The sequence below is a fragment of the Lynx canadensis genome, chromosome A1, assembly GCF_007474595.2.
Source record: "Lynx canadensis isolate LIC74 chromosome A1, mLynCan4.pri.v2, whole genome shotgun sequence".
In the NCBI taxonomy this organism is placed as follows: Eukaryota; Metazoa; Chordata; class Mammalia; order Carnivora; family Felidae; genus Lynx; species Lynx canadensis.
Genome location: NC_044303.2, coordinates 188360503 through 188482398, shown reverse-complemented (window position 1 = coordinate 188482398; position 121896 = coordinate 188360503). Strand labels below are relative to the sequence as shown.

The following is a 121896-nucleotide window of genomic DNA, read 5'->3' as shown; positions in this document are numbered from 1 at the left end:
ATTCCTAACTTGTCAGCCCCCACTGTGTGAGCCAATTCCTTAAAATAAATCTCTCTGGGGTGCTTGGGTAGCTCAGTCGGATATACATCCAAATCTTGATTTCGGCTCAGGTCATGATCTCGCAGTTTGAGGGTTTGAACCCCGTGTTGAGCTCTGTGCTGACAGTATGGAGCCTGCGTGGGATTCTTTCTTGTTTGCTCTCTCTCTGCCCTTTCCCGGCTCATGCACGCACGTGCTCATTCTCTCTCAAAAATAAATAAACATTAAAACATAGCAAATAAATAAATCTCTCAGATATGATGGGCTGTTTCTCTGGGGAACCCTGACTACTAGTGGTAGGGCAGGGGTGTTAAGCTCTACTCCGGGTGTCCCCAGAGAGGCCCAGCTCCGCAGGAGCCAGTCTTGTAGAGCCCACCCCCCCCACAGCCTCTCGGCGGGAGCGGAGACACCGACGGGGCTGGCTGAGAGTCGAAGGCCAGGAAAAGAACGGAGACCAGGAGCAGGTGATCTGTTTATTGCAAGACGCCTTCTTCTGCGTGCTGGGCTGGCTGTGAGGCTCTACTGGGGGGCCCTTCACAAGCCCCAGTCCCAGGCCAGACAGACACAACAACTTGGAATCCAAACCAGTCTCACATAAATAGAAGGAGGTTGGCAAAGGAAAAAGAGAAAAGCAACAAACAAACGTGTAGTCTTCCTACACTCATGTGACACAGCGGCACCGGTGCCTTATTCGCGTTACCTCTTCTTATTCTGCTTCCACACCGAAGCCTTCATCTGTTCTGAAAATCACCTTCGGATCCAATTCAGCAGCACATGGCCGCCTTCCTGATAGTCCCCGAGCCAGTCTCCTGCACTGACGGGCAAATAAGCCAAGAAAACCAAGATGGGTTCTTCTTAAAACAAACAAAAAAAATGTCTCCGTTGTTCTTTACACCTCCCAGTTCTGATGGGTGAACAGTGTGTCGCCCCGACTCGGAACAAACCAAAAAAACACAACTAGCACAAGCCATGAGTCAGAATAAAAACATATTGCACATGGTTATGAGAGTCTTCCTGAGGGCCCTCTTGCTGTAGGTGCCCAAACACTGGCTTTCGATCCAACCAATTGCTTGCCTGTATTTGTGACATACACCCCTGTCCATGCCCCGCTCCCCGACTCCAGCTGGCACGAAGCAAACATTCCACATTATTAGCCTTCCCTATTAGCCAAACTCACACACCGTAAGCACCTGGTGGAGCGGGGTTAGGGTTGTTGGTTGTAAACCTCTGTCTACCTTTCAACCACTTCTCCTCTGGGTGGCTGTCAAAGTTCTACAGGTGAACACAGCATCCAAGATGTGGAATCTTCTTGAACTGAGAGCCTGGGGAGTTGCTCTCCCCAACCACCTGCTTGTTGTTACAAGCTGGGTCCGAACCTACAGCCCTTGCATGGGACAGGCAGTGTGGCGATCAACATTTTTTCTCTCCTAAGGAATTTTCAAGTATCGTAAAATCCCTGATACACTATGTAAACAAGATTATCTTACTGAACAGAAAGCTAGGTCACTTCAGGAAGCAGCAGCATGTGAGATATCTAAAAGGCCTAATAAGGTTTTAGGTCCGACAACAAAGGCAAGACAGCCGCCCGCCGTGCCTCAGAAGGCCGACCGACGCTTAGGCATACACACACACACACAGCTCTTCTGTATGGAGGCAGGGAAAGAGCAGCCAATGCGGCACCTGCTGGGGTCCTGAGGATACATCATGCAGTCCCCTTCTTTTTCAGTGTAGCTGCCACTGGCCAGAAGTAAAGAAGTCTTTGATGCTAAAAACCAAACATGCTCGTGGACTGGCAGTCTGCATCCAGTTTCCAGTCTCCTGGCCTCTCACCAAGTCTTTCTCAATTCAGGGGGTCCCTCCTCCAGAGGGTGGTGGCCGAGCCACCCCCCTGCACCCCAGCTACATATGTGGAAGACGCTTTCCAGAGGAATGCTCTCGGGGGAGGTTGTCATGGACTGTTTTGCTGGGGGTCAGCTTTATTTAAAAAGAACATGAACCCTCTCCGTTCAAGGGTAACAATGAGGCTCTGTGGGGATGGCCTCCCCACTGCCTCACTCCGCTGAGCTCCCCTCACCTGTGTCCTCGTCCTCTGCCCAGGTGGGTCTCCAAGGGCTCCCTGTGTGGCCCAAAGGTGCCCTATCTGTCGAAACAGCCCGTGGGGAACGCGTGGCTTCCGCTGAAGTAGCTGCTTCCATAGGTGGTGGTGAGGCAGTGCCTGGGCTCAGCCGCGATGGCCATCTGCATGCTGAGGGGCGTGGGGAGGGACACGGGACACACGTCCAGGGGCTGGAGGGTGGGGTACAGGGCATGGAGGGAGGAGCCAGAGCCTCCTGAGAGCAGGCTCCCAGAGCGATGAGCCTGCAGCGAGTCCCGATAGGCCAAGCATAGGTCCTGCACAGGGGTCTGAAATGGCGCCAGGGCTGGTGTCGTCGGCTGGCTCAGCGTGGGGTAGGTGGGTGGCTGGAACAACACCTGGGTGGTGGCAGGGGGCGTGCCAGGCACCATTGCCAAGGCCTGGCTCTTGACCGCAACAGCATCCTTGAAGACATTGTCATAAGCTCTGAAAGGAAAGGACCTAGGTGAGACTTGAGGTCCAAGGCCACAGCAGCAGACACCTGAGTGTGCCCCTCCCTCCCTTGCTAAATGGGATTCGAGATCTGTGTGCTGTGAGCTCAGGGTGGTACCCAGCCCACACCCACTGCCTGTAGCACTGCCTCCCCTGTCCTCTGACTAAACTCAGGCCTCACACCTACACCCGGATCTGCCTCCTACAGAAAACCCCTTCTGATCCCAGACTCTAGCTGTCCCCCCAAGCCTCTGTACTGCCCTATCTTGGCGATCAACCCCCCAGATGATAACTTCTGTGTTACCACCTAGTCCCTTGTGCCGAGCACGAGCTCCAGGGGGAGGGGGCCCTCTGCTCTTGCTCATCACTGCATCCCCAGCATCTGGCACAGGGCCCGGCACTTAGATGAGCATCTCTGCCTTCAAGGCACCTGCAAACAGATCCCAAGCAAGCTGCCCCTGGGGTCTAAGTTTCACCTTCTGGAAAGGGAACCAACAGGTTTATTTCCATAAAAAAAAAAAAAAAAAAAGCTTCCCATAAAGCTTTTTGAAATAACAAATCTATTAGAGGCTCAGGTAAGACAGGAGCAAAGGGAGGCTGCTGATCTGAGAAGAGGATCATCCCAGAGCCACAACCATGGTGAAGAGGCAGGGCTGGTGGCCAAGAATCTGGGGGCACCTATCTGCACTCAGATCAGACCATATGCTCTGTTTCTGGGCACCTTCTACAAGCAAAGATTTTAAAACAAGGCCCAGAGAGCAGGGCAGACAGTTCACACAGGGATGAGACAAAGGCAGCTACTGGCACAGCTTCCCATATCAGGAGGCTGAGAGGCAGTTCTCCAGGGGCCTGGCCCCATGGTCAGTAGGGCCAGCATCCAGAAGATGCTGCCATATGCTGGGGGGAAGAGGGATGGGCAGCAGCCAGGCTGGGGTTCTCTGTCCTGTCTCCTCCTTGTGGTCACCAGTGAACACCTGCACCTTCAATATCAGTTTCATGGTGTTGGGTCTGTGCTGCCTCTTTGTACCCTCTCTGATACACTGAACATGTCCTCACCAAGCTTCCCAGGGACCCTTGCGAGGAGGCCATGGCCTCTTATGTAGCTGGCTAAGAGGTCAGCTTTGTGGCCACATCTAATCAAAGTAGCTGACTGTAAGTCTCTCAGTGTAATCACCCATAAGACTGACTGGCACACGGGGATTCAGAGCAAACAGCCCAGACACTCAGAAGGATGTGTCCATCACCTTCTCTTCTCCCCACCTCCTTGACCTTAAAGTCACAAATTCAAAGCTACCCAAAATAGGAAGGACCAACTCTGCAAACCTCATTCTATCAGGAGTCACAATGGCTCACTTCCTGTGAGACACTAGCTCGGGGAACTACCCTAACCCTCTGACTTTGAGAGATCTCCTGAGGTGGGTCTCCAGAGCAAGTGCCTCGATTATTTTGGAAACAAAGAAAGATCAGGGATGGAACTTACACCAGCAGGATTTCAATGCATGTGCTGAGATGTTCCAGAGAGTAATTTGAGATCCTCTGTAGGTCTCTGGTCCAGTAGGGGGAAAGCTGAAGGCAAATCCTGGAGGCCCCAACGCAGGCTGCGGCCACCACAGAAGGCTGGAATTTGTAGAAAATATGATCTGAAAGAGAATCACAGAAGTCGGCTTCATAGAGCCTCACTCTGGAGTCCCAGTGGCCCTCCTTCCTGCCTTGTGCTTCCTGAGAACTGGCAGACAAGTGATTAGGTTCAAGGCTGTTCATTGCTGAATACACACACAAGATGAAAAATTAGAAACAGTATGAAGTTCCATTCCTGAATCTTAAACACCTTGGCTCTCGGTCTGGGATTTCTGGTGTCAGCCTAGAGTAATGATTTTTCAAAATTTCGCCCTAACTTCTGGGGGGCTGCGAGGGGCTTGCTGATGGGCTACAAAGAGAACCACAAAACATGTGTCTCTTCTTTGGCTGTTAGTGGCGAATGACACAGCATTTCAAAAGCTTCTGTTTTGGGGCATGACTACAGGCTACTTATTGATGGTAACAAAGCCTGGCTTACAGTGAGCACCCAATAAAAATTTGTTGAATGAATAAATGGTCACAAACATTTGATATACATAACTAAAACCAGCACCTGACTTAGTTTATGGAGGAATCTTCCCCCACCCTCAGCTTTTCTGACATATGATTGGCAAATAAAAAAACTATGCACATTTAAGGTGTACAACATGATCTTTTGGTATATGTATATGTTGTGAAATGAATCTTAATGTCCTACCAAGATATTTGGCAACATGGCAAAGTCTGGCACTACTTATGTGCAAAGGCAAACTGTTCAAATTTCCACTCTTTGTGTGAATGACACTGGTTATTTGTGCATTATCATCCTGTCTTACATTGTTTATGATTTTTGGTAACTTCCACATTTGCCTGTGAAAGTCTGAGTCAAGGCAGGTGGCATTACAGTTACAGGCACAGTTACAGAGTCAGATGCCTCAGATTCAAATCTTAGCAATGACCTTGGGTAAGTTACTTCACCTCTTGAGCATCAGTTGAGGAAACGGATTGGTAAAACAGGAATAACAGAAGTGATTTTCATGGGGAGTCATTGTGAAATTCAATGACATAATATACACAAAGCACTACAATAAGGTGCCTGGCACATGGTACATGCTCAATTAATGCCTGATATTGTAATTGTTTATATTGGTTTTTTAAATTTTTTTAATGTTTTTATTTTATTTTTGAGAGAAAGAGACATACAGTGAGAGCAGGGGAGGGGCAGAGATGGAGACGAACCTGAAGCAGGCTCCAGACTCTGAGCTGTCAGTGCAGAACCCGACATGGGGCTTGAACTCACAGACTGCAAGACCATGCCCTGAGCCAAAGTCAGACGCCCAACCGACTGAGCCACCCGGGCGCCCCTGTAACTGTTTACATTGTTACTTGGGACCATTTTGGTTTGTGGTGGGTTACTGGGTATTGTATCAACAGTATTTCTGACCTGGTATTTTACCTAGTACCTAGATATTAAGACAATGGGAAGAGTGGGATTCACATGAGGTCCCCAAACAGGATAACTTTATTGCTGAACTTTATTACTAAAACATACCCCCTCCCCCACCCTATCTGTACGACGACTGCTCTTCCAAAATGACCTACTTGCAAATCTCTCCCATTTGGATCACTTGGAATGTTCCAGGTTACTGTAAGAAAAACTACCAGGTGATCAGTAAGTTTGTAGGGTGCCGGCTGCCTGTATGTATATCAGCTGCTTTATTTCTCCTTTACATGGTGTTGGCAGTACTTTGGGAGAATCCTAGCTCCTTCTCTGTGTATCCCGAGAAGTGGGAGTGATCTGGGTGGATGGGCCCCGGTCAGCAAGGACTCCCTGGGTGGACATGCCTCTCAGATCCCAGCCTCTGTGTGTGGGGGGAAGGGGCTACCGGGTCCCGACCGCACCTTGCAGGGTAACCTCTAGGAAGTAGTGGGCATACTCCTTGAGGCACTCTTTGGTCTTGCGGGGGCAGGTGGCGGGCCAGCTGTGGCAGTGCCGATCCTTCTGGCTGACGGAGGCTGAGAGGTAGTAGTCCAGAAAGTGGGCGGGCGTGGGCAGGCAGAGGTTCCAGCTGAAGGCTTCCAGGAGCAGCAGCTCTGTGCTGAGCAGCTCCTTCTTGGTGAGGGTGAAGTTCTGGCCGTTCAGGACCCTTGTACTGTTTATCTGCTCCAGCTTGGGCACGTGGTCTTCCCTGTCCTCGAACTTACCTGCAGGAGAAGCAGACGTTACTGGAAGACAGCACTTGCCTGCACCCAGGAAGCAAAGGCCCACCTCACGGTGCCTGGACAGTGCTGGCACGGAGCACAGAGAGCCAAAAGGCCCCACTGCCAAGCGACTAAAAACACACATTTTGGATCTGCCAACCCTGTGCTTAAATCCCCAAGTCATCATGTCCAGCTGTGTGATTGTGCACAGGTGATTGTGCACAGAGGCCTTTCCATGCCTCAGTTCCCTCATCTATAAAACGGAACCTAAGGGGGGGCGCCTGGGTGGCGCAGTCGGTTAAGCGTCCGACTTCAGCCAGGTCACGATCTCACCGTCCGTGAGTTCGAGCCCCGCGTCGGGCTCTGGGCTGATGGCTCGGAGCCTGGAGCCTGTTTCCGATTCTGTGTCTCCCTCTCTCTCTGCCCCTCCCCCATTCGTGCTCTGTCTCTCTCTGTCCCAAAAATAAATAAAAGTTGAAAAAAAAAAAAATTAAAAAAAAAAAAAAAAAAAAAACGGAACCTAAGGGTTTTGTCAGATACAACAAGAAAATGCACACCACATGTTCAGACCAGCACGTGGAACAAAGAAGGCACTCCATGGCAGTTAGAAACAGCAGTGAGGGCCTGGAGGATGAGGGAGCCCTCTCTCCACTCCTGCCTGGTCCTCACGAACACAATGTCAGGACTGGTCACGGGGTCAGACAGCCATAGTCAGAATGACCTTGCAAATTTGATCCTGTCCCCCCACATATAGAAAAGCCCTTCAATGGCTCTCCACTGTCCTCAGTACTGGGTTCAAACCCTGTCAATAGCTTTTCAGCTTGGATTCCCTCAGAAACAGTTTGCTTAGGAGGTGAGCCTAGGAAAGACTGGTAAGTGGGAGAAGACAGGAAAGGGAGGAAAGCCAGAAAGGGAACATACATGATCTTGAAGTTATCCGTACCCCTGTGTTCACTGCAGCATTAATTACAATAGCCAAGACTGAGAAACAACCTGAGTATACACTGATGGACAGAGAAAACGCGGTATTTATATACAATAGAATAATATTCAGCCATACAAAGAAGGAAATCCTGCCATTTGCGACAACATGGATAAACCTTGAGGGCATTATGCTAAGTGAAATAAATCAGGCAGAGAAAGACAAATACTGCATGATCTATCTCACTTACATGCAGAATCTGAAAAAGCCAAACTCAAAGGTACAAAGAACTGACTGGTGACTACCAGAGGCAGGGATGGCGGAAACTTGTGAAGGGGGTCAAAAGGTACAAACTTCCAGCTATAAATTGGCCCCAGGGATGTAAGGTACAGTATGGTGACTAGTTAACAATGCTGTACTGTGTATTTGACAGCTGCTAAGAGAGATCTTAAAAGTTCTTATCATTAGAAAAACATTTGTAACTGTGTGAGATGATGGATGTCAACTAAACTTACATGCGTACAATAGGTACATATATCAAATCATTTTTATACACTTGAAAACTAACATGACATTATGTGTCAATTATATCTTAATGCAACTGGGGTGGGGGTAACACTATGGACTTCTGAGGTGAGGCTTTAAAGAGGCCATGCAACTCCCACCTTCTTCCTCCCTTGGAGTGCCATGCTGAGACCATCATGTAAGGAAGCAAGCCTAGCCTGCTGGAGGTGGAGAGGCCACAAGAACAGAGGAACCCAGGTGATAGCCAGCGCCAACTCTCAGACATGAGAACGAGACCATCCAGGACCTTCTAGCCCAGCCCCTCCAGCGCTGTTTGAATGAGCATAGGTGAAACCAGCAGAGGAAACCCCATGCAACCCACATTGCTGTTTTTTTGTTTTGTTTTTTAGTGTTTATTTATTTATTTTTAAGAGAGAAAGAGGAGGTAGGAGCAGAGAGACAGAGGGTGAGAGAGAATCCCAAGCAGGCTCCAGGCTCTGAGCTGGAACCCCTCCGACGTGGGGCTCGAACTCACAAACCAGGAGATCATGCCCTAAGCTGAAGGCTGGTTGCTTATCCGACTGGGCCACTCAGGCTTCCCACATATCACTGTTGTTTAAATCACCAAGTTTAGGGATGATTTGTTTGGCAGGAATAGATAACTGGGATATACTCATATCCATGGGCAGTGGCAAAAAGATGTGAAACCCCACAAACAGGCACGTCACACGGCTCAGAAGGTTCCTCTGAAGGAACAATGAGTAAATACCGGAAGATCCTGGAAACAAATGCCATGAAATAAAGCCACATAGAGTTAGATACAGACAAAAATTAAACACGAGTCTTGAGTTATCCTCAAGGGTCAAGGGAACTGAGGTATTTACAGAACAATCCCCAGCGGTCACCAGTGGTGGAGAGCTCCAGTGGCAGCTCCCACTGGGGAAAGCTCTGCAGGTGGGGCGGCTGCAGGCCCCCCAGCCTAAACCCACCTCACCCTGAGGAAACCATGCACACCTGGCTGAGGCCTCTGTCACTGCACTCTCCGAAAGCCCCGTGCCCCCCTTCCCCATGAGCCTTCATCTATCTACACAGCCTGGATCACCCTTCCCCTTCCCCTGTTCACTCTGCCAACCTCTCCCTACCCTTCACCCTTGAAAGCCTTCCCTGACCACTGTCCTTGTTCTGGCCAACCCCCACATCACATGGTGATCCCTGAGGCCTGGCTTTGGTGTGGTCGCCCGTAGCCTCCAAGCCCAGCCTAAGCAGGGGCAGAACACTGCTGAGTGAGTGTTGGAAGAAGCGGTGGGGTGGCCCAGCTGAGCTCAGAGAGCATGTGACAAAGGGTCCGCACACCTGTGCACAACTGTGAGTACCCTGTGACCCAGTTCTCACCAGACTTTCATGCTTCTTAGGAGAGATGAGGAAGTAGCCGCTTCAGGCTGCCTTATAGCAGATACAACACATTTCTCAGGAAGGCCTCAAAAAATGTCCCCAAGAGGGGCACCTGGGTAGCTCAGTCGGTTAAGTGTCTGACTTTGGCTCAGGTCACGATCTCACAGTTTGGGAGCTGGAGCCCCGTGTCAGGCTCTGTACTGACAGCTCAGAGCCTGGAGACGGCTTCAGAGTCTGTTTCTCCCTCTCTCTGCCCCTCCCCCACTCATGCTCTGTCTCTCTCTCAAAAAACAAAAAAAAAAATGTCAAAAAAGTGTCACCAAGAAACGAAACATTGGACTCTGGGAAGCCAGTGTCTCTATTTTCTCTGCAAGCTTTATTATTTTTTTATTTTTTTATTTTTTCAACGTTTATTTATTTTTGGGACAGAGAGAGACAGAGCATGAATGGGGGAGGGGCAGAGAGAGAGGGAGACACAGAATCGGAAACAGGCTCCAGGCTCTGAGCCATCAGCCCAGAGCCTGACGCGGGGCTCAAACTCACGGACCGCGAGATCGTGACCTGGCTGAAGTCGGACGCTTAACCAACTGCGCCACCCAGGCGCCCCTCTGCAAGCTTTAAAAGAGTCCACTAAGTGGGCAAAGATGGTGTGATGTGAGGCTCTGGTCTTTGATGGGCAGGAACTGAGCAAGTGGAAATATACAAAACAGCAAAGAGTGGAGACTGATGGCTGACTGGCTCCTATGCAGCTTACAGCCACCCCAGAGCCTCGGCTGCCGGAGCCCTTATCCAGCAGGGCCTAAGCCTGGCACAGCACCGCCTCCACAGCTCACACCTTCCCTGGTCTTGCACACATGGGCAACTCAGGCAGGACAGGCAAGATCAATGCTGTCCAAGGCGGGAGAGCCTCCTGTATGGCTGGAAATCCTGGGGTGGGGAGGGCTGACCAGGCCTCTCCAGCCCCCACACCCTCCCTAAATGCAGGACCTCTCCTCCGGCTGGGATTGCTCATCCCTTCACTCACCTTCCTGTGTGTCCTCCAGTGGTCGGTTCAGAGGCCACTGGCTGCCATTAAGGCACTTCTTATGCTCAGATTGCTTAATATCAAGTATTGATATTAATGGCTAGCACCTGACCAATAGGTCATTAATGGGCCTAAGCCCATGAGGACAGGAACCTTGTCTGACCCATTTGCAGCTGTGCCCCCAGGTCCCAGCACGGTGCCTGATACAGAGTAGCTGCCCAATGAATATTCGTTCAAAGAATGAATGGTATTCTCTTTCTTGTTTTGTTTTGTTTTGTTTTGAGAGAGCGTGAGCAGGGGAGGGGCAAAGTGGAAGAGAGAGAGAGAGAGAGAATCTTTTTAAGTTTACTTATTTTGAGAGAGTGAGAGAGGGGCAGAGAGAGAGGGGGAGAGACAGAATTGCAGGCAGGCTCGGTGCTGTCAGTGCAGAGCCCATTGTGGGGCTTGAACCCCACGAATCTGAGATCATGACTCAAGCCAAAACCAAGAGTAAGATGCTTAACTAACTGAGCCACCCAGGTGCCCTGTGAGGGGGGAGAGAGGGAGGGAGGGAAGGCTCCACATTCAGCACAGAGCCCGAGGTGGGACTAGATCTCATGACAGTGAGATCATGACCTGGGCTGAAATCAAGAGTCAGACTCTTAACCAACTGACCCACCTAGGCGCCCAGGTACTCTGTTGATAGTTGAATTTAGGGCCATTTAAATTGTTCTCCGATGATATCAGATTATCTGTATTCCCTAATTTTTTCTCCCATGATCATATATTCTTTGTACAACTTAAAAAGAAAAAAATTTTCTTGCACAATTGTCCAATTTTACCTGAACCTTGTGCCGAACTAAGCCAACACTGTTAGCAGGCACTCAGTAGATACAAGTAGATACAAGTGCTCTTTTCTTCCCCAGGGCAGAAGGTGGCAAGGTGAAGGTCACAGCCCGGCAAAAACATGCATCATACTCAGGGTGGCATTAAGACTCTTCCACACCATTTCTGGCAGCCAGCAATCTATTCTAACTGGCAGATGTGCTCAGTGAGATTAGTTTCCTCCCTGCCCTCAGAGCTTTTCAAACCTTTCAGAGCTCTGCCTTTTTCCCAGCCACCAGGCCCAAGAGGATTAGCCTCAAATGGAAGGGGCTATGGATTACTGAAGAATCTGAATTCACCTGCTCCCCAGGCTGGAGAAGCTTCTTGGGGACCCACCACACTGTGGGCCAGGGCCAGGCAGAGTGGGGTCTGAATCCTCAGAGTTGGCGCTGGACCTAAGAGCACCAAACTCCACAGGCCGTTTGTTTCCTGTTTAGGAATATGCCCCCCATGGAGATGAAATGGCCACGCAGAATGGGAAATGCTTCAGTAGTACCCAACACACACACATGGGCAGTCTTCATGCTGGGTTGGGCACTGGATCCTCCCAGGCAGGTTGCGTTCGGATCCCCAGAAGCTCAGAGAACTTAGCTCCACACATCTAGGAGCAACCTTACAGTCCCTGCTCTTAATTGCTGGCCAGCAGACCCCAGCTTAGCAACTATTCCCAAGCACAATACATTTCACAGCCAGAAAAGATTTTATGGGTTTCCTGGTGTTGCACGTGCCTGGCAGACATTTCCTCCCCTCCTCCCATGACTGTGAGCAGGCCAGCCTTTTGTCCCCATTGCTGCAACCAAGCACCGCCACTCAGCTGCCTGCTCCTTATCGACAAGCTGCACTGACGACAGATGCCTGGAAGTCTTCAGGCAGGTCCCCTGGGAGGTGTGGGGGACAGAAGTCCAAATCTTTCCAAGTCACACCAGAGCCACAGACTCTCTTCAACTCCTTTAATGTACTTTTTGTTTGGAAATTTTTCAAATACACAGAAAAGATTAAATAATGAACACAGAGGACCCTTCAGCCAGATTCACCAACTGCTGACTTAGAGCCACATTTATTCCATGTGTGTGTGTGTGTGTGTGTGTGTGTGTGTGTGTGTGTGTGTAAATACTGAGTTTGCTGGACTATTTCTTTTTTTTAAATTTTTCTTTTAATGTTTGTTTATTTTTGAGACAGAGAAAGAGCATGAACGGGGGAGGGGCAGAGAAAGAGGGAGACACAGAATCTGAAGCAGGCTTCAGGCTCTGAGCTGTCAGCACAGAGCCCGATGCGGGACTCGAACTCATGGATCGTGAGATCATGACCTGAACCGAAGTCGGAAGGTCAACTGACTGAGCCACCCAGGCGCCCCTTGCTGGACCATTTTTAATGAAGTTACAGACGTGACAAGCCAGCCCTGGACAGTGTACAGCCCTGAAGTCATTTTCCTACATAATCATGATGCTATTACCAATTCTAAGAACATCAGGATTAATGCAATAACATTCTTTTCTTTAAAAAATTTTTTTTTATTATTATGTTTATTTATTTTGAGAGAGAGAGAGAGAGAGACAGAGACAGAGACAGAGTGCGAGTGGGGGAGGGGCAGAGAGAGAGGGAGACACAGAATCCAAAGCAAGGCTCCAGGCTCTGAGCTGTCAGCACAGAGCCTGACGTGGGTCTCAAACCCATGAGTGTGAGATCATGACCTGAGTCAAAGTCAGATGCTCAACTGACTAAGCCACCCAGGCGCCCCTCTTTCCTTTTTAAAAAAAAATTTTTTTTAATGTTTATTTATTTTTGAGACAGAGAGAGACAGAGCATGAACGGGGGAGGGTCAGAGAGAGAGGGAGACACAGAATCAGAAGCAGGCTCCAGGCTCTGAGCTGTCAGCACAGAGCCCGACGCGGGGCTCGAACTCATGGACCATGAGATCATGACCTGAGCTGAAGTCGGATGCTTAACCGACTGCGCCACCCAGGCGCCCCTTTTTTTTTTTTTTTTTTTTAAGTAAGCTCCACACCCAGCATGGAGCTTGCACTCACGACCCTGAGCAATCAAGGGTTGCATGCTCCACTGACTGAGCCAGCCAGGTGCCCCGGCAATAACATTTTCTAATATTCAATCTACATTTGACTTCCCCTAAGGTGCCCCAAATGTCTTTTATTATAACTTTTGTTTTTTTTGGATCCAGGTTCAACAAAGCTCACACATGGTGTCCCCTTATATCTTTGAGTCCCATTCTTTGTTTTTCATGACACTGACTCTAGATAAACCCAGGCCAGTTTTCTTCTAAAATGTCCTATATTTTGGGAGCACCTGGCTGGCTCAGTTAGTAGGGCATGCAATTCTTGATCTCAGGGTCATGAGTTCAAGCCCCACATTGAGCCTAGAGACTACTTAAAAAAAATGTCCCATATTCTGGACTGTTTCCTCATGATAAAACAGTCTGGGCAAGGAAACTACAGAGGTGATGTTTTGTCCTTCTTACCGGATCACATCAGGAGTTATATAACGTCAGTTTGTCCCGGCAATAGCGATGCTACGTTTGATCGCTTGGTTAAGGTGGTGACACCAGATCTCTCCATTTTAAAGGTACCATTTTCCTGTGAAATTAATAAGTAATCTGTGAGGTGACGCCTTCAGACTCTCTGAATATCCTGTTTCCCAACAACCTTTATTTTTTAAGTTTATTTATTTAGAGAGAGACAGAGACAGCATAAGCAGGGGAGGGGCAGAGAGAGAGGGAGAAGAGAGAGAATCCCACGCAGACTCCACACCGTCAGCACAGAGCCCAATGGGGGCTCGAACCCACGAAACTGTGAGATCATGACCTCAGCCCAAACCGAGAGTCGGACGCTTAACCCATGAGCCACCCAGGCATCCCCCCACCAAACTTTAACTCAATGATTTGGCGTCCAGGAAGAATTCTTTCCTGAATAAGTAAGTAATTACACTGGGGTTGAAAAAGAATTTTTAACAATTCTGTCATTCTATCTACATTTTTCTTTTTGGATGTTTACATTGTTCCCAATTTGACCAGTGGGAGCCCTATCATCATACTTATAAGATTAAAAAAAAATCCTAAAACTACTGAAGCGCTCAGCCTGGGTCTGCAGCCAGGCACAGGCACATGAACCCTTAGTGTAGGTGGCAGTGGTGAAAACTGCAAATAATGCCCTACAAGACCCTTTGCACACCCGGCTGACCGGGTCCTCTTGCTACTCTGATGCACAGACAACCAGGAGAGCCCCAGCCATTCCTGGCATGTCACACAATTACTGGACTGACCACCACAAGTCCAGCCAAGTGGCCGGACTCAACCAAAGTGGCAAGACCCTGTCAGTCCAGCAAGCCTCAGGAGGGACTCTCACAGACTGGCTTTTTTTCCTTTCTTTTTTTAATAGCATTTTTGTTTGTTGTGGTAAAATGCACATAACATAAAATTCACCATTTTAACCATACAGTTCAGTGGCATTCAGTACATTCACATTGTTGTGCAAACCAATCATGAGAACTCTTCTCATCTTGCAACACGGAAACTGTACACCCATGAAACCCAGTAACTCACTGTCCCTGTGCCCCCTCCTCTGGTAACCACCATTCCATTTTCTGTCTCTATGAACAGACTACTCTAAAGACTGGCTTTTCTTCTTATACCTATGGTCCTAGCATTCAAGCCTTCACCAGACCAAACAGGATTCCTGACTTTTCTGAATTAGGGCTGAGAGAAACAGTACCTTTAACTGCTTAAAAAAATGTTTTATTTTAGGGCCACCTGGGTGGCTCAGTTGGTTAAACGTCTGACTCTTGATTTCGGCTCAGGTCATGATCTCACGGTTTGGGAGTTTGAGTCCTGCCTTGGGCTCCGTGCTGACCACACAGGACCTGCTTGGGATCCTCTGTCCCTCCCCCAATTCACACTCTTCCTCCTTCTCAAAAATAAATAAATAAACTTTAAAAAGGTTTTATTTTGGAAAAATTAAAATACCAAAAAAAAAAAAGAGATGTTCTAACGAACCCCTAAGAATACATCACCCATCTCCAACAATCATCAACCTTTATACTGCCTTCAGAAAAATTCCTACACAAAACGGTGCAGAGTAGGATTCTATAAAAAGTCAGTGCCGCCCTATCTGTGATGTCCAGGCCCAGGGCTGCTCACACACTACTACAGTCTGCTTCACGTACTGCTTGCTGTGAACTCCCCCATAGACAGCCCTTCATGCCCAGCAAGACACCTCTTTACACACTCATCCGGGGTTACCTGCTGCCCATTCAGGAGCTACACTGAGGCTCAGGGATGAGGCCACAGTTTCCTGGCTAAAGAAAACCAGGTTTTAAAGCAACAGCTGGTTCCTCTTCTTCCCTAAAGAAATGCAACGCTTTTAAAAACAGGCAAAGCTACTGTTCCCCAAGAAGGGCCATACCCCTATTTTAAAGTTTTCCCCTCTCTTTTACCTGAGAAAGAGAAAAAATGTGAACAGGAACTGAGGCCCCATGGCTGTCCCACACCCTTCAGGAGCCCTCTGTCCTACTCTGTCAGGTGCTGATGGTAAAGGGAGGTGAGGGAGGCAGGTCAGGGGATAAAGGGCCACTCCACTGGCTTCCCAGCCTTGCCTGGCCCTCCGGGTAGGCCTGGTATCTTCGGAGGTGACTGTGGGAAGGACCAGGCAGTAGACAGAGATGGCTGGAGCCAAAGAGGAAACAGGAAGCTGTGGTGGAGATCTTTCTCCCAGTACCCAGGGGAGGAAGTATGGGCCCATTTGTTCCCAGGCAGGACCAGGCTGAATGGAGACTTTTCTGATGCTAATTCTTTCTTCCTCAGATTCTTCCTTCCTTGGGGGAGATAAGTAGCTATCAGGAGAGACATATATTTAACGTGAGCTGAGAATATTTAATGAGGGCTGAGAATGTTGTGACCCAGGGGAGCCCAGATTCTGGGGGAGGTCCTGACTGGAAACAGGTTGAGAATGCCCTCTCCAATATCATGTGTGATTTCGGGCCATCACTTAGAAACCCATACCTCAAAGAGTGGTAGGGAGGCTCAGGAGATAGCACAAGTAACGTGACTGGCACAGATCCTAGGACAAAGAAAGCACTCCATAAACGACAGCAGCTGCTGTTCTATGATTTATGGAACATGGTACTTATTCTTTGCACCCCAGACCCAGGATCTTCTTCTCAAGTCCTGTTAGGTAAGTACGGATGAACCAAAGTTGGTAGCTAGTGCTGCAAGACATTTTCTTACAGGCCCCGAAAAAGGGGTAGAAATAAGCTCAAGAAAAGGCTCCCCAACCCCAACTCCATGCCCCTGGCCAGGCTATGCTGGACTCTAGAGTGGCTCCAGCCTCCTTCCCCTGGACTGTGACCTTGAACTCCACCCTGGTGCTGCAGGTTCCAAGGTTGTCTAAAGGGAAGCAAAGGGGACAACGGGGTCCACAGCCTTTCCCAGATGGGTCCTCTCCACAGGCGTGGGACTTTCCCAGGTCACCGAGCTAGTCAGCAAGAGACAGAACATGCGTGAACCAGGACATGCATTCTGGGTGCACAGGGATTCTGCTGCCAGGTGCCACCACAGTCCAGCAGGCACCAAGAAACACAGGCAGCACCCAGGGAGGGGAGGCCTCCGTGTCATGGACTCAGCACATTCTGGTAACACGCCGGGAGGCTGGGAGCGTTTCCCACTTGGAATCAAGCTCAGAAGGATTGAGTGAGCTGCTCCAATCACCCAGCTGGTAGGGGACAAATCAGAATTGGAAATCCAGCAATGTGTTCCATGAGGTCAGGGGTCACATGTGTCTTGCAGAACATCACAGATCCCCTTGACGTGGCACAGCATCTGGCATAAGGTGAATAAAGAACTGCTTTTTATTTTAAATGATGAATAAACGGCGCCACAGTCCAGAGCATCTCAGAGTCATGAGGATCCCTACAATCCCACAGAGTCTCCATAACGAGTACATCTGTCTGGGTGCAGGGATTCCCACAGATGTGGGTGTGAGGCCAGTTGTGCCCCCTCCCCACCTCGCAGTCCCGTTCTCCACACACACTCTTGTCTTCAACCTCCTCTATGCTTATGCTAGTTTAGCAGTTTAATCTCAGAGCCTTTCTGCTACAGATCAGTACAACCAACAGGACCTACTTTTTCCTTCCAATGAGAGGACTGAAGTTGAAGAGTGTATCTCTAACGGGACACTTACTGTAATAAAGGACCACCCTCTTCCCATCCACCTAAACCAGCTTTTTCATTAAAAAATTCTTTGGCTTGGGGCGCCTGGGTGGCGCAGTCGGTTAAGCGTCCGACTTCAGCCAGGTCACGATCTCGCGGTCCGGGAGTTCGAGCCCCGCGTCAGGCTTCGGGCTGATGGCTCGGAGCCTGGAGCCTGTTTCCGATTCTGTGTCTCCCTCTCTCTCTGCCCCTCCCCCGTTCATGCTCTGTCTCTCTCTGTCCCAAAAATAAATAAACGTTGAAAAAATTAAAAAAAAAAAATTCTTTGGCTTGGGGAGCCTGGGTGTCTCAGGCATTTAAGTGCCTGACTCTTGATCTTGGCTTAGGTCATGATCTCACAGTTCGTGAGTTCAAGCCCTGCACTGGGCTCCATGCTGACAGCGTGGAGCCTGCTTGGCATTCTCTCTCTCTCTCTCTCTCTCTCTCTCTCTCTCCCCTGCCCCTCTCCTTCTCTCTCTCAAAATAAATAAATAAACAGATAAACTTAAAAAAATTCTTTGGCTTTTTGTATTTTACTGGAGGCCAGAAGGGGGCTTCTTCCTTGTCTCCCTAGAGCACACTGCTCATACGTCCAGCAGGCAAGTGTCTTCCTGAGGAACCATGGGAGACAGATTTTGAGTGATGTGACAGAGAAGCCATTAAAACCCAATGGAAACACCACTCAAAGTATATACCTCATGAAAAACAGAGTGCTTGAAAAATTTATATCACTGACTCCTCTGCCACTGCAGGGCAGGGTAGTTATGGCAGCAAAGGTTGGAAACAACCTAAATGTCCAGCAGAAGAAGACCAGCTACATATCTCACGGTGGATCCATTCCCTGGGACATGGGATAACTGTGCAGCTCCACGGCTACGGCCATGAAACCAAAAGGAAATAACAAGGTGCAGAGGGATGTATACCATATGCTACCACCCATGTGAGAGGAAAAAGGCATAAATGTCTATGTTATTAAATGTACAGATCACTTCTGGAAGGAAACATAAGGCACGGGTTATACTTGGGGAGGAGAATGAGGCCTGGGACCAGGGGGAGAACACATACATTTCACCATAGTATATATTTGTAAAATGACACCTTGTATCATATGAAAACAAAAAGAGAGAGAGAAAGGGAGGTTAAACTGAGCATGTGATGATATTAGATTGATTTGTCCTCTGAGGAAAATTGGAAAGGTCAGAGAAGTTTTTTTGCCCTCATTTTATATGTGGGCCAGTTATCAGTAGATAGGATGCTCTTGCCCTAAATCTTTGGTTTCCAGCCTGTGAGCTTCAGAAATTGGGGGTAGGAGGGGGTTCAGTGGTTCATAGTAAGCACTTGATAAAGGTTTGGTTTTGAATGAATGAATGAAGGAGTGAACAAATGAATACTTCTTGGCATGGGTGGGGTATAGGGGGTGGGAAAGGGAACTCAGTTGCACGGTTTCCCTGCTGGCCAGAAGAGGCTAAGGGCACTGACATCATTTCTACCTGTGGACAGCGATGCACCACCAAAACCATCAGTGCAATGTATTTTTATTCTTCAGAGATACTAGGAAAACAAGAGTCTTTGAAATGATACACAAAGGACTGCAGACTATGAATGGTTTTTAGAATCTTTTGAAAATCACTCCTGGAGAAAAGCCAACTTTCTGCCTCCCTCTCTCTCTCACTTGTCAGAACTCCTGATAACTGAGGGGTGCCTGGGTGGTTCAGTCAGTTAAGTGTCTGACTCTTGATTTTGGCTCAGGTCACGATCTCACAGTTTGAGCCCTTCGTCAGGCTCTGCACTGACAATGTGGAACTTGCTGGAGATCCTCTCTCTCCTTCTCTCTCTGCCCTCCTGCACATGCATGCATGTATGCTCTCTCTCTCTCTCTCAAATAAATAAATTAATTAATTAAAAAAAAAAAAGAACTGGGCGCCTGGGTGGCGCAGTCGGTTAAGCGTCCGACTTCAGCCAGGTCACGATCTCGCGGTCTGTGAGTTCGAGCCCCGCATCGGGCTCTGGGCTGATGGCTCGGAGCCTGGAGCCTGTTTCCGATTCTGTGTCTCCCTCTCTCTCTGCCCCTCCCCCGTTCATGCTCTGTCTCTCTCTGTCCCAAAAATAAATAAACGTTGAAAAAATTAAAAAAAAAAAAATTCTTTGGCTTGGGGAGCCTGGGTGTCTCAGGCATTTAAGTGCCTGACTCTTGATCTTGGCTTAGGTCATGATCTCACAGTTCGTGAGTTCAAGCCCTGCACTGGGCTCCATGCTGACAGCGTGGAGCCTGCTTGGCATTCTCTCTCTCTCTCTCTCTCTCTCTCTCTCTCTCTCTCTCTCTCCCCCTGCCCCTCTCCTTCTCTCTCTCAAAATAAATAAATAAACAGATAAACTTAAAAAAATTCTTTGGCTTTTTGTATTTTACTGGAGGCCAGAAGGGGGCTTCTTCCTTGTCTCCCTAGAGCACACTGCTCATACGTCCAGCAGGCAAGTGTCTTCCTGAGGAACCATGGGAGACAGATTTTGAGTGATGTGACAGAGAAGCCAGGAAGCCACTCTGAGGACAGCACCCTCTGAAAGGCTGTTTTACTTTTTTTTTTTACGGAGGGCAGGGGCACTCTGATGAACCACCCGTGGTTCTAGAGAGGCCTGGCCATGCACTGGCTGTGAGGGCTGGGCAAGCCGATGGGGCAAAGGTGGCTTGAAGGCTCAGCGTGTTGGAATGGTGCCCAGTGCTCCCCCCCAAACACTGGATCTTGCTCTTGTGAACTTCTGTTGACTCAGGGCCAACCGTGCAACTGCAGTCATAGGGACCATGACAGGTTAGTTTCTGGATAGAATCTGATACGGTGCAGAAAAAAAGTCAGGGACAGAGTACAAAAACCCTGCAGCTAAAGGCAGTGCTTGGGTGCTCTTTGGGGGAGTGGGAAGCTGTGCAGACCTCTGGGAGCACCCCTCCCACTCTGCCCTTACCCTGCTGCAGGGATCTGGAGATTAGGAAATGTCCTGGAGAAAAAGCCTCTGATCTTAGCCACACCGGGCAAAGGGGCCAGCCGGGTAGACCTGGAGTGAAGGTGGACCTGGGATCTGCCCTGGGTGAGTTTCATCCTTCCTTAGGACACAAAGAAAGGTCCTTACCATGGCTTACAGCCCCAGGGAGACGGTGTGAGTGGAAGCAACGTCTACAGTCCCGGTCGCTGAAGAAGACTCCACAAACTCGTACCTCCTCTGTGCTGAGCACAGTGGAGCACAGATCAGATCTCCATCCACACGATGCCTTACGGTGCCTCCCTCCTCCCCAGGCCTGTCTCCTTTCTCCCCTGAAAGCAGGCTCTTCCATCCATGGCTGTATCTCCAGTCTCTGGCACAGAGTAGGGCTCAATAAAAGGTTGAAGGAAACAATGAATGAATGAAAGCACACGTCTGACTGGCTGAGTCAATTCCTCAGTCCAACTTTGGAAACAGAGACTAGAGGTGAGGCTGCGGGTGGTTGCTGTCTTCAGGAGGAAACTGTAAAAATGCCTCTCAGGTCAGGGTGGCGTCTGGCCAGCTGGGTCACACACTGGCTTCCCTTCTGGCTGCGAGAACTTCCTTGTCTCAGGACAGAGCAACTGGTACAATGACTTCACACGGTGGCAGCAGATCCCGGGTTCCTTTGTGCTCCTCTCTACAAACAATTTCACTATCTAGGGGCGCCTGGGTGGCTCAGTCTATTGAGTGTCCGACTTTAGCTCAGGTCATCATCTCGTGGTTCGTGTCGGGTTCTGTGCTGACAGCTCAGAGCCCGGAGCCTGCTTTAGATTCTGTGTCTCCCTCTCTCTCAAAAATAAATTAACATTAAAAAAAAAAAAGTATTAAAAAAAAAAAAGAAACGAAACAATTTCACTGTCTAAAAGCAGGGGCTGTGGGGTGGGGGCCCTTTGTCAGGTACATGGCTGGCAGCTGGGGCCAGGACTGAGCACGTGCTTCATGTGGAGGAACAGAGTTCTCTCCACGAATGGAGGTCACTGCTCTGCAGAATGCTCACTCCCAGCTCACCGGGGGTTGCTGTGGGCCAGGCCCGACGGGGCTGCGGCTGCACCAAGAGCAGATAGCGCGTCCTTCTGGGCTGCAGTATCACTGGCATGGCGATCAGGGGTCCTGGCTGGACCTCTGCTGCAGCACAGAGGAGGAGGAGGAGGAGGAGGAGGAGAGGCAACTCTGGCCACTTCCCTCAAGGTTAGAAGGTGAGCTGCTTCCAGACCCGAGACATGTCCCTGAGGACTGAGGTGTTCACCCAGGCTGGCTAACATGTGGCTCTACAGGCTCAGGAAAGAGAGCCAGGAGTTTCCTAGCAACCTCGCTGCCTGCTAGCAGGTCTCCCAGCTGCAGCGGCAGAAGGAAGAAATCCAGCTGTAGGACAAAGGCCGCTGTTGTGTGGTGGCTGAGAGCAAGGACTCAGGGAGACGGCTACCTGGGTCCCCATCCACGTACCCTTGGGCAAGTCACCTTAGTGGGCCTCAGCCCTCCTCTGTCAAGTGGAGAAAATAATACTGCCTATTTTATAAGACTGTTGTAAGGACCAAATGAGGAAATCCATACAAAGAATCAGTGGTCTGGCATATAAACAACATACTAACCATTCCCTGATCACTGGGGCCAGGATCTGCCCTCTACCCCCAAGTTTTGATTACAGAAAAAAAAAATGTAGTGATTTTGCAAGTAATTTTTGTTTTATTCTTTGTATTTTTCTCTATTTTCTAATTTTCTACAAGGAACAAATATCACTCTCCCGCTTGGGAAAAAAAAAAAAAAAACACTTTAAAATTCTCAGAAGACACCATTGATGGGACCCTAGAAGTCAGAACTGGCAGAGTAACTGCCAGAGAAGGTTCCAGAACATGGGTCTGTCCTAATCCAAGACTATCTCAGTATGACTGTGCTTTACAAGTGCCCACAAATCACACTTTCCTAGAAGAGTTCCAGGAACCACAACATGTCAAGTGACAAAGAAGACACTTTTCCTGTCTAGACACTGAAATGCTTATAATTAAATCAAAGACTCAGGAGGCAGGGAGAAGCAACAGATACTCCTTTAAGACAATCTCAAAAATCTGGGCAGGGGCACCTGGGTGGTTTAGTCTGTTGGATGTCCAGCTCTTGGTTTCGGCTCAGGTCACGATCTCACGGTTTGTGAGATCAAGTCCTGCATCAGGCTCTGCACTGACAGTGGAGGCTGCTTGGGATTCTCTCTCTGTCTCTGTCTCTGTCTGTCTCTCTTTCTCTCTCTCTCTCTCTCCTCCCCCACTCATGCTCTCTCTCCTCTCTTTTAAAATAAATAAATATTAAAAGTGTATTTTTTTTTTAATTTTTTTTAACGTTTATTTATTTTTGAGACAGAGAGAGACAGAGCATGAACAGGGGAGGGGCAGAGAGAGAGGGAGACACAGAATTGGAAACAGGCTCCAGGCTCTGAGCCATCAGCCCAGAGCCCGACGCGGGGCTTGAACTCACGGACCGCGAGATCATGACCTGGGCTGAAGTCGGACGCTTAACCGACTGCGCCACCCAGGCGCCCCTAAAAGTGTATTTATTTTTGAGAGAAAGACAGAGCGCAAGCGGGGGTTGGGGGGCAAAAAGAGAGAAAAAGACAGAATCTGAAGCAGGCTCCAGGCTCTGAGCACAGAGCTGGACGCGGGGCACGAACCTACAAACCATGAGATCGTGACCTGAGCCAAAGTTGGACGCTTAACCAACTGAGCCACCCAGGCGCCCCTAAAATAAATAAATAAACTTAAGAGAAGGGGAGGGGAGGGGAGAGGAGGGAAGAGGAGAGGAGAGGAGAGGAGAAAAGAGAAAAGAAAAGAAAAAAGAAAAGATCCAGGCAAACACACCTAACATAAAAATACTCTCTAATCTCACCACCCAGGGGTATAACAGCTGGCCTGTTTCTTTGGGTCTGAAAGTGGTTTTAAAGCCAACCAAAGTTGCCCTGCCTGTAGTGTCACCATTCATGCTGACTAGGTGGTGGGTGCTCAGTGAAGGGCAGGCTGCTGTGACCCGAGGAGTGAAATGTCTCCACCACGGACGGCCTGAGTCTCTGAGGTGAGACAAGGAAGAGATATAATCTGGAAAAGTCTCCAGTGGCTCTCCCAGGGGGCAAGAGGACTAACGAATTAGGACTCTAAAGTTCTTCCTCTTCAGCATTAACAGAAGAATGCATATAACACAATCCTGACTGTAACAAGGGAGAAGGTACTGGTAAGACACAGTATTCACTACAGAGAGGGTTCAAGGTTAAAGTAAATAAAAAGAAAAGAAAGATAAATGCCTAGCTCTCAGCAGCCAGGCTGCAGATAAGTGTGAAGAGCAGACAGGGTGCTTGACGTCAATGTCTTGGTCATCTTCCCGCTAAGATGTGGGCCAGGCTATTCTCCTGAAAGTAAGACATTTAGATTTTCTTAGAAGGGTCACTGGCTCATTCTTGGCATGTCTCCAGAGACCTGCTGGGTCTCTGGCTTGAAGGCTGCTTCTTTAGGAGATGCCTCCAGATCATAAGCAACATGAGGATGGGGATTAGATTTGTTTTGTGCTCCCAACTATCTCCCAGGCTCAGTGCATAGGAGGTAAAGGTGTGTGGAATGACTTATCTTCAGTGGCAGGGACTATAGATATTCCTTCTTTTTGCCACTGCCTCCATGGGTATATAGCTTCTGGTATACAGCAGAGGTCCAATAAATTTTTTTTTTTTTTTAAATGACTTACCTGTGTGGGGTCATGGGCTCCTGAACATTGCATCTTCAATTAACCCATGCATCTTAAGACTTCCCTCTTACTCTCCTCAGCCACAGAAAAACCCTACTTGGATCCCAGAACGCCAGGCCCTGGAAAAACAGGCCTGAGCACTAAACTTGCTAAGGCAAACTGTACAATTTCTGAGTTTCCGGCCCAGCCAGTTTCCTGACCAACATGTCACACAAAATCCTTCCCCTGAAAATAGCTCTAAGCCTGCCAGTCTGCAGAGATGGGAACAGGAAATGGAAAATCACCATGTCCTCACTCACAGCACTGCAACATCAGGGCCCCAAGTCCGGATGTATTTGGTGTGGCCCTCAGGTGACAGACCACTTTTTCCAGTCCAGCCCATGCTGTGGGGCCACCACCAAGATGCTACTGATTAGAAGAGGCACCATTGATGTTGCACAGCCTTTGGAGGAAATAATAAACGACTGTCAATATTAAGTGCACACATCAAATGTAAGACCCGTCTTCATTTTCTGAAATGGGAAACCATGGCAGGAAGGGAATGTAGGATTCCTCCTAGCCACTCCCCCGTGAATTATCTCCTGCATGGGGGCAGCCATATTTCCTTGCAGATTTGGGTTTAATCCTGTAAATGAATCTCCTGCTTTGCTTTGTCTAAAGTACACCGGTGAAAAAGGCCACCTGGAAAAACGGCCCCCTTTGCATCCACTGCCCACGATTAGTACCCTAGGGGCATTTCGACTATTCCCAGCTTGGGGAGAGCTGGTGTGTTTAACTTCTCCCCCAGCAGGAAGGTACTGCCTTCCTTCATCCCCTTCACCAGGAGAGATTAAGACTGCTTTCAAGTCTGCAACAGGGAGACCCGCATCTCACCGCCCCCCTGCCCTGCTCTCAAAGAAACTGCTTCTCAGAAGCAGCAGTTGCTAATCAAAGCAGGGGGAGGAAAGGGGAAGGATGCAGGGGTGACTGAGGGGGGAGTGAAGGTGCTTTACTGGGACGGAGATGGGCCACTCCTAGAATTTCCTGAGGCCCAGAGAGCACAAGCCCTTGGTAGGCAGTGGTTTTCACTGGTACCTTCGCTAAGAGATGAGACTATTCATTTCTGGCTTGAGGAGTCTTAAAAGCAATTGGTCTGGGGAACTCATTTCTCATCTGGGCATCCTGGACAGGGCAAGGCAGCAGGAGGGATGCAAAGGTACTCCCTGCTGGGAGCACAGAAGGAAAGCCATAAGTAGACACAGGTGGGGGGCTGGCATGGGGGAGGGACACTGCTCCTCTACTGATGGTTTCTTGAGGTAGAGAAGTGTGGTTCCAAACGCTCCCACAAATTAAGTTCGATTTAAGAAAAGGGATCTTGTCATTCACGAGGCAATTTAGTGCTTCCTATCAAAATCTTACATGCACACAACGCACACACCTTTGACCCAAGCATTTCCATCTGTGGGCATTTTTCTCACACTTCCTTGTACAAAGATACAGGGAAAAGGATAGTTGTCGTCGTACTGTTGACAGTAGTGAAAAAACCAGATGGCAATCTAAATGGCCACCGACAGTGGAGTAATCAAACAGACATCAGTGTTTATGGTATAGAGAACTCTGCAGTCAAGGAAGAGTAAGGTAAACCCAGACAGACTGACAGGAAAGATGTTCTTGATGTGCTACGAAGAAAGCACTCTTGGTATTAACCCACTTGTGTAAATACACAATTGATTCTGGTTACTTGCAGAAGCTGTGTTCCATAAAGTCACTGGGAAAGGCGGAACTAGTGAACCCAGAACCGGACTCCTAGGGAAGTACAGGGTTAGGTTCCTGTGAGCCACTGGTCATGTTTTCATCAATCGATCAACACAGAACCTGGTTCTGTGTATTTCTGTTCAATATACTGTTGATTCATTATCACCGAACCCACAGCCTGCAGCACTGTAACTCACGCCTGAACAAGCCTCATCTAGCACACAGGTTTTGTCTGAACGGCACATCATGGCCTTGCACTCAGGAATGCGAGACAGCACTTCAGCACTATGCTTCTTGGGGGCCGTATTAAGCAGTAAAACCACCAACAAGCAGAAAAATGAGAAAATGTGGCACTAAACAGACTGAGAAAAGGACCCTTGTTTTTATTTTTTTTATTTAAAAAAATTTTTTTTCAACGTTTATTTTTTTGGGGACAGAGAGAGACAGAGCATGAACGGGGGAGGGGCAGAGAGAGAGGGAGACACAGAATCGGAAACAGGCTCCAGGCTCTGAGCCATCAGCCCAGAGCCTGATGCGGGGCTCGAACTCACGGACCGCGAGATCGTGATCTGGCTGAAGTCGGACGCTTAACCGACTGTGCCACCCAGGCGCCCCAAGGACCCTTGTTTTTAAGCATGAGAGCTGAATCAAGAAGGCAGAGTGTTGTCTTTGTTCCTCAGCTGGGAACGTGCACACTGGGTGCCTCTGCACATGTCCACGAATGACCGCCAAAGTTCTGTGAGTATGGATTTTGAGATTACAAACAAATTTTAGTGAGGAGCACCTGGGTGGCTCAGTCGGTTAAGCACCTGACTCTCAACTTCGGCTCAGGTCATGATCTCACGGTTTGAGAGTCTGAGCCCCACAACACTCTGTGCTGAGAGTGCTTGGGATTCTCTCTCTCTCTCTCTCTCTCTCTCCCTCTCCCTCTCCCTCTGCCCCTCCCCTGCTCTCTCTCTCTCAAAATAAAGAAAAAACCCCACAAATTTTAGTCAATTCGCAAGTATGGAATCTTTGAATTATGAGGAATTACAGTAGATCAATTTTGGAAAAAGACATAAGAAACTACTCCCAGAAGGTATTTTTGGTGAGTGGGATAAGCAGCAGATTTTTTATTTTATTCTGTGAATCTCACTGTCCAAATGAGTATACTATTTCTAATTTTGGGGTCACCTGGGTGGCTCAGTTGGTTGAGCATCCGACTTCAGCTCAGGTCATGTTCTCACAGTTCATGAGTTTTGAGCCCTGAGTTAGGCTCTGTGCTGACAGCTTGGAGTCTGCTTTGGATTCTGTGTCTCCCTCTCTCTACCCCTCCCCTGCTCACACTGTTTGTGTGTGTGTGTGTGTGTGTGTGTGTGTGTGCGTCTCAAAAATAAAGAAACATTTAAAAAAATTAAAACAAAATTTGCAGTGGGAAGATGAGCCTTTCTGTAGGTACATGCATCACAGCATGACAGATTCACTGTGAGCTAAAGGATACTCTGCCCTCACATTTGATGCTTCCCTCTTCTGGGGAGGAGGAGGGCTGAAATGAAGGCTAGCAGAGGACTCAGCCTCACCTACAAAAGCCTGAAAGTCAGAACTTTACCCCAAGAAACAAACTTGTCACCCTTAACTTTTCCCGCTTCACATACCAGAAGCAGTCAGTGAGGGGCAGGATGGGGCTCACAATCCAGAAGAGAAAGTACGATGGAATGGGGGAAAGGGAGGGAATCTTGCAATTCTGTTTACTGGGCAGTTTATATGGGTGTGATCTAGGATTCCTTTTACCACCTTGTCAATAAAAATAGATTTATTTTCCCAATTATGAAAACACATAAGTATGTTTGGGTCTGGAAGTATACACACCAAACTGTGGCAAAAGGACTATGGGTTTGGGGAAAACAATTTTTTTTCTTTTTTCTTTTAGAGAGAGAGAGAGAGAGTGTGAGCACACACACACAAGTGGGACAGGGGCAGAGAGAAGGAGAGAGAGAATCCTAAGCAGGCTCCATGTTTGGCATGGAGCCCGATGCAGGGCTCAATCCCACACCTCTGGGATCATGACCTGAGATGAAATCAAGAGTTGGACACTCAACTGATTAAGCCACCAAGACATCCCGGAAATGAATTTTTATACTACTGTATCTTTTGGATTTTTTAATAATAAAAATGTATCTCATACCTTTTTGATTGTAATAACAACGTCTCACATTTAAGGCCATGCTGCCCTACCAAAAAGGCCACCCTGGTCATGCCTCCTGCCTTTTTGGTTTTCTTCCCCACCCTCTCTCCTTCTCAGGTTGCTTCATGCCCTGGCCAAGCACTCAACACCCAGTCATCTCGGAGCAGCAGTAGCTAGGCAAAAGCAAAACTCTGGGTTTCCTTAAAAAGTTCAACACTGAAGAGCCAATTCTAATCAGCAATTCCACTCTTAGGCTTCTGCCTAAAAGAAGTGAAAACAGGTGTTCAAACAAAACTGGTACTGAACGTTCATAGCAGCACTAATAATAACAGCCAAAAGGTGGAAACAACCCAAATGTCCATCAACAGATAAATGGATAAACAAATTGTGGTATGCCCATACAACAGTGTTATTCAGCCATGACAAGGAATGAAGGACTGATGTGCGCTACAACTTGGATGAACCCTGAAAACATTAAGTGAAAGAAAGCAGACAAAAGGTCATGTACTGTAGGATTCCTTTCACACGAAATGTCCAGAACAGGCAAATCCGTACAGATAGAACACAGATTAATGGCTGCCAGCGGCTGTGGTGGGAAGGAATGGGAAGTGGCCACTTAATGGATACAAGTGTTCCTTTCAGGGGGATGAAAATGTTCTGGAACTAGAGAGAGGCAACAGTTGCACAGCAGTGTGAATGGATGTACTAAACGCCGTGAAACTGTATGGTTCACAATGGCTAAAAGGGTAAATTTCATGTTGTGATACGAATTTTACCGCATTTAAAAAACAAACAAAACTCCTGAGCTGTGTGATCATAGGCAAGTTACTCAGCCTCTCTGAGCTTACAGAATGGGCAGATGACAGCACAACCACATAGGCTGGTTGGGAGGATTCCACGAGACATGGGTGTTAAGTGCTTGACACACAGCTGGGTGTGGAGAAAGGGGCTAGTAAGTAATAAAGCTGTGGCCACCAGGATGACAGTTATGGCATGCTGACAAAGCCCATTCACCTGGAAGTTGTGGGGTCTCCATGCTGCCAAATTATCCTTTTAATTAAACAGCTATAACAACAACAAAAAGAGGGGCTGGGAAGCTGTAAAAGATGAAAGATTAAAGAAGACAGTGGCTCTACTATATTTACAGTATACTTACATCTAGATTATATTTATGGTAGGATTCTATCCCGTGTAGGTTACATGAACAGTTAACTCAATCATAGGAAGACCAAGTCCACCATGGAACAACCTATAAGCTCTTGCTTTTCCACCTCCTTCCATTGGTCTGACCCTTGACTTCCACTGGTCTGACCAAGATATGGACCCTTGACTGACCCTTGATTTATGGGGGCAGAGGGGGCTGCAGGTAGGTGAGAAGGTTCCATCTGTGCAAAGGCTCTTATCTGGAAACAGCTCTAAAAACTGAAAAACTGACAGGTGGGTGCAAGAAATGTTACTCTTCTTATCTAGGAATTATCTGGTACAGAATTAGCAGAACTCAAAACTTCCTGAGGCAAGGTGACCACCCCGCCCCCCCTTGTGGCTAATAGTCAGCCTGGGGAGAGGGGAGGGAGCAATGAATAGGATTTCAGGCTGTCATGGAAACTTTTCTTTCCTTGGGCCTCTGAGCATATGGCAGGTGTCCTGAAAAATCCGTTCCTGCTGCCCTAGGCTGGCTGCTGCCCTCAGACATGTGGGTGGGGGTGTCTGCCTCTCTGTCTGAAAGGCCCTCTTCCCTCTGCCATGACGGCGGCAGCACAAAGGAGTCTCCAGTGTGCGCCTCACGTCCCAGCTCCCCAGACAGACGCTGGAGGACAGCCTCCATGGCCTCATGGAAATCTAAGTCCCCTGCCCCCATGGGGCCTCGATGCAGCCCATAGATCACAGACAGCAGCAGGCCAAAGGCCATGGCGCGGACTTCTCCTAGGCCGCCTGAAATGTGATACCCGTTCTGCCCTCGGCCGACAGTGATATCTTGCAAGCCCTGCATCTCTTCCCAAGACGGAAGAGAGCTACATGTTGTTTTGGGACTTTGAGGTACCAAGCAGACTGGATTCCCACCCAGCAAGACTGACTTCTCTGTAGAACACAGGAAATCAGCTGGCCCAAGGTAGAGCAAATCAAATTGGAAGACTGTACACCCAAAGCAGCCAAAGGGATTAGAATAACAGGTGGAAAGTGCCATGGTGGAAAACAATACAGAATGTTTAAAACTCTATAGCTGTGCTTCTGGAACTGGGTGATCGTGGCCACAGGGGTTCAGGGCAGCATGCAGAGGACAGAGCCATAGGAGAAAATGGGTACCATCCTCTTGTGGCATCGGTGGGACTCAAGGATTGGAGAGGGGCCAATATAATAAAACAGGATGATAACATATTGTAGAGGGGAATGTAAACTCTGACTGAATTGTAAGAAGAAAATACTAGATGTCAAGGAAATGTCATAATTGTAGCTAGCCACTTTGGGGCACGTCACTCCTTTCCGTTAAGGGCACCTTGGAGAGGTGTGAAAGCCCAGCTCGGAAGGAACCTCTAGCTTCATTCATTTCCTTTATTCCACAAATATTTTTTTCAGGTCTTATGATGTACTAGGTTCCTTTCCCTCCCCAAAACTTACTGTTTAGTAGCGGGGGTGGGTGTTAATTAAGAGTGCATGATGCCATGGAAATGTGTATTTGCTGAGTGTGTGGGGGAAGGCTTTCTCAAGGATGTGGGGCCTGAGTGACATTTAATTGGGTCCAGACAGGTGGGGTGGGGAAGCTTTCTAGGCAGAGGAGACAGCATGGGCAAAGTTCTGTGACAGGAAGGGGCCTAGCTGGGATTCAGTGCCTGAAGAGGGGAAATGTATGAGGTCAGACAGACAGGACCTTGATAGACGATCCCTATCCTCAGATTGTTGGTAAACCAGGGAGCGATTTTAAGTAGCAGGATGACATGACAGAACTGTGTTTTAAGCACATGACCTGAGCAGCATAGTCAGGCGGTAGTCCCTACTGAGGCAGACAGACAGACAGCTATGCTGTGTTTTTTGTTGGGCCTCAATGGACGATTGAGGCCTGGTGTCCAGGCCTGGTGACAACACAATGGGTCTTGGTTGGCCCCAATCAAGCAGTCACATTTCTACATACCTCTAAGAACAGTGGTTGTTAGGGTTTCCCCTAACATACATTCCCCTAATAGCACACTCAGAGGCCCTATGCCTCTGGTGACACTGCCTTAAGAGTACAGGTTCTGGCACCACGCAGTTCTGGGCCCAAACTGTGTCTGCTATATACTAGCTAGATGACCCAAGGCAAGCTTCTTAATCTCTCTATGTCTCGGTAAGATGGGGGTACTACAAGTATCTGTCTCTCTGTCTCCTTGGGTCATGGTGTGGATGCATTAAAATCAAGATGCTAAAATCCTTATCACTTAGCCTGGAACATTACAGACGCTAAAGAAAGTGTTGATTATTATGACTATAGTTTGCATTCAGCAAAGGATGGACACAGAAGATGTGCAAAGACCTCAGAAATGTAAAATGACTCAGGAGCACCCAGGCTCTAAGGAGAGGGGGGAGTGGGTGGGAAGCAGCGGTTTCCACATACTTGCGAGCAGGAGGCAGGAGACCGCCACGGCATACAGCTGCTTGGAGGTGGTGATGTTGTAGCGGTCCAGGAAGTGGTCCAGCAGGTAGACAGCCAGGTGCCGGGCCGAGGGGCACAGCTGACAGTGGCTGCTCAGCAGGGTCAGGATGTCCACAAAGAACCGGCGGCTCTTCAACAGTGGGGAGTGGGCTCGGAAGGCGGGCAGCTTCAGCTCCTGGAGGACAGGAGGGACAGAAGGGGGGTCAGGGCTGCCTCCTGAGAGCCTCGGATGCCCCAGGAAAGCGAGACACGGGGGCCTGCCTGCCGGCTGGTGAGGGGCAGTGATTCCCTCCAGACCCTTCAAGTCCCAGGATGGCAGCCCCTCTATTCCAGAAACTCCTGGACCATCTCCCATCTGCCCTCAGTGAGCACAGGCTCGTGAAGTGTCAAGGATATGATGACAGAGGCACATGAAGGAGATAATAGGCACCAAAGACACCAGTCATTCCCTGGGGAAAGGATTAGTATTTGAGATATATAAGCCATAAAAGAATATAGGCCTGGAGGTCAGAGACCCACATCCCAATTCCAGTTGCACTACTCAACCAAGTCGTGCCAGCACGGTCCCCTGCCTTCACCTTTGCCTCTTCCTCAACAGCTGAGGGGAGGATTAAATAGAAAATGAATGTAAACACCCAGCACACAGTGACCTCTCAGGGACCCCAGCCTAATTGCCTCTCTGGGTGGGATTGTGAGAGATGAATTTTAAAAAATATTTAATATATGGGGCATCTGAGTGGCTCAGTTGGTTAAGCATCTGATTCTTGATCTCGGATCAGGTCATGATCTCACGGCTCGTGAGTTCGAGCCCCACATCGGGCTCTGTGATGGTAGTACAGAGCCTGCTTGGGATTCTCTCCTTCTCTCTCTGCCCCTCCCCTGCACTCTCTCTCTCTTTCTTTAAAAAAAAAAACAAAACATTTAAAAAATATTTAATACACAAAAAGCTGTTAAAATAATAGTACAAAGAACTCCTGAAATACCCTTCACCCAGGCTCCTCAGTTTTCATTTTACATTTTCTCTCTCTGCATGCACATACATTTTTTTTCTAAAAGTAAATTCCAAACATATTTCCCTCCACCCAAGGAGGCAACTTTTACTTTGTAATTTGTACACTGCCATGTTATCCAAATTTATTTCTCCAACATAAGCCAACAAGAGAAATATCAAGCCAACCAAGATTTTTAATGACAGGAAAAATTTTCTTATATATCTGCTATATTTGCAATTTAACCAAAGTAGGCCAGATATGATTTATTTAGGAAATGCCGTAGCTATATTTTGTCAAGTAGGGAAACTAAAGAGAAGCAAAATTGAGGGACAGTGGGAAAGGGGGACCTGGCAGAAAAGGAACTGTGAGAGCTTACTAAAGGCAGGTTCCCTGGGGGTGAGATTAAAACAGACTGGAGCCCCTTGTCTGTATCATGCCACTTTCTCAGCCACTTTCTCAGTGTGGCTCTACTGAGATAGCAACAGCTCTGGGACAAGAGATATCTGTTCATTCATTCATTCATTTATTCATTCAAAATATATTAATTAATTCATTTAACTCGGTAAGTATTGAGTGCCTTCTATACATCAGACATTATTCTAGGCACTGGGGATATAACCTAGAATAAGATAGACATACATCTAAATGGAAGATTAAAACCATCAAACTCTTACAAAAGGAGCAAATCTTCATCACTTAGGCAATGGTTTCTTTGATGTGACTAGAAGCAACAGAACTAGAAGCAAGATCATCTAACTTGGACTTCAAAATGTAAAACCTTCGTACTTCGAAAGACAACATCAAGAAAGTGAAAAGACAACCCACAGAACGGGAGAAAATGTTTGGAAATCATGTATCAATAAGAGGCTGTATCCAGAATAAGGAATTCCCACAACTCAACAATAAAAAGACAACGCAGTTCAAAATGGACAAAGGACTGAATAGATATTTCTGCAAAGAAGACATGGAAATGGCCAATAAGTACATGAAAAGATGCGCAACACTCAATCATTAGGGAAATGCAAATCAAAAACCACAGTGAGATACCACCTCACACCCATTACAATTGCTACTAGAAAAACAAAATCAGAAAATAAACACGTGTTGGTGAGGATGTGACAAACTGGAACTCTCATCCACTGGTGGTGGGAAGGTAAAATGGTGCAGCCACTGTGGAGAACACTCTGGTAGTTCCTCAAAACGTGAAGCACAGAGGAAGCACGTGACCCAGCAATTCCAATCCTTGCTGTATGCCCAAGAGAAATGAAAACATGGACACACAAAAACTTGTATAGGAATGTTTCTAACAGCTTTATTCATAACAAGATAGGGAAACTGAATGGACCCCATGAAAGACTACTTTTTTGTTGCCTCTATTCTTGCTAGGACCTATACCTCCACTCTACACACACTTTATGGTACAGATAATGTATGTCCTCCTTATAAAGGGCATGGAGTTAATGATTTCTTTGGAGTCATTCAGCGCAGCAGATAACATCTAAGGAGTGATGAGGTGGGTCCTCGTGAACCATTTTCCAAGACCACTGACTCACCAAGACCATTCGCTCCAGGGCATAAGTGACTGATGGAGGACACCTAAACACTTCTCTTTGTTGCTGGATGCCTGAGAAGACACGTGCATTGACCATAATCCTCAATGAAAACCCCAGACCCCAAGCAAACATGAGACTCACACCTCTTTCCTTTCTGAGTCGCCCACTCTGTCTGTATCTGCTTTATGTCCTCAATAAATGCTGCTCTCACTTCCTCTCGGCTTGTGCTTAATTTCTATCCTGTGAGAAGCCAAAGACCCTCTTGGCTGGTCCTGCAGGATTTCCTCTGGGTCCTCGGACGCAGCCAACCTGCATCACTAACAGTCTCCAAATGGAAACAACCCAAATGTGCATCAACTGATGAATGGAAAAACAAAATGTATCCATACACCACGCAATATTACTTGGCCATAAAAAGGAAAGAATATGAATGACCCTTGAAAACATTATGCTAAGTGAAAAAAAGCTAGTCATAAAAGGCCACATATTGTATGATCCCATTTATATGGTATGTCCAGTATAGGCAAATCCATACAAACATAAAGTACATTAGTAGTTGCTGGGAGCTAGGGATGGGTGGAAGTTAATGGGCAGGGGGGGGGGGGGTGACTGCTAATGGTTTCTTTTTGGGATCATGAAAACATTCTGAAATTAGATAGTGTTGATGGTTGCACAATGCTTAATATGCTAAAGGCAACTGAATTGTATACTTTCAAAGGGTGAGTTTTATGATATATGAATTATATTTCAATAAAGCCATCTTTTTACCATTCACATGGAGTTTCTAGACCAGTAAGAGATGGGAACCAAATAATAAGGCAATTACACAATTCCAAACGGTGATCAACACTACAAAGGAGGGGTGCCTGGGTGGCTCAGTTGGTTAAGCATCTGATTCTTCTTTTTTTTTAATGTTTATTTATTTTTGAGACAGAGAGAGACAGAGCATGAATGGGGAAGGGGCAGAGAGAGAGGGAGACACAGAATCGGAAGCAGGCTCCAGGCTCTGAGCCATCAGCCCAGAGCCCGACGTGGGGCTCGAACTCACAGACTGCGAGATCATGACCTGAGCTGAAGTTGGACGCTTAACCAACTGAGCCACCCAGGTGCCCCTTAAGCATCTGATTCTTGATGTCAGCTCAGGTCTTGATCTCAGGGTCATGAGTTCAAGCCCCGCGTTGGGCTCGGTACTGAGTATGGAGCCTCCTTAAAAAACAAAAACAAAGACGAAACACTACAAAGGAAAACCCTGAGCAGTGAACGCCCCCATCTTCTCAAAGGGAGAAAGGCCTTCCCTGTGAAAGTGAAGCCTGCGTTGAGATTTCACGCTGGGATCTCTCCTCTTCTGGCTTGTTCCCTCACAGAGCTCTGAGCCCAGGACATCTCTCGTGCTAACCTCAGGGCTCTGCTCATGGAAGGTGCTCCAAGGTGAACAAAGTACTCTCTCTCCCTCATGTTTACACATAAACTGGAGTTTGACAAAGTCCTGAAACCCCAGGCTTTACTTAACCTGCAAGGGATCTGAGACCACAAGACTGTCAATGTACCTTTTTCTCAACCTGTCTTTTTTTTTTTAAAGTAATCTCTACACCCAACATGGGGCTCGAATTCATGACCTCGAGATGAAGAGTCGCAAGCTCCACCAACTGAGCCAGGGGGGCACCCCGGTTTTTTTCATTTAAATCACAGAGACAATCTTTTATTGTCAGTTTAACTTTTTTAAAGAAAAGATTTGACTTGTGTATTATTCATCTTCATTGTCTGATGAATTTATGGGCCACTGTGGGATTTCAAACTCCTTGAGGGCAGGGTCTGGGTCTGCTCTGGCTCATCCCTGTTTTCTCAGCACCCTGGGGTGTCCGAACATCATCAGGTACCTAATACTAGCTGTGGAAGGAATAAAGGCAGGGAGGGGGAGAGCTGGGGAGGAAAGAGGAATGAACTGCAGTGGTGAGTGGAGAATGCCCTCAGCCCATCAGTAGGGAGCAGCAGTGGAGGCTTCAAGGAGGAGAGATCCATCCAGCCAGGATTTGGAAGGACGTTTAGGAAGTGACTGTTGAAGATACAGGAAGGGAGGAAGCTCAGCAGGAAAAACTGCATTGGCAAAGCTACACAGGTGTCCCATCCAGGGAATCGGGGCACTTGAACAGCCAGACAGTAGGGTGTGCCCAGACAAGCAGGTGAGGACGGCGGGCAGTCCCATCTTGTGCGCCCTGCTAAGACATCTAGCCTGCTCCGCGGGCAACAGAGAGCCCCTGAAGGGCTTAGAGCAGGGCATAAACACTGGTAGCGTGGCTACGCATGAAGATCTCTCAGCCAGGCTCCTACAGGGCTATGTCCAGACACCTGGTAGCAGCAGCCAATGCGGGGCTGCAGCTGCAAAAGCAGCCTCCTCCTCCACCCTCCGGCAGCCCCCACAAGCCTGCAGGCTACTTGGGTATTTCCTCTAAACAGCCGGCTCTGAGGCTCTTGACAAGACGCAACCACAGTCACAGATCCTTGGTGTTTCGTAGGCAGCAGCTGCCGGAAATGAGACAAGTGACCTTTGGCCCAGACTGCACTGCCCCCATCAAGGCAGTTCAGAGTCCCAAAACACAACAGGTCAGATATGCAGAGTCCTGACTTCCCTGACTGCTCAATTCGGCCAAGCTTAACTCCTTCTGGACTTTCTCCTGTGTCAACTGGGAGAAGAGAGCTCCCTCTGTATACTTTCCTGAGGAAAGGGTCTGCTGGCGTGAGCAGATTCCCAAAGGAAGTCATCCATGCATAAAACAGAAAGTTATGAAGGGGGCACCTGGGTGGCTCATTGGATGGGTTGAGCTTCCGACTTTGGCTCAGGTCATGATCTCGCGGCTCGTGAGTTCGAGACCTGCATTGGGCTCTGTGCTGACAGCTCAGAGCCTGGAGCCTGCTCAGATTCTGTGTCTCCTTCTCTCTCTCTGCCCCTCCCCCACTCACGCTCTGTCACTGTCTCTCAAAAATGAATAAATGTTAAAAAAAAGATAAAAAAAAAAAAAAGAAAAAGTTATGTTCCTTTGGAACAGGCAACAGTATGGTTCAAGAAGGATTTGGCAAATAGGGCTTCCCAGAAGAGGCTGAGTGTCAAAAGTGGGCAGGATTCTGAAAGTAGAACAGCCATCTGCGATGCTCTTCACCCCCATTTCTGCTCATTCCTCAGATATTGGTTTAAAAGTCCCTTCCTAAGTTTTCTTTGACTCCTCATCATTCCAAATCAAGCCCCCCTTGTTCTCTTAGCATGCTATTCTTCACGGCCAAGTATGTACTTATTTACATGTGTCTTCCTGCTAAACTCTAGCTCTGGAGGGTGGAGGTCAAGTCCACTTTGCCTATACCATTTGCCCAGTGCCCAGAGGGAGGTGCTCAAAAACTATCTGCAGGAGTAAAAAGGAATGGATAGTCATGAAAAGGCAAGGAGGAGGGGCGCCTGGGTGGCTCTAAGTGTCTGACTCCAGCTCAGGTCATGATCTCATCGGTTCCTGAGTTTGAGCCCCACATTGGACTCTGTGGAGCCTGCCTGGGATTCTCGCTCTCTCCTTCTCTCTGCCCTCCCCTATTAATGCTCTCTCTCTCTCAAAATAAACAAAACTTAAAAAAAAAAATTTTTTTTTAAGGCAAGAAAGAAACTTAAATGCACATTACTCAGAGAAAGAATCCAATCTGAAAAGGCTAAATACTATATGATTCCAACTGTATGACATTCTGGAAAAGGCAAAACTATGGAGAGGGTTAAAAGATCAGTGGTTGCCAGGGGATGGGTGGAGGAGGGAGAGAACAGGCCAAACACAGAGGATTTTCTAGGGCAATGAAACTACTCCGTATATTATAATGATGGATACACATCATTATACATTTGTCCAAACCCACAGAATGTACAACACCAAGGCTGAACTCTAATGTAAACCAAAGACTTTAAGTGACAGGGGCACCTGGGTGGCTCAGTCAGTTAAGCGCCTCTTGATTTCAGCTCAGGTCATGATCTCATAGTTTGTGGGTTCAAGCCTGGCATCAGGCTCTTCACTGGCAGTGCGGAGCCTGCGTGAGATTCTCTCTGCCTCTCCCTCTCTCTCTCAAAAAGAAACATTAAAAACAAAAGACTTTAAGTGACACTTATGTGTCATGAGGTTCATCAACTGTAACAAATGTACTCCTCTGGTGGGGCATGTGGATATGGGGGAGGCTGTGCATGTATGCGGGGGCAACTGGTACATGGAACATCTTCGTACCTTCTGTTCAATATTGCTGTGAACCTCACACTGTTTTAAAAACATAGTCTTTAAAAAACAAAAAGAATGAATACTGTAACGTACCATGGTGCATCAAATACACTCCTCTCCCCACATATTGGGGAGCAGTCTGGCACAGATAGTTAAGTCAGGCAGTTCTGGGATGGAATCTCAGGTCCACCCCAGTTATTAACCTCGGGCATGTGAATTCGGAACCCCAGTGCTCTCATTTGGGCCCTCATCAGCCCAGCTGATTCCTTCTGTAACCCAATTAAGGGGGAAAAGGCCTTCATTACAAGGGCTTTGCTCTAAGGATCCACATTCCTCCCCAGGCACTTTTGAAAAATGGGGCACATTTGAAAAATGGGGGTCACACTGCCCTAACTGTAAAATATTTAGCACTTGACAGCAATCAGTAAGCATTAGTGGCCTTTCCCTCAAGCTGGGCAATCAAACTTCAGATAAACTGAGCTTATCTGCCTCTGTCAAAGGCTCTCTGGACTCTCAGAGGAACTGTTGGATGGAATGCTTTGGTGGGTGAAGGGAAGCTTTCTACCTGACGGTTTATAGCTGGGCCTGGGGGCCTCTGCAGAGAAGGAAACCTACCCATCCCCCTTGTCCTCCACAGAACCCTGAAGTCAAATGGAATGAGGAGTCAGCCTCAGCTTCTGGCACTGAGAAGGGTGATTCCTTGGCAAATGAACAACAATGTGGGACGCCAGCATGCCTACCCTGTTTAGTTTGAGAGCCCAGCTGATTCCTTCTGTAACCCAATTAAGGGGGAAAAGGCCTTCATTACAAGGGCTTTGCTCTAAGGATCCGCATTCCTCCCCAAGCACTTTTGACCTAAGTCAGCTTAAAGGCCACAGCAGCCTGGGTGCATGAAGCCACCCTCCTGGTGAGGGGCCTGGATTCCAGAAACAAAAGAGCAGCCTGCAAGGGGCGGCCTGTAAAGCCCTCCCGGATTAGGCAGGCACTTGGCAGGCACTCAGCAGCCAGTGTGGGCGGAAAGGGGCAGGAAGGGCAGGAACAGGGCCAGGCAGAGTGACCTTCCTCTCGGCAGGGCAGGGGCAACATCTCTGTGGCCAGCAGAAAAGCTGGGAGGAGGGCACAGAAAAGGAGGCGTAGCAGGACAGGCAGAGGCTTCCAGAAACTCTCCCTCACAAGCTGCTGGCCCTTTATCACCTGAGCCAGACAAGAGAGCACGAGTTCCTCAGCCATAACCAGAGATGAGCAGGCTGGGGCACAGGGACAAGCGGCCGTGACGGAGTTCAGGTGCAGGGAGTGCAATCCACCTTACCAAAAAACACTTCTGTTATCAAAGTTTATTTTGGTTTTTATTATTTATTATTATTATTATCTTTAATGTTTGTTTATTTTTGAGAGAGAGACAGAGCACGAGCAGGGGAGGGGCAACAGTGAGAGACTAAGACACAGAACCCGAAGAAGGCTCCAAGCTCCAGGCTCCAGGCTTCAGGCTCCGAGCTGTCAGCACAGAGCCTGACGCAGGGCTGGAACCCACTGACCGCGAGACCTTGACCTGAGCCACGAGATCTTGACCTGTGCCGAAGTCAGACGCCCAACTTCCTGAGCCACCCAGGCGCCCCTATTTTGGTTTTTAAAAGTAATAACAATGGAAGGGCGCGTGGGTGGCTCAGTTGGTTAAGTGTCAGACTCTTGGTTTTGGCTCAGGTCATGATCTCACAGTTCAAGAGTTCAAGCCCCACGTCGGGCTCTGTGCTGACAGTGCAGAGCCTGCTCTTGGGATTCTCTCTCTTCCTCCTTCTCTGCCCCTCCCCCACTCACACTCTTGGGCTCTCTCAAAATAAATAAGCTTTAAAAAAACAGTAACAGTGGACAAGAAGAAACTATTAGATATACAACAAAATGTTAACAGCAGTATCTTGGAGGGCTGAGATCTTGTGTGATTTTTATTTTCATGCTTTCAACACTGTGGATTTTTTAAAAAAGAAACATTCAGGGGTGCCTGGGTGGCGCAGTCGGTTAAGCGTCCGACTTCAGCCAGGTCACGATCTCGCGGTCCGTGAGTTCGAGCCCCGCGTCGGGCTCTGGGCTGATGGCTCAGAGCCTGGAGCCTGTTTCCGATTCTGTGTCTCCCTCTCTCTCTGCCCCTCCCCTGTTCATGCTCTGTCTCTCTCTGTCCCAAAAATAAATAAACGTTGAAAAAAAAATTTAAAAAAAAAAAAAAAAGAAAAAAGAAACATTCAAAGTTAAAAAAAAAAAGCAAACTCACAGAGAACAGACTGGTGGTTGCCAGTGGCAAGGAGGTGGGAGGTGGGCGAAATGGGTGAATGGAGTGAAAAGGTACAAACTTATAACTGTAAAGTAAATAAGTCCTGGGGATATAATGTACAGCATGGTGAAGACAGTAATATCGTATTCTGCATTTGAAAGTTGCTAAGAGATAAATCCTAAAAGTTCTCATCGTGAGAAAAAAATGTAACTACGTGAAGTGACAAATGCTAACTATACTTATTGTGGCGATCATTTCCCAAAATGTACAAATATTGAATCCTTATGTTGTACACCTGAAACTAATATAATGTTATGCCCATAAAAAAAGAGTGCTTCAGGGATGAAAAGTACAGCATGGGAATACAGTCAATATACTGTAATAGCATTGTATGGTGACAGATGATAATAATACTTATCATGGTGAGCACAGCTTAATGTATAAAATTGTCAAATTACCATGCTGTACATCTGAAACTAATAACATCGTATGTCAACTACACTTTAATAAAAATAAATTGAAAAGTAATATTCAAAAAAAGACTGAAATTTTAAAAACATTCAATGTATAGACATTTTATTACTTCAATACTGTGTTTCCAGTCTGAAAAGAAACAGAGGGAGGGACTAGATACCCACTGTATTAAGGCCCAGCTCAAAATGTATCCCCAAGGATTCCCTGGTAACTTCATGTCACGTCTTTGAGAAAGTCAGCCCTTTAATAATAACATGCCCCATGTCAGCACTGTGCTAAATATCCCACTTCGTCCTCACAAGATGCAAGGCCCCACCCAGGTCCAACCCAGAAGTAGTGACCTTTTTTTCTTTTTCCGTTTTACTAATTATAAATGATATATTCACTGACAACTTTTCTAAAGTAGAAAAAAATAACAAATATCACTTACGATCTCTCATGAAAAGTCCTAGTAAGTTTTACATGGATTCCTTTTTTTAATGTTTATTTATTTATTTTTGAGAGAGAGTGTGCACACACACAAGCGGGGGAGGGAATAAAGAGAGAGGAAGACAAAGAATCCCAAGCAGGCTCTGCCCTATTAGCTCAAAGCCTGATACAGGGCTTGAACTCACAAACTGTGAGATCATGACCTGAGCTGAAATCAAGAGTCAGACACTTAACTGACTGAGCCACGTCTTTACACGGATTCTTCAGATATTTTCCTCTGTGCAAACTTCTACAAAACGGAGTCATAATCTACAAGTATGCCCAACTCCCCCTTCAAGACAGCATCAGAAACCATATTTTCAATGGCTGCCTAGCATTTTCAATGGCTGCCTCATCATAAGGTTGTGTCGTGATTCCACCAGATCCCCATTCTGGCATTTGGGCCATTTCTCATCCTTGTGGTCTCTGTTCTGGTCACTCACCAGACAGGCCTTCCCCGACTGCCCTCCCATAGCAGCCTGTGTGTTCCTACACTGAGCAGTGACTGTCCAATAAAGGGTTTATTCCTTCCACCCCGCAGAATGTGATCTCTGTGAGGGAGGGAGTCATTTTTCTCTCCAGGTCTGGGCTGTACCCCTGGTACCTGGCACACAGTTAAGGGCTAAAAAATATCTGCTGAATGAATGAACAAATGAATGTTTGAATAAATGAATGGAGTGTTCATGATGCACCTCAGCCAACACCAGCTGCGGGAAAGCTTCTCCCTGCCTGTGGCCATCCCTGTCCTGCCCCAGTCTCCCTTAGCCAGCCCTGCATCCTTCCCTGGGGTAACCAATGCGGGGGATACTGCGCCCTGAATGGGAAATTCCACCATGATGCGGGACAGTTCTGTGACCAGAGGCACCATTCTAGAGGAAAGGAAGGTGGTACATGTCCAGAAAGGCTTGCGTCCTTTAGGAACCACTCTCCTTGCTGACCAAGAGCTCTGTCTGGGGATTCCAAGGCAGAAAGAGGATTATTGAGAGGGACAGCTTTCCAAAAAAGGCTGAAGACAAGTGACTCACAACACCTACAAAGCCCAAACTGGAATACACAGAGTGGCGGCAGGGCTGTGTGGACAGGCTTCTGAAGATTCCATGCATGTGTCTGCTCCTCCAGTGCTCTCCCCTTTCTCACAGAGGCACTGACCTTGGCAGAGGTAGCAAACACTCTACACCTGGGCTGGTCTCAGATGTGCTTGGGAGAACAGGTGAGGCCAGGCTGAAGTGCAGTTCAACAGGTCCCAAGCCCACAGCCAGGACTGCTGGGCAGGGACCCTGGCTTGTCACTGCTGAAGGACAGATGGGGGAGAAAATTCAGCTTGTGCTCTTCACACACAGGCTATGCCGGCATTTTGAGGCTAACCTCAGAGGAGTTTGAAGGTCATGTGCACTGTAAAAGTTCAGCTGGTCACCCTTGTTTTCTCATATGAAGGGAGGAAGGGAGGTCTACATTTTGTAGACTTGGTGTCTTGTACTGTGTTGTTTTCTAACTGCCTTATGGTTTTACTTCTCATCATTCACCTATTCTTCCTTCAGATCTCAGCTTAAAAGTCACTTCTGAAAACAGTGCTTCCTGGTCATATGCCTTTCAGATATTCCCCAAGCACCTAGAACTTTTCCCCACCTATCTATCTATCCATCCATCCATCCATCCATCCATCCATCCATCCATCCATTCACTTTGAGTGTCTTTCTTCACTCCTCAACAATAAACATCATGAGAAAAGGGATGGGTTTGTCTTGTTCAGCTCTGTGACTCTAATACTTGACACAGAAGAAATACTCAATAATTAACAAAACGTCCAAATTTGGAGAATGGCACATACTTGAAATGAAAAGGGAAGTAAAAATGGTTTGCTCGGGATCTTAGAGGTTGAATAAAACTATCATAATGTGCAAATCAAAATACTCCCCAAGACCAGGAGGTGTAAGAACCTGGGGATGCTGAATTCTAGGGGAAAGAGAAAACTCTGTCCTTGCCTTGGGGTGCGTCAGTCTACCCAATAGCAGCAGGGGTTGAACACAGAGGAAAAAGGTGGTGTTTTATAAGGGACTGGGAACTTCAAGAATTCTAAATTACATACTCTACTCTCAGTCATTTCAAAGGCAATGTTTCCCAGTGTGTGTTCCATGACACCCCAGGCCCAATTTTATACTCCCTGAAGAACAGGGATCTGTGGGCCATACTATATACTGCATACTACTTTGTTCCTTCCTAAAAAGGAATCAGATATTAGCTCACTGGAATCCCTGAAACATTTGTTCAGGAAAAAAAATGCACATAGTTTTAGGAAACTCTAGGTTAAATCTGTTTATCCACAGATGACCATCACCACCATCCCTTTTTAGGGGGGATGGGGGCAGAGGAACAACATCCCAGAGAGCTTGTTCCGGGAGATGGTGATTTAGGGTGCTGGCAGCTGGGCACTGGTGTGCTGGGGACATTAAATTCCAATGCATCTGCAAGGTGAGACTCCAGAGAAAATCCCTGGCTCAACTCCCAACAAGTTGATGATGCTAAGCTGAAAGGTTTACTGAAAAGCTCTCTGAGATGAAAAGCCACAGTTTTCACCTGTTGAATTGCCCTGGTAAGAATTTCCACACAGCCATGGTGTTCAGAGCCTAGGAGAGGCACAAGACGACAGAGATGCCAGCTCACCCTGGCAGCCAAGAGCCGGGTGTCCTGCCTTGTGGGGTCTACGGACGGGTTCCAAATTAAATCCCCTCAACTTCCCTGTCTCATATATATACATATTACATATATGTATATATGTGTGCAATACACATACATTTATATATATGTGTGTATATATATATATATATATATATATACACACACACACACATTTTAATATATTACATATGTATTTACAATTTTGGCAATTCCCAGTCCTCTGTAAACACAGACTTGGTTCCTCCCTGGAAACCACCTACTGCTATGTAGACTGAGGCACCTGTCTACTGTCACTGCCACACCAAGGCAAAGACAGAATTCAGCATCCCCAGGTTCTTATACCTCCTCTCTGGTCTGGTCTTCATGAGTATCTGGAATCACTCATTATGATGAACAGCTTTATACAACCTTCCATTTTATATACATGCATATATATATATATATATATATATATATATATATGGTTTTAAAACTCTGTGTATTTCCTTTGCCAGATACCATGTTCCATGCATTCTGTCCTCTCACCTCCAACAAGCCCACATGGTGGGGATTATCGGCATCCCAGTATTCAGGACAAGGACAGCTCAGAGAAGCTACATAACTTGCTGAAGGTCCCCCAGTTTGTAAGTGATGGATCTGAATCTGGGCTTTCTGATTCCATGCTCATAACACTGCTTTGCAGACTCTATGGGATAGTTTAGGTTTGTGTTTTCCTTCCAAAATAATGTTATATTTAACAGGTTATAAAATATTTTATTACTGTAGGAATTTTAGAAAACACATATATGAATACAAAGAAAATTAAATTCACCAGCAATGCCACCACCAAGAGACAAGTGTGAGCATGTGCACGTGTTGGTAGACGCGCCTCCAGTCTAGCTTCTCTGCACACACATGCCCCCACTTCTCCCTCACACTGTACTATGGCCCTACTGACAGCTGTAACTCAACCTGGGCTCTCCATCGCAGCACTCAGCCTGTTGAGCTGGGCACAGTCAGTGGCACCACCAGGACTGGCTGATGCCCAGAAAAATGAGGCACAGAAGTGCAATGGCCAAAGCCGCCCTGTGGGTTAGTGGCAAATCCTGGACCTAGACATCAGAGGGACTGGCTGGGCCTGGGGTGTGGTGCTGCTTTGAGTGTGACAACCACTTTGTAAGTGGCCCAAGGTGCAGAGCAGGGGCAAGTTGCTCTCCTACACCAGCCGTTGAAGGAAAACCACACTGGTCTCCTTTGTGCTTCCCGCCATGCTCATCCTCAGTGCTGCCAACTGCTGCCTCCCTAGGGAGGCTGGGCCTCCAGGCACTGGGCCAGCTGGTTGGGAAACAGCTCGAGGGATGGTGTCTGCCTGAGAACAAAGAGTAGCAAGACATGAAGAAACATCATGTGTAACCAAGGTGACCAACAGGAAGCGGAGACTTGCAAATTGAAAGGGAAAAAGAAAGGGGAGGTGGGTAAGTTGGCTCTTCAGAGGCCTCAGAAGTACACACCTCTGACCCCAGAGGCCCTGCACAGTTCAAGGATCACCCTCCTTCCCCTCTCTGCCCCAATTGCTTCATAAAGCCCAAGAAGGTATTTTCGGTAAAGAACCAACATCGCTGCGAGAACACTATTTCGACACCCTCAAGAGGGTGGTTTGCAGCACATAAAGCCAACAATGCCAGTGACATCCCCTCCTGCTGACCTCCAGCCTGTCTTCCAGCAGAGAGAAAGGTCATCTCCAGCCACCACATCTCTCACTGGCCCCCTGAACTCAGAAAAGGGCCAGCTCCGGACACGCCTCTTTGTTCCCAGGAGCCACAGCCAATGGTGTCCAGAGCATACTCTGTGACAGGTCTGGCTGTAGCTGCTGGCATCCAACTGCGGCCAAAGGCATGTGTGTCTGCCTCTCTATGGTCCTGCCCCAGAGACCTCCCAACACCCCCAAAGACAACACTCATGGTCTTTTTATAAACTGTCCCCCATATTCTTCATTTCGGCAACTTCCTGATTTGACCACATCCCTCACACCTTATCTTCTCAATGGGGGGTGCCCCTCATTCTCCCACATGCTTATGTAGGGACAGGGGTCATGATGCACCCCCTTCCATGGTGGTTCTCTGTAACAGGTCCAACCCCTGGATCTCTCCCCCTTCCCTCCTGGGTCACCATTCCTAAGCTGTGGCTCCAGCAGCTCTTCACTCGACTCTTCCCGTTCCCAATTTCCAGATTCCTTCTGAGGGATTTTCCTGGGAACCTTGACCCTACCATGCAGCCTGAAACAGGTCAGTAAGGTAACCACTACCACAACCACTACCTCCATTCCCCTGCTGATATACAGTCCAGGGTTTCTACAACTATGGTCATTTGATCCCAGACATTGGAATCTTCTGAGAATTCCCTGCAAAATGGAGGCTTCCCCCTGTCCTGAGTTGAATAATGTCTCCCCCAAACCCCTACCTACCCAGAACCTCAGAATGTGACTTTTGGAAACAGGGCCTTAACAGATGAGACCAACTTACAATAAAGTTGTAATGGATTAGGGTGGGCCCTAAACCAATGACTGGTATCCTTATAAGAACAGAAAAGAGAGACATCTAGACACACAGGGGAAAGACTAGGCAAAAGCAGATACAGGAGGAAGACGAGGTCAAGATGGAGACAGAGAATGCATGAATGCAGCAATAAGCCAAGGAGCACTCCAAAAGTGTGAGAGAGTAAAGTTCTACTGTTTTAAGCCACCCAGTCTGAGGCAGCCCTAGCTGTCTACTGCATTCCCCATTTCCTGACTTACTGTATCTGACTTCCTGGAGACACAGCTGGGCATCCATCTGTGCTTTACGTGCACGTCATCTGAGCCTGATGCTTCATTATATGCTCCATAAAGGTAGAGAATTTTGTTTTGTTCACCACTTATATTCCCAGCAACTGGCAGTGCTTAGCATGTGGTCAGCTGCTAAAAATAGGTGTTGAATGCAAGAATGAACATGCACTGATGTTCAAGAACTACTAGTGCCGTGGTCAGTGGTCAGGACAATTAACTCGTCTTTTTTTTTTTTTTTTTTTTTTTTTGAGAGACAGAGAGAGAGAGAGCAAAGCAGGGGACAGGGACAGAGGGAGAGAGAAACAGAATCTTAAGCAGGCCCCATGCTCAGCACCGAACCCAACGTGGAACTCAAACTTGAACCGTGAGATCATGACCTGAGCCAAAATCAAGAGCCACCCAGGGGTCCCTCCTTGTCTTTTCTTTCTTAAGCAACATTAATAATCAATTAGATAATATGAATCAAGGATTTAACACTATCTGGCTTATTGTAGGCACCCAATAAACATCAACTTGGTGGGCAGTGGGAGTCTTTAAAGAGGACACAGAAACTAGCATATGCTAGGAGTTTTCTAAGAATGATGTTCACTGTGACAAAGGCCCATCATGCTCAGCAATGGAAAAACGTAAGAAACTTGAAACCCTTCTCCCCTTTGTTAACTGGTCCTTTGATTCTATTTCCTCAAACTCTCAAATCTCTCCACTTCCTGCCCTGGTTCAGATGCGATTTCTCTGGACCACCACCAACACTGGAGACACAGGTCTCCAAGGCCAAGGCCATTTCCCAGTGATCCAGCACTCCCTCCTCATACCACTGTGCGTGCTCGCAGGATACGTGTACACATCTGGGAGACCCACATCCCCAGAGCCAATGCTCCCGGCCCCTCTCCTGCCCCTCCCCCACTCACTAGACCGCCCTTTGCAAGTCACTGTGTGACCATCACTCACTGCCCTGTGCCCTGAGAGATGAACTTCCTCCACGCCTCTCTCTGCCTAGCAAGCTTCTGCTTATCCTTTGAACACAGCCCAAACAGCACCTCCTCTTTGAAGCTTTTCACGTGTCTCTAGGCAACGGGATGTCACCATCTGTACAGTGGTTCACAGTGTGAGCTTTGGAGCCAGGTTGCCTGCCTTCAAATCCTGGCTCTGCCATCTTCGTAGCTGCATGGCTTTAGGTAAGTCATTTAACTCTCTAAATTCTCCTGAGTCTCACCCGTAAAATGAGGATAATTACAGTACCTTCTGGGGGGGCTGCCTGAGGACTTTGATAATGGAAGGAAATGTGTATCAAGCAAGCGTCCATTAATGTACATTAACGTGGACTATCGTTACTGATGTTGAGGCCCCCAGGGTGTGGTTGAGTCCACAGCCTCTCCTGGCAGAGCCTCCCATAGGTCTACAGGTTATACGTGGGGCTCAGTAAATGCTGACTGAAGGGGCTGTCTGCCACTAAGGCCATGGAGATGGTCCAAGGAAATAAGCCAGTATTCTGCCATCCCCACTCATGGTCTAGAAAGGTTGCCTGTGGCACTGGGCTTCCTCCTTTCTCACCAGAATGCTGAAATCCCTTCCTCCCAAAGCAGGCTTCCAGGGAGGTTCCTGACAACTGGGAAGATATCCCTAGTGGTCTGACAACACTTCTCCCACAAACCACTTCATGGCCAATCTCAAAAGTAACCATACAAAATAAGCCCTGAAGTATTAAGGGATAACGCCTGCAACTTGCTTCCAGAAAAAAAAAAAAAAAAAGTATCAAGATGGAAGAAGAGAATGATAAGGCAAATGTGTGAAATGTTCACAATTGTGAACTGTGTTGGCAACTCTCCTGTATGTTTGATAGTATTTCAAAACAGAAAATGAACACAAAAGGAGAGACTAACGAGATCTATCAACTCAGAACCAACAGCCTTGTCCCACTAACCCCCGCCTTCTCACGTCCCTCAAGGGGAAGTTTGTGTTACCCCATCACTGACTTCAAGGCTGGCTGCAATTCTTTTGCCCGTCCTAAGTCATACTCTGCACAGCAGATCGCACGGTCTCAAAGCCCCAGCTCTCCCACTTAATAGGGAAGTCCTGGCTGAGCATTTAAGCTCTCAGAGGCCATTTCTCTACCAGCAGGGTGGAGTTACTGGGAGCCATGCTACCTGCCCCAAAAGTCTGTTTCAACAGCGAAATCCAGGAAGGCAGTGTGTGGGCTGTAGGACACAGACTCCAGATAAGGTGTCTGTGATGTGCAGCAGTCACTCTGCTCAGAGCTGAAGAGACACGGCCCTGGCCTGCCCTCTCGGGCCTGCTGTCTAGGGGGGAGGCTGGTTCTAAATCAGATAATCCCACTAATAAGTGTCGAATTACAAATCATGCTGAGTGCTGAAGCAATAATGCACGGTGGTCTGAGAATGTAACAAGGGTCCCAGGCCCGACCTTGTCTGGAGGGGAGTAAAGAAAGGCTTCTCTGAGGAAGCAATGTTTGAGCTGACAGCTAGCTAGACAAAAAGTAGGTTACAGCACACTAAAATCCCACAAGAGTAGGGAAGTATATAAACCAAATTGTTAACAGAGAACTCAAGTTAAATGATACCTTTAGGAAGGAACAGGCCAAATCAAGGTAGGGGACATTTATCAGAACAAATGACCTGGTTTCTCCAAAAATCAAGGTCATGGGGAAAAAATGTTTTTAAGGGAGAGGGGTGCAGGGAAGGGAGTCTATCAGAGAATTAAAACCTTAAAGAGTAATTTAAAAAAAATTTTAAGTTTATTTATTTATTGTGAGAGACAGAGCAAGCAAGGGAGGGGCAGAGAGAGAGAGAGAGAGAATCCCAAGAAGACTCTGCACTGTCAGTACAGAGCCTGATATAGGACTCAAACCCATGAACCACGAGATCATGACCTGAACCAAAACCAGGAGCTGGATGCTCAACCAACTGAGCCACCCAGGCACCCCTTAAAGAGTAATTTTTAAGAAATGTAATACATGGACCTTATCAGGATGATGATTTGAATAAACCAACTATAAAAGCCATTTTTGAGACAAGTGGGGAAGCTTAATATGGACTGGGCAATAGTAGATATTAATGAATCGTTAATTTTGTTAGGTGTGATAGTGGCATAGTTGTTACATTTAATTTTCAATGTTTATTTTTGAGAGAGAGAGAGAGAGAGAGAGAGAGAGAGAGAGCGCGCTTGAGTCAGGTAGGGGCAAAGAGAGAAGGAGACACAGAATCCAAAGCAGGTTCCAGGCTCTGAGCTGTCAGCACTGAGACTGATGCGGGGCTTGAACACACAACCCGTGAGATCATGACCTCAGCCAAAGTTGGACACTTAACCAACTGAGCCACCAAGGCATCCCCAAAGTTGTTACTTTAAAAAAAAAAGCCTGTTAGCAGATATTTATATGTAAAATCACATGTTGTCTGGGGAACAGATGAAACAGGTACTAAGCTAAGTGGAAAGTACATGGGGATTCATTTTACTATTCTCCCTACTTTTGTGTATCTTTAAAAATTTCTATCATAAAAGTTAAGAAAAAAACAGAGGTACACTCCAAAGAATTAGACATGCTCTGAGCTGTCTGGGATTTTTGCAATGATCAGAAAAATCAACTGTCATCAAGCACAAAGCTGTCTTCCACAATGTCACATCTAATGACTCCACAAATTTTAGTGTGTTAGACCAACCACAGTGAAACCAATTCCCTTCTGATGGGCATTTAGGTTCTTTCCAACTTTTCCATACAGCAATTGAATCTAGTTCCTGATGCTTCTCTTCTAATGACCATCCCTTCCCATTCTTGTTCCCTCAACCCACCCACCCAAGTCACTGGATGATCATTTCTGGAATAAGTAGCTCGTGATACCAGTGTGGATCTCTCTATCATAAAGGATGTCCAAGCTCTGGCACTACCTGCTCCAGTGACCTCTAAGGGAGCCAATGCCTCTGGACAATTCAAATTTGGCCTCAGAAGGAGTCAGTTCCCAAGTAAGTGCCACTTGGAGGTAGGAGGCAGCACACACTGAGGGGGCTAAGAGGGAGCACTAGGAGTTTTCTGGCCAGGGCGGAAGGCACTTCAACAGCCCTTACCCAGCCCAAGATGGGTCCCAGGCTGGTTCCCTGCTGCAGATGGGGCCCCTCAGGTCTGGGAAGGTATCAGAGTTCCCTCCTTATTCCCCTCCAGTGCTTTTCCCACTCTGGGTTCCCATTCCTTTCAACACAGCCAGGAGACACCATTTTGACCTAACCAAATGGCATTGATTTTTTTCCAAAACAGTAATACCTAGGTTTAGCAAAGCTGCTGGGAAGCAGGCACTCTCCCACACCACTGGTGGAAGTGCAAACAGGTGCAACCTTTCAGGAATTAACCGGTGATATGCAAAGTTCTCAAAATTATACCCTGTGACCAACAATTTCACTTTAGGAATTTATTCCCATGACCATACTTTTATTTATTTGTTTATTAAAAAAATTTTTTTAAACATTTATTTATTTTTGAGAGAGAGAGACAGACACACAGAGCATGAGCAGGGGAGTGGCAGAGAGAGAGGAAGACACAGAATCCAAAGCAGGCTCCAGGCTCTGAGCTGTCAGCACAGAGCCCGACGTGGGGCTCAAACTCACAAACCATGAGATCATGACCTGAGCCAAAGTCGGACACTTAACCAACTGAGCCACCCAGGCACCCCCCACAGCGCTATTGAAAATCAAATGGTACATGAGAGGGGCTCCTGGGAAGCTCAGTCAGTTGAGCATCTGACTTCTGCTCAGGTCATGATGTCATAGTTTGTGAGTTCAAGCCCCGTGTTCAGCTCTGTGCTGACAGCTCAGAGCCTGGAGTCTGCTTCAGATGCTGTATCTCCCTCTATCTCTCTGCCCCTCCCCCACTCGCGCTTTCTGTCTCTCAAAAATAAATAAATATGAAAAAATTTTTTAAAAATCAAATGGTACATGAGAAATGCCTCAAAGGACAAGGGAGAAATGGATGAAAGAGCTGTGTTGTATAAATAAACAAATGGCATATTACTTAGCAAGAAAAAGGAATAAACTCCTAATAGCTATAACATGGATGCATCTCAAACATATTACGCTACGGAGAAAAAAGGCAGACAGAAAAGAGTACGTATGTGTAACTCTATGTATATCAAACTCTAGGAAAGACAAATACAATCCAGAGAGACAAACAGTAGATGGCTTGCCTAGGGCCGGGAGCAGGATGGAGTGAGTGACTGAGAAGGGGCACAGAGGAGCTTTCTAGGTCAATGGCAATGTTGTACATCTTTTCTTCTTAAGATTCTGTTTTTAAGTTTATTGGGGCAATTGGGTGGCTTGGTCGGTTAAGTGACTCTTGATTTCGGCTCAGGTCATGATCTCATGGTTCGTGGGTTCAAGCCCCACATCAGGCTCTGTGTTGCTGGTATGGAGCCTGCTTAGGATTCTCTCTCTCTCCTCTTTCTCTGGCCCTCCCCTGCTTGTGCATGTGCTCGCTCGCTCTCTCTCCCTCTCAAAATAAGTAAATAAACGTAAAAAAAAAAAAATTTTTTTTTTACGTTTGTTTATTTAAGCATTCTCTCTCTATCCAATGGGGGGGGGGGGGCTCAAACTGATGACCCAGAGATCAAGAGCCACGTGCTCCACCAACTGAGCCAGCTAGGTGCTCTGGCAATGTTCTGTATCTTGAACATGGTGGTAGTTACATGAATGCACACATTTATCAAAACTCACTATACACTGTAAGCTGTATGCACACTTAAGATCTGTACATTGTAACATAGGTATAGCTATCTGGGTGGCTCAGTCAGTTGAGTGTCCAGCTTCGGGTCAGGTCATGGTCTTACGGTCTGTGAGTTCGAGCCTCGCATGGGGCTCTGTGCTGACAGCTCAGAGCCTGGAGCCTGCTCCCGATTCTGTGTCTCCTCTCTCTGCCCCTTCCCAGCTTGCACGCTCTCTCTCAAAAATAAATAAACATTAAAAATTTTAAAAAAAGATCTGCACATTGTACTCTAGATTATAACTCAGTTTTAGAAAATGAATAAGCATTCCACCTAAATATCCAACAAGAAGATGAGCCAATCAAATCCTGGTGTATCCACACAAGAAAATGTGATGCATGATACTGTAGAAAAGTAGTTAATGATGTAGAAAACTATTTGGTATATACAGTGAAGGAAAAAATTAAGTTATAGAACCATGATATACATTTAGATAGAAAATGACCAAAAAGAAATAGTCCGTCCATTCATTCAATAAAAATGTATTGAGTATCTACTATATACCTTCATAATTACCATGAACAGAAAAGCCAAAAAAAAAAATCCCTTCTGGTCACAGAGCTTCTGTTCATTGGTTTCACAGAAAATATTTAAATTATTAAAATATACACATTAAAAAATCAAATGGTACAGCACAGTATAAAGTACACTACTTGTGTTCGAACACACAAACACACACCATATTTGTGTTTGTTTACGCATGGAACAACTTTGGAAGGATTCACAAGAAGCTGGAATTGGTGGCACCTTTGAGAGAAAAACTCACAGAATGAGACAGGGTGGAAGAAAGCCTATTTACTACCTACCCTTTCATATAGTTGGATTTTTTTTTTACCATGTTCTCATATTACCTATTCTAAATAAGCACAATTGCCTGTTTCTAATTTTTTTTTTTTTTTTTTGCTGGTGTCCAATAGCCAGGATTTCGGTGAAGAATGATACAGAAATGCATGAAATGAACAGAGTGTTTTGAGGCAAGGTATTTTCCATTTTTACTAAAAAAAAAAAAAAAAAAAAAAAAAAAAACAAAATAAAACTGTATCATGATAACATGCACACAAAGGAACAGAAGAACCTAAACCAAAATATCAACAGAAATGACTTCCAAATGGTGAGACTAACTTTCTTTGCTTGTATTTATTTTTGCAGTTTCCTAAGCAAACAAGCAAAACAAAAACGAAAACAAAAAATCAAAAACAACCCACCCCAGTCTGTGTGTGTGTTTAATAACTTTTAAAAAAACAAAAAGAGAGAAAACAGCAGACCCAGTGTCACCTCTTTCTGCCAGGTGCTCAGATACTCCAGACAATCGTTGGCCGTACTCCCTTTACCCAAGGGGCAGTGTGGTTTAGACAGACAAAGAAGAAGTCAAGGGCAAGGGCACAGGGCCAGCTCAAGGCCTTAAATGTCCTCTCCTTACTTAGCATACGCTTCCCCAGCCAACCAGGGTGCCTGCCAACCCCCTTCTCCACCTCAAAATCAAGGCCCCAAAGGCCCATACCCATGTATTTTTCTCCTGGGACACCTGGGAGGCAGGTGGGGCAGGGATCACACTATCCTGAGGTGCAGATGAAAGGAAGCCTGCAAGATAACTTGCATCTTCCACAGATAAGGTGCACAGAGACCAAGTCTCAGGTGAGCACTGTGGGCACACTGAGCACTTCTGTTGTCTAAGACCAGAGGGGCTCATGAGAAAACACCCAGTTCTGATTCACCTTTGTCCCCAAGCTTCCTATAGAACACAAGTCGGGATACTGGAGTCTGGGTGTCTTAAAGCGGGATGCCACCATGAATGACGTCTCATCCAGCCCCCCAACCTCATTTCTCACTCCATCGTCTGTCTTCTGCATACAACCCCAGGGGTAGCCCAGATCACCCTTACAAGTGGGACTGTAGGAAACCCCTCCTTATACTAAAAGCCTCACCCTTCCCTCCAGAAAGGGGCCCTGTGGGCCAGCTGCTTAGGGTCTCCCTTGAAGACCACAACCATAAGGCAGCCTTGTCAGTAGGAAAGGGCTTGTCGAAACCAGCCATTTGGGGTCTGAGAGGCTTGAATGACACATTTCTGGAACTGAGCTGGGCAGACACGTTCTGTCACCAGTGTCTAGAACATTTTCTTATTGATAGATCTGGTTTTATCTCATAATTTGGGAAGAACTGTCCCTTGAGTGTGCAGAAACCCAAAAGGAGGGCAAGAGAATAGAAAAGCCAATTATGGGGTGACCTAGTCAAATTGTGGAGCATGGGCTTGGGTCAACACTTTTTATGAAGAGTCAAATGTTCAACCGTGCAGTGGAGAAATTTGAGGAATTTAGGGAGAAGAGCGAGAAGGAAAAACATTGATGTTGGAAGTGCAAAATAAAAGGATGTGAAAGCTTTAGAAGCCATTACAAAACGATGTGGCTTTAATCCAGGGGTGGCAGACCAAGCTGGGGTGAGATTCTGTCGTGTCCAGCTGTCAGAGTTCAGGCAAGAGAAGACGGCCCGGAGGGGTCCCTACTCTGCCCTGGCAGGTCAGAACACCACCATGTCCACCCCAGGGAGAGGCAACAGCAAAGGCCAAATCACTTCAAGGTGAGAAGCACCATACACAAGTGAGGTGCCAGAGCCAAATAAGGAAGGCTCTGGCCTGGCAATCAGCCCTTCCAATGCCCAAAGCAAGGCCAGAGCCCATGGCTGCTGGCTTCTCAGGGTGGCTTAAAGAAAACCCAACTTACAGAGTCAACTTACAGACTAAAGCCAGAGCCTACAATGCCACAGATGGAAGAGCCTTGACTCCCCTGCCTTGTATTTCCAACCTTTGTTAAAATGGACATTTTGCAAATGAATCTACGGTCAAGCTCTGATACAATGATCTATTCGCTCTCAACAGAGTTACTCATACCCTCTGAGTCCTGTAGTTTCCCATCTGTAAAACAGGGTCAATCCCAGCACTAGGGCAGATATGAGAAGTGAGATAATACATGGAGGACATGCTTGGCACACTGCGGGCATCAGGAAGTGCTCAATAAATAGTAGCCGCTAACATTATCATCGCTAAATGTCACTTTTGTTGGTGGTGTTTAGGAAGATCTTTGTATACATTCAATCACAAATCAGTAAAAATGTCCTTGATCAGTCTACTGGTTCAAGAAATGTGTTCTCACACAGCTCAAGTTCTCTAAGTGTGGAAGGAAGCAAGCTTCAGGAAGCAGCTGATTGCTCTGCAGATCTGGAGCAGGGCAAGGAGACCCCCAAGGTGCCACATGACCCCAATCCTAGGAGGAGGTGAACAGGATGAAGGAGGGAACCTCTAGCATGCAGGCTCCCAGGAGCCCCGGAAGATAAGCTACCAGGTCAAAACAAGTAGGGCTTGTCCACATGGTTTTGAGAGCGTGGGATCTTAAATTTTAAAGCTTAAAATTTTATTTTAAAGCTAATTTTAAACTTAAGGTGGATTCACCTTTTGGGGGGGAGAGGGGAAGGAGGCTCTCAGCTTTAATCTGAATATTCATGAGGGCATATACCTGGTCACCAGAAAACATCACCAACAGTCTCACTGTCCCCACTGGCCACAGTGATCATCTGTGATCATGTTCTCCTTCCCTCATGTTCAATGAAGAAGTTCAAGGGCACAGGTGTTACAAGTAAGAAACCTGATTCCCCTGTACTGGCTGGCAGCCCTTCGCCCCAACAGAAAGTAGCTGGAGAAAGGGGTTCCAGGTTTGCTCTAGAAGAAGCAATAGGGCAGAAAAGATGATGAAGGGAGCAATTTAAGTCTGAGCATGGGATAAAGGTGGCCTGAGAGGGGGACACTTCTCTAGAGCGATCTGGAAGGAAGGAGGGTTCCATGGCTGCTTAGATTTTGCCGAGGGCACCTAGCTTCTGGGTACCAGGTACGTGACTTTTGGCAAACTGAGGCCTCTCCCAGCCTCAACCCCATCACCATCCAATGGCCCAAAGGGATAATGATCCTTGTCTTAATCAGGACTACCTGTCACACTTGTGAAGCGTTCACAAGGTGGTCACAAACCCCAAGCCTTACTCTGCATACACGCTATGTGAAAGGGACTATCAGTTTCGCATTCAGCTTCCACCCAGCAATCGGTAAGTGTGAGGGCACAATTCCTGTCATGTGCCTACCACAGTTCTTAGGTCCTCTCATCACTCCCAACATTCCTATCAAATTCACCCCCCAGGTTACAGAAAAGGAAACTAAAGAAGATTCATTCTTTTCACCACTCCACTCAGATCAGGGAGGCTCCATTCTAGACACGGACACCTGGCACTGAATAAGACAGGCACAGGACTATTCTTGCAGAGCGTACATTCTAGTGTAGGGGAAAAGGTAATAAACAGGCAATAATTCCAGATGCTGGTAAATACTATAAAGGAAACAAAACAGGATGCTTTGATAGACACAGAGGAATAGTATTAGAGAAAGGCAGACTTCAAATAGAGGGAACAGCCAGTGCAAAGGCCCTGAGACACAAAATGAGCTTGACTTATTAAAGGAAGAGAAAGGAGGCCAATGTGGGAAGGCCAATGTAGGAGACAAGAGATGAGAGCAGGTGGGGCCCAACTATGTCAGATATTACAGGTACAGGTAAGAACTGGGAATTTTACTGAGAGCAATGGGATGACAGTGGAGGTCTTTAAGCAGGGAACTGACACGATCTAAGTTCTGGTGGTGGTGGGAAGAATGGACGATGGAAGCCAGGTTCAAAGAAGTTTAGAGAGGTCATACAAGCAGCTCGGGGTTTCACCGCCATAACTAGTGTGCATCTGACACCACCGTTCATTTCCACAGTGTCACATTTTACACACTATAGTGTAATGCTATTCTGGAATGGCACATCTGACAAAGTGGGGCTTCCACTAGCTTGGTGATCCAGCCTTGCTTCCTGCATCAGTCAACTGAGCATAACCACGCCCGGGTCGATGATGACAGTTCAACGGCACACACACAAACACGCTTTGTGTTTATCTGGGAACATTTGACAAACAACAGTGTCTACTGTGTGCCAGACACGCACAAGATTGTTCTACAGTGTTAGAAATGTAGTACTAGAATAGATGTTGACTAAAAAATTACTCTGGGAAAAATGAAAGGCCAGCCCTCATTCCTTAAGAAAGGTGAGGCTGGTATGGCTGCTGGGTTCCCCTTAGCCCTCACTTTTCTCTGCAAACTCTCCATAAAACCAAATTGTCTCAAGAAGCAGCTGGGGCGCCTGGGTGGCTCAGTCGATTAAGCGTCCAACTCCTGGTTTCGGCTCAGGTCATGATCTTGAGGTTTGTAAGTTCGAGCACCGCTTCAGGCTGTCATCCGCTGTCAGTACAGAGCCCGCTTTGGATCCTCTGTCCCCCTCTCTCTCTGCCCCTCCCCTGCTCACATACACGCTCTCTCAAAAAATAAACATAAAAAAAAAAAAGCATCTGCTTCTTTGAACAGAGAGTGGAAATAAAGGAGGGAAATAGTTAATATGGGGGGGGGCATTTACATTATAAACCAAAGGAACCTGGGATTGCCCTGATAAGACCAGCTTCAAGGTCACAGAGGACCCTAGGCATCAACCCCTGAGTTTTCCATTTCTATCCTGTAAAGCCTCGACAAAGCTCTTCTCCCTCTGAGGCAGGCAGCCCAACAGGAAACTAAGAGCGATATGGCTTGGGTGAGGCACAATTAATGGGGGACCGCCCGCCCCTGCTCCTCTGAGTGGCTGGAGGGGTGTTCAGAACACTCATATAAAAGACTGGGGATTCTCAGGTGACTGAGCTGGTTGAGTTTATACTGCTTTCAGAAATCCTTCCTGCTAGAAAGGGACAAATTATACCAGTCATTGCTCCCAAGCTATGAGGAGAACTGATAACCACTCAAGCCTATGATCAACAAGGAAACCCAATTTCCATGGCAGTTCTTCCTAGTTCGTTTAGCCACTACCTCCAGAAAAGGACCAGGACTATACTGCCTGGCCTACCAACCCACTATCTCTGCCTTCTAACACTTTAAGACCTAGATTTCTTCTCCAGATGCTCAGAATGTGTGGCACCTTGGCCATTCTGCTCCAGGGAGAAGACCAAAAAAGCTACAGCCTGGGTAACCAACACAAGACAGAGATAGACTAACAGGTACAGGCAAAAGAAAAAAAATATTAATTTGGCTGGAAGACAGCCACTCCCTAATGAGGGGGCAAAAAACAACAACCCTGAATATCTGGTGACTTTGTAAGAACTCCACAGACACTGGGTGCAAATGCACTACCTGTCTGTGTAGGGACCCAGGTACCCCACTAGGAAGACCTCTCCTTCCCTATATTGGGTTGAATTGTATCCACCCCCTTCCCACCAAATTCATGTCCACCTAGGAAATAGGGTCTTTTCAGATGTAATCAGTTAAATTAAAATACTGTATTAAAGTAGACCTTATTCCAATGACTGGTGTCCTTATAAGGAGAAAAAACAAACATAGAACGCTGTGTGACAACCAACTCAGAGTTTGGAACGATGCATCTACAAGCCAAGAAAGGCCAAGGATCAGAATGACTGTGCCAACACTTTGACTTTGGACTTGTAGCCTCCAGAATTCTGAGAGAACACATTCCTATTGTTTTAAGTCCTCTCCTCAAGGCAACCCTAGAGAACCAATATACTCCTCTATTTCACACCTGTTTCCCAAACCACCCTTCTCAGTCTCAGCCCAAAGACAGAAGGCAAGACACACAGGCCCTTGCCTCAGTGGCCATCAGCACTTCCTTTGAGGTGAGGGGAGGGCAGGGATCCCATTTCAGCTGCCCCCAGAGGAAAACTGGCAGGGGAGTGTTTGTTTTCTCCTCACAGCCTCCCAGTTTTGTCGCCTCTCATTTACACTGGTTTTTCTTAAAGTTTACTCAGTTCCATCCTAGAGATTTGTGGGGTTTTTTTTGTTTTTGTTTTTGAGGGAGACATAACTTCTATATACCTTACACTTTCACTTACCTAACATTTCTTTCTACCCAGTCACAACTTTTACTATCTTAAAAGGAACTGTTAGGTCATTACAATCAATGGGAAATCAGCATCATTTGTCCTATGCAGAACTTGCTAGATTTTCATTTTTTAAATTTCACATTAAAATGAATACACAATAATTGTTTCTTTTAAAGGTACCATTTAAAATCATCTCTTGTGGCAATACTATGGGAAATATAGCTTTAAGGACTACAGTCGCGATCTCTGAGTTCCTAACCAGTAAACCAGTTAAAGCTCTCCAATCTCCAGTTTCTCCCCCACAATTTTCCGGGAGAAGGCTAAGGGCAGGAAGAAAGCAAGGCCATCAGGAGATCCAGTACCTATAAGGGACGACCGGAGGACATCGAATCGAGACCCAAAGGCACTTTAAATACCCAGCCACACAACCGCGGCAGGGAGGAACTGACCTTCTCGCGCAGGGTGCAGTGGACGTCTGAGGCGACGCGCCCTTCCCACCACGGCTCATCCATCATCGGGTATGCAGCACAGAGATCCGACGCTACCGGGCTCTCAGGGCGCACCCTGCGTGGACACGGGCAACTTGAGCAGCCGCAGCACGCCTCCCCGGCTCGGACCCGCGGCATCCCTATTCTCGCTCGTCCCCGGCCAGGGCCCGAATGGGCGCCCCTTCCTACCCCGCTGAGAGGAGCCAGTGGTCGCCTCCGGTCCCAGCCAAGGGAGCGGTGCCCCCTTGCCCTCTGCTCGAGGGAGCCGGGGCCACCTGGAACTCTGCAACAACTTGCAGAATTTTTATCTTCCTTTTTGCAAAAGTTACGCAGAAAGTTGCCGACTCCGCTAGCTCACCCAAGGCTGGAGCTCCGGCAGCGGCCACCGACTCGCCGTCCCCAACTCCTCCCCCGCCGCCCAGCCTTTGTCCTGCTCCCACATCCTGCCCTCCAGCCGGGGCGAAACTCACGCATCCCTCTTCGGGCGTGGGGGGCTGCGGGTGCCAGGCCCCTCTCAGGGCCAAGCCGGCGGTGCCCTCGGGTGTCTGCACGCGGCTGGGCGCGCGCGCGCGGGGCGCCCCACGCTCTCGACGTTCGCCTCCGCAGCCCCGCTCGCCCTCGTCGCCGCCGCGCCCCTGCTTGCGCTCGGGTCCCGCCGCGGCTCGCAGCCTCCCGGCCGCCGGGGGCCTCCCTCCCTCGCTGGGGGAATTGGGGGCCGGGCCACGCGCATGCGCCGGCGGCCCGCACCCCGTGGGGCGGGGGGCTGGGAATTGGAGTCTTTCTTTCGCCGGCGCTGGCTCCGCTTCCTGCCCGCCCGCCTCCCCCGCTTGGGTGGAAAGCTTCCTCTCACCTTCGCGGAGGCTCTGGGTGGCCTCCTGGGCTCCTCGCCGGCTTCCGCGGGGAGCTCAGGGACCGCAGCGCCACCTGCGCGCACCACGCGTGAAGAGCGCGGGCAGGATGCCCCCAGAAAGTTCTGTCTCCCGCGTGCGCTGCTGTGGCCAATTTTACGTCGGTTCCACCTGTTTTTTCTTTCTTAATTCTTCTTCTTCTCCTTTTTTTTTTTAAACTCGTCTCGCGATGGGGAGGTAGATTTCTAAACGGACAATTCCCACGAACGCTCCAGAAAAGCCGCTCTTGGTTACCCACGAGTCCTGAATTCAAAAGGAGGCTCAGTGAATCAACTGGTGTTTATTGTGTTCCTGCAGAGTGTAGATCTGCGTCTTAGAGTGGTGGAAAACCAACGGTACCTGGATGGAAAGCATTGTCTTTTTAATTCAGCTGATTGTTTTCGGAAAGGCACTCCCTTTAATCAGCTGATCTATTGGCACCGCAGCGGGCTGTCCTCTTGGCTGATGGTTTTTTTTGTGATACTTTTTGAGATTCGCAGACTTGTTTCAAACCCACCTACAAACTGGATAATTTTTGCCAAGTTCCTCGCATGTTCTAAGACGGGGAACCCTCTTGTGTAAAATGGGAATAAAAATTGCACCAGCCTGTTGAAGATACTGTATTATTAAAGAAGATAATTCGTGTGAAGTGATAATTGCCATGTCAGGTATAAAAAGAACACTCAATAAATAGCCACCACTAAAGCGCCTTTAGTTTCTGACTGGTTTCCTGAAAGCACATACCCACCTGGATAAAAATTTTAAAGTCAGCTTTGACAAGCTTCAACTGGAGCTTAAAGAGCAATTTTAATGTAAAATATATATAGTGTATAATACGTATATTATACAGTATATATACTCTCGTAAAAGTGTGAAATACCTAGGAATAAAGTTACTGAGAAATAAAGGCTTTTAATGAAGACATTATAAAAGTCGAAACATAATAAGAAAGTCTTGAAGAAATAGAAGGTGAAAATACCAACTTTACCCAAATTTAGTCCTTTAATAAAATTCTAATGATTGTGGGTAGACGAGGCTGGAAAAGATAACATGTAACACTTTCTGTAACATTCAAATGGAAGAATATCCATGAGAAAATCTAAGAATTTAAAATTTTAAAAATGGAGGAGATAGACCTATATTACCAAATCTTAAAACATATTGCTAACCTGGGGTGCCTGGCTGGCTCAGTCAGAAGAGCACGCAACTCTTGATCTTGGGTTCATGAGTTCGGGCCCCACATCGAGTGTAAAGATTAATTTTTAAAAAAAACCAATAAAACATAAATTTAAAAAAACATATTGCTAAGGTATAATTATAATAGTGTGGTGTCAATACAAGAGTGGATGGATAACCATCAGTGGAATAACTGAAGTCTAGAAACGTATACAACATACTTAAAATCCAATCTTAGGATAAATGTGGCATTTCACTTTTGTGTGGAAAAGGATAAATTCTTCATTAAATTAGGCTGAGGAAATTAGTTAATTTGGGGGTAAAAGTAAAACTAGAGATTTGTTTCAATCATCATTCAAATAAATATAAGAACCTGTCAAATGACAAAACTAAAATAGTGATGCCTGGGTGACTCAGTCAGTTGAGCGTCTGACTTCAGCTCAGGTCATGATCTCACCGTTCCTGAGTCTGAGCCCCCACATTGGACTTGACCACTTCAGATCCTCTGTCTGCCCCACCCTCTCTGCCCTTCCCCCACTCATGCATGCATGTTTTCTCAAAAATGAATAAACATTTATAATAAATGAATAAACATATAATAAATGAATAAACATATATAATATATATACATGTACTATATATTATATATATACATGTATATTATATACATACATACCTGCCAAATGACAAACCAAAACAATTTAGTAACAAGTCTGATGTCCTTTATTCAAGGGAACACAGTCCATGGATTGGGAGAGTGCAGTGTCTCACCAGCAGTGGAGAGCTCTTCCAGAGGGATTTTGGGCAAGAACAAGTTTTATAGAATGTTACAAGAGGTAATGCAGAAGCAAGGCATGACTCATTAAGAGGTTAGAGATTTCCTTATAAGGCTAGCAGGTCCTATTTCCTAAGGTAAGGTAAACTAGCTAAAGCTAACTTGGAGATGTGTGATTGGTGTATATTAGGTTTCCTTGCCAGGTGTTTCCAGAAAAGTGCAGAATGACTTAGGTTTAGATTTGTGATGTGGCACAGACTACTAGGGTGGCCTCCGTTTTAGGGGTCCCTATATAAATTAGCTTTATCAAGCCCAAAGAACTACAAACAACAATAAAATACAAGACAATTAAGAGAAAATATAGGTGCATTATTTCAGAAGAGAAAGCCCAGATATAAAGCACAGGAAGAAAGCCAAGGATGAGTATATATATTCGAGTAAATATGCAAGAGTTAGATATATCAGATGTCACAAAAAAGGCAAATGACAGATTGGAGAAAATGTTTTTAACAAATGTGACAAAAGGTAGATGTTACTATCTGAACCTTTCATAAATGATTACCACATGAAACACATCAAAATTCAGAATTTCATGTATGCCATGAAAGAAGGAATTCAAAAGGATTAGTATCATTTTTAAAATGTTCATACTGGGGCGCCTGGGTGGCTCAGTTGGTTAAGCATCCCACTTTGGCTCAGGTCAAGATCTCTCAGTTTACAGGTTCAAGCCCTGTGTTGGGCTCTGTGCTGACAGCTCAGAGCCTGGAGCCTGCTTCGGATTCTGTGTCTCCTCTCTCTGCCCCTCCCCCACTTGTGCTCTATCTCTCTCTCTCTCTCTCAAAATAAATAAATTAATGTGAAAGAAAAATTTTTAATGTTCGTACTCACTACAAACACATTAAAAAATTTTTTTAGAAACTTTGTGATACATCTTTGTTGAGGATTTTTAAAAACACAGCAGGCAAAAATTAAAAAATAAAATAAAATAAAATAAAATAAAATAAAATAAAATAAAATAAAATAAAATAAAATAAAATAAAATAAAATAAAATAGGGGCACCTGGGTGGCTCAGTTGGTTGAGCGTCCAACTTCGGCTCAGGTCATAATCTCACAGTTTGTGGGTTCGAGTCCCATGTCGGGCTCTGTGCTGACAGCTCAGAGCCTGGAGCCTGCTTCAGATTCTGTGTCTTCCTCCCTCGGCACCTCCCCCACTTGTGCTCTGTCTCTGTCTCTCAAAAATAAATAAACATGAAAAAATTTAAAAAAAAAATACAGCAGGCGAGGGGTGCCTGGGTAGCTCAGTAGGTAAAGCGTCTGACTCTTGATTTGGGTTCAGGTCATGATCTCATGGTTTGTGGAATCGAGCCCCAAGTCAGGCTCTGTGCTGACCGTGTAGAACCTGCTTGGGATTCTCTCCCTCTCCCTCTCTCTCTCTGTTCCTCCCCCACTCGTGCTCTTTCTCAAAATAAATAAAAATTTAAAAAATCTGTACATAACATGCGAATGCTTGCTTTGGCAGCACATATACTAAAATAGGAACAATGCAGAGAAGATTAGCATGGCCCTGTGTAAAGATGACACGTAAAAATATAACATGCAAGGTTGACAAATATATGTTTGGGACAAATATATGTTTGGTGTTGTTGGGAATATAATACTATCTTACTAAAAGATTGTCTTACTAAAATTTTTTTAATATATCATTTGATCTAATTATTCCACTTCTGAAATTTCATTTTATTTTATTTTTTAATTAAATTTTTTAACATTTATTTATTTTTGAGAGACAGAGAGAGACAGAGCACGAGTGGGGGAGGGACAGAGAGAGAGGGAGACACAGAATCTGAAGCCGGTTCCAGGCTCTGAGCTGTCAGCAGAGGCCAACGTGGGGCCTGAACCCACGAACTGTGAGATCAAGACCTGAGCCAAAGTCGATGCTTACCCAGCTGAGCCACTCAGGCTCCCCTTTAATTATTTTTAAGCTTATTTATTTATTTTGAGAGAGAGACAGAGTGTGAGCGGGGAGGGGCAGAGAGAGAGGGAGACAGAGAACCCCAAGCAGGCTCCGAGCTGTCAGCACAGAGCCTAAAGTGGGGTTTGAACTCATGAACTGTGAGATAATGACCAAAAGTCAGATGCTCAACTAACTGAGCCACTCAGGCACCCTTCTGGAAATTTATTAAAAAAAAAAAAAAAGCAGATGAGTGTAAAGATTTCTTTACAGGGGGTTTTATCACAATGCTTTTTTACTGTAGTGAACTATTAGAACAGGTACTGGTTAAATAATAAATCATGATTAGAACAGGACTGGTTAAACACACATGCAAAAGAAACTGAAGAATATTTATAAAAGTATTAACTATGCAATCAGTGGTAGGATTATGGAAAATTTTATTTTACTTTTTATTCTAAGATATCTGTATTTCTAAGTTTTCTACAAGAAACATGCATTACTCTTATAATCAGAAAAAAAGTAAATGTTTTAAAATAAAATCACATGATAAAATTATTAGAGTGGCCTTCAATTGAATAACAACTCACAGGGGTGCCTGGGTGACTCAGTCAGTTAAGCATCCGACTTCAGCTCAGATCATGACCTTGCTTGCAGTTCGTGAGTTTGAGCCCTGCGTCAGGCTCTGTGCTGACAGCTCAGAGCCTGGAGCCTGCTTCGGATTCTCTGCCTCCATCTCTCTCTGTTCCTCCTCCGCTCTCACTCTGTCAGTCTCTCTGTCTCAAAAATAAATAAGGTTAAAAAATAAAAATGACTCTCAGTATTGCTTTGCTTTTTGTTGTTGTTGCTGTTCTTTATTTTTTTAAGTTTACTTGTTTATTTATTTTGAGGGGGGGAGGAGCAGAGAGAGGGAGGGAGAATTCCAAGCAAACTCCACACTGTTAGACACCCCAATGTGGGGCTGGATCTCAAGAAAAGTGAGATCATGACGTGAGCCAAAAGCAAGAATTGAACACTTAACCGACTGAGCCACCCAGGTGTCCCTGTTCTTTATTTTTCATAGCAGTATTATAATATTTCTATGCAGGGTACACGAAGGGCTTTTATTGTTCACTAATTTGGAGTCTCTCTTTTCCTAAAAACTTCAGCTCTCAGTTGTTAGCAGTTCTTTTTTTTTTTTTTTTAATTTTTTTTTCAACATTTATTTATTTTTGGGACAGAGAGAGACAGAGCGTGAACGGGGGAGGGGCAGAGAGAGAAGGAGACACAGAATCGGAAGCAGCCTCCAGGCTCTGAGCCATCAGCCCAGAGCCCGACGCGGGGCTCGAACTCACGGACCGCGAGATCGTGACCTGGCTGAAGTCGGACGCTTAACCGACTGCGCCACCCAGGCGCCCAGTTCTTTTTTTTTTTAATTAATTAATTTATTTATTTGAGAGAGAGAGAGAGCATACATGCATGCATGTGCAGGAGGGCAGAGAGAGAAGGAGAGAGAGGATCTCCAGCAAGTTCCACATTGTCAGTGCAGAGCCTGACGAAGGGCTCAAACTGTGAGATCGTGACCTGAGCCAAAATCAAGAGTCAGACACTTAACTGACTGAACCACCCAGGCACCCCTCAGTTATCAGGAGTTCTGACAAGTGAGAGAGAGAGGGAGGCAGAAAGTTGGCTTTTCTCCAGGAGTGATTTTCAAAAGATTCTAAAAACCATTCATAGTCTGCAGTCCTTTGTGTATCATTTCAAAGACTCTTGTTTTCCTAGTATCTCTGAAGAATAAAAATACATTGCACTGATGGTTTTGGTGGTGCATCGCTGTCCACAGGTAGAAATGATGTCAGTGCCCTTAGCCTCTTCTGGCCAGCAGGGAAACCGTGCAACTGAGTTCCCTTTCCCACCCCCTATACCCCACCCATGCCAAGAAGTATTCATTTGTTCACTCCTTCATTCATTCATTCAAAACCAAACCTTTATCAAGTGCTTACTATGAACCACTGAACCCCCTCCTACCCCCAATTTCTGAAGCTCACAGGCTGGAAACCAAAGATTTAGGGCAAGAGCATCCTATCTACTGATAACTGGCCCACATATAAAATGAGGGCAAAAAAACTTCTCTGACCTTTCCAATTTTCCTCAGAGGACAAATCAATCTAATATCATCACATGCTCAGTTTAACCTCCCTTTCTCTCTCTCTTTTTGTTTTCATATGATACAAGGTGTCATTTTACAAATATATACTATGGTGAAATGTATGTGTTCTCCCCCTGGTCCCAGGCCTCATTCTCCTCCCCAAGTATAACCCGTGCCTTATGTTTCCTTCCAGAAGTGATCTGTACATTTAATAACATAGACATTTATGCTTTTTTCCTCTCACATGGGTGGTAGCATATGGTATACATCCCTCTGCACCTTGTTATTTCCTTTTGGTTTCATGGCCGTAGCCGTGGAGCTGCACAGTTATCCCATGTCCCAGGGAATGGATCCACTGTGAGATATGTAGCTGGTCTTCTTCTGCTGGACATTTAGGTTGTTTCCAACCTTTGCTGCCATAACTACCCTGCCCTGCAGTGGCAGAGGAGTCAGTGATATAAATTTTTCAAGCACTCTGTTTTTCATGAGGTATATACTTTGAGTGGTGTTTCCATTGGGTTTTAATGGTTTGCATTGCTTCATTTAGGACCCAAATCATGAAGGCTGGCTCTGTTTATGGGAACAGAAGGAAGCCATCTGGGCCATAAACCTTGAGACATAAGCTTTGTTTACCACTTTGGTCTTTAACCAGAAACCAAGCCAACGCCTTCAAACTGTTTCTAGCTGGGTGCTCTACATAGTCAGAAGGACGTTGGCCAAATCCTTCATGATCCTTAACTAGAAATTCTTGAGATACAACTCTACAGATTAGGTCTGAGAAGCAGGCAGGAAGAATAAAAAGGCAGCATTTTGCAAACAGAACTCAAAACCTAGGACATTTGTAAAGCTGGCCCATATCACTGTTTTTAATTAAAAAAAGAAAGGTAGGAGATCAAAAAGTAAAAAATAGATCTCCCTCTCAATGGAGGTCCGTTCATGGGTATGTGATCTATGCAGTTGCACAGGCCTGTGATCAGAATGGCCTTGTGCTTGGTTTAACGCTCTACCATCACCACTTGAAATGCTTAAGAATTTTATCTTTGAAGATGTGTTTGTAAATGAAGTCTGAGGGGACAGCGGAACATGCGCATGAGCCAACAAGACTGCTGTTCCTTGCCACCCTTAGCATCTGATGTTATCCATGTCCCAGGCGCACAGAATTCCAGTGGACCTAAGAGGCATGGGAGTTCCTGGAGACAACCCTGAGGGGCCATGCTTTTCTCTTGAACTAGAACTTGGTTTGAACACAGAAAGAAGGTATATCCATTTCCTAGGGCTGCTGTAACAAAGTGCACAAACTGGGTGGCTTAAAACAACAGAAATTTATTCTCTCTAGTTCTAGAGACAAGAAGTGTGAAATCAAGGTGTCTGCATGGCCAAGCTCCCTCTGAGACACTGGGTAGAATCCTTTCTTCTTCCTTGCCTCTTCCTAGCTTCTGGAGGTGGCCATCGATCCGTGGTGTCCCTTGCCCTGTAGCTGCATAACTGCACTCTCAGCCTCCACCTTCACAGTTTTCTTGAAAGGACACTGGTCAGTGATACAGGATCGAGGGCCCACCCGACTCCAGTATGGTGTCATCTTAACTCATCTGGAATGACCCTATTTCCAGATAAGGTCACATTCTGTCATATTGGGTGTTGGAGGGTCACGATTCAACCTATAACAGAAGGCAATGGCATTTTAAGAAACATGAATGACTAAGGATCCCTCTCAAATCCTTACTGGTGTTGCTTCCTTATATTAGGCAACCACATTTCTTGACACCAAAGAAAAGGAAGGGATGGGGCAACCCATTGTCCTTTTCCTTTCTGCTCTTCCTTACTCATCAACAAGCCAAAGGTAGAGTATTGATAAGATGTGCACGTATCAAGAAGTTCATTGCAGCATTACTCACAACAGCCAAGACACGGAAACAACCTGACTGTTTGCAGATGGATGAATGGATAAAGAAATGGGGGCGATGGGTGGCTCAGCTGGTTAAGCATCTGACTCTTGATATCAGCTCAGGTTTTGATCTCAGGGTCGTGAGTTCAAGTCCTGCATTACGCTCCATGCTGGGCGCAGAGCCTACTTAAAAAAGAAAAGAAAAGAAGAGAGGCACCTGGGTGGCTCAGTTGGTTAAGTGTCTGACTATTGATTTTGGCTGAGGTCATGGTCTCATGGTTAGTGAGTTCAAGTCCTGCATCGGGCTCTGTCCTGATAGGGCAGAGCCTGAATGAGATTCTGCCTTCCCTGGATCTCTGCCCCTCCCCCACTTGCTCTCTATCTCTCTCTCTCAAAATAAATAAAAATAAACTTTAAAAAATGTTTGAAAAGAAAGAAATCATAGTGTGTGAATACATACACATGCTGGAATATTATTGAGGCTTAAAAAAGGAGATCCTGCTGTATGCAACAACATGGATAAACTTGGAGGGCATTATGCAAAGTAAAATAAGCCAGTTACAGCAGGACAAATAAAGACATGGTATCATTTATGTGTGGAATCTAAAAAAATCCAATTCAGAGAAGCAGAGAGTAGAACAGGGTCAGGGAAGTGGGGAAAATGGGAAGATGTTGGTCAAAGGGTACAAAGTTGCAGTTAGGTGGGATGGATAAATTCTAGAGATCTAAAGTACTGCTCTGTGATTATAGTCAGTAGTACTATAGTGTGAACTAAAACTTCGGGAAGAGTATAGATCTCAGGTGCTCTCACCACTAAAAAAACAAAAAAGGTAACTCTGCGAGGAGATGAATATGTTAAGTAGTTTGACTGCTGTCCTCGTATCACGGTGTATGTAAATATTAAAACATCATGTTGTGCACCTGAAATATATACAATTTTTATTAAAACATGAAAACAAAACAACAACAAAAAAAACAAAGAACAGAAACAAACAAAAAGAAGTGAAATAAAGGGCTGCCTCAGTGGCTCAGTCAGTTGAGCGCCCAACTCTTGGTTTCGGCTCAGGTTCGTGGGTTCTCACAGTTTGTGGGTTCGAGCCCCACATCTGGCTCTGTGCTGGCAGTGCAGAGCCTGCTTGGGATTCTCCCTCTCTCTCTCTGCCCCTCTACTGCTTGCACTGTCTCTGTCTCTCTCAAAATAAATAATTAAAGAAAAAAAACCTTAAAAAAAAAGAAAAAGAGGTGAACTAAGAGCAGTTAACTACCTGTGGCATTTCTACTGTTAGTGTATGAACTAAATACATATCCACATAGGAGCCATGAAACATGAATTGTATAATTTCAGGGATCCTACATATAAGTTAATACTCTTATTATTCCATTGAAAAGTGACACTGCAGGGCACTTGGGTGGCTCAGTCAGTTAGTTAAGCGTCCTACTTTTGATCTTGACTCCGGTCATGATCTCAGGGTTTGTGAGATCAAGTCCTGAGTTGGGGTCTGTGCTGACAGCACGGACACTGCTTGGGATTCTCTCTCCCTCTCTCTCTCTCCCTCCCCTGCTTGCACCTGTGCTCTCTCTCTCAAAATAAATAAACTTAAAAAAAAATGTTTAAGGGGAGCCTGGGTGGCTCAGTCAGTTAAGCATCCGACTTGGCTCAGGTCGTGATCTCATGATTTGTGAGTTCAAACCCCACATCTGGTGAGCTCTAGCCCCACTTCAGGCTCCACACTGCAGAGCCTGGTTGGGGTTCTTTCTCTCTCCCTCTCACTCTTTCTCTCTGCCCCTCATGGAATTCTCTATCCCTCCCTATCTCTCTGCCCCTTGCTCACTCGTGCCCTCTTTCTCTCAAAAAAAAGGAAAAAAAATTGTGTTTTAAAAAAAGAAAAGTGACATCGCACAATATAAAGATGAACAGTAAAACTCATGTTAATATTTAAAATATTTATTTATTTAGAAAATTAAATAGCAACTAAGAAAACCCATGACAAGTTGAGAGATGGACAAAGAAAAGAAAAGCCTTTATATTTTACCGCTTTTAACAGCACATTTCTCTGCTTTTTGAACAGGGGACCCCCCATTTTCATTTTGCATGGGGCCCTGCAAATTGTATAGCTGACCCAGTTCCCACCTCTGTCCCCTCTGAAGTCGAACTCAGAGGAAACCTACTGCTATGGTCTGAATGTTTGTGTCTCCCTCAAATTCGTATGTTGAAACCCTAACACCCAACAGTGATGGCATCAGGAGGTGAGGGGTTTTTGGGGGTGATTAGGTCATGTTGGTGGAGCCCCCATGAGTGGGATTTGTGCTTTATGAGAGAGACCCAAGGGAGATCCCTAGCCCCTTCCACAGTGTGAAGACACAGCAAGAAGGAACTGGCCATGACCCAGGAAGAGGGCCCCCAACAGAACGTGACCACGCTGATGCCATCTTTACCTTTGGGTTCCCAGCCTCCAGAACTTGTGAGAAATATATTCCTGTTGCTTATCAGTGGCTCAGTCTGTGGTATTTTGTTATAGCACCCCAAATGGACTAAGACACCCATTCATGTTTCCTCCCCGAGATATTCTGTGCCATATCACTCTTAATCTGAACTCATCCCTCTCCCTCCACGGGCAACACGTGGGGGAAAGTTTTCCCTCTTTCTCCCCAACATTACTATTTACCCTCACACAGTGTGGGCTTCTTGAGGACAGCAAGCACAGTGCCTGATTTCAAGGAGGTGCTCAATACAGGTTTGCTGATTTAATTTATAAATGAGGGGCGTATGGATAGCAGCACAAACAGGGCCTGAAGGAATCACCTGACTCAGGCTTCATTTGGTAAGGAGTTACTGTCCCCATTTTTCATACGAGACCGAGGGAGCTGTGTGACCGTGGACATGTATGCTCTTTGAGCCTTATTGTTCCTATTAGTAAAAAGGAGGAACTATTCTTTCCCTAAAACTGCTGTGATGTGGGGCGCCTGGTGGCTCAGTCAGTTAAGAGCTCGACTCTTGGTTTTGGCTCAGGTCATATTCTCATGGTTTGAGATCCAGCCCCGTGTTGTGCTTTGCGCTCACAGCTTGGAGCCTGCTTGGGATTCATTCTCTCTCCCTCTCACTCTCTGCCCCTCCCCCACTGTCTCTCTCTCAAAATAAATAATATAAACTTAAAAAAAAAGATGTTGTGACTGAAAAGAAGAAACATTCGGGGAAGTACAAACTACTCGCTAATGTTTCCCCTTCATAATAACAACCAACAGGCTAGAACCTTCCTAGAATAACAACCAACAGGCTAGAACATTCCTAGGGTGTTGCTCTTTAGAGCCTGAAGCAAGCACTGTGTAAACTCACTGTGGGGACTTGGCGAGCAGCCTTCTTTCCGTGGGCCTCAGTTTCTTCTATCAAAGGAGGAGATGGAATGAAATCGTGGGGGGCGCACAGACCCAGGGACATAATGAGATCCAGAAGACAACGTTTAAGCAAGACAAGCTTGCTGAGGTGAAGAAAAGCCTCACAGCTCTCCTGGTCTACACCCCACCCCCAGCCCCAGCCCCACCCCCACTTTGAAAGAGATAGGGATAGGGAAGTATTTCTCTCTTTGAGGGTCAAAAGGCCCAGGTGCCAGGGAGGTACAGGGGAGCAGGATAGAGTGGTAGGACAGCCGTGAAGCAACAGCCTGTGGCACATCCAGAACAAGAAGCCCTTTCAACACCCTCTGATGGTCCCAGCTTCAGAATTTGGGCCTATTATTGCTAGACTGTTAGATTTTTCAAAAGAAGGAAGAAATTGAGATATTGCTTAATTTTAAAACACTGGCTTAAAAAAAAATTGCCGCGTGGCCACACCCAGCATCAGCCCTAGTTTGTGGACTCTGGGATAGGTGTGTGGTAAGGAGCCTCCCAGACTGACTAGCAGTCTGTGGGGAACAATGGAGCAAGACCCTAAGAACAAGCCAGTCTCCAGGAGGAAATAAAAGCAGCCATTGACTTCAAAGCCCCCGAGCCTGCCAGACCCTCCTCCGACAGACAGACAGACAATGAACAGGAAGGAAACTGAGACCGGGACAGTAAAAAGCAGCCAGACAAGCTTGTTGGGGCCTGCAGGTGGGGCCTTCAAGATGGGAAGGTCCTGACTGCCAGCAGCGGGATGCCAGCAGGTCACCTTCTGTGAGGTGCTCCTGAAGCTTCCAGGTGTGCAGAGACCTGAGCTGAAGGGCCAAGAATTAGGGTAGCAGCCGCCGTCTGGGGGCCCTGAGGCTAGGGGGTGGGAGAGGGGGCTGGGCCATCTTCTATTTAAAAATGTTTTTGATCACACAAGTATCACTCTCCTCCTAAGCGTGATTGAAATATTATTAAGATCCTGGGGCGCCTGGGTGGCTCAGTTGGCTGAGCGTCCGACTTCGGCTCAGGTCATGATCTCACAGTCTGTGAGTTCGAGCCCCGCATCGGGCTCTGTGCTGATGGCTCAGAGCCTGGAGCCTGCTTCTGATTCTGTGTCTCCCTCTCTCTCTGCCCCTTCCCTGCTCATGCTCTGTCTCCCTCTGTCTCAAAAATAAATAAAAACATTAAGAAAAAAAAAATTAAAAAAAAAAAAAGATCCTGAACGCCACCCTCCTACCAGAACCAGGCAGCCATGTGATATCAACGTAGTGACATTCTTCATGTGGTGGGGGGCACGTAGACAGTGGGGGTCAAGGAAAACCAGATCAGAGGCTCCAGGTAGCAGTGCTGGAGGAGGTAAGAAGGGGCCAGATTCTGAGCATATTTCGAAGTTAAGGCTACTAGGAGGCCCTGCTAAGGGACCCGATGTGGGATGTGAAAGAGGGACATCAGGAAGACCTCCAAGATTTTTGTTCTGAGCCCCTGAAGACCGAAAGTGCTCATTTACTCATACAAAGATCTGAATCTTCTCACCAGGGATGTTTCTGATGTATTGCCCTCCCCCCACCCTAGCTCCACCTCCTGCCGGCTGGGTTAAGGCTGGCTTCTGAGTGACACCGCTTCAGACTTCGATCTTGGCCTCGCTTCTTTACAGTTGCTGCTCTCAGCCAGTTAATCCCAATTTCCTTATTGGCAAAACGGGGATAATAACAGCACCTCCTTTACAGAGTTATATGAAGATCAAGTGATACGATGTCTGGTGAGTACAGGGCACTGAATGGGTGTGAGGCAAAATTCCCATATTGTCATTAAGTTGTAATCATATGTATACATAGTTTTGTGACCTGCTCCTCTGCCCCAGGTTACCTTGTTAGCATTTCTCATGAGATACCTTAAAAATATCTTTCAGGGGTGCCTGCGTGGCTCAGTTGGTTAAGAGTCCGAATTTGGCTCAGGTCATGATCTCACAGTTTGTGAGTTTGAGCCCTGCATCCGGCTCTCTGCTGTTAGTGCGGGGCTTACTTGGGATCCTCTGTCCCTCTCTCTCTGCCCCTCCTCACTCACACTCTCCCTCTCTCTTTCCCTATCAAAAATAAATAAATATTTAAAAAAGACATCTTTCAAAAATATTTGTATTGGCTACATGATATGTTATCATACAGATAAATATTTATTTAACCAGTTTTTTATTGTTGGATATTTTAGATTATTACTAACAGCTATTGGTAACTTTTGCACTGCTTCTGTTTTTTCTCTGTGTATTATAAACAACGCTGAGGTAAAAATCCTAAAAACAGGGGCACCTGGGTGGCTCAGTCAGTGAAGCATCTGACTCTTGATCTCAGCTCAGGTCTTGATCTCAGGGTTGTGAGTTCAAGCCCCACAGTCGGCTCCACACTGGGTGGGAAGCCTACTTAAAAATTTTTTCTAAAAACATACTTTGTTTATACTTCTCCAATTGTATCTTGAGGATATATTCCTAGAGGTGAAATTGCTGTGATAAAGAGTATGAACAGTTTTATGGCTTCTGAAATAGATAATAAATTAACCTCCAGGAAGAGTCTACCAAAACACATTCCTGTCAATACAACGTTAAAAAGTGATTGCTTCCCTGGCCCTTCCCCAAAACTGAGTCACCATTAATCAAACAAAACAAGGAAAGAAGAATATATTAGATTTTCCCCCAAATTGATTATGAAATGGAATACATTGTTTTAGTTCACATCTCTCTGCTCTCCAATGTGAGTGGAATTTAAAAATGTGATTATCAGTCATTTGTATTTTTTTAAGTTTTTTAAAAAATTTTTTTAATGTTTATTTTTATTTTTCAGAGAGGCAGAGCACGAGCCAGGGAGGGGCAGACAGAGAGAGGGAGACACAGAATCTGAGCTGCTCAGAGCCCAATGCGGGGCTGGAACCCATGAACTGTGAGATCATGACCTGAGCTGAAGTCAGACATTCAACCAACGGAGCCACCTAAGTGCCTCTGTCATTTGTATTTTTTCTGCAAACTGTCCTTTATCCCTCTTTCTGTTGGCATACTCGAGTTTTGCTAAAGGAAGAGCTGGCTGTGTATTAAAACTAACAAGAATTCGTCTATTGAATTTGTTGCAAATATTCTTCCTGCTGTCTTTAAATTTTATACTGGGTTTTTATAACTTACAGGACATATACAGTCAGACCTCTTTTCCCTTCCTGAGAGATACGCTTCCAAAACGTTTTGGCATACCTGCTCAAATGCACCTGGGTTCCCAGCTTGATGGCCAACCTCTGCCCTAGCTTGATTCATGACCATCAGCAGGTGACATCTCTCAGGTCATAGTTTCCCTGCCTGTCAAAGGGGGGTAGACGTGGTTAGACCTCTGAGCTCCCTTCCAGCTCTGGCATTCTATGATTCTAGGTTTAGAGCTAGAAATTTGGTTGTAAGCTCAGAGCTCATTGCAAGAAACCTTTACTGCTTATTATGACACTCTCTGTCTTAGCTTGGGCTGCTCTAACACCATTACCATAGGCTTGGTGACTCAGACAGCAGACATTTATTTTTCACAGTTCTGGAGGCTGTAAGTCTGAGGTCAAGGTACCAGCATGGTTGGGTTCTTGAGGAGGGTCCTCTTCCTGGTTTTTAGACAGCCGTTTTCTTTTTATATCCTCACCTGGCGGAAAGAGAAAGCTCTGGTTCTTTCATCCTCTTATAAGAGCACCAGTTCCACCATGGGGCTCTATCTCTATGACATCGTTCATAGACCCAGTTACTTCCCCAAGGCCCCACATCCAAAAGACATCACGTTGGGGACTGGGACTTTAACATATCAATGGGGCGGTGGTGGGGGGTGAAGCAGATACAAACATTCAGCCTACAGCAGTGTCTTAATTGGTCTTCCATTTTTGATCCCTTCAGGCTCCAATCTTTTTTTTTAATTAATTAATTTAATTTACATCCAAGTTAGTTAGCTTATAGTGCAACAATGATTTCAGGAGTAGATTCCTTAATGCTCCTTACCCATTTAGCCCATCCCCCCTTCCACAACCCCTCCAGTAGCCCTCTGTTCATTCTCCATATTTAAGAGTCTCTTGTGTTTTGTTCCCCTCCCTGTTTTTATATTATTTTTGCTTCCCTTCCCTTATTTCATCTGTTTTGTATCTTAAAGCCCTCATATGAGTGAACTCATATGATATTTGTCTTTCTCTGACTGACTAATTTCGCTTAGCATGATGCCCTCTAGTTCCATCCACGAAGTTGCAAATGGCAAGATCTCATTCTTTTTGATTGCCGAGTAATACTCCATTGTGTATATATACCACATCTTCTTTATCCCTTCATCCATCGATGGACATTTGGGCTCTTTCCATACTTTGGCTATTGTTGATAGTGCTGCTATAAACATGGGGGTGCATGTGCCCCTTCGAAACAGCAAGCCTGTAGCCCTTGGATAAATACCTAGTAGTGCAATTGCTGGGTAGTAGAGTAGTTCTATTTTTAATTTTTTGAGGAACCTCCTTACTGTTTTCCAGAATGGCTGCACCAGTTTGCATTCTCACCAGCAGTGCAAAAGAGATCCTCTCTCTCTGCATCCTCCTCACCATCTGTTGTTGCCTGAGTTGTTCATGTTAGCCATTCTGACAGGTGTGAGGTGGTATCTCATTGTGGTTTTGATTTGTATTTCCCTGATGATGAGTGATGTTGAGCACTTTTTCATGTTTCGGTTGGCCATCTGGATGTCTTCTTTGGAGAAGCGTCTATTCATGTATTTTGCCTATTTCTTCACTGGACTATTTGTTTTATGGGTGTTGATTTTGATAAGTTCTTTATAGATTTTGGATACTAACTCTTTATCTGATATGTCGTTTGCAAATATCTTCTCCTATTCTGTTGGTTGCCTTTTAGTTTTGCTGATTGTTTCCTTTGCTGTGCAGAAGCTTCTTATTTTGGAGAGGTCCCAATAGTTCATTTTTGCTTTTGTTTCCTTTGCCTCTGGAGACGTATTGAGTAAGAAGTTGCTGCAGCCAAGGTCAAAGAGGTTTTTGCCTGCTTTCTCCTCGAGGATTTTGATGGCTTCCTGTCTTACATTTAGGTCTTTCATCCATTTTAAGTTTATTTTTGTGTCTGGTGTAAGAAAGTGGTCCTGGTTCATTCTTCTGCATGTCACTGTCCAATTTTCCCAGCAACACTTGCTGAAGAGACTGTCTTTATTCCATTGGATATTCTTTCCTGCTTTGTCAAAGATTAGTTGGCCATACATTTGTGGGTCCATTTCTGGGTTCCTTGTTCTGTTCCATTGATCTGAGTGTCTGTTTTTGTGTTCAGTCTCCAATCTTAAATGGGCACTGGTGACGTCAACCTTCCCAGAAGGCAGTTGTGAACTCTACTCAAGGTCTATAGACTGGACCCCCACCTCCTTGGCAGTCCTTGATCTCTCCCCTGCTCTCCAGCCTTGTTGCCTACTGCTCTCTGTCAAAACAAATATTTGTGGTGCTCCAAATATTTTTGCTCATACCATTGCCTTTGCTGGGAATGCTCCCACAGTATAAATTTTACATGGAAAAATATTACCTAACTTTTAAACCCTGGTTAAGCACCACCTCCTCCTTCAAGTCTTAGCAACCATTTCCCGACCCAAAGGAAATTTTCTCTCTTTTGAGTCACAGTATTTTTCACGTGCCACATGTGTTATGATTGTTGATATTAGGTCTTATTTCCTGAACAGAAGTACACAAACTTCTGAGGCAATATGGCAAGCCACTAAATTAGTGAGTGCAAGCAAACTGGCAGTCTATATGATATTTTTAGAATTGGGAAATGTCACGTAAATTCCCAATTCCATTTCTCTTGAAAAATCAGAAGATTTGAATTACAGTCCTACAAGGCAGGGTTCAGGAAACTATGGCCCAAGGGCCAAATCTGGCCTGTCACTTGTTTTTGTAAATAAAGTTTTATTGGAACACAGTCACACCCATTTGTTTATATATTCTCTGTGGCTATTTTTGTGCCACAATGGCAGAGGTAGGTAGCTGCCACAGAGATTATATGGCTCACAAAGCCTATTTAATATTGGGTCTTTTACACAAAATGTTTGCTGAGCCCTACTGTAAAGCACCAAATGTGGGCCACCATAGAGGCTCCCTTTAAATGGAGCACACATCTCCAGTTCCTGCCAGGAAACCCCCCACCCACTCGTAGATCAAACCTGGCCAGTTGCAAGTATTTCTCTTACCCTCCAAGGCCTTTGAATCATTTGCATTTTTCATTCTTATTAATCCTCTAAATCACACCCTCACACAACATGAAAGCCATTATGCCATATAAGCAAGGCAATCTGTAAAACGTACCTAATAACATTATACTGCCAATATGAAATTTGATGATCAAGACTAAGAATATTCTTCAGTAACTGGAGATGAAGTAACTACTGATGAAGTAACTGCTTGCAGTTCAAACCTTGGGGTCTAAAGTCAGATTTGCCTGGGTTGAGATTCCAGCTGTAACACAGGTAAACTGAGTGACCCCAGTATATAAGATTGCCCTTTACTTTTCTCACCTAAAAATGCGGATAATGGGGTACATGGCTGGGGCCTAGAACTTACTTTAAATATACACATACAGGGGCACCTGGGTGGCTCAGTTGGTTAAGCATTCAATTTCAGCTCAGGTCATGATCTTATGGTTGGTGAGTTCAAGACCCGTGTCAGGCTCTGTGCTGACAGCTCAGAGCCTGGAGCCTACTTCAGATTCTGTGTCTCCCTCTCTCTCTCTCTGCCCCTCCCCAACTTGTGCTCTGTCTCTCTGTCTCTCTCTCTCTCTCAAAAATAAATACACATTAAAAAATAAAAAAAAATACATACATACATAAGAATCCTGTCTTAAAAAAAAAAAAAAAAGGGATGGGCGCCTGGCTGGCTCAGTCTGTAGAGCATGTGACTGTTGATATCAGGGTTGTGAGTTCAAGCCCCATGTTGGGCATAGAGCTTACTTAAAAAAAAAATTAAAAACATGCCGATAACAATAGTAACTACCCCTGGATTGAAGAAAGGATGAATTAAATTCCTTCAACTAGTATTTACAAATACCGACTGTCTGGCACTGTGCTGGGCTCTTGGGATACAAGAGTGAACAGAAAGGATAGTCTCCCCTCACTAAGAGCTTACCCTCTAGAAGGGGACATGGGTCAGGCAGCAGATACCAGAACCCGTGATACCTCTGCATTTACCCATAGCTGTGTTGGGAAGTGCTGACTGGCCTCTGGCTGCCAGACCCTTCTCCAAAGCAGCCAGGCAGCCAGAATTAGCTTGGCCCTTAGGTAAACCCAACCTGGAAGTCAGGGAATTAATGCCCCAAATGCAGCCCTCAGCCAATGGGGAATGGGAGCCAGTGGATAAAGGCTTCCACCTCCCACGCTCGTGTTTCAGCAGAACAACTCTGTGAGGTGTTCTACAAGCTTCCCAGAGGTGCCTCCCCCACAGTAGTAAGGCTAACACTCTTAGCTGACTTTGCATCTTCCTGTCTCTTCCCACATCCCCGTGCTCGCTTCAGCAGCATATACACTCAACCTGCACCCTCACCCCCACTCTGGCAATGTCTTCCAAATAACCAATCCACAGTCAAATCCTTGTCTCACTCTGCTTTAAGGGAAACTCAAAGTAGAATGGACATTAAAAAAGAAGAAGAAAGAAAAAATACAAGAAGGTAGTGAGAGCCATGCAGAGAATTAAAATAGACATGAACAAAGTAAGTAATCAGAGGCATGGAAAGCCTCAGCTAAGACCTGGGGACAAGAAGAATTCAGCCATGCATGGTCTAGGGGAAAGAATAATATGGAATGGAGGGAACAGCTGGTGCAGAGGGCTGAAGCAGGAGTGTGGTTGGCATGATAAAGAAGAGAAAGGAGAGTGAACTAGGAATTTAGCGGGTGAGGAAATGAGTGGAGAGGAGGCCAGATGGTGAGGGACATCATAATCCAGGAACATCATTCTAAATGCCATGGAGGAGAGGTCATGGGAAGGTTTTAAGCAAAGGAGTGACGTGGATTGATCTGCAGTTTTGTGAGAGTAGGTTAGTGGGGAGGGAGTAAAAACGGGACGCCCAGCCATGACGGTGGCTTGGACTAGTGTAGTAATAATGGGAATAGAGAGAAATAGAAGATTTGGGATATGTTTTACAAAGAACAATGGCAAACACAAATAGGGCCTACTGTTTGTCCCACGTTCTTCTAGCAACCCTCTATATATTAACTAAACGTTCACAAAATCCTAGGAAGATGGCTATTATTCTTAGTCCCATTTTATAGATAGGAAAACTGAGGCACAGAAAGATTGAGTGATTTGCCTAAGGTCACCCGGGCAGGAGATCTGAACTGAGACCATCTGGCTCCACAGGCATACTCTGCCTCACTAGTGCCTACTGAGGGATCAGATGTGGGGAGGAGGAAGCCTGAAGGGAAGCAGGCCCCCAGAGCTGCAGACGTTCTGTTAGAACTGCCGGTCCCCCTAGCCCCCAGGCCTCCACTGCTGGTGAAGAAGGGGCCACTGACATCGCTGGGCTCCAGGCAAGAGCCCATCCGTACCTGTCCCTACCACTCATAGCCTCACCACTGCCATCACAATCTGCCTCACGACCATGTTGGGGATTTGAGCCCTCTTCAGCCCAGGCCTTTCCTCCCTCCCCCAGACTCAGATCTTCCTGGCAGTGCCCCCTCACTTTCTCCCCATCGCCCACAGGGACCCCACCCAGCCATGGGCAAAGCCCCCCATATCATCAGACTCCTTAGTGTCCCCTTCACCTTCTGGCTGTCATTCCTGGGCTGGACATTCAAATCACTTCCAGCGCTTGGAAACACACCAGAGTCCAGGCACCCCACCGGACTAATTAAATTAAAATCTCTGACGGTGGGGTGCAGGCAGTAGTATGGTATCCTGGTTCCCCAGTTACTTATTTGTTATTATTACTTTTATTATTTTATAAAAAAAAATTTAATGTTTATTTGTTTTTGAAAGAGAGAGACAGAGCACAAGCAGGGAAGGGGAAGGGAGAGGGAGACACAGAATCCGAAATAGGCTCCAGGCTCTGAGCTGTCAGCAGAGCCGGACATGGGGCTGAACCCACAAACCGTGAGATCATGACCTGAGTCGAAGTCAGACGCTTAACCGACTGAGCCACCCAGGCGCCCCTCCAGTTTTTTAGTTTGAATGTTTATTTATTTTTGAGACAAAGAGAGCGGTGGTGGGGCAGAGAGGGAGGGACAGAGGATCTGAAGCTGGCTCTGCACTGTCAGTGCAGAGCCCGATGCGGGGCTCGAACCCAGGAACCGTGAGATCGTGACCTGAGCCAAAGTTGGGTGCTTCACTGACTGAACATCCCAGGCGCCCTTCCCCAGCTGTTTCTAATTTGTGCCTCCAGAACCAGGACCCAGACCCCGGTTCTGCCAAGCACTCAGCTTCCCCAGCCGCTGTCTCTCTCAAGTGGTGGTGCTGCCATTCCTGCCTCTGCTCCATGGGCCTGGAGGTGGGGGGCTCCTCCTTGCTCCCCTTTGTCACTGCCAGACCTTTCTCCACCGTCGTTCCTGTAAAACCTTCTGGCTTTGAACCTCCTGTCATGGGAGCGCAGCTCTTGTCACCTCTCCCATTCAGTCACCTCCCGGCCAGCAGGTCACCACCTCATTGCTTGAGGATTTTAGCTCCTGGCTCCCCGTCATGCTCTCTGACCAGGTCCTGTTTTAAGTCTTGCTGTTTTCAATTCCCAACAGACACATGTACTTTGCAACACTCTCATTCCATGACCTTCTGTCTTCCAATCACCTTGCCTTGGCCACCCCATGCTAGGGTCTGGCTCCATCTGTAACCTCAGCTTCTAGTTCACTCCCTCTAGGACTCAGCCCCCAGTGATCCTTGAAGGCCGGGATCCTGCCCCCTCTCCAATGACTCATGTCCTCTCTTCCCACATTGTCCACCTTCGGCCCCAAGCTCAATCTGTCAAACCACTCCATTGCATCTACCCTTAACCCCATTGCCTTTCTTATGATTCGTAGCATCCGCTTGGCTAAACCTCAACCCCGGTTAAACCCACCTGTCTGTTCCGTGCCAGCTCCAGTGCAGCTGAGCGTGACTGGACAAGAAAACAGCTGTGCTGGTGGCCTTCAGTGAAGCCACCATCATTAAGCACAAGTGAGCGCTCCATTCTGCCAGGTTAGCCCACTGTACTATCGGCTGGTGGTTCTCAAAGGTGGTTCCTGGATGGACAGCGTCAGAAATGCAGTTGTCAGGCCCCACCCCCCACCTACTGAATCAGAAACCTGGGGAGGGAGGGGGACAGGGCAGCAGTCTGCATTAGCAGTCGTCCAGCCTGATGTGCGTGCTCAGATTTAAGAGCCAATGCTCTAGTCTGTCTCCTCTCCCACCCTCCTCTTGTGCCTGCAAAGGTGTGATATGTTCTCTCCCACCTCACGTGCAGTTTGCTTCCTTACTCAGTAAGAACCGGAAGAAATCAGAGGAACTTCCACAACATACCTGTGCCCCTCTTACTGCACGCAGGTCCTCACACCCTGCCTGCTCTCTCTTAGGAAGGATGTACTGGCTGTCGGGGCTCCTGAGGCCATGGCCCAATGACTGCCCTGGTTCAAGCCACCACCAAATCTTGGCTGGATTTTGGCAAAAGTTTCTTAACGAGTCTCCTTGTATCAGTCCTTGCCCCACCACTTTATCCTCCATACAGCAGCCAGAATCTTCTCATCGAAATGCAATTCACATCTCTCCTTTGTCCCAAACCCTTCAGTGGCTCCCCATCTCTCTCAGAGTAGAGGCCAAGTTCTACCTATACCTACAGGGCTCTACATGATCTGCCCACCCCTCTGTTTCCCCCTTTGACCTCATCTCCTGCCATGATGCCCCCTCCCTCCACCTGCTACCACCACACTGGACTCCCTGTTTTCCTCAGATATTCTGCATATTCTCCCACCTCAGGGCCTTTGCACTTGCTGTTCTTTTTGCTACCAGATATCTGGTCAGCTTTCCATATCCTTCAAGTCAATACCCAATGTCACCCTCTCAGGGAGCCTTTCTTGGCCATCTATTATAGTTTTAATTCCCAATTACTGACACTTCCATCTCTCTCCAGTGCTTTATTTTTTCTCCTAATATTTAGCACTAATAGAGTATATATTTGACTTTTCAATCTTGTTTACTCTGTCTCTGAGGACAGGACATTTTACTCTTTTGTGCCCAGCTGAATGTTTGGCATAGAAAGAGACTAAGACCACCAGTCTTTTTGACTATTTGCTTCCTGTTTTCTCTTTACCTAAAATTTGGCTCCTTTCTGAGAATGTTCTCCCATTATAGCTTCCTTAGGTTGGGTTTGTTTTCTGTTCCATTCCCCTTGTACCAAGGGGCTTGAAGGGGAAGTGGTGGGTGACCTCCTGCGCCTCATTGCCACACCCAAACCATTCTCTCTCCTTCCTCCATAAACCCCCACTGCTTAGAAATTCATATACTCAGACTAGACCATCTGGTCACAATGTCCTGTGGCCCCAGGGCATTTCCCCTCATTCCTTGAGAACTTGAGGCCTTGTATCACTGTCACTATCCCTACCACTGCCTCATCATAATTCTTGCTGATTTTTATTATCCTAAGTCATTTTCCAAGACCCAGGACTCTCAGGTCCTGAGGTCTTCTTCAATGATGTTGCCCTCCACACTAACTCAGCCCAGACACAGACTTTGTTATTACTAATAGCTTTAACCCATCCATTTCAGGCATTACATGCTATAACCATCCACCAATCTTTCCAACTCACCCCTCTGGCCCCTCAAGTCCAACAACCATTCCATCTCACTACACCCTCCATCCATTGATCTCCACCTTTTCACTGTCCCAAGCACCTGCTATCAGGCCCATCCTTGCTTCTGCCCACAGCAGATTCCACAGCTTACCAGTAAACTTTTAAGCTTAACTTAAAAGTTAACTCCTCAGCTACCTTTTCTCATTTTACGACTTCTACATGGCAAAATTCCAGCCTTCTGGAGAATGTAACAGTCATTTGCTCTACTCCTGGGCAACTAGGTGCTGCAATAAAAAAACCACAGAACCATGCTGGAGACCTCACTTTATTTTTTTATTTTTACTTTTATTTTTTTGAGGGGGAGAGGCAAAGGGAGAAGAAGAGAGAATCTTAAGCAGGCTCCACGCACAGTGCAGGGCCCAACCTGGGGCTTAATCTTATGGCCGCGAGATCATGACCTGAGCCCAAATCAAGAGTCGGATGTTTAACCGATTGAGTCACCCAGGTGCCCCTGAAGGCCTCATTTTGAATTATTAATAATAGCTACATGCATTTTGTTCCCTATGGGAAGGTACCATTATAAGTGCTCTCTGCAGAAGAAGTCATTTGATCCTCATGAGGACTATTATCATCATCTGCATTTTCAGGATGAGAAAACTGAGGCACGGAGAGGTCCGGGGACTGGCCCAGGATCACACAGCTAAGTGGGAGAATTCTAATGGAACGCTGGGCAGTTCAGCTCCAGACTCCACATCAGAACCTCTACGCCAGCGCTCAGGGCTGCTAACGCCCAGCAGGTACAGCACATTTCCCCATAGGCCTGGCCTTCTCAGGCCAGACAGGGCATCAGATCGACCTCAGACAAACCAGGAGGGCTTGTTAAACACAGATGGCTGGCCCCATTCCCCAGGGTTCTGAATCCCTGATAAGAAGGGGTGGGCCTGGTCATTTGCATTTCTAACAGTGCCCAGGTCAGGCTGCTGTGCTGGTGTGAAGGCCCCGGTGAGGACCCTGGCCACCGTTTCACACCTTTGCTCAACCTCCAACACCTTGTCCCCATCTTCACTCTTGACTGATACCCTAGCCTCCAACCTCCCTGAGAAGACAGAAGACTTCAGAAGAGGATTTGCACAAGTCCCCCATCATTCTTCCTCACCTTCCTGCTGCCTTCCCTCCTGTTGTCACAGACCAACTGTCTCTCTGCCATGTTGCCCCCATCAGTATAGAAACATGCTACAACGTTCCCTTAGGCAAAAATGACTTCAAATCTCCCTCTTTGCTACCTCACTGCTTTCAACAAACATTCAACAGAACTTCTCAAAACAGTTTTTCACCAGCATCTCTTCTCATTTTTTAATACTTTATTGTGATAAAATATATAACAGAGAAATTGCCCCTTTTAAACATTTATGTATGTATGTATGTATGTATGTATATATGTATGTATGTATTTTTGAGAAAGAGAGAGAGAGTGTGTGTGCAAATCCCACACAGCAGGTGGAGCCTGACTCAGGGCTCAATCTCCTGAACCGTGAGATCATGACCTGAGCTGAAATCAAGAGTCGGCCACTTAAATTAGTTGGACAAAGCCACCCAGAATATGCCCTTTTAAAGATTGTTAGTGTATGATCCAGGGGTGTTAATCACATCCACACTGCTGGGCAACCATCATCACTGTTTCCAATTTTTTTCCTATGTATAGGAAATCCCAAAGTCACAAGAAAGCTACTGGAGCTAATGAACAGATTCAGAAAAGGTCCAGCCTCCTGTTGTCTCTTGAATCTTCCCCAACCACGTTTTACCTCTATTTCTCCTCCTAAATGGCTCTTTCCAAAATTTCCTCTGAGCTTCATTTTGCTAAAGCCAACAGTCAACGCTTGGTCCTCATCCTACCTTTCCTGCTGTATCATGACATGGTTGATCATTTCTTCCTTTTTGCAACAGTGTCTTCACTTGGTGCTGTGGACTGAATATTTGTATTCATGTGTTGAAACCTAATCCCCAATGTGATGGTATTTGGAGGTGGGGCCTTTGGAATGTGATTAGGTCATGAGCATGGGGCCCTCATGAACTTTAGACTGTTGCCCTTCTGAAAGAGACCGCAGGGAGCTCCTTGTCCCTTCTACCATGTGAGGACACAGCAGAAAGATGTCTGTCTATGAACCAAGAAGTGGGCTCTCACCAGATACCAAGTCTTCTGGCACCTTGATCTTGGAGTTTCCAGCTTCCAGAACTATGGGATATGCATTTCTATTGTTTATGACACAATCAATGTGTGATACTTGGCCATAGTTGTCCAAATGGACTAAGACACTTGGCTTCCCACACTACAGTCCCTTGGTTCTCTCCTGCCTCTGTGGGAGACAGGCAATATGGCCACAAGCCAAAGAATGCCACCAGCCACAGAGGCTAGAAGAGGCAAAGAGCAGGTCCTCCCAGAGCCTTCAGAGAGAACATGGTTCTGTTGACACTTAGCATTCAGACTTCTGAGTTCCAGAACTGTGAGAGAACCAATTTCTGTTCTTTTGAGCCACCAAGATTGTGGTAATTTGTACAGCAGCCCTAGGAAACTAATAGGACAAGGTCTTCAGTTACTTCCTTCCCTGAGCCCTTACCCTTACCCCCTGAACCTGCTCCTCCCACTGCCATTTCAGGAAAGGACAATTCCCAGCCTCATAGTTGCTCATAGTTGCTCAGGCCAAACTCTTTACTTTCTGTCACACCCCATGTCCAAATCATCAGCAAATCCTGTTGGCTCTACCTTCAAAGATAGATCACTTCTGACCTCCTTCCTTGCAACCACCTGGGGCCAAGCCAAGATCATCTCTTGCTCAGGTTTTTGCAACCATCTTCCGTCTCCCTGATTTTGTCCTTGCTCCTTACAGTCTATTCTCAAAACAGTAGCTGGAGTGATGCTGTAAAAATGTAAGTTGGACTTTGCCACTCCTTTGCTCAGAACTGTCCAAATGTCCTCCAGCTCACTCAACATAAAAGCCAAGTCCTTACAAGGCCTTACAAGGGCCTATATGATCTGGGTTCCTGTAACCTCTCTGTCACTCCCCGCCGCTACTCTCCCCCTACCTCATCACTCAGCTCCTTGGACAAACCATTTGCTTGCCACTTCAGGAACTTTTCACCGAGAATGCTGGGAGTCTAGGAGGGAAGCTGATAGAATTTCCAGGGTACATTTTGTGCTGTTAGAGATTTGAAGACATGAATTTAAGGTGAGACCAAATTGGGGTGCCTGGGTGGCTCAGTAGATTAAGCGTCTGACTTCAGCCTAGGTCATGATCTCATGCTTTGTGAGTTCGAGCCCCGCATCAGGCTCTGCACTGGTGGTGTGGAGCCTGCCCGGGATTCTCTCTATTTATCCCTCTCTCTCTGCCCCTTCCTCACTTGCACTTCCTCTCTCTCAAAATAAATAAATAAATACACTTTAAAAAATATTAAAAAAAATAAAGTGAGACCAATTAAAAAATAATAATAAAAAAGTGAGGCCAATTGGTACAGTTTGTTCTCTTCAACATTCAATTGGGAATAAGTGAATGGACAAAGAAGAGGTTTGGGTGTGGCCAGATCAAAGTTTTTCTAGGGAAGAATAATAGGAAGAGAAGATAAGGACATTAAGGTCGTTTGTGTAAGGGAGTGATTATAATGTTGGACCATGAAATCTACACTGGATAGGAAGGAATTACATTAGATAATGCAGAGGAAACACTTACTAGGGGTCCTGGCACATTGTAAGGGCTCAGTAAGCAAGAGGTAGCCTTTTTTTTTTTTTTTTTTTTTTTTTTAAGTAGGCTTCATAACCAGCATGGAGCCCAACGCAGGGCTTGAACCCTGAGCTCAAGACCCGAGATCAAAAGTCAGACATTTAATTGACTGAGCCACTCAGGCATCCCAGCAAGAGCTAGTATTAGCACAAGCATTCATCCTAAGTATACTAAAACCTGAAAAATACCTGGCAAAATTAACTACAGTACTATACTCTGCCCAAGTACTTGTGATTAAGCCTCAATCCCACAAATAAGAGATGGCTTTGAAGATAGAACAATAAAATCCAAGACAAAGATAATAATTAACAAATATATATGTATTTTAGGTATAAACAAATAAAAAGCATATTTTTGAGTTCACCACTGCCAGAGCGAAAAGTCGTAATTGCTTTCAACACTAAGAATTTATAAGAAGCAGCATGCCAAAAGCACATCCAAACAAACACATCCTTCACTTTAAATACATAAAGCCTTGCTTACCCTGAAATGGTTCAGCCTGATGCTATGGTGGTTTTCTCTTTGATGTATGCCTCATCTTACAAATCGTTACTGACTTGCTTTCAGCGAGACATTAATGCTGACACAGAGAGTGCTTTTCATCTGTTACCCATATCTGCCAAGTGCAAGCTGTGGTTGACTAATTGGAAACACACAACTAAATGGAATAATGTTATCAATGTGCTCTGGGTGCCCAAGGCCACAGCCCATGTTCCTTCAAGTTTCACTATTATTCAAAAATTTGGCTAAGAATACATTTTATTTCTATGTTCACAATAGACAGAGATGTTAATAAGTAGAATGTCAAAGTCACATATATTTTAAAGGTTAAAGCATATCAGCAAAATTCAGGAGCTGGGCCACGGAGCAAAAAAATCAACAGATGGTAGTTGTGGTAGGAGGCTCCATCTGCCAAACCAAGGTCCTGCTAATTTAGGATTAAGATGAACTCTCTTTGTCAACACTGTGATAGAGGGAATGGTCCCAACCTTTTTTTTTTTTTTAAGATTTTATTTTTAAGTAATCTCTACACCCAATGCGGGGCTCAAACTTACTACCCCGAGATCAAGAGTCTCATGCTCCACTAACTGAGCAAGCCAGGTGCCACTGATCCCAAGATTTTTGAGCTAAGCACGCAGGTGGATGGGGTTGCCAGTTACTAAAATAAGGGAGCTGGGCCAGAAACAATAGTTGTGTGTTCAAGTCTTTGATTTTATACTTCTAAATGTAGGAGCCTCAACTTTATTATCTGCAGAATGGGTGTGATAACTGAATTTTTCTCAATTCTATCATTCATTTCATTTTTTAATGTTTATTTATTTATTTAGAAAGAGAGAGTGTGTGTGGGCATGAACACAGGGATGGGTGGTGGGGAGGGGCAAAGAAAGAGGGAGAGAGAATTGCAAGCAGGCTCTACACTGTCAGCACAGAGCCAGATGCAGGGCTGGATCCCACAAACCATGAGATCATGACCTAAGTGGAGATCAAGAGTGGCTCACTCAACTGACTGAGCCACCCAGGCATCCCTGTCCCCCAAATAAAAGCTTTAAATAAAGTAAGTGGAAACAAGAAGTTGTATACGAGGCATTAAGGAGTGACTGGTCCCTGGGGTCGAGATGGGGTGGAGAGGAGGGGCAGCTGCAGCCTGCCAATGTCCCACTGCTCAGGCCAATGTCCCACTCCCAGACCAATGTCCCACTGCCCAGGCCAATGTGCTGCTAGGATTTCATGTAGCCTTCCACAGAATCAAAGCCTGGCAGAGCACAGCTAGAAAAAGGAGAGGGAAAACATCTCTTCCCTGCTCCGTGGGGTTATTTATCTATAATTTGGTGTAACTAGGTTCAAGGATGGCATTTCTCTGGAGCTGGTTCCTACCCCACTCCCTTTCTTTTGTGGATCGCTAGGAAATCTACTTGAGAACACTGCCAGATTTGGCTCGCCCAATCAGCACTCTGCTGGAGGACCTGGGACCTGCATTTATTTGTTTACATGTCCATCATTTATGTAACACCTTTGTTAAAAATGTTGCAGGTGGCTCTCCATCACTGTGTGAAAGCCAGTGTCAGGTCAGTGGTCCATGATGTCATACGTGATCTGCTGCACTGTTATTTCCCTGACCCTCCGCTCCCGTCACAGTGGCTTCTTGGCCATCATACCGTGAACGCTGCTGTCTCAGGTCTTTGTATTTATTGTTCCCTCCTCCTTAACTGTTTCCCCCCCCCCACCACAACACCCTTAGATATTCGCATATCATCTTCTAAAAGGTCATTACTCAAGTGTCACCTTTGCAATAACACCTTTTCTGAACACCTTGCCAAAATCGCAACCCACCCCCAACCAGCTTCCTATTTCCTCCTCCACTTTACTTTCTCTCCATAGTAGATAGGGACAACCAGCATACTATTTTACCTATTTACCTGATTTATTGCCTATCTCTCTATTAGAACATAAATTCCATAAAGGCAGCAATCTTTATTGTGTTTGTTGCTTTACCTGCTGTGCCTACAACAGAGCCTGGAACATACAGGTGCTTAGTAAGTATTTATTTAAATAACTAATCTTTCCGTGTTTAGCATCTCCCTCTTCTTCAAGGTAGGACTACTGGGCCAAAGGGATGAATTTTTTTCTTTATAGTTCTTCACCTCAGTTGTTGTGTGTATCAATGGTGTGTTTCTTTTTATCATTGAGTAGTATTCCATGGTATGGGTATATCATGATTTGTTCAACCATTCACTCATTGAAGGACATCTGGGCTGTTTCCATTTGGGGGCTATTATGAATGAAGTTGCCATAAATAATTGTGTATGGGTTTTTGTGTGAACACAAGTCTTCATTTCTCTGGGACAAATGCCTATGAGCACAATTGCTGGCTTGTATGGTAGTTGTATATTTACTTTTTTTTTTTTTTTTAAGAAAGAGAACATGAGCAGGGGACAGGGGCAGAGACAGAGAGGGAGAGAGAATCTTAAGCAGGCTCCACACACTCAGCACAGAGCCTGACATCGGACTTGATCCCACCACCATGGGATCATGACCTGAGTCAAAATCAAGAGTTGGATGCTTAACCCACTGAGCCACCCAGGCACTCCTAGACAAGATACTTCTAAAGCATCCAACATACTACTTGTCACAGTGTTATGCACAGTTCCAGACTCAAGCTGTCTGGGTTTTTGTGTTGGCTCCAGCACCTATCAGCAGTTCCTTGTGACTTCGTTTTGTATCATTTCTTCATCTTTAAGAATGAGTCCAAAGATAGTACAGTCAGCAATATATAGTGTTGTGAGGATTGCGGGAGACAGCCATAAAAAGTACCCAACAAAGTATTTGTCTGGCTCAGAGTAAACTTCAGCAAAATGCTCTAGATTGTTTTCTGCTGTGATCTCATGGTTTTGAGATTGAGCCCTGAAATGGGCTCTGCGTTGAGTGTGGAGCCTGCTTGAGAGTCTCTGTCTCCCTCTGCCCCACCACTGTGAGTGTGTGTTTGCTCTCTTTCTCTCTCTCAGAACAAAACAAAAAAAAGTATTGGATGCTTAACTGACTGAGCCCCCCAGGAACCCCATATATTTACTTTTCAAAAGACACTGCCAAGCTGTTTTCTAGAGGAACTGCCATTTTACGTCTCTACCAACAATGTAAGAGTGATCCAGTTTTTCCGCATCTTTGCCAGAATTTGGTTATCAACACTATTTTTAATTTTAGCCATTTTGATGTCTAGTGATACTGCAGGTTTAATTTGTACCTTCTCTAATAGCTAATGATCTTGAACATCTTGTTTTTGTATGTTTAGTTGCCATTTCTTTATCTTCGCTGAAATGTCTCTTAATGTCCTCTGCCCATGGTCTAATTGGATTGCTTGCTTTTTAGTATTGAGTTTTAAGAGTTTCTTCAATATAGTCAGAGTACTAGTCCTTTGTCGTAATTGTGCTTTGCAATACTGTCTCCCACTCTATAGGTTGTTTTCCCATCCTCTTAATGGGGTATTTCACAGAGTAAAAGTTTTTAGTGTTTAGTTTTCAATTTTTTCCTATATAGGTCAGTTTGGAGTCAAGTCTAAGGATTCTCTGACCAGCCATATCCTAAAGATTTTCTCCTAAGCTTTTCTCTAAAAGTTTGAAAGCTTAAAGTTTTACACTTAAATCTGTGATCAGGTTTGTGTTAATTTTTGTATAATGTAGAGTCTGCATTTTAACAAGCTCCTCATTGAGAACTGCTGGGGAGAAATTTGTAGGACTTCAATAGTGATGTGAAGGTAAATGTTGCACAACAGGCTCCAGATGGGGAGGGGAAATTTCTGTGGTACAAATACAGCCTTCATAGCTGACTTCAAGCTACCAGTACTATGCCACTGAACACAGAGTCAGGAAGAGCTGCTCAGAAGCACACTAATATGTAGTATTTCCAAACTTACAACAGATACAGGTAATAATAAAATGTAGTAGGAAGTATTTATTACCTTTGTTTTGTTTTGTTTGTTTTAGTGTAATTTATTTAATTTTATATCAAGACTTTGGAAAGTTCTAAGAGTTTATCCTACTTGTAAGCTAACAAATTGTCAGTTTCATGGATGCCAGCAAAATACATGAGACTCCCAGGTCAGAAACAAAGGCCTTTATTACTCACAGCAGCTGCAGCAATCAGTAATCAGCATTATCTTGCGCTAGTTCCCTGAGCCCCGATTCCCATGGGGGGATGCAAAGTGGGCCAGCTGCTACTTACGCTTGCTGTGGGTTGAACATGGGAGAGGAAGCCTGAGCTTAGGGACTTGAATCTTTTATGATAACTTATCATCTTTTGTAATGCTCAGAGGTAAACATCATTTTTATTATTCTGAATGATAAGCAAACCTGCCCTTTCTTCTGGAGGTAAATACTAAACAACTCTGAAAAGACCACCCGGAATGAAGAGTCACTGCCTCCACTTGCGATACCAGCTAAAATGAGAGAGAACCATGAAGAATTGGCTCCCAATGGTTTACATAATTTAATTTTAATAATGGCTGGGTTTACCAGCTCACAAAATTCCTGAAAATTTAACAATAGGCCCTCAGAAGCCAGTACTATATTTGGCCCCAGCACACAAATGTGTTTTGAGGAAGAAAAAAGGAAAGGGAAGAAAGGACAGATTCCCTCTGGGTTGATTTTACCAGCTAGGAGCCCAGAAGGCTGGACATGAGGCCCCATCACTGGAGGAAGCTGTTTTCATATTTTGTTTCGTTTTGTTTTCCAGAATGGTTATGATTATCATGGAAATTATAATAATGGTAATTAAAGTAAAAATAGCAACTATTCTTTATTGGCTGTTAAGTTTAGGTCATACATTTTGGGGTTTTATCTCATTTAATCTTCATGATGGCCCTATGGAGTAAGAATGGTCACTTATTGTCATTTACTAAATGAAAAAAAAACAAAACTCCCAGGGGTGAAGGAAAAATACTGGGCTGGGACTGACCTTTTCTGGCAAACTCTAGTTCTGAGGAGTTGCAAATTCACAGTCCTAAAAGCAGCTTTTCCACTCAGAACTCACTTCAACTGGCATTATTTGCATTGCCCCTGCCTTCTCGCTGCCCTTCATAGAAGCAGCGCTCTGGGGTGTAATGGTGGCAGGGCCAAGAGTGCAGATTTCTGGTGTTTATTTGCCAGTGAGGTCCGGTGTAACCTTGGGCAGACTGATTCGTCTCTGCACCTCTGTTTCCTGATCTGTCAAATGGGCTATTGATACTGTTCTGCCAATCTTGCACAATTATCCTGAAAATCAAAGATGCATCCAAATTGGCTGGGCTTGGAGCTTAGGCTTCATGACTTTGTACCAGCCATAAAATCTCTGGTCCCCTAAATTTCTTATTTATATTGTGAGGGGGGCACATGTGGCTGCTATGAGGCTGTCAGATTCTAAGTCTATAAATGAGATAATAGTTCCAGGAGGGCCTGGAAAAGCCAGAAAGCAGCTCTGAAATGTGAGGTAGTGGTTTTATTTTCCACTGCCCCACTGCTTTTATTTTTAAGTTCATTTATGTATTTTGAGGAGGGGTAGGAGCAGAGAGAGAGGCAGGGAGAGTACCCCAATCCCAAGTAGGCTCCATGTCGCCACGGGCTCAATCTCATGACCATGAGATCACGACCTGAGACCACGACCTGAGATCGTGACCATGAGATCACAAAGAGTTGGATGCTTAACTGACCAAGCCACCTGGGTGCCCCATGTCTTACCTGTTTTCAGCTTCCTGTGGTTATGCAGCCTCTGAGCTCAGAGAGGGTCATGTGAGCATTTGTGATTTGAATCTTCAGACTGCCAGTGATGTAGTTCATGTGGGGCTGGCCTCCTTAGGGGCAGATGAAAGCTTACCCCAGATGTTAGGGAGGAGGCATCTGGGAGGAGCATGGATGGGGGGAGGTAAGGGGGGTGGGAGTGGGGAGTGTGTGGGTGCTCAGGCATGAGCTGCCTCTGGGCCCCTCAACTCAGGGTCTGCTCAGAGCTCTGCCAAGTGGTCAGGCCTGGGTGCTGGGCCCAGAGTTGCCAAGGGAATAGCTGGAGGAGGGCATTCTAAGCCCAAGGACTAGCAAATGCAGGGCCTAGATGGGGGAATAAATTTGGCAGGTTCAAGTGGTAGCAAACCAGCCTGGCTGGAGAGACAAAGGGGAAGAGGTCATAACCTGCTCTAGGCAGCCACACTTACAAGAAGCCAAGGAGCCTCCAGGGGGCCAGGCGAGGGATGTTCTCCAGTTCTTTTCACCACCCAGCTCTCAGGCATGGTCTGGGAGGCATTGGCCTTGGGAGGGATCCTCCTATCTTCCAAGGTCCCAGATACTCTCAAAGGAGTGGATCAGTCCCCCGTAATGGGGCCAATAGCCAGCAACATCCAGCTCTGGCTGTGCTCCGAGAGCTCTTCCTCCTCTCCAGTTGTCTGCAGGATGGGGCTGGGCCAGAGGGGAGGTGGCTGGCAGGACTCAAGATGCAGCCTTGAAGACTTGGCTCTTGATGCCTACCCATTAGAGCCAATGCTGCGTTACCTAGGTCCCTTGGCCTCTATTTGTCAGTTCCAGAAACCCACTCACCTTGGGAGAAAGGCTTCTGGCAGCACAACTGGTATATCATAAAATCACAGAATATCAAAACTGGAAGGGAACTCGGAGGTCACCGAGTAGAGCCGGAGAGATGGCTGTAAGTTACAACAGACTCCCAAGTGTCTTCCCAGGCTTAGGCAGTGGGGCTCAACCAAGCCGCACAATCTGTAAACCCATCTGGGGAGTTCACAAGAATTCCCAATTCCCAGGCTGCACTCCAGATTGATTGTAACAGAATCTCTCTGGGAAGAGGATTCACATTTTTAACGCCCCACCCAGGTGATTCCAATGTGCAACCAAGGTTGGGGACCAGGGCTCTGGTCACTTGATGCCTTCTGGTGCTGCAGTCATTATAAGTGGGGTCTCTGTGGTCAGACAGACTTGGATTTGAGCTCCTGCTCTGCAACTTGTTCCACTGAGTGACCACAACCAACTTTCTGTGCCTCTATTTCCTCATCTGTAAAAAGTGCATCATAGTAACACACCTATCTGATGTGCTGTTCTCAAGGCCAAATGTATTAATCCATGAAAAGCACATGGCACAGTGCTTCATTCCTTGTAAAAGGCCAACAAATGTGTTCATTGTCATTACTTTCCCAAAGTCAAGCATTCCATTAGAAAGCTCTTCTTTAGGTTAACTTCAAATGTTATTCTTATGGCTGCAAGAGTGATCTCAAGCAAGTTCTCAAACCCAAGTTTGCTTCTATCACCCGCCCACTTAAAATCATTCTGTGGTTTTCCGTTATTCTCAGGGTCAGGACAGAAGTCTTCAGTTTGACCCACCAGTCTTCAAGATCTGGGCTCTTCTAGTCATCTCCTCCTCTTACACCTTTCCCCCGCCCCGTGGCCTGAGGGAGGGGACTTTTTTGATTGCCTCCAGCTGCCAGGTTTTGTCACACCAAGTGCCTTTGCATGTGATCCTCTGCCCTGGAATGGCTTCTCCTCTTGGCTGCCCACGGCTAATTCACCCTGTAGCTCTCATCTTTGTCTTCTTTCTACCAGTTCAAGTTCTCCCTGACCTCTCTTATCAAAACAAATCCTCACTGCCATTCTCATGGGACCATGTCACAACTGACATTTCACATTTATTTGGTGGTCATTTGTCCAACACCTATCATCTGTGCTAGACTCTAAGCTCCAAGAAGACAGAGACCATATCTGCATTTTGCTCATCCTAGTATTCCCAATGCCTAACTCAGTGCTTGGCACATAGCTGAGGGTCAATAATTATATGTTGAATAAATAAAGTGGCCAAAAACAGTCACAAGATGAAGTGCAATAGTTGTTTAAGTCTGTCTTCTAGAGCTTCTCAAAGCACCCTTGACCCCAGGCCCCTTTGCAGAGGTGGGCAGACACTGTCAGGACTCCTGTTCCCCTCTCCTCTCTATTCCTCATAGAAGGTGGCTATTCCAGACACTCCACACCCTGCCCTGGGCAAGTTCTGGTTGTACGGGGCCTGAATGGGACAACAACTAGGAGATGGGGAGCCTTTCAAGAGTGATTCGCCCATACAGTTCTACCAAGTGATGAGGCAGTGAGAAGTGGTTCCAGATTTAATGCCCTCCTCAGCCTTTCACCTCCAGGGCCCTTGGTCTCCATGTAATTAAGCTCATACATTAAATGAGTTTTATTTGATAGGAGAGCCCCAAGTGGAATATGGACTTTTTATACAAGGGGGCCATTTTGGATAACTGTCAGTCTCAACTTGAAGATCAAAGACCACACGGGATAGGGCATGAATAGGTAAAATAGCCTTGCTAATTTACAAGGGCATCAGTGAAAATAAATCCCAGAGATAATTCTTCCTTCTTGTTTTTAATCAGGGCCAATCTGAGGGAAAAAATTATGAAGTAGATGAAGAATGGCTTTAAAAAAGCGATTTGGCCAGAGCCATCTTTGTGTTTTTTCTGAGAAATTTTTTTCTAAGCTCTGTCTCTGAAGCCGGGAGAGTGGGAGGGGCCAGGCCAGAAATTTCTCCAAGGTTCTTAGGAACCAGGGAGCATAGCACTGCCCTCAGGCACTGGGGTTGAAGAGTTAGACCTTCCAACTCATCCTCAGAGCTTTATATTCTTTGTCTATCTAGGCCTAAGGACAGCTGTGGGAGTGGCACCAAGAAAGGGGATAATGAAAAATGAACACCCCCCATTAAAGAGCAGAATTGGAGCCTTCCTGTTTTAGTTTTTCCCTCAGCCAGGGGTCAGGGATTGGCAAAACTGGCTGTGCCATAGGGCCAGCTAACTGGCCTGTTAACAGGCCAGACAACTCCTCCCCTCCCTGGGCTCTGCAGGCCCCACCAAGGACACTGAAAGGAGGCTGGAGGAGGTACAGCTGTTCTCAGCCCCTCCCATGCCCCCACCTGCCCTGGTGGGTTCTGACTCCGCAGGTCTGACTCCCTGCCTGACCAGGGGACCACTGGTGCCTTGACCTGGCAAGTCCTCAGGAGATGTCTGCTGAATCCATCGTAGACTCGATCCTGCTTTGTAGGAGGGCAGTGTCTGGGGCCCAGCCCCCTCACCACTCACCAGATCAGGGCACTTCTCATTCCCTGGCTCTCCTTCTCCCAGGGGACACACAGGTGGCAGGGAGGGCCCATACATGGGTCTGCTGGCAGCCAGTATCGCTGAAAGCACCCTCTGGATTCAGATGCCCTTGTAGTCCCGGCCTTGCATTTACCAGCTAGGCGACCTTGGCACTGACCTAACCTTTCTAAGGGCTCAAAATTCTCCATCTGTAAAGTGGGGATGATGATCCTCATAGCTGATCACTGGGGTGTTGAGAAGCTGAAAAAATACAATACATGGAAAAAGCCAGCCTAAGGCTAATGTGAGAGAAAGTGACTTGTCTTCCAGCTCAGGAAACCTAGTACCAGCAGTTGGTTGAAACTCTTCAGTGGAAGAAGACTGAATATGGAAGTTCAGCCTTTCAGAACATGCTGGCCTGATTCATCCAGCTGTTTTAATTTATGTTTCATGAACTCTTCTCCTAGCTCTGCTTCAGAGACAGAAACATAGATGTTCAGTGCCAAAATGGATTCTGAGACCATCTGATCCAACCCTTCCTTGTACAGATGGTAAAACTGAGGCCACCAGATGGGAAATGACTTGGCCAAAGCCACTCAAGAAATCAAGGCGGAGCTAGGACTGGAACCCAGATTTCTTGTTTCCCAGACAACTGCTGTATTCCCGCACTATCCCTGCTATCTCTGCAATTTTGAGTGTATGTGAAATCCTTTAACTGAAAGTGTTAGGAAGGCACGTGGCTCTTGTGTTTTATTCCTTTTCTTTTCCCCAGTGGAAGGTCATGGCTGCATAATACCAATGGCCAGAATCTCTCTTTTTTCCCTTTGGCTCTGAATCTAGACAACAGCCTAGAGAAAGACGAGAGAGGCTCTTCAAGTCTCTAAGCCTCAGGACTGGAGGTTTGTGTGGTAGACGTTCTCCCCCTAGTGGAATGAGCGAAGATGACAGGCCGGAAGTGGAAGAAAAGAGAGTTTCCCCTTCCAGGGCCTGGCTGCCAGGCGTCTGATGCTGCCAGGGTCTGTGGCCTCCCTCACCTCACTGTAATCACAGCACCGTCAGATCCCAGCTTTACTTAAAATTCTGATATTTTGTTCATTGTAGAGTTTTTTTTTTTTTTTGCATAAATTTTGATTTATTAAAATATTACCTTAAAATACGATTCGTATTTGTTACTGAGGTTTTTGGCACCCCCTTAAATTTTGTGTCTGAGGTAAGTGTCTCATTTGCCACCCGCCCCTAGCCATAGTCCTAATTCGGATGTCAGCCCTGGGAGACCCCGCAGACACATGACATGCAACCACCCTCACTTGTCAGAGGAGCCGTGAGGTCCAGCCAGGGCCAAGGCTGGCTCGTCAGGGCGGCGTGGGCCTGGTGCTCTTTGCACCATGATAATCGGAGCTGCAGATCGTCCAGGCTTTCTCCAAAGGAGATGGTGACAAAGACTCTTTCTTGGCCCAAACACCACTCACACTACTCGGAGCCCTCTTCTTGACTAGGCCTGTCAAGCTCAGCCTATAAAGACTTGAACGAACATTAACACAGTTTCTAATAGCTCAGGGCCAGGTCCCTAGGATGACCCTAAGCCTCCCTTAAAGTGGCTGATTGAGAAAACTCTAGGAAGCCAAAGGAATGTGCTATTTATTCCAGCCAACATGTGAAGATGGCACCCTGTGTCTCCCAGTCTCTGTGGGAGGGTAGGAACCCAATTTCAATAAACACCACTTAGCAGACCCAGGTGGGTGTCACATGGACCAGCTCCCTTCCTCTATTTTGTAGTTTTCCACTTCCCTGACCCCACAGAGCCCCCCATCCCTATTCCCTCCATCCCCCTTTAAAACACTTAGTCACCTCTGTACAAATGCAAGTTGGGTTCAGTTCACGTGGGACACTTTTCCCTATTGTAAGATTATATTACTGATTAAAATCTGTCTTTACCACTTTAACTAGGGTCGGCTTTCTTTATCTTTAATAGTGGCTGCCTTTCAAAATGTGCCTATTATGAGAAAAGAACTGGGGTTCAAGGGCAATTTTATTGCATTAAGATGCACCGGGTTCTGGGTCTTCATCAATGCCTACAAACGTGAAGGCGTAAAGACAGGTCCTGTTTGCTGAGGCCCACAACGAGCAGCCAGAAGCAGGAGGAGGGGCTGCTACCCCAGCGTGCCTGGGAAGGCCACCTACTTGGAACGCCTTCCTCACTTGGGCCTCCATCCTGCATCATCTGCCTAAGGACTTCAAGTGGCCCCCCACAGAGGCAGCCACCTCAGAAGTGGGAGTGGATAAGCCAGCCCTCACCCTCACCATCAGCAGGTTGCCAGCAACTCACTCAACCGTGTCACCTGCTCCTGTCCCACATGCCACAAACCTGGTGCTCCTATCACACCATCTCCAGCAGCCCCTGGACCACATCTAAGGAAGGTCTCTGCCTCTATCTGCCCCACCCCCCACAAAGAATGCTAAGATCTCCCCTCACCGTCCCCCCTCCCCATCTCCACGGCCCTCCCTGGGGATTTCCCTGGCAGGGTGCCAATGGGACATGGGTTAGGTCAGGCCCAGAAGGGGCAACCACAGGGCTTTGGGATCCTGCCCATCTTGCTCAGGCTGGATTTATTACTTAGACTATAAAGGGTTAAGTCAACTGCCTTCAAATGACTAAATCCCTGGGGGAAGGAAGAGGAAGTGGCTAAAGATGCTCCTAAAAAGTTTTTTTTTTTTTTTTTTTAATAAAGGAAAAGAAAAAAGAACTCTTCACAAAGATAACCTTCCACCTTCCTTCCTACGGGGGTGATGGGCAGGACCACAACCCATACACTAATCCACTCGGGCCCCAAATCCCTTCCTGGGTTTCTTAAACCCATCCCAATCCCCTACTTTTTGTGGCCCAGAGAGAATGGAGTTATTTTAAGTAATCCTCATTTTATTTAAGGAGGGGCCACCCATTTCCAGGACCACCCCAGGCAGCCCTGCTGGTCCCACCTTTCCAGCTAGAGGTCAGTCAGAGCAACCTGCCAGCTCCATCAGAAACTTCTCTTCAGCAATTGACCTGTGGGGCTCTCTCAGCACCAGCCACTTCATATTGTAGCTTTTTCTGTCCCTCAGATCCCTGTACTTTGGAAACCCCTGAGGAGGGGGCAAGATTCACTTACACGTTACTCCTTCCTGCCATCTTCTCACGCACACTTGCATATCCTGGTGTATCCACCTGATTGAGAAGTGAGCCTGTAGGTGATTTGTAACTAACAATAAAGTGCTTAAGTGTGAGACTGGCTTACCCATGCATTGAGCAGATTCAAGGTTATCCCCATATTAATGTCAGCTCACTCTTGCATTTCCATGAGATTTCCTGAGCAGAGTGAACTCTTTGCCATGGCCTGTGAGATTCTGTATCATATCCAGCCTCACACCTCATGCCTCCTGTCTCCTTTCTCACTTCACTCATCTCTCTGGCCTTCAGTCAGTCCCTGAGATATTTTCAACTCTTTCCTGATGCAAGGTCCTTGCACCACAGCCCCTTCTTCCAGGAGGCCCCTTCCCCCAGACCTTTGTCTTGCTCTGTCTTCTGCTTCTGGACTCAGCTTAAAAATAACTTCTTCCTGGGGTGCCTGGGTGGCTCAGTCAGTTAAGCATCTGACTTTTGGTTTTGGCTCAAGTCATGATCTCACAGTTCGTGAGATTAAGCCCCGCGTTGGGCTCTGCACTAACAGCGTGGAGACTGCTTGGGATTCTCTCTCTCTTCTTATTCTTCTCTCTCTCTCTCAAACTAAATAAGTAAACTTGAAAACAAATAACTTCTTCCTGGTGCTGACTGGGAGGGCACTTAAGAGAGCCTTGGGGAGTGGAAGAGGGGGAAATATTCTGTTTGTGACCTACATGGAAGTTACAAGCTGTGTGCATGTGTAAAAACTCATTGAGCTGTCCACTTAAGATTTATAGACCTTATGTAAGTAAACCTAAAAAAGTAAAATCTAAAAACAGTTTCAACTTCTTCCTTGTCCCATTACTATAGTAGTAATTCCTTTTACTTTTGACCATGGCATGTGTGTCTCCATCTGGAACAATAATTATATTCTTTGATTGTTTATTTGTAAGTTGTATCTCCTACTAGAATGTAAGCCTCACAACGACAGAGCCTCTGTCTATCTTGTTCACAGAGGCACCTTCCAGAGCATATCATAGTGCCTGTCACACAGTGGACACTAAAAAAATTTAGTGAATGGAGAGGTGGGAGGATGAATAAAAAAGCTTGGATTTAATGATGGAGGAAACAATGGGCAGAGGAGGAATGTCCGAGGCTGGGAGGTCCCACTCCCACTCAGAAGAGAGTTGAGGGGTCTTATTCTGGAAGTCCACGATCTGGTTACCTCCCTGGAGACCCAACACCTGCCTGTCTATACCTCATTGGGGTTGTCCTGGTCGGCATAGATGAGGAAGCCTGTGAAGAGGCTATCGGTCCAGTAAGGGTCGTAGAAAAGCCCATTCTGCTCTGAGTAGAAGATCTGCAGCCAGACCTCATCACCCTGCTTCAGAGCCAGGATGGTGGAGCCCGAGGCCACATCATGGTTGCCCGTGTTGGCATCGAAGGTCCGGATGCGGTACTGGCCATTGTGCACCAGGCCGATGGCCAGGTGCTTGTTGGCCAGGGTGATATCGTAGGTGAAGTAGTAGATCCCCGGCACGCCACAGACGAACTTGCCACTGGATGCGTTGTAGTGGCCGCCCTCGTTCATCAGGATCTTGTCAAACTTGATGGGCAGCCTCTCCCTTGGGTAGCTCTTGGTCACTGCCACTGAGAAGGCAGACTTGGCGTGGCCACTGCTGCAGCTGCAGGGGCCTGGGAGGCCCGGCTCCCCCTTCCTGCCCTTAGGCCCCTTCTTTCCTGGTGTGCCGTGCTTCCCCGGGGCACCACTGACCCCCTTGGGGCCTCGAGGACCGGCCCGCCCAATGGCCCCGGCTTTGCCCTTTGGTCCTGGCTTTCCCCGGTTACCTGTCCGGCCAGGTGGACCTGGAAGACAGAGCAGCTGGTGTTATGGAGGGGCCTTCATAGAACTAGGCAGAGGCTGTGGGCCTTGGCTTTCCATCCTTGGAGCAGGAGCCTTTGGGTAATGGAAAGAGCAAGAAGGTTTTGGAGTCACATAGAAATGGATGCAAATCCTGCTGGTATAACCTGGGGCACTTCTCCCAGTCTTATCTGGAAAATGGGAATGGTGATACTTACCCTCCAGAACCACTGTGGATCAGGGCAAAAAAGAATAACTTATAACAGTTCACCCCTTTCCTTCTCCCTGCCTTCTAGGGAAGAGTCTGGTTTGCCTGCCAGACCAGTCCTTCAATGGGCTGTGCTGGTAATGGGTTGACAAAAGAATTGGAAGAAGCCTCTTGACTTCAACATATCAATCTTAGTAAGAGCCCTGCCTAGTACACAAGGTCCCTGTCCATAGTGCAAGAGTTTAAGTGCAGCACTGTTTATAATAGCAAAACTAGGGACAACTAAATGCCTGTCCAAAGAGAAATGATTCATGGGGCACCTGGGTGGCTCAGTGGGTTGAGCATCCGACTTCGGTTCAGGTCATGATCTCACAGTTCGTGAGTTTGAGCCCCACATCAGGTTCCCTGCTGTCAGCACAGAGCTTGCTTCAGATCTTCAGTCCCTGTCTCTCTGCCCTTCCCCGGCTTGTAAGTGCTCTCTCTCTTCCCCCAAAATAAATAAACATTCAAAGAGAAATGATTCCAAAATTATGGTCTACCCATACTGTGCAATTCTATACAGGAGTTTTATTTATTTTTTTTTAATTTTTTTTTCAACGTTTATTTATTTATTTTTGGGGACAGAGAGAGACAGAGCATGAACGGGGGAGGGGCAGAGAGAGAGGGAGACACAGAATTGGAAACAGGCTCCAGGCTCCGAGCCATCAGCCCAGAGCCCGACGCGGGGCTCGAACTCACGGACCGCGAGATCATGACCTGGCTGAAGTCGGACGCTTAACCGACTGCGCCACCCAGGCGCCCCTATACAGGAGTTTTAAAAAAGTGAGGCGATTTATGTGTACTATTTGAAAACTTCTCTAAAGTACACTGTTGAGAGGAAAAAGCAGGTGACTGAAACTTTTTTGTTGAAAGGAAACCACAATACGAACTAGTTCTACAACCATTTAAGTGCATAGGAGAGTTGCTGGCCTATAGTAAACACTCACAGAATATAGTTGGCATATCCTGAAGAACATTCCCCAAGTAATGTTTCCCTGTAGAATGACCCTTGTTTTTTTATACCCAGATTTCATAACAGGTGCATTTCTCTCAATACAGTATTTTTGGCTAATGATTATACAGGAAACATGTCTATTTATGTCCCCTAAATTCAATACATCATTTTAAACAAAAGTGGGTAAAGATTTGAGTCATATCTAAATACAATTGTATAATTGGTACAATTGGTAGACTGGCAGAATTGGATGTAGGTGTTTGAAAAGTTTGCTGAATGTTAATCGAGGGCCTGCTTCTGAAGTTTGCTGGTGCCAGAGTCATCCTAGTATTATTGTACGCAGGTGACTGTTTGTAACCACCAAATGAACTGGGTGATCAAAAAGCAATGCTGTAGGCATTTTTCATTCTAAAAAGGTACTTTGCTTCTTATATGCATATATGTAGGCATTTTACTGTGTCTTAAACTTTTGAGTTAACATGTAATGCATTTAAATTTTTCCTATTTTAAGTAATTGGGAAATAGATTCCCAAAGAGCATTTTCTCACTGAAATTTCTCATTTAATTTTCAGGAGCAGATTGCTTATGTTAAGGGCCTGGCAATGAATGCCTGGTATTACTATGCACATATATAAATTATGTAGAAAAAGGCCAGGAAGGATATACATCTATCCAATTAATAGTAATTACCTCTGGAAAGTGAGAAGAAGATGAGAAGGGTAGGAATTAAGGAGCTCTCTTGCTTTATTTGTATTGTTTGAATATATTACAATAAGAATTTATTTGTGTATTACTTGTAATTAAAAAAAATTTTTTACATGGGGAAAAAGTCAGATTATAAAACTGTCCCATGAAAAAATAAAAATAAGCAAAACTTATTGCTTTAATAGAGGGAGAAAGGTGAGGAGGAATAAAGACTGAGTCATTTTGAATTGGAGATTTTGGGGTGAGACAAATAGATAAGAAAGCTTATCAGGAAGTTCTACAGTGTGTTATGTGGTGTACCTCCTTCTTGATACCTTTTCAAGAAACTTCAAGAAAAGCTGGTTTTACTTTTTAAGACCTTTTTGGAGATGGATTTGTATGTGTATGTCAGGGAGAGGTGGTTGGATGATATCCTGTACTTGTCCCAGAGTGGCCCAGCTTTGCAGGTCAGGACTCTCTGTCTCTTAGCACCACCTTCCTTGGTGTGTTGCCTTAATTCTCAGCAGAGACTCTCTGCATGGGCAGGAGAGATGGCCAAGCCTATATCCTCATGGCTCTTGATCAAGGAAAAAAAGTCAATAGCAGAGATACCCTCTCACCTCTGGGACCTGTAAGATGAATGTCAGGGAAAACTCGGTCTGGCCCTGCTTGGAGCACTAGTCCAGACTGAAGCTACCACTGGGGTATCCCATGGAATGGGATACCATGACATGAGTGCTTGACACACTGTGATACCTCCCCAAGTCAAAGCCATTACCATTATTTATATAGTTATTCTGTGGGGAAGGAGGTGCTTTGGAGGAGTTAATTTAGTATGGTAGGAGAAGGTCTAGATTTGGAGTCAGGTACCAGCCTATTACATGATCTCAGCACATCAATTAAGGGGAGATGAACATTTATTGTACATCTACTTGAGGCTGATGCCTCACACGTCATATTTTATCATCATCAGACCCCTGTGGGGTAGGTGCTGTTATCATCTCTATTTTAGAGATGAAGCAGCTGAGGAATGAAGAAAGGTTAACTAATTCACCAAAACAGGTCCCCAAGTTTGTTTCCAGAGTTCAGGTCTCGCAGCCATGACGTGCTGTTCTCAACTTAATCACCCTTGACCCTCAGTTTCCTCATCTGTAACATGGGGATAGTAAGAATACCTCCTTCATAGCATGGTATGGACAATCAGTGGAGCAGCGTACTCAAAAGTGCTTTGTCAACGTTAAAATGCCATACAAATAAAAGTTATTATGATTCCCCCACTGCTTAAAACATACATTTAGGGATGGTGCTGACATTAAAAGTTCTGAGACAAAGAATGTCAAGACTGAAAGGGCCTGTAGAGACTGTCCAGTCTGCTGGCTGCCTGGCATCTCCTCCTTCATGACTTCGTGTGGTCCCAGCAAGGCTGTCAACCACAATGACCAACTCACCACCCACTCACACACACCAGGGGTGGGCACATGACCCAGTCCTGGCAGATCGTAGTACCTCACCTCCATGGCCAAAAGGATTGGTGGTCCAGGATACCTATATGATTTAGAAGGATTAGTCATGCTGAGATTTGCTCTGTGGATCAAACCATGAAGAGTTAGACTCGAGCCCATTGGTAGCCATTTCAAAACTTCCAGCCTTTGTGAAAACAAAACCCACACACACAGATAAGCAGAGCCTCGACAACAGCTTTGAGCTCCCAGACCCAGCCATTGCTGAAGCTTGGCTCCTGAACTTCCTGGTTGCATGAGCCAATAAATTCCATTCAAGGCTATGAATTGAGTTCTGTCACTTGCAGCCAAAGGTGTTCTGAATCATATATCAGGAGACTTGCTTAAAGCAACTCAGCAAGTCAATGGTGCAGCTGGCGAAGGAACACAAGATCTGATACCTACTGTTCCTTTCAGGAGAATACACTGCTCTGTTTTTTAAAAAGACATTAATTTGGTTTATAATGAAATGGGATTCATACCGGTTTTCATAACTAAACTCCCTCTGTGCCAGAGGATGTCAACCCCAGGCAGGAATAGGAGAGACAGGCACTGGGCCTCTTACCTTCCTCTCCGCTGTCCCCCCGGTCCCCATCCTGGCCATCCTGACCATCTTTTCCAGGAAAGCCCATTCTTCCCACCATTCCTGAGGGCCCTGGGGCTCCCGGGGGGCCAGGCGGGCCTTGGGGGCCAGGCAGGCTGCAGACAAGTTGAGGGGAGCCCTTTTGGAAGTCCCTGCGGGCGAAGGCACCAAGCAGCGGGTCAGCTGCACAAGGGAGGGCACAGGCCAAGAATACCCAAGGGATCATGGTGGTCACCTGTGGAAGGCAAAAGAGCTGTAAGCTGATTGGTGGTCAGTCAGAAAGGAAACCAGAGGAGGAGGGGAGGCAGCCGGAAGAGACTCTCTCCTCCATCATATACAAGTGGCTGGACAGTGTTCTCATGTTTTGAGGACATATTTGGATGAACCGAGTCATGGACGCAGAATACACTTTGGAGAAGTCTTGGGGGTGAGGCACTCATCATCGCACTGCTGTCCTTCAGTGTAGCTGAAACAGAGGCAGGACCTAATGGCCCAGTCAGGCCGATTGGGAGCAGTGGGCGGAAAGAAACAAGCTAGGATTTCATTCGAATCCGTGGCACAAGTAGAAATACTTTGAATTGTAGGTGATGATTTGCAACTATGCTGCTTCTCCAAGGGGACTCAGGGTAGCACATGGCCGGGTGAGCACTGAGGCTCTGGTTCTGAGTCAAGGTGCCCCAGACCCGAGCAGCACGGCAGGTCATGGTAGCAGCCTCTCTTCTAAGTGCTTCCTGTGCACCAGGCATGGGCTAAGTGCTTTCTGTACGTTACTTACCTCAGAGCATCCTTGCCAGAGAGACACAGGTGAGGCAGTGGATGCCCAGAAATTTTAACAACAAGCCTAACTCCTGCAATTAGCAGGTGACAGGGCTGGGGTTTGAGCCAGACGGGCCAGATTCACAGTGTGTGCCCCTCTGCTGCAGGCTATAATGCATACTTTTTTTTTTTTTTTTTTTAAGAATTAAATGAAGGGACACCTGGGTGGCTCAGTCAGTTAAATGTCCAACTTTGACTCAGGTCATGATCTCGTGGTTTGTGAGTTCGAGCTCCACCTCGGGCTCTGTACTGACAGCTCAGAGCCTGGAGCCTGCTTCGGATTCTGTGTCTCCCTCTTTTTCTACCCCTCCCCAGCCTGTGCTCTGTCTGTCTCTCTCTCAAAAATAAACATTAAAAAAATTAAAAAAAGAATTAAATGAAATAATACACTTACATTGTTTGTGAAGTCAAATAATATTATAAGTCACACACAGCATAAAACTGTGATCTCCAGTCCTACCTATCCTTAACCTCACACCCTACCCCAAATCCTTTCAGCTATTTCTTCTTGTGTATATGGTTTTTTATTTATCAGAAAAAGTTTTTATTTTTATTTAAAGACTATTTTAAATTTTTAAATATTTATTTTGAGAGAGCGAGCAAGCGAGCACGAGCAGGGGAGGGGCAGAGAGAGGAGGGAGAGGAGAGATTCCAAGCAGGCTCTGTGCTGCCAGCCCCCAATGTGGGGCTCGAAATCACGAACCTGAGCCAAAATTAAGAATCGGTTGCTTAAGTGACTGAGCCATCCAGGCACCCCCCGCAAAAGTTTTTAATTAAGTAGGCAGCACGCCCAACATGGGGCTTGAACTCACAACCCTGAGATCAAGAGTTGCATGCTCTATAGACTGAGCCAGTCAGGTGCCCCTTATTTATCAATTTTAGACATTATCTTCTGAATTTCATTTATGATAGATGAAGAATATGCCCCCTTCCAACACCCTAGCCCCTATTTCTTCTCCCTCATGTAGTTAAAATATAATTTGTGATAAAATCAAAATTTACACTCTGGATTATTATGAGTATTGTTTATTGCTAAGCTAAGCACTGTACTATAATTATATGTCCTTTCTTGTACATTTTTTCCTTACTGGAGATATTAACTTAATTTTTTCTTTGGCTTAGTTCCCTAAGTCACTATTTTCCACACTATCAAATATATCAGATAATTTGTTCCATTTATTTTCCTGATGATAGAAGTCCCAGAGCCCCCCATCCTCCTGTTTGGATCCCCACACATGCTAACCAGTTGCCATCCTAGCTTCTTCTTTATGATCATTGTGGCGATCGTCTTCGCCTCTCTCCTGGGTTATATCTCCTGTATTAGGAATCCTAGGTCTTTCTCTCTTTGTTTAATTAAAAACAATTTTAAAAAAATCCCTCAGTTTGGTGGCACCCATCCTGTAAGAGCTTCCTGGAAAAGTGGTATGGGAAGTCATCTTTAAAGAAATGTTGCAAGTCTCAATGTATTTTAATTTTACACTGTGTCCTCAAGGCTGGTGGCTGCAGTAGCATGATCACCAGAAGCCAGAGTGTTATATGCTCGGAAATGATGCACTCCCAGCCCCACACGTAAAGATGCAGATGCTTTGGTCCAGAGCAGGAATAAGCAACTTGACCAAGATCTCTCAATAAATTGGCTCAGTCACTTTGCAATCAACAGCCTCTCTCTCAAGAACGAACTTTCCAGGCATGATTTCTTCCCGTGGGGATGAGCTCCAAAGTGTAGCTTGCTTTGTCACCTGAGGCAAGACCTCTTCCCTCTCTGGGTCCGTTTTCCCACCTGAGCAATAAGGGGTTTGAACTAGGTCAGTGGTTCCCACACTTCTGCGTGGGTCAGACTCACCTGGAGGGCTTGTTTAAACCTGGCTTGCTGGGCCTTGTCCCCAGGGTTTATGATTCAGTAGGTCTGGGCTGGGGCTGGAGGATTTGCATTATAAATGAGTATCTGAGTGATGCTGCTGCTGGTAGTTCAGGGACCCACTTTGAGAATCACTAGACTAGATGGTCTCTCAGGTCTCTTCACCTCTGGTGGTGAGCCTTTCAGACTTCAACCTGCCCTCTGGCAGATATGTAACCCTTGCTGGCTCCACTGTGACTGCACTGCTTTGGGCTACCTAACCAGAACCTTCAAACAACAGGTGCTGTGGTGCTGGCAGGCCCCCTCTCCTCCTGGGCCCTCAACCTCCCTTTCCTTCCAACCTTGCTTTGCCCTGGTCCTAGGAGCCTGTCCAGACTTCAGGCTGCCTCTGGAAACAGGCTGACTCTATCTGTCCTCCTGGCCCCTCCAGAATCCTTAACCCTGGGGACAGATGAAGGGGAGAGAAAACCAGGCCTCTTCTGCCAGGGAGAGGAGGGGAGACTACAGTGCTGTACTGCCCCAGATGCAGGGGCTGTTCTAGTTCCAGCCAAGGCTCACCTTGTTTGGACCTCAGATGGTTTCTCTAGATAGGTGTCATAATGGTGCCCTGGCCAGGTAGAGGTGATTTAGTACTAGATGCTGTTTTCAATAACATTATGTCATATAATAACAAAGTTATTGTCTTTAAAATTTCTTTAATCCTGATTAAGTCAAGAAAATTATTTCAGTCTGGTAAATTATTTCAGTATCTTTAATGCCTCCCTAGCCCTTTCTAGTAACCCTTTTTAATCAAGAGCACTGTTATCTGTGGCATTGCGCACCCGTTCTTAAAGACTCTCAGGCAGGCCCTCCCCCTCTCCAAATATGCACAGAGACCTTGGAAAGCCCTAGACAGGAGCACAGCACCAAGGACCCTGGGGAAGGGCATCTGCTGGAATGGAGGGAAGGCCTGAGGCCCCACATGGAGAAGGAGAACTGGACTGGGGCACAGGTGAGCTCTGGGCTACTTGTCTCCAAGAAGGGGGAAAAGCAAGACTTAGAGAGCGAGTGTAAGAGAGTGTTACAATCGAAACTTCCACCTGGGCACCAGGACTCATGAGAGGCTGTATGCTAAATGGAGTGGTCAGGCGAAAGCAAAGAATCGACAAAGGAACAGTGTGAGCCCACTCCATGACTCCTGGTGCTCTTGGCAGATCAAGGATTTTAAAATATGACCTGTGTCCCTGGGAGGGGGAGGGACAGTGGCCGTGCCTCTGAGGCCTGTGTGAGAAAGCTGGAAGGTGAGAGACTGGCTGGGCAAAAGGGGAAAGAGCACATGGGAAGGGGGCCAATTGCCTTCTCGCCTCCCCAGGAGATGGAAGGCAGTAGACATTCCCCAGTGGGAGCCAGCCTGGGCCAGAGGGGTCTGGACAGAAAGTGAGGGGCCCCAGCAGTGATAACCATGCAGGGCAGACATCAGAAAGCTGGAGGCCAAGGGCGAGGCCTGGACTTGCCCACAGAGAATGTGCGTGCCTGCTTCAGGGCTGTTACGGTCAGAGTCCAATATGGCAACCCCAGGGAGCCAGCAAAAGGCACCCCCGAAAGAGGCAGCTTCAATGTCTGCCAGGCCCAGAGAGGCAGAGCAGTTCAGTCCCTGTCCCTGCCAAGAAGCATGAAGAGCCCTCCTGCTTCCTGACCCCTTATCTCTCCTTCCTTCAGCCTGGAAAGGGGTGAGCTGAGAAAGGGAGCGGATGGCCCTGCCAGCTTCACATCTTTGCTGAGGAAGTGTCACCTTTGAATAAAGATCGAAGATTGGATTTGATGGGAGTGGATTGCCAGGGCTTCCTTGGCTTCATCACAAAGGGGCAGAGGAGACAAAAATCAAGTTATAGTTTGATGTGCCTCTGGTGTCACATGTACTCAACATGGTTGGCCTAAATGACAGTAGAGGAGGTTGGCAGACCCGGTGAACACGGTGGAAGTGTCATGTGCATGATGTACTTTCAGAGAACCGTGTCCTCAACGCTCCCAGGCCCCAGGTATCTCCATCTCCTCTCCTGGTCTGCTTGATGAGAGTCTTGGAAAACTGTCATTGTTACTTGTGAGCTGTGACACATCTGGGCGCCCACAAGAGAAACTCAATTCTCAAAGCAGGTTTGTAATGGTTTGGAAAAGTTGCAACTGCAAACATTTTGGACCAGGGAGAGGGAGGAAGGAAGTGGGTGGGAGTGAGTCTCCCAGGCAGATGAGAGTCGTGCAAACAGCTAGATGAAGAAAGGCAGGAAGGAGAGACAGCTAGATGAGAGAGGAAGGAGAGAGAGGATGCATCTGTTTCAGTTTGCAGCCCCCTTCTCTCTTCTGATGATCACTTTCAGCCATACAAGCCCAGAAAGAGGGAGCAGGGTCTGCTGTCCTGCCTACCTCTGCCTCTTTGGACAACAGGGGATCTCGCTCGATGACAGCTGGCCCAGAGCAGGCCCCAGTGGCTGGGTGGAGCAGCAGGGCTCTGGAACAGGCAGGGAGGAAGGGATTTCTCAGAGCTGGAGGCTGGTGGTTCCCGCAGTCTGAGCCAGGAACTGTTTTGGAAATGAAGGCGGGGAGACTAGATTCTGGGGGGAGAGGAGAGACTCTTTGCCTCTAGCGCACCTCCAAGAAAAACAAGGCTCCAGAAAGTCCTGCTCCCAGACAGTGCCCTCACCCTCCTGAGTCTGGCCCCCATGCCTACTCTCCACACTATGGTGGTAAGCAAACCTGGGGGCTAGATGCTTGGAGGGGAGCCAGAGCCCCCCAAAGAATCCAGATAGGTTACCTCTTCCAAGCTATTTTAAATAAATTTAGAAACTTGGGGAGGGCCCCAACGGACCAACCCCTTTAGTTACAGACAGGGAAACTGAGGCAGAGGTAAACTGACTTTATTAGACACCTACAATGTTCCAGGCACTGTGTGAGGCTCTTTGCATGAATTATTTTATTTGGCATTTATAATAAATTCTATGAGGGTGATAAACTTATTGTCCCATTTTTCAGAGGAAGAAACAGAGGCTTCGAGAAGTGAAATGATTTACCCAAAGTGACACAATTGGAGCGATGGGGACTACGTTCAATCCCATGTCTGAGGGATTCTGAAGACTACACTTCATCTATTACACCTCTCTCCCTTCCCCCTGCTATTTTTGTGTTTTATATAAGAGGAAACTGAAACTCAGAGAGGCTAATTTGCTCATATTTACACAACTAGTTCATGGCAGAAGTTATATTTGAACTTGGGTTTGGCTGACCCTAATGCCCAAATGCTTTCCATTATGTCAGCATTTCTTAGATTTTCCTCCTAAATATTCCGAATCACAGAGGAGACCTTGAAGCATTTGCCAAAGCCACACATAGCAATGGAGAGATTTCTTTCATATCAGTTTACATACACACACACACACACACACCTGTAAACACACACATACACACATACACCTGTGTATATATAATACATGACTGAAAACGTAGAAGTGATGCTTTTTCTCCTCAGGATACTTGAGGAAATCGATGCTTGGGAAAAACCTCCTGTCCTTTGAGAGGCCCACACATGGCTTAGTCAAGGTGATGGGGTGGGGGTTGGGGGTTCTTGGCCCTGACATCAACAAGTACCTTTGGAGTGTTAATAGGGTGTTCCCATGAGCTGAACCAAAAAACCAGCACAAAGCACAGCCCCAGCCCCAGCGGCTCACTCCTTGCTTAATCCCAGCAGGAGCCTCCTCACTGGTCTCTTGCTTCCCTCCACACCCCCCCCCAAACGTACTCACCATGTGAAGCCAGAAGGACTGTTCAAAACCATAACTCAGCCACATCACTTCCTGGAGGGTCTTACTCCAGTTGTTGCCGGCTGCAAATAGCAAACATTGGAAACCCTGACGTGGCCCACAAGGCCCTAAATGACCTGGCCCTTGCTGTCACCGCCCCAGTCCCAGCTCCCCCTGCCTCTCCTGCTCCCCCTTGCTTAGCCACCCCACCTCCTTTAGGCCAAGCTCTGTTCTGCCAGCCTAGGAGCCGCACCCTGTTGGCTCCCTGGCTCTTTATTCCTCATGTTTCAGCTTAAATGTCACTTCCTCCAAGGCCTTCCCTGACATGCCCTCTCAGACAGCTCTCCCTCTGGACTTCAGCTCGTCTGTGTCTTTCTAGCCCTTACAACAACGCATGTGTAGTGTATTCATTGTGTTTGCTTGTTAACCTGCTTACTGGGCCTGTTTTCTCTCTTAGTAAAGTGGAAACCCCATGGGAGCAGGGACCCCAGCTGGTCCTGCTATATCCCCAGGTCTTCCAACTTCCTTGCACACAGGGAGTGGTGGAGAAATCTTTTCCTGATTAATGAGTGAGATCCACACTCTACCCTCAAGAAAATCCACAGCAAGGAGAAGTCAAGGCGATGGACTAAATCCAAAAGGAGTCCTTGGATTCAAAAACGTTTTCTCCCTTTCTCAGTTTTTCCAACCCAAACCAGATCTAATTCTAATCCCTTGTTCCTCCTGACCTCCTAGAGCACAGGGGGCCCCCACCCTCACTCTGGGGAGAGAGCTTGCAGAACATTTTACACACAGCAGGTGTTCCATAAGTATCTGTTCAATTGATCAGAGAGAAAAAAAGTATTGGTTCTTCCTCACCTTTTTAAAAGCTATCTTAGGGGCGCCTGGGTGGCGCAGTCGGTTAAGCGTCCGACTTCAGCCAGGTCACGATCTCGCGGTCCGTGAGTTCGAGCCCCGCGTCAGGCTCTGGGCTGATGGCTCGGAGCCTGGAGCCTGTTTCCGATTCTGTGTCTCCCTCTCTCTCTGCTCCTCCCCCGTTCATGCTCTGTCTCTCTCTGTCCCAAAAATAAATAAACTTTGAAAAAAAAAAAAAAAGCTATCTTAGTTCCTAAATTCTCCTTTCTGGTGGGAGCTGAGTAAGAAGGCTGCATGACAGTCTTCCTGTCGTAGAAAAAAAGATACATTAGTAGGTCAACCTCCCAGAATGAAATCATGAGGTACTAAACTTGGATGAAGTTCTTCAGTCTGGTTTTAATTTGCTCAGTCCCTGGGCTTCTCATCTCTCAGTTAAGTCGCCAAAGATTCAGATACACATGTTCTAGGAAAACACTAGGAGCTAATGTAGGGGGATGAGCCTTCCTCCTTTTTTCTGCCCTTGGCCCCCAGGACATCAGCCCTTGGTTCACTCCCAAGGGCCCTCAGCCCAGACTGTGCTGAGAAAAGGGCCACAAGTGGGGACATCGGTGTCCTGCTGACCACACCGGAGTGGGACACTGTCCTGAGCGTTTAGCGAGGCTGCTGAATTCTGAGTCATCTTGCCTGGGAGACAGGAAGATACATATTATGCTTAAATAAATCTGGCCTGTTGGTTGTCAGGTTTTGACACACTGACAGGTAGTGGTAGTAATACACTCTGCAATTAAGAGCAACGGGAAACCAGGGGCAACTGGTGGCTCAGTCGGTTTCCAAGTTTCCAAGTTTGGCTCAGGTCATTATTTCACGGTTCATAGGTTCCAGCCCCATATCAGACTCTCTGTTCTCAGCAAAGAGCGAGCTGTGGATCATCTCTCTCTGCCTTTGTCTCTGTCTGTCTGTCTCTCTCTCTGAATAAATAGACATTAAAAAACAAGCCATGGGAAACCCACCCACTTAGTTTTTCAACTATCTAATGGAAGTAATAATATATCCAACTCCTGGAGTTTTATAGGAACAATGAGGTGCCGTACTCAAATCTTTGAGCCCAGTGTGCAGACCCTAACTGTTCAGCAGTTGGAGAGAACTTTGCCCCAACCTTAACTTCCTTCCTGTGAGCTCTGCCCCAACCCTAACCTCCTCCCTGTGAGCTCTGCCCCAACCCTAACCTCCTCCCTGTGAAGTCCACAGACAGTTGCCTGCCTCATCCTTCAAGGTTCAGTTGTACTACTGTCTCCTCAGAGAGACCTGCCTGGTCGCAGAACAAAAATATCTCACCCACCTCTGGTTTGCTTTTCCTTCAAAAGCACGTGGATCAAGTTGTGATTATATTGGCTTCTCGACCCACTAACTGTGTCTTCCCGCTGGTGTGGAAGGTCCAGGAAAGCAAGGCCCTGCTTGTCTTGCTCTTTATTATGTTACCAGAGCCCAGCACTGTGCCTGCCCCGCACATAGGACGTGCTCAGCCCAGAGTTGTTCCACAGCCTGAACAAAACACTCCTAATCAAGGGCAACAGGATCACAACTGTCATTTGCTTTGTGCAGATGACAAAGCCACACTTGGCCAGTGAAGGAAATAGGGAGAGATGACCGGTTTTGGATCGGAAGATGTGGGTCCCAGCCCTAGTCTTGTAACTTACTGGTTATGTGACCATAGGAAGTCATGTCCTTGTATTTGAGCTTCCATTTCCTCACCTATAAAATGGAGGTAGTAATACTCACACTGTCTACCTTACAGCGCTGTTCTGAGAATCAAACAAGGTAGCGAATGTTGAAAGCAAACATGATATGAAAGTTAGAGCCCGAAGTTGTAATTGCCACCGCCTGTCTCTGAACTAAGAGCAAGCAGTTCCAACCTCCCATTAGGAGCCCCTGGAGTGTTTGGGGGAGTTCTGGGCCGGGGAGGGTATGTGAATCCCACCCAGCTAGCAATTCTCCTAGACTCTGGGGTTAAAAGGGAAGGGCTGGTGGCTGCAATGGGGTGGGGCTTGCTTGAGGCTGAAGCTCCCTGAAACTTCCCTTTGATGGGAGTGAGAATTCTATAATGAAAAACACCCCATGCCCTCCCTGAATTCCAGGAAGCAAATTGCAAACAGCCCTCTCCAGCTTCTCTGAAAAGCTGACAGACAGCCTGGAGGAGAGGGGCTGGCAGCAGCTCTGCACACGGTGCTCACACAAAAGGCCCCTTTCCTGGGATTTGGAAGCACTCCAGCAGCCAGAGCCTAACGCAGAAGGTTAAAAGGTATGGGGTCCACTTGCCAAGAAGCCCCAGAAACTATTTTATCTGCTGTTTTCTTCCTCCTCCACTCCCCGCTTCTGGCTCAGCGTAGAAAAAGAGATCCGAGGACAAAGCGCGACCTAATGAGATCCCAGGGGCCAGGATCTCGCAGGGCTTGCCTTGCCAAAGGCACACGGGAAGTCAGCCTGGCGACCACTGTGCTCACACCAGAGGTAGACCTTCTGCTATACACACCCAAGCCCTTGCAAACCAACCAACATGGCATGTGATGTGACGTGGGGGGCAAGGGGCCCGCCCGCGACCCCGGGTCCCCGACTGCTTCACATTGGGCCTCAGCTGCCTGTGCGATGAGGGCACAAAGCCATCAACTTTGGAGCTGCCCACAGTTGTTTTCTGCCATGGAGACCAAGGACTCCAGTGAGCTAGAAGAATGCAGCTGATGTGCCAGATGTGAGGGGAGGGAAGGAGGCCTGAGGGTGTTCTGAGCCCTGTATCCAGCTTGTCCTGAGGCCAGCCTTCAAGTGGCAGGCCGGAGTGCCGGGGAGCGTGTTTGAGCAGCGCTATCCAGTAGGAATATGATGTGCGGCCACCGTTCAGAATGGGTCTCATTGCCATGTTCAAAAGGTAAAAAGTAGCAGTGAAATTAATTTTAATATTTTATGTAGCCTAACAGATCTCAAATATCATCTCAACATGTAATCAGTGTAAAAATTATTAATGAGGCATTTCATATTTGTAAACTAGCACACAGTGTTGGAGTCCGGGTGTGTATTTTACACTTGCAGCACATCTGAATTCAGACTGGCCACATTTCAAGTGCTCACCTGCCACGTGGTGGCTACTGTATCAACTCTATACACAGCCGCTTGAGTTGAGATCCCATGAACCAGCTGTGGGACCTGTTACAAATTACTTCTTCTATCTCTCTCAGCCTCCTCCTCTCCAAAATGGGGACAATAATAATAGTACCTACCTTAGAAGGTTGTTATGAGGTTAGAATGTTCCTAGAACAACGCTTGGCATGTGATAAGGGATACAAGAGCATTAGCTATTATTGTTATTTCTTCTCCTTCTGAAGATCAAACAAGATAATGGATATTGAAAATAAAGCATGACTCAAAAATTAAGACCTTATTTAAAATTGTAATTGTCACCAACTGCAACTGAACTCATGAAGAAAAACAGTCCTGACCTCTGAGTCCTGTGGCATTTCAGGCGGAGCCCCTGCCTTCTTCTATTTCTCCATTTTCATTTAAGGTGGTTTGTGTTGTGTTTCTGTCAGTTGCCACCAAAAGAGAGGAGGCTTGACCTTTGCTCCCGCCCTGGCATTGCGTCCTGAGGGAGGGATGGGGCTGTCTGCCTTGGCCCCATATCACTGAGCTACCTGGTGTGTTCATGCTCTGTAATACAAAGAGGTGAATCGATGGGATAGTGCTCAGCTCATCAGGTGACAGGAGGCCAAATGGGGTGTCATGTGCTTGGTACCATGGCTTGGCACATGGATGATCAGTAAATGGTGTCACTTACTCTTATCGCCTACGAGACCAGACACTGAGGTTCCGGAGATGAAAAGATGTGACTGTCACTCTCATAGGGCACATGGTCTGGTTATACTGAGGGTCCAGCCTGGCACACGTGTGTGATCATTTGGAAAGCAAGCCTTGAACCTCCTTTGTCTTTAAAACAAGCTATCTCTCCAAAGGGCATCCAGAACCATGCAGAAGGCAAGGGAAGGAAATTTGGGGGCTAGATGATCCCTTGGAATAGGTATAGAAGGCACCACACTTGAAGACCCAGGAGCTGAGGGAGAGGAACAAATTCTGAACTCTGAAGGGCTAGGGAGGAAAGGCCAAGTTGTCCTTGACTTCTCTGGGCTTTCTGTCTCCATGGAGTTAGTCCCAGTCAGGCCCTGACAGGTATTCACAGTAACTCTAAAGACCTGACACGGGGCTGGCCTTCAAGAAGCACAGAGCTGGTCTGGTGCTTAGGAGTCATGTTATAGATGTTTGACCTTTGTTTTTTGACCCCTCTGGGCCTCAGTTTCCTTATGTGTAAAATGGAAAAAAAACCAAACTGCATGGTCTTGTTTAAACCATTTGAATTTGAAAAAGCATGATAGAAAAATATTTATTGTTTCATTTTATGCGTAAAATCTGAAATGATTCAAAATCCCCAAATTAAAAGTTTGTCAAGAACCCTGGAAGGCAGTGTGAATTGTAAATTGTAAACCGTGCTTATGCCAGAGCCACATGACAGCATTATTCTAATAGGTAAACAGAAATATCTGCATTTTGAGTTACACAAGTTTGAATTGTTTGAGGTCTTTAGGCATGTCTCCCTGAGTTATTAGATCTCTCATACCTCTCTGGTAGAATAATTGTGAACATGGAATGAGATAATGCAGTAACCAGGTGACAGTAAGCACTCCTTAATAGTAGTATTATTCTGATACAATGATAATAAGTGAAAACAATGTGAGATACGATATAACGATATTATGGGAGGCTAACTGAGCAGACCTGGGTCTTCTGCTTCCTCCTCTGTAAAGTGTGAGAATGGGGAGTTGAACAATTGGGAACTTTGGGGTAAACGGCTGGAAGGCAGTCATAACAGCTGATATGATTTCACAACAAAGCACAAATGCAAGGGTCCAGGATTTCTGTATGTGTGACCTACTTTAAAGTTTATTTATTTATTTTAAGAGGGAGAGAGAGCAAGAGTGAGAGCGAGAGAGCACAGGCACACAAGTGGAAGAGGGGCAGAGAGAGACACACACACAGAATCCGAAGGAGGCTCCAGGGTCTGAGCTGTCAGCACAGAGCTCGAGGCGGGGCTCAAACCCACAAACCATGAGATCATGACCTGAGCTGAAGTCGGACACTTAACCCACTGAGCCACCCAGCTGCCCCTATGCGTAACCTACTTTAAACAGGATTATAAACTTCGAATTCACTCATTCAGCAAACAGCTCTTTATTAACACTGCAGTGTGCACTGACCCCTGGTTGAAAGGCATTAAAAAGCTAGGGAGGAATGTGGAACCTGGGTGGCTCAGTCTGTTGAGTGGCTCAGGTTATGGTTTCAGCTCAGGTCATGATCCCAGAGCCTGCTTGGGTTTCTCTCTCTTTCTCTCTCTGCCCCTCCCCACCCCCTCTCAAAATGGATACATAAAACTTAAAAAAGTAAAAATAAAAAAGCTAGGGAGGATGGCCCTGCCACTGAGGGAATGATAATCTAGACCTGAGGCTTATCGGTGGCCTTAGGTAAACCACTGACTGATGCTTTTTTGGTTTTGTTTTTCATTTGAAATTGTTGTCAGTCTGGGGCGCCTGGGTGGCGCAGTCGGCTAAGCGTCCGACTTCAGCCAGGTCACGATCTCGCGGTCCGTGAGTTCGAGCCCCGCGTTGGGCTCTGGGCTGATGGCTCAGAGCCTGGAGCCTGTTTCCGATTCTGTGTCTCCCTCTCTCTGCCCCTCCCCCGTTCATGCTCTCTCTCTCTGTCCCAAAAATAAATAAACGTTGAAAAAAAAAATTAAAAAAAAAAAAAAGAAATTGTTGTCAGTGTAAACTGTGGGAGGTCTTATCTTAAAATCAAGATTTCTGGGCAAGGGCATCAGAGTCTGGCTGGAGCCTGGTGCCTGCAAGGGAATGCTCTCTCACCGGCACGAGCTGCCCTGCCTTCTGTCTGAGCACCAGATCTACACCTGTGGCAAGAAACACGGGCAGCTGGCCTGCACCTCCCCGAACTGCATATCGTGCCCAGCACCAAGAACCCACCCCAGCTGTTCTGCAAACTCACCCTGCAGCACATCAACAAGTCCCTGGAGCACCCGTTCAGGCCTACCCAGTGCCAGCGGTACCAGAGAGCTGTGCGAAGAGTGCCAGGAGCAGCGCATGGAATGTGTGCCCGTCTGCCTGCCTCTTGCACAAAAGGAAAAGGAGGGAGACCAGATGCATAGCTCCGGGCCACCCCGTCCGAGAGAAGCCTTCTGGGAACCCATGTCCAGTGATCACGGAGCAGCTGTGAGCGACAGCGAGGACAGCACGACACACCTGCACCTGCCTGAGTTGTTCACCAGAAAGGACCTGGGAGGGACTGAGCATGGGGACAGCACCGACGACTTTTTGCCAGAGGAGGAGGGTGAGAAGCCAAGGAATCCAGGGGAGAAGAGCCCTGGGGCCAGAGAAGAGATGGAAGTAGACAGGGACAGGGTTCTCAAGCACTGGGAGAAGAGCTCAATGGAAGCTCAATGGGCTCACGGAAGTTCAAAAGTCATCACCATAAACTTGGGGCACCTGGGGTGGCTCGGTTGGTTGAGCCTCCCCAACATTGGCTCAGGTCACGATCTCACAGTTCATGAGTTTGAGCCCCACATGAGGCTCTGTGCTGTCAGCATGGAGCCTGCTTCGGATCTTCTGTCCCCCTCTCTCTCTGCCCCCCCCCCCACTTGTTCTCTCTCTTTCTCTGTCTCTCTGTCTCTCCCAAAAATAATTAAACGTTAAAAAAATATTTAAAAAGTCATCACCATAAACCTAAGAGCTTCAGCACTTTTAAACAGGTTAATGAAAGGTTGTTGGAGAAAGCAAAAAATAAAAAATAAATCAAGATTTCCAGGTGTTCTTGAGAATCTGGATTATTTCCTTGAAAAACATTTGGCAGGGCACCAACTGACTGCCCTTTGAGATGAAGTATTACGGGCTGAAATGTGTTCCCCCAAATTCATATGTTGAAGTCCTAGCCCCCAGAACCTCAGAATGGGGCTATATATTTGGGGATCGGGCCTTTAAAGAGGTAAAGGAAAATAAAGTCCTACGGATGGGCCCTAATCCACTATGACTGGCATCCTTATAAGGAGATTAGGACACAGCACACAGAGGTCTGACCATGTGAGGGACAGAGAGAAGGTGGCCATCTGCGAGTCAAGGGGAGAGGCCTCAGAAGGAACCAGACTGGCCCTCACCTTGATCGTGGACTTCTAGCCTCTGGAACTCTGAGAATAACTTTGTTAAGTCACCTGTCTGTGGTATTGTGATGGCCACCCTAGCAGACCACTACATAGGACCTACATTCTGTGCCCACAGTCCTTGCCACTCCCAAACGACATGCATTCTGCTTACTTCGGTGTCACGCGCGGCCCCTGCTGGCATCTGAGCTGGCAACCTGTGGCCTAGAGGAAAAGGGTGTTCTCCATGTATGTTATGTGTTCTGATTTCAAAGCTTTGATGTTCCTTTTTTCCTTTTACTCTCTTTACACTTCAGTAAGGCTAATACTATCATCCTCACTTGGCAGAAGAGAAAACAGGGCTCAGAAAAGTGAAGTCATTTTTTCCCAGTTAAAGCTGGGAGGGGACCCAAGCCTGCTGACTCAGGGACCAGGGCTCATGTCCCTCTACCATGCGCTGGGCACAGGACCCATGAGCATAAAGCCTTAACTAACAGGGCAGCTATGTGTGTGTATGTGTGTGTGTGTGCGCACGTGCACGTGTGTGTTAGTAGAGGTAAGCCATTCACAGCAATGCACAAATCCAAGGAGGATTATTTCCTTGGAAAAAGACTTGGCATAGAATTCCTTTCAAAAGTAAACCTAGAATAGAATTTGAGCCGAAATCTGCTTTTTGCAGGAGTTCACCTCACAGAGGCAAGCCCGGCTGGCAAGCCTCTGATGGGGGGAAGGGTGCGGGAAGCCGTGAGCGCGTACAGGGACTATCAGCCTATGCTGAACATTCAGGAGCAGACAGCACTAGAGCCTGGTACTGTAGGAAGGAAGGTTCAGTCCCCTATGTCCAATCAACGGATGAGGAGGAGCAAGATAGGGAAGAAGAGGGATTTGCCAGAAAGCAGTCACTTCCTGGGGGAACCTGCTGACTATTTGATGGAGGCAGAAT

The 121896-nt window shown here is 46.6% G+C and overlaps 3 protein-coding genes, 1 long non-coding RNA gene and 1 other non-coding gene across 11 annotated transcripts in view; 3 read left to right on the top strand and 2 right to left on the bottom strand.

The window, feature by feature from the left end:
- Window positions 1-498: 498 nt before the first annotated feature.
- Window positions 499-61322, bottom strand: CCNJL (cyclin J like). Of its 4 annotated transcripts, XM_030328164.1 has the most exons (6): window positions 61019-61322; window positions 60130-60244; window positions 31474-31687; window positions 6065-6367; window positions 4086-4245; window positions 499-2599 (listed from the first exon to the last, which is right to left on the bottom strand). In XM_030328164.1, exons 2-6 carry the CDS (start codon window positions 60193-60195, stop codon window positions 2176-2178), a joined length of 1167 nt encoding a protein of 388 aa, XP_030184024.1. In that variant the 5' UTR covers window positions 60196-60244; window positions 61019-61322; the 3' UTR covers window positions 499-2175. The 4 variants fall into 4 exon arrangements, with proteins under 4 accessions (XP_030184024.1, XP_030184016.1, XP_030184029.1 ...); XM_030328156.1 differs by lacking the exon at window positions 61019-61322 and having other exon boundaries at window positions 60130-60401; XM_030328169.1 differs by lacking the exons at window positions 60130-60244; window positions 61019-61322 and adding an exon at window positions 46947-47804.
- Window positions 47901-56852, top strand: LOC115522392. The gene is made up of 3 exons (XR_003971368.1): window positions 47901-48151; window positions 50790-50951; window positions 53653-56852. It is a non-coding gene; the product is annotated as an uncharacterized LOC115522392 (long non-coding RNA).
- Window positions 61323-64514: 3192 nt separating the features above from the next.
- Window positions 64515-64622, top strand: LOC115526495. Its single transcript, XR_003972612.1, has one exon. It is a non-coding gene; the product is annotated as a U6 spliceosomal RNA (small nuclear RNA).
- Window positions 64623-101674: 37052 nt separating this feature from the next.
- Window positions 101675-121896, bottom strand: part of C1QTNF2 (C1q and TNF related 2) — a 21991-nt gene continuing 1769 nt past the window's right edge. For 2 of the 4 annotated variants that reach the window (XM_030328209.1, XM_030328195.1), the window contains 2 exons: window positions 106400-106652; window positions 101675-102454 (listed from right to left, as the gene is read on the bottom strand). In XM_030328209.1, the coding sequence (XP_030184069.1) occupies window positions 101841-102454; window positions 106400-106643 (858 nt within the window). In that variant the 5' untranslated portion in view covers window positions 106644-106652 and the 3' untranslated portion in view covers window positions 101675-101840. Of the gene's footprint in view, window positions 102455-106399; window positions 106653-112864; window positions 112945-113719; window positions 113740-121896 lie in introns of those variants that run through there. The other 2 variants (XM_032594261.1, XM_030328189.1) reach the window with 2 other exon arrangements.
- Window positions 119659-121896, top strand: part of LOC115521231 (surfeit locus protein 2-like) — a 3930-nt gene continuing 1692 nt past the window's right edge. Inside the window, 3 exon segments of the mRNA XM_032594001.1 lie at window positions 119659-119755; window positions 119758-119881; window positions 119883-120338. Coding sequence (XP_032449892.1) covers window positions 119659-119755; window positions 119758-119881; window positions 119883-120338 — 677 coding nt within the window.

Coding starts and splice junctions, on each gene's coding strand:
- CCNJL (XM_030328156.1), bottom strand. CDS start 60,306: ATGCCGCGGGTCCGAGCCGGGGAGGCGTGCTGCGGCTGCTCAAGTTGC. Junction 31,688..60,129: donor ACTGCACCCTGCGCGAGAAG/GTCAGTTCCTCC, acceptor CCTGTCCTCCAG/GAGCTGAAGCTGCCCGCCTT. Junction 6,368..31,473: donor CTCCTGCCTCCTGCTCGCAA/GTATGTGGAAAC, acceptor CTTCTCCTGCAG/GTAAGTTCGAGGACAGGGAA.